General features: G+C 36.8%; 9 protein-coding genes and 2 long non-coding RNA genes across 11 annotated transcripts; 4 read left to right on the top strand and 7 right to left on the bottom strand.

The window, feature by feature from the left end:
- Positions 1–11,576: 11,576 nt before the first annotated feature.
- On the bottom strand, positions 11,577–30,003 carry LOC148958531 (uncharacterized). The gene is made up of 3 exons (XR_016144564.1): positions 29,195–30,003; positions 14,785–14,846; positions 11,577–12,508 (listed from the first exon to the last, which is right to left on the bottom strand). It is a non-coding gene; the product is annotated as an uncharacterized LOC148958531 (long non-coding RNA).
- LOC135696138 (uncharacterized) lies at positions 18,046–20,302 on the bottom strand. Its single transcript, XM_065215421.2, has one exon. The coding sequence runs from the start codon at positions 20,159–20,161 to the stop codon at positions 19,286–19,288; it is 876 nt and encodes a 291-aa protein (XP_065071493.1). The 5' UTR covers positions 20,162–20,302; the 3' UTR covers positions 18,046–19,285.
- Positions 30,004–30,532: 529 nt separating the features above from the next.
- On the bottom strand, positions 30,533–52,489 carry LOC135695834 (phosphatidylinositol 4-kinase type 2-alpha). Its single transcript, XM_065215017.2, has 9 exons — positions 51,966–52,489; positions 49,715–49,915; positions 46,590–46,721; positions 45,816–45,969; positions 45,198–45,289; positions 43,482–43,605; positions 40,932–41,065; positions 34,709–34,768; positions 30,533–31,256 (listed from the first exon to the last, which is right to left on the bottom strand). The coding sequence occupies exons 1-9, from the start codon at positions 52,302–52,304 to the stop codon at positions 31,089–31,091; spliced, it is 1,404 nt and encodes a 467-aa protein (XP_065071089.1). The 5' UTR covers positions 52,305–52,489; the 3' UTR covers positions 30,533–31,088.
- Positions 52,490–53,823: 1,334 nt separating this feature from the next.
- Positions 53,824–70,347, bottom strand: LOC135695833 (cilia- and flagella-associated protein 99). The gene is made up of 26 exons (XM_065215015.2): positions 69,664–70,347; positions 69,349–69,429; positions 68,769–68,838; positions 68,293–68,387; positions 67,834–67,887; positions 67,518–67,576; positions 67,090–67,178; positions 66,530–66,588; positions 65,757–65,783; positions 65,199–65,279; positions 64,648–64,754; positions 63,357–63,399; positions 62,714–62,802; positions 62,082–62,151; positions 61,100–61,144; positions 60,635–60,724; positions 59,719–59,777; positions 58,618–58,700; positions 58,362–58,414; positions 57,607–57,687; positions 57,231–57,290; positions 56,755–56,838; positions 55,720–55,799; positions 54,945–55,033; positions 54,471–54,547; positions 53,824–54,029 (listed from the first exon to the last, which is right to left on the bottom strand). The coding sequence occupies exons 1-26, from the start codon at positions 69,775–69,777 to the stop codon at positions 53,916–53,918; spliced, it is 1,953 nt and encodes a 650-aa protein (XP_065071087.2). The 5' UTR covers positions 69,778–70,347; the 3' UTR covers positions 53,824–53,915.
- Positions 70,348–76,254: 5,907 nt separating this feature from the next.
- Positions 76,255–78,670, top strand: LOC135696355 (profilin). The gene is made up of 2 exons (XM_065215726.2): positions 76,255–76,414; positions 77,708–78,670. Exon 2 carries the CDS (start codon positions 77,712–77,714, stop codon positions 78,138–78,140), a length of 429 nt encoding a protein of 142 aa, XP_065071798.2. The 5' UTR covers positions 76,255–76,414; positions 77,708–77,711; the 3' UTR covers positions 78,141–78,670.
- On the bottom strand, positions 77,810–90,809 carry LOC148958530 (uncharacterized). The gene is made up of 2 exons (XR_016144583.1): positions 88,570–90,809; positions 77,810–80,961 (listed from the first exon to the last, which is right to left on the bottom strand). It is a non-coding gene; the product is annotated as an uncharacterized LOC148958530 (long non-coding RNA).
- Positions 90,810–101,014: 10,205 nt separating this feature from the next.
- On the top strand, positions 101,015–112,181 carry LOC135696353 (uncharacterized). Its single transcript, XM_089112395.1, has 10 exons — positions 101,015–101,271; positions 101,496–101,574; positions 101,766–101,936; positions 102,263–103,229; positions 103,624–103,799; positions 105,325–105,855; positions 105,973–106,876; positions 107,841–108,088; positions 108,698–108,782; positions 109,141–112,181. Exons 1-10 carry the CDS (start codon positions 101,171–101,173, stop codon positions 111,471–111,473), a joined length of 5,595 nt encoding a protein of 1,864 aa, XP_088968521.1. The 5' UTR covers positions 101,015–101,170; the 3' UTR covers positions 111,474–112,181.
- A 663-nt stretch (positions 112,182–112,844) lies between these two features.
- Positions 112,845–115,283, top strand: LOC135696118 (uncharacterized). The gene has a single exon (XM_065215398.2). The coding sequence runs from the start codon at positions 112,915–112,917 to the stop codon at positions 113,821–113,823; it is 909 nt and encodes a 302-aa protein (XP_065071470.2). The 5' UTR covers positions 112,845–112,914; the 3' UTR covers positions 113,824–115,283.
- On the bottom strand, positions 114,405–119,076 carry LOC148958529 (transmembrane protein 230-like). Its single transcript, XM_089112396.1, has 3 exons — positions 118,932–119,076; positions 116,630–116,863; positions 114,405–115,617 (listed from the first exon to the last, which is right to left on the bottom strand). Exons 2-3 carry the CDS (start codon positions 116,828–116,830, stop codon positions 115,480–115,482), a joined length of 339 nt encoding a protein of 112 aa, XP_088968522.1. The 5' UTR covers positions 116,831–116,863; positions 118,932–119,076; the 3' UTR covers positions 114,405–115,479.
- A 6,835-nt stretch (positions 119,077–125,911) lies between these two features.
- On the top strand, positions 125,912–139,547 carry LOC135695835 (uncharacterized). Its single transcript, XM_065215018.2, has 5 exons — positions 125,912–126,096; positions 130,488–132,728; positions 134,143–134,397; positions 135,741–135,959; positions 138,303–139,547. The coding sequence occupies exons 2-5, from the start codon at positions 130,646–130,648 to the stop codon at positions 138,530–138,532; spliced, it is 2,787 nt and encodes a 928-aa protein (XP_065071090.2). The 5' UTR covers positions 125,912–126,096; positions 130,488–130,645; the 3' UTR covers positions 138,533–139,547.
- LOC135695840 (protein Dr1) lies at positions 135,792–143,431 on the bottom strand. Its single transcript, XM_065215022.2, has 2 exons — positions 143,026–143,431; positions 135,792–140,182 (listed from the first exon to the last, which is right to left on the bottom strand). Exons 1-2 carry the CDS (start codon positions 143,384–143,386, stop codon positions 139,875–139,877), a joined length of 669 nt encoding a protein of 222 aa, XP_065071094.2. The 5' UTR covers positions 143,387–143,431; the 3' UTR covers positions 135,792–139,874.
- Between the last annotated feature and the right edge of the window lie 748 nt (positions 143,432–144,179).

The following is a 144,179-nucleotide window of genomic DNA, read 5'->3' as shown; positions in this document are numbered from 1 at the left end:
GAATAACTTTTATAAGAATATTGAGGCTTAAAATTGGTAAAATTTAAGAATTAATGAGGGATAATTTTTATGCACAAATTTAATCGACAGCTTGAGTTTTATTTATCTGAGTATTTTGAGCAAACAAGACAAACGTGACTTTCATGCCTTTGAGGTACACTCATCGTCATCAAACTTGAATTGTGCAAATACGTTACATTTCCGAACATGTTTTCAAAATGAAAAAATATAGTAGTAAAAATTTATGCTTTTTCTCCATTCTTGCCAAAATTGCATATTGTGTTGCTTGAAGATGAGTTAAGAATAATTATATGCAAAGAATCGCAAATTTGCAGGAACATCGAGGCTCAGCAAGAACTAAGCTATTCCCATAAAAAAATGCATGTATTCATCTTGTGATAACACGCATCCACAGAATATTGGGGCATGTATCACTGTACGGAACATTACCCCCAAAAATGGCTAACTGCTGGAGCCTTTTATCAATCTATTTTACTTTACTTGGAAAGAAGACAATAGTCCAGAGGAACATATGGATTAAGGCTCACAGAAAAAAATTTTATTCACAGGTAACGACTCTCTCTCTGGAAAATCCAAAGAGCATCAAAACATAAAACAATGTTCTATATTCTGAGAAATATTTGGAAGATGAAGTACGCTAACATATGAGTAATATTGATTTACTGAGGGCGAAAAGCCGATCGTTAACTACATTCCACGGTTTGAGATTTTTAACTTTTTTCAAAGTAAGCAATTGTTGATGAACCAAGTTAATGTTATGTATCAATAATAATAAAACTAAACTTCTATTCAAAGAACATATCTTTTAGCAGTTTTTGGGAGGGCTGTATGTGCCAAACTTTCATTTAGAATGCTTTTTGCAATGATATTTTTTTGTAAATCCGCTCTCTTTATCATCTGTCTTGGGCAAAATTAGATCGCAAACCGAAATGGCAATATGGTAAAGACATTGTCTTTCAAGAATCAATTAACGAAATCTGAACCCCCGGTTACCTCTGATCAAACCAATCGTTAACACAGCCAAGTGAATGAGCGAGCGCTGGGTCCTTCAACCTACTAAATATTAAAGATTCGAAATTTAATTACTTAATTCTGGTCAAATATTTGATGAGCCATTGTGACTAAAAGAGAGCAGCTGCGAAGAACTTTGCAATGGAAACAAAGGACAGGTGTACTGTTATTGTACTGTAAATCTCGCTGAAACAAAGCATGTTATCCTTCAGCGAGGACAGTTTACTCTTTATATATCCCATGAAATACATCACACCACGGAGTAACGGCGTTGTTTAGTTCTGATGTGGCTACCTCAGAATTTTTTGTTGTTGTCTTCGTATTTGTTTGCTCGTTTCTTCAACTTTTTCCCATGGATATATAACGAGGTCAACGAAATAGCACTTGATCTTGCTTTCTTCACAACTGCAATGCAAGAGGTTTAGAGAGCTACGGAGGAACACTTCGCTCTCTCGAAAGGTGTCCCTTTACAAGCTGGCAATCCTCTTTTCATAGTTTTATAACAGAGCAACTGACCTTTTGGGCATATTTCTGCTACTGATCTTACGGTTGTAGGAGCTCTAAAATCAATAACCAACACCTTTTCTGTTGATTCGTCCTTTCTCAATGCAAAAAGGTATTATAAAAAGTGGACCCGTGTCTTAAGATACGCTTGTAGCCTTCTAAATACAGTGAATTTGCATTTACTTTTCAATATCAACACTGTACTAACGCCATTTAAAGCTTTGGAAACAAGGATACTAAAAACACATATTGCTAAGACACCCGGAACACGAAGTAAGGAAAGATGAAGGTTTTATTTGCTAAAAAAATTAACGATTACATTTCAGTAACCGACAGAAAATTGAATTTGGTTTGGAACAGGGATCTCCATACCCTAAGAGTAAGGCCCACCCCCAAAAAACCGAGATACAACTTTTTATTTGGGGGGGGCAGCCCTGATGTATTAGTGTATCAACAGCCATATTTTACAAAATAAAAGTACTCTACTTATACTACTCAAGTCCCAAGGCCCCCCCATCCCCCGGTGCCTCGTTCCTTTCCCCCCTTCCAAAAGAAGACCATCTGTTAAGACTGTTAAGAAGAAGAAGACTGTTAAAGAAAGGGGGTAGACTAGGATCTTCGCATTTGTGCCAGTTCGAATGAGGTGGCTGTAGTAAATAATACGTATTGTAAGATTTTGCTCATTTTTTTTCAAAAACAATTTGAAGGTTGTTTGTAAAGTCTCCATACCCCCAACTTTTCTAAATTTATATTGTTTATTCCCAACTCTCTCAAGATTCAGCAAAAAAGGCAAACATGCTATTTTCGTTGTCTGTTGAGATGGATGTTTGTTTTTATGTCAAGTTATTATTCATTACTTACTAGATATATTGGCATCCAAGGCGTCGAAAAGTATAGGACGAACTCTCGTCTAAGTACTTTCCTTACAGACGGATTCTGCATTTCAGTGGCAGAAATTATGGGTGTTTGGGGGGGCTCGGACCCCCAATCAGCGATGTCGTCGGAAAATTCGGGCTTTCGTCGGACAATTGACAACCGCTTAACGTGTCGTTACTCCGTTACTCCAAGAAATCGTTCTGAAAAGGAACTTAAAGCTAATCTAAGGGGCGTAATTGCCAAATTTTCTGCTCGCTTCGCTCGCAGGTGATCTGCATTTTCCATTTTTACCTCAGGGGCCTCTATAACCTCTCTATGCCCTTTTTCCAAAATTTGAACATAGCATAGCTGATAAGATATTGGCCATTACTGAATAATCAATCAATCAATATATGACAAAAATCAAAACTGCTTGTGAATTGTATATTTAATTTCAATTTCGTAAAGATTAGCCAAAATTTCCATCAGATTCTTCTGATTAAAAGTTATTTTCACGCGTATTTCTCACTGATGAAAACAAGATAAAATGCATAAGATGAACATATAACTTGTCAAATGTGTAATCGGCTACTTCTTGTGACATCAACTGTCTTAGATGAGATATCGATCTTGATATCAAAAATCATAAATGGATTGTTCTTCTTGCTGCTTAATTATGGCGTGGTCAGCAAAGATTTCTAAAGAGTCCCGTCAAAAAATCAATTATTTTTATCAAAATGAGCAGTTAATCAAAAACTAGACATGGTCCATGATGTTATCTTGTCGGAAAATTGTAGGCCTGGGCCCCCAACCCCCCTCCAGATGAAAGCCTGAATTTTCGCCACTGCTGCATTTCTCATTTTCTGGAGATTAAAACTCGATATACACAAAAGAGTCAAAGGGTTTATTAGCTGGATGTCGCAGATTATGTAATTGTATCGTATTTGAATTCAAAGCACCGACTTTGATGCGAAGTTTGTATGCTTGGGCAGCGTAACTCATCCGTAAGACCTTAACATGCAGTGATTCATAAAATACCTCAATACAATGATAAAAACTACTTGAGATTTTACTTCGATCAAACATGAATGTGATTATAACAGAAATATTTTTAGACATACATAATCTTAGCTAAGTATTTTTGTCTGATACATGATATCAAACGTCAGATTAAGGATAACAAATCCATAATAACTGTTTTTTTTTCTTTTAAATAAAGATAGATTTGTGCCATCGCTAGATTTTTCATCGTCGCAAAGTTGCTCGTAAAACAGATATGTTTAGCTATATAGAGCACGATTATAAATTCAAAAGATCCATGTTAATAGAAACACCCCCAGGAATATTATTATTGTTATTAGCCCCTGTCTTTATGAGTGCTATCTAGTCCATAGAGATCTAGTCTAAAATATGTTTAATATGTTTTTTGCCTGAAGGCCTGTGATCAAGCTAGAAGCCAGCAATGAAAAGATGGGCGGGCAAAAGGGGCGAAGCCAAAATAACTTTTTCGTAAGGGTAGCATTGCTTTTGCCGACAAAAAGGGCGTGTATTACTCATACTGGGTGTGATCATAATGTAAATAACTTTATATGCTGCTTTTATATTAAGAATTCTAAAATTTCAATTTGTATTTTTAGTGCATACTTAGAAAGTTTAGCTACTACAAAAATCTTAGCACGTTACAACTTCTACAAATTATAATTACACTACAGGTTGAGAAAAAATTATGTAATGACGGACAAATTATAGGGAGCAAGCGTCCTTTTTAAGCGACGCCCCTGACCGGAAATTCTGAGTAAAGGTCGGCTTGTAAACTGAGCGAAGCGAAGGACCTCGCTGCAAATGATACAGAGTTTTATACAGATTTATAATCTTGCCCCGGGTAAAGAATTTTTGCAATTTAATGAACTTTTTGTAGAGTCTTTGTAATCTTCATTCACTGGTGATTAGAAACGCAACCATCTGAAGAGAAGTCTTGTTTTCTATTACTTTTTTTTACAGAATAAATCCAAAACATTAAATATAAAAGAGGAAAAGCCCATAATGATAGGTAAGTCGTCAATAAAAAGTCATCAAACTATAGTTACATCAATGATTATCGTACAAGTAGCCTTTGTCCCAGACCCCTAACCTTCAAGTTAGGGGTCTGGAGCACAGGCTACGTTTAAGATGAACATAGCCTAATTAAAGGGAAATTAGCTGCGGAGGCAAACTTTTGTTTATATAAAAAATAGACAATAGCCTATTGTTTAAAACAATGGAAAGTCACTTAAGCTGCAGGGGAAATTGCCTCTAGTAAATATATTAAAAAAGGCCTCGATTTGCAGCTTGGCGTCTTTGTTGGGAGCATCTACCTCGCTTAATGCCGAAAACAAGCATTCAACGCAGGCTGCTTAATATACCATCGTGTGGACTGGTGCACAGTCGATATTGGCTTTTACCATAAATGGACAGGTGCACAGATTCTTTTGAGACCGACTTTTTCGATAGTCATGTAGACAAAAACATGTTATTTCTAAATTTTGAGGCAAAAACATGTTTGATCCTAAAATTTTTGGAAAGGCACAGAGGGGCAAAAAATTCTAGTTGAGCGGGCATTCCCCCCCCCCCCCCCGCGCCCCCTGGCTTCGTACCTGCCTGTGATGTTTGACGAAGTTTGTGCCAGAGCCAAAACAGAAATTTTAAAAATTCCCTTGAAAAAGTATATTCGGGACATGTGGGCAAGGGTTACGATACAAGTCGGAAAGGGAGGAGGGAAGGACAAACCAAAGATTCGTCAAAGAAGATTGTTCAAAAATATTTTTGTTTTGCAAAAATGATATAAAGCAAAGGACCTTCGATAAGCCCACATCGTCCCATCTACCCCTTTGTCAGATTTTAACCAGGTCTGTTGTACGAAAAAAATGAAGCAGGTATGTGGCTTGATAAAAGGATGAAACGTTTGTCTTTTTAGTGATCGTTGGGAAGACTTTTATACCTGCAAACATGTAATTACCCGAGTACCAGGCTAACTCTATATAAAATAAGAGAGTCTGGCACCCAGGAAAACATGTAATCAGCAAATTATGCAACCAGGACTTGCTGGTACCCGGAGTTTCTTTTATCCTGGCCATGTGGCACAACAACTTGAATTTGTCATAGTGTTGAATTGGGATTTTCTAGTTTATTTTAACTAGAATCAAAATCAAGAAAGTGTTCATCCTCTTTTCTGACTAGACCCTTAAAACAATGAAATCTCCTTCAGAAATACAGTGAAAACAAGGCTTGACCTGGGCGTGGTAACTATCTTTCTACTTTTTTGATTGACCTTTGGCGATTGTATGAAGTGACACCATGTTTTATGAGCTTTGTCGCTTAGAAAGACTCTCTTCACTTAATTCTAAGGAGTCTAGTCAACGTCACTCAGAACCCACGCCATGAATTTGAAAGTGGGGGGGGGGGGGGGCAAGGCTTGCTAAAGTAGGGGGCCAATGCTTCTTATCCTTTTTATTGCAGCTTGGCATGGCCACCCCAACCCCCCAGTGACATTGACCCTGTCATTGATGGTTATCCAAAGGTTCAGTGGACGTAGTGCCTAGGAATAGAAAGCTTGTATTTTATTTTCAAAAAACGGGCATTTTCACTTAAACAGGTCTCTTTTAACAAGATCTAATGCTTATAGAGAAATCCTTCCTTAATTTGATACCAGAAACTAAAAGTGCCTTTTAAACCACTCTAGTAGCAAAGCACGTTTCCGTTAATCTTCTTTTTCATCGTTACCTTTCATATGAGAACTTCTTTTCTTTACATCGTAGAGAACACCTACAGCAAAGGATAACGAGAAACGTACACCTTGAACAGTAGTTTACATTGCAACCCAAGCTTCCCTGAGCGTTCATATTGCAATTGCTTTTATTTGAAAGTTCCTTTGCTTGTTGCTAATTACTGACAGGTAACACAAGATTCCCAAGAGGTGTGTCATTGAAAGCCGATTTCTCATAACTTATTCTACTGGTCGCCAAATATTTATGGGCTTAGAATCAAAGCTCAATTACTGTTTAAATATGGGTGCTCGTACGTTATTGATAAAGTTACTATTTAAAGTGTGTTGAGTGGGAAAAAGATACCCCTGATTTAGCTGCGCCCTTTGTACCAGGGGCGTGACGAAGGGGAGACAGTGGGCTTGTCTGGCACTTTCTAGTAAGATTCGTTGTTGAAAATTTATAGCAAAACTCTGTTCTCTCTATGGCTCATCCACTTTGAAGTTTATGGTGTGCAGTCCTTGCATTTTTAAATGTCTCTAAGCAAGGCAATTCAGCAAACCGATTCAACACTGTAAAGCTGCCACTTATGAACTGCAATTTGATATTGTACTCAAAGCAAGATATTTATAGTACTTGGTATTAGGGGGTTCCAGGTATCTTGGCGTGACTGCGTGATCGGTGTGTTTTCGATGCGAGAACTCGTGAACCAAATTTTCATTATACGTGAAAGCGTGAACAGATATTCGCGCGTCACCCGTGAATTAACATTACTCATGGCGGGATTGCGTGAAAATGAGCGCTGCAAGCGAATTTCGAAAAGGAGTGCTTACTTTTCTAATAGAAAAATGTCTTTGCTTCCGGTACCAGACCAGATAAATATCTCCAGTATTCAGAAATTCCAATGCCGACAACAAGAAGCTACATGGAGAATATTGTCATGATCAAAGACCTTTTAGTAGATAACATTTTCTTAAAAATTCAGGAAAATGCTCTAACCCTTTGCACTTTATTTTATCTTTCAGTTATGGCTTCTTACTTCGATAATTATTAAACTTTCTTAAAATGAAATACTATTCTTAGCATATTGACATTATACCATATTTACTATGCTGTTAGCTTGTAACTTCCATGTTCTGTTTTCTAAGATACAAATACTTCCCTGATTTGAAAGCTCTTTAGAGTTACTTTTATATGTCCGTCAGCTTATTTGAATTACCTTTAAAGTAACTCTCAAAAATCTAATTCCATCTTGATGATTTTTTAAAAATAGTATCCTTATATCAATACAAACTTGCAGTAGTTAGTTGCTGAAGATAGCGGCAGTAAATGGTGCGGTAGTGAAGCAGCGCATTATCGGGCAAAAGGCAAAAATGGAACGGGAAGGAACATGCTGCAAATAAGAAGCACCGCAATACGCCGAGAATACATAACAATAAATACACGTAAATCAGTAAAGGCTACCGCAGCAGCCAATTGTAGAGGAAATAGAAAGCAACCCTGATGAAATCAACCCAGACGACGATGCTTAGGCCTATTGCTGAAGATCAAGAAGGTGATGTTCTGGGAGCTGTTGATCAAGATCTAACTACTCAAAAAGATAAAGTCGATGAATCAGTTGATGCTAGAGAAGTGGTGTCGTGGAAGGGGGGGGGATGGTGGCTCAGGCGTTTTGCACTTTCATTTTTTTTAAAGTACTTGCTCGTATTGGAAAAATTTCTTCTACCTGGGATGAAATATGAAATTCAAGCGGACCTATGAACAAAAACGACCCAGTTCATCCCTTGCTGACGTTCCCGAACCCACAATGCAATACATTCATTATTTCAGATGACCTCTGCTTATTTTACATTTCTTAGAAATTCTTAGGTTTTCAGAGCGGTAGAACTGCCTATTTGTTGGGGAGGGTTGTATCTATTAGTTTTTCGTTCTTTGGGAGAAAAGGAATGCTTGAGGTATGGTTTGGAACTCTCATTTGCATCTTAGGGTCAGTATTGAAACAATTGGCTCGTAAGATACCGGCAATGAGGAAATAACTTGGTTACTGCCTCGCCACTTCCCTGGATAGGCTGTTGCCAGTGTCATATTCCGCGTTGGCGGTTTCACATCATTACGTCACCTGGGTATCAAAAAAATTGTTTTCGAGGTCAACATACTGGAAAGGGACTGAAAACCAGTCGCTATTTATGTCCTGAGAACAAAGGCTACCAAGGCATTCGTGGAAACGTCACTAATCCTACAGATCACTGGTTGATCTCTGAGTACCGTGGTGTAACTTGATGCTCCTACTTAGGTTTCGTACGATTAATGAACCAGAAATCTTCTCTCAATAAAGAATCAAGCCAGATTCAGATTCTTTGAACACTAAATTGTTTGTGAGTGAATCGGCTAATCAGCAGAGTATTGGAGGATTAAACGATTTTCCGACAGATTCCGTTATTTATTACTCTTTCTGCGTGCCATTCAGTATTACTACAAAGTTTACTACTATAGCAAACAGAGAACTACGCACCATTGGCACTCATTTCATTGAGAGATCACTAATCAATGAACGGTTGTTGCGGTTTTAGACCAACGATTCTCTGCATCCATTCTGTTTTCGTAGAGGAGGTTGTATTTGCTAGTTGTGGATTAAATTCTTGCGGATCCTCTGAAAAATGACCCCCTTATATCAATCCAGGCTGATCCTTCCCACGTTAAGACGGCACAATCCAGCCTTGCTGTTTACGTAGTTCAATTTTCTGATTATTTTTCACATTTTTGTGTAGTGATACTCCGCCAGCCTACACAGCCACCAGTTGACCAAAAGAATCTTGAAGCAGAACTGCTGCACTCGGTTATCGTACGGCTAGATCTTCAGTTTTTTATATTGGGTCGTCAACAACACTAAGATCAATGCTACATTTCTCCTACAAAAGTGAGAGTAGGAACAATGTGACCAGATCTAGCATAATATTATGCTTTTAGCATGATTTTGGCCAAAAATCGTCATTTAGCATAAAATCTAGCATAATTCTGGCATTATTTTAACATTTTGTCAAAGAAGTCATTTACCAAAACTGCATGCCATCAACATCCTCATGTGTGTTGCTATTATTTTGTGAGTAAATTGTGACACCATTTTATCATAACATATGCATGACAGCAATACGCATTACACGTGCCTGTATTTGGAAGTAGTCGATTGGTTGCTATCTAAGCTGTCAATGTTTTACCTACATACATGTTCGACGATTAATTGATTGCCTTGGTTTTATTAGCTGTTCTGTTCGTGTCATAAGTTAAATTTAAAAATTAAATTTATCAAACATAACTTTGCCATTCTTGGTTTCTGCGCATGAGCTAGCCTCTTTTACAAGCTGGATAGCCCTTTTTTAAATTTAGACTAATTTTTGCAAATCTTGCATGATTTTATGAAAATTTGGCATAATTCAAAAATTAAGCTCTGGTCCAACTGAGCTAGAACAACAGTATGAGAGGAGGGGTACCTGCTCCTCCTGTTGTGGATGGGGTTATGGTTAAGATACAATATACCACACTAATCATCTCAATAGAGTAGAAATGCTGGCCGTGAAGCTTTTTAAAATCTCGCCAACAAATCATTCGAATATCTTTGTATTATGAGTGTCAAAAGCTGATTTACGTATGACTTTTTTTTGTTCATGTTCTATCTTGTATGTTTGTCAAAACTAATAGATGCATTATTCCTTTTTTGAGAATTCTCATAAGCTTTCATAAACTTTTTTGGTTCAGGCGACCGAGGTGGTGTCATTTGAACAAACTTGGGGGGCATCTGCCCTTCTCCTGACACCCCGTAGTGCTATTCTTGGCGTGGTCAAAATGTTTACGTATTAGATCATATATATACCATTTTTAATGCGGGGTTAAAGTGCAATGTAAACAAAGGAGCTAAGTTTTGGCACTCACAGAAAGTTCGGCTCCTGAACCCCCAGCTCTTCACCCCTGTATCCTTTTTCATCAAGTAGAAAGTTTTGGAAAAGGGCTAGAAGAATTTAAGCACAAAGCAGTTATTTTTTAAACAGAGATGCATTTTCACGGTACTAGAGGGCTTTATTGATTTTAGCTTATGTAGAAATGTTAGATGCATCCATCTTAAGAGACAAATCTATTGGTGCAGAAAATATTTTGCCCCTTAACTTAGTGTCCCAATTGGATACGTTTTATTGAAAAGATGATGCATGGTTACCGTCCTACCTCTTTCAATTACCAAAACAAAAGTTACTGGCCGTTTGCTTAAAACTCCAAAACTTCACAGAGCAAAAGACTTTTGTTCACCTTGAGGACTATACAACTACTATTTCACTTGGTTTTAGCGAAATGACGTACCCTCGATACTTTTATTAAGAAGCAGGCCAAAGGATAGTTAGGGGACATGGCACTCCAACTTTTCAGTATGATATGTTGTTAATATGAACTAGTGACTAGACATCCTCTGCTTAATGGTTATCAGTTCATCATTCTCAGGGTCAATGTGTTGTCTTTCTTATTGTCCCAACAAACTATGCGAAATCTAAGTGATCATACCATGATAGCCGTACGATTCTCGGTTGAATCAGTAAAAGAACCCATTAAGAACTTTTAAAACCAAACAATATTGTTTCGAGACTTGGCCTTTGCATTGACCAAAATTTTTTGAATAAATCTAAAATCGATTATTCCTCGTCGCTCAGTAAAAATGACAACTAAATCTGACATACTTACGGGGTCATAGTTGTACCTTTCCATAGGCCTATCGGTGCTTCTTTCAATATTTTATCAACATTAGAGTCTCTTTCTTCTGCTAAACTCCAGCAAGCTTTTTATAAGACATATATTGTTCAAATGGAAGCATTGACTCAATGGAAGTTAGACAATCTCACATAGGAGCACGTATAGGCCTTTTCTTTTTGTATACTCAAAATTACCTTTCACATTTGAAGTAAAAAGGTAACGAATTAGAGCTTCAAGTCAGTTAAGCAAAAATTTGCTAGCAAAAAGTATTTGCGCCTTGTGATGAAAGGTTACCCACCAGTTTAATGATTATTATGACACAATGTAATAATAGCTTTGAAACAATCTTCAGAAAGAATTTTCTTGTGGGCTTTTCCTATGGGCTCTTCTTGAGGGTTTTCTAAAAATAGTGAGAGTGACTAAATGTCGAAAATACCGAGTGGCTCTTTTAACACCCTGGGTAACAAGCCTGGCGAGTTTTTTTCACCGGGGGATTGCAGAACTGTCAATAAAACTTCCGTACACTTTCAAACAAGGAGACAAAACTCCCAAGAGGGAACTCAGTGAGACCACGCCCATTTTGACTCGCTTCAAGGAAATGTACCAGACTAATTTTCCTTAGGAAATATGATCTACCCCACCCAGTGCTTTTTTATCCGTTCCTAGAAGAAATATGTAGACCATGTTTTCAAAAATCGAGGGGGGGGGATAATTTCCCCCATACCCCTCTTGGCACCGCCACTGAGGAACTTAAGGCTGACTAGGAACGAAAAAAATCTTGTAGGGGATGCTGGGAAAAGAAAAAATGCCAATGTCATCCAATATTTCGAAAGGGGTACTCCCTGGTTAGGAAACTTTCTTTGACCGGAATTGCTACACCAGGGTTTATTTTGCCTTTTTGTTTTAAAGATTCTCCGTTATGAAGGCACGTTTGGCAGATCTCTAGCTAGATTAACTGGACGGGTTTATTGAAAGGAAATAATTTTGGACAAAAACGAAAGTGCTACGTAGCAAAGAAAGAGCGAGAACATAACATTGAGATTTCATCCCTCCGACATTCCAATATACAGTGGCTACTCTTGTTATATTTACACGGCAGTTTTTGGTTAGGGTAGAAATAGTTTTTTAATCATAGTGATTTTGTTGGGTGCACCCTTCCCCGACTGTTAAACAATTAGTCATAATGATTTTGTTGGGTGCACCCTCCCCCCTGACTGTGAAACATTGTATACCCCCTGAGTCTGAATGCTTATGTCATTGTTTCCAAAACTCAGGATAAAGGAAATATTACGTCACACCCCCTCAACACTCACGTAACACAACACACCCCTGTTTTTCATTATCTCAGAAACACGGACAAAATTGCAGAAAAATAGAAGAACTATGACGAATAGAATAATCGGATATAACCATGACGACAGATTCACTTATAGCTAGCTACACTGGAATCCCGTTCAGTTCTTGGAATTCAATTTTTCTGCAAACTTCTCCCCATGATATAATAGAGTACATAATGTCTTCGTGCGTCAATGGACAAGCAAACTAAACCTTTAATTATGTAAAAATCTTACCGTTAAAAGGAAGGTTGTTTTATTTTTGAAGATTGCTATTTCTTCCTCAATCAAGATGGTAGTTTTCTTCCCAAACTACAAAATCAAGGAAAGCGTTTCTATGAATGCGTTATAAGTTGATCAAGTTTGTCGATTTTACTGCAAAAATATTTCTTCAGGAGCCAAATAACGTCTCTACTTTTTCAAAATGAAATATGACTGATTCAAAAGAGCCCAGACCGACCCTAGGTACCAGAGCCTAAGAAATTGAGAAGGGTAAAGAAACTAAATAGAAAGGGGAGGAGATAGAGAGACAGAGAAAGAGAGAGAGAAAGAGAGAGAGAGAGAGAAAGAGAGAGAGAGAGAGAGAGAAAGAGAGAGAGAGAGAGAGAGAAAGAGAGAAAGAGAGAAAGAGAGAAAGAGAGAGAGAGAGAGAGAGAGAGAGAGAGAGAGAGAGAGAGAGAGAGAGAGAGAGAGAGAGAGAGAGAGAGAGAGAGAGAGAGAGAGAGAGAGAGAGAGAGAGAGAGAGAGAGAGAGAGAGAGAGAGAGAGAGAGAGAGAGAGAGAGAGAGAGAGAGAGAGAGAGAGAGATAGAGAGAGAGAGAGAGAGAGAGAGAGAGAGAGAGAGAGAGAGAGAGAGAGAGAGAGAGAGAGAGAGAGAGAGAGAGAGAGAGAGAGAGAGAGAGCTCCTCTCTATGTATCTTATCTTATCTATGTAGCTCCTCTCTCTTATCTTCATTCCCCTCTCAATTTCACATTGAGAGGTATTTCAACAATTCAAACAAAATTTGAGCTTTAGATGTTATATATATCTTATCATAATTCAGGCTGCACATAAAAGAAAACTTGTGCCACTCTGCCTGGTGTGCCAAACAAATTCCAAAATTACGACCATTGAGCGTGTCCTATATGGATTTCGCTTTTTCCTCTTTTAGCCTAAGCAATGTTTAACCGGATGAACAAAACTTCTATACGGAAGCAACAAAACAGAAATTTGTTTTACGATCTCCTGTAAATATGGAGTGTTTGCAAATAGCACGAATGACTAATGATTCATCCCGGATAAAAATAATTTTGACGGGGGAGAGGGGTGGTTGCTCCCTGCCCCACTTCTGCGATTCTCTTAAAAGGAATCTATTTTAAATAACACAATTTCGAGACTTGCGTCAACAGCATGAAGCGCATTAAAAGTACTAGATACTTGATCAGCATTGGAGCAGTTAATTAATGGAAATATAGAGAACCCGATTACATTCGAAGTTTTTTATGATGTCATTCTTAATTATACTAAAATTCTCTCATACTTTTTGCCCATGAAAAGTTTGCAATTTTTGCATTAGCTTGTTTACATAGGGTAAAATTTAATAATGTATTAGCAAATAGATAGATTGTTATATATTTTATCTGCCAGGCATCGATTTTATCTGCTGCAAGTTATCGACATTTTTACACCAAACATACACAATCTATCGTATGGTCAAATTGCTTTTAAGGAAAATATCTTTGATAAATTTTTAACTCGTATCTAATCTTAGTGACTGGTGAACACATTCAATCATTAGCTGGTTTTGTATTAGAATTTACCATGACAAAATCAATGCAGATAATGGTGAGAAGGGTAGAAGTGGACTGTATTTGAAGTTTTTAAATTAATTGTGCATGACTTTCTTCAAAACTAGGCTATGTATTCCCTAGTGATGGCACGGCAATTGCTTTCTTGTAAAGGGGTGTTTTCTGACCGTAGTGAAAGAATGTGACATAAACATGTTTGTTCCATGTACAAGCAAATTTATTGGTAAAAAGGTCCTTTGTGCCTTCATGCCTAAATCATGGAAGCATTTACATTTCATAGCTATAAACTATCCAACCAGATAGTTTCTGCTAAATTGTCGATTGAAAGGCAATTTTTAGCGCTTTTGTCGGTAAATGTTGTCATTTGTCGGCTGTTTTTGGAGGCTTCCCACCACCAGTCACCTGAAAAACAATTAGCTGACTATACCCCCCCCCCCCCCACCCTTCACCTGAAAAACAAATTTCTGACTTTGCAGTGTACTACATGTTTTATGTTTAAGAGGTAAATCATTCATAATTGTCCTCCTTTCCTCCTTTCGTACTTTGCTTTTAGGATAAAGTCATTTTTCACTGTTTGTGTTCTGTTTGGTTGCATCTCGTGTAAATGTAGAAAGCATTTTGGGAAATATATATCTAAAATTTTTAGTCTAAACACAGTTTTTAGTGCTTTTGTCAGTAAATTTTGTCGGCAGATTTGTTTGTTTTTGTATCACCCCCCTCCCAGCGTGGAAAATCAATGTCGGCCTCTATATATAATATTTAAGTTATTTTCCACTCAAAATTGGTATTAAAATTGACAACCTTGCCAACAATGGATTGAGTTGTTCCTTGTTCTCAATGTGCCACGAGAATAGCCAATTCATCTGCAACATTAAAAATATATTTTAGAATTCTGAGCTAGGCTTTATTTAAATATGTTTGACATTAGAGGTATGTAAGCTTTATTCTGGTCCACTTCAAAGTAACAAAAATGGGTATGCTTAGGATTGAAGTGCTAGAGGTCGCAGAGGTATATTTAGGGCTCAGATCAGAATGATAAAATGGGACATAGAGAATACGCTGACGCAATTAGAGACTTATTGCCACATTTGCCCCACTGAGTATAAAAACGAAATCTTAAACTTCATCTTTAGAAAAAAATTCGTCGGTTTTCAAGTTAAATATTTCTTCTATATCCATTGCGTTCTATTTATAACCTAGGCACAACTTCGAAAACTAAAAGAAATTTTTGAGCCCGCTAATGTCTGCGTTCTTAAGAATAGTTGAAAACTCTGGCACTTTTATCTGTTCATAATTTGTGCAAAAGCAACACCACTTTATTATTCTATTTAAAAGTGCAGCGTATCCAGTTCTTACTGATTACTTTTTGGCACCTGGAAGCAAACCCTTTATCCTAGATACTACACATTACAATTTCCGATTATGAATCATTCATCATTTTAATTGCTAGCTATGCAATTTTGAAACCAAACCCAAAGTTTCAAGGTCATTAGTCTGCATCGCAAAGCAGTGGTGCTGGCTACAAGATCATTAGTTTCCAATCTCCCGCAAGAACAAGCACTAGAATCTTGGGGGACCTGGGGTTGAGCTCAAGATTGCTTGTCAGAGTCTAGGTTTAAACTGTGATTTGGACCCTAGCTTCCTGTCTACCTACTAGCAAATGGGTATCAAGCAACGATACGGGGCTAGAGGCAGGAAAGAAAAGAGCTGGCCATTCTATTCCTACCATTCCTGCTGTTCGCCCAGGACAAGTCACCCCCCCCCCCCCCTAACAGATCAAGTTTTCTCCAGGTACGTATCGGATGCGGGTGCCTCTTTGCCTAACCTCTTGCTCGACCAGAACTTCGTACAATAAAAGGTCAAAAGATACAAATGGAAAGCAAGCGAAGAGAGTAATTTGTTTATTTCCTCCACTTCTTTTTCCAGTTTCTGTTGGAAATCTATGTATTTCCCCAAGGCTCTTTCATCTAGGCTGTCTAATTAGACCTGCCCCGATCTAACTATTCTAAAAGTAAGATCCCATATTTCCTTCTATTCCATTTTTTGATGAGAACCAGAAAGCCGTACTTTACTTTTCGCCATACTAGCCAAAAATCGGGAGGGGTGGCGGAGGGAGGATAAACACATTTCTTTAGTTTAGAGAAACAATATCTTCTCTCAAGACAAAATTTTCTGTTATTAAGGTTCTCTCAAGTCTTATAGTCCAGACATCCGAATAATTTTCCTTTTCAAATGAACTACACTTTTTGCATAAAAACCCGTCTACAAAAAAACCCCACCAATACGATCACAAAAAATTAGGAAAAAAATAGCACTGATAACTCTCAACCATAAAAACTGCTCAAAAAGGATTTGCTGTATGTTGTATTTTTTCTGTTCCAGTTGAGATAATTGACAGTTGAGTTTTTAATTCTACGCCATGTTACGTTGCTGTGTGCTATTTTTCCTTCAAAAAATTAGCAGTTAAGCACATGATAGTTGAGAAACTTTTTGATTAAAATCCGTAGAATATTAAGAAACTGAGCACTGATCCTAAGGATAGTTTCTGATAAATACGAATGCATATAAATGTTCAAGTTGTTTTTTTCAGATGAAATTTGTTTGTGTGAAATTTGTTTGTTTGTGCACGCAGGCTAGTGTAAATAGACTTTGAACGAACTGGCAGCGTTTTGTAGTTTTATAAGTTCCAGCCTGTCCGCCCCATATAGCATAATTTTTGCTAGGAATTTCTCGCCGTTGCCAGGAGAACTTTGAAAGATGGCATGTTTAGGGCTTTATGATACCAATGCATAAGCTGATGAAGGCTTTCATGACCTGGCAACTAATTTCACAAACTGTTCCAAAATACATATTCATGGGAATGTGAATTAAAACAAAGTGGAGCCATCCTAGCAAAAAAAATTTGCATCTTGTAAATTTGATTTGGCATCTAGCATATCAATTAACTGATGGACAATGCCTGCCAAAAGTCCTTGGAACATTCTGAGATTTCTGTGAATTTACGTGTCCCAAGGAAGGTGTTGGCCCCTTTCCCCCTTATACAATGTGATTATTTAGCTGAAAACCATAGCTATGTAAAAATGTATCACTTGTACATGTAGGGTTATCAATATTTCCGTGGCACTACATTATATAAAAGGAGAGGGGATGTTGCAGCTCATGTACAACGTAAATTATGGCCAGTGTTCCAAGACTTTTGGCAGGCATTGTAGAAAGTTTTTGCCGGGGGAGAGCGCCGTCTAAACTCGGCATTTTATAGAACTTTAATGGGCAAATCCAAGGGTTTTTGTTTTCCGAGACAAGATTGTAGCCATCATTTCTATACGCGGGGCTGCGACAGGTGTGCCAATTGTTTCAAAACAATCCTGTATTGAGTGACATGTTCATAAAAGCAGCCGGCTCATGTTATTTCCGTATTCGGACAATTTGTAGAGGTATTTCATTCACGACCTATTCACAACAAGCACACATTTATTATATATAGACTGAAAACTTATAATAAGAATCTCTAACGGCTCAGAAAGTCGAAACCTGGCACAAATCGAGACCAGGCTTGCATCTTGTAAAACAAGCTTAAATATGTGCTGATCGTGTTTGATTATGAATCGTCTGTTTGCAGGGCAAAACAAAACGTTGCTAAGAGAGGACCGACAAAGTTTTGATAGCGATTTATGAGCAAGGGTCTATTTGAATAAATCACACAAAAGTAAGAAAATATTTGGAAGGCACCTCTGCCGACGCTTCCGTAACAGGAAAGGGGGCCAAAACAACTTCTAACAGGCGGTAGTAAAAAGCCATCAAAATAACTTAAAATGACAACCCTCTTTCAGTTGCAAGAATCGTTATTTCGCAGGCATCCAAAATGTTAGATGTGGGCACGAGTTGATAGTTTTTAGAATAATCTTATTAAAACTTCCCAGATAAAGGAATGTGGAAATGAGACGATACGTAAACCACTTTTTAGGGATTATTTGCTGGCTGAAAACTATTTCCGCTTCAAAAACCACAGAGGTATAAACTTACAATGGCAGACAGACACGATAAATTAGTATACAACGGAAATATATTTCATTTTTGTTCATTTTATTAAGATTTCTTTCGTCAAGTAATTTTTACATCCGAAGGTAAAGATTATTATAATACAGAGTTGAAAATAACAATCGTTATAAAAATATACAACTATTGAATGAAAAATCAAATAGAACTGCACAGGGTGCATTTTAAAACAAGTTCTAAAGTTTATTGAAAACATACAACAAAATGCGAATAAAATTAATTAATTATGGAAATTTCAAATTCGAACGCACACGGATAAAAAGTAAAAAGATTCGCTATTCTGAGCGGTCATACAATAAAACTCAATTAACCTCATACAAATTCAATTGATATCATGCGATAAAATACAATTATTTTTACAATATTAAGTGTTCATCCCTGGACAAGAAACATCGTTTGTTAGGAGTTCTCTTGTGCTCGACCTTCTTTAGAGATCAACGATTTTTAAATACTAAATGCAGAAAGTGTACTCGAACCATTCAAATTGGAATCTAAATTGTTACTTTTAACATCCTGAAGACTACAATATATTAATAAAACATCTAAATTATTTGAACATGAAAATATTAAAACGCTGTTACAATTTCAAGATCCTCCGAAAAGATTATCCAGTTATTCATTCTATAAGAATCACTCATTGCATAACAAATTTAGTCGAATCGAAATTCGCTTAATTTGAAAACTAACACTTAATTGATTGCAGCCTTGCAGAATCAAAAACATAAAAAAATTTCAACTTAAATACGTTGGAAGAATTAGGGCCTAAATACGGGGCTTTGCACTGATTAGATCAATTGCACGTGTTAATTGAAGCCCGAAGAATCTTCAATGGCTTTTGGCATGCCGCTTGGACGACGAAAATCTTTTGAACTTAACGATAAAGTAAATAACGTGTATTCGAGATTAGTTTTAAGTTTGCTTTCAAAAAACAAAATCGTTCCACTCCATTTTCAATTCAGGCATATATTTATTTATGTTCAGGAAATCTCTGAAAAACACGAAAATCAGTCGGTGAGTAAAAAGGGCGCGAAGACCTTCCTTAAAACCCGTTTAAAATTGAAGCACGTCCTTTGCTGCGTTTCGACCGATCTAAAAGCCCGATATTTAAATATTCAATTTACTATAAAATACCTGATTAAAAAAACTTTGAATAGCTCAATATCCCATAATTTCATCTTTAGCACCCGCTGTGCGACTATGAAATGGCTTAAGGAGAACTAACTTCTCGGAGGTCACATAAATTCGTTCAGCAACGTGGTTTGAGCTTGGCTGCAGTGGGTATCTGTCCCGGTCGCATCACCCTGCCCGACCCACTTCCAACTGGTCCGGGACTTTGTTGTGGTACTCTCGCAGCGTGCTGATTCAGTGGACAGTATTTAATTGTGTGTGAACTGTCCCCATTTGCTTTGCAGATCGGGCACGTGTACGCGCGTAAAATGGGGCAGGTTGTTCGGCCTTCAGCGTCCTTCAGAATGTGATTTGAATACACGGCCTCACTTTCTCCATTATTTCGACAGAATACGCAAACCTGTACGCTGGCTTGTGGTCGTGTTGTGCTTGAGGTTGACACCTGCATTTGTTGTACTCCAGGAATTACTTTCTCTTGTCGGTTATTGACTTGGTTCTGGTATGACCCGCTGAAAATCTGATCACGTACAGCTTTGCTTAACCTCATGCTTGGGGGTGGAAGGGTCTTGAATGAGGCATCTTGAGACTGACTTCGTTGATAATTGTCTGGGAAATCACCATTGTAGTTGTAAGGTGCATTCGGCATGGTCGGCGAAATCACGACACTAGGATCACTTGCGTCACTTTCCCAGCTTAATCGTCTCGTTGACTTTTGAAACATGCTTGAATATGTTTGCCTCTCTTGTAGTAGCGGATTGTCTTCTGACATCTTTACATTTTGCAGTAAATTTGATAGGCCAAAGTAGTCTTGAAACACGCTAAAGTTGTCGCTTTTGCTGCCATGGAAGGTGAAATCTGAGGAGAGAGCGTTTTGTGCGAAACTTCTGCCTCCACCACTATTCAGCGAGCGCGTGTTCCATGAATCAAAATCGTCGTCACAATCGAGAAAATTCCTTGGCATCAAATTCTGCATGATTATATCACTCATCGACATCTTGGTTGAATTTTTGAGCGAATTTCCTTCCTTAGCGAAACTTTAGGTTTGCAACCAGCAATAGATGATCAACAAGAAATTTGTATTGTCGCGCGTTTCTAGTTCCTGAGCAACAAGAGAATGAAGTAGATTTGATTGTCGTTGCATTTCATCAGCCTTTTATCGTGAACCGGGGGCGTGACAATACGGCGCGACGGGGGTAGCACACACGATAATATCAATAACAAGTGCATCGTTTCAAAAAAGGTCAATCAAATTGCAATGCATATTAGGCATTATTAATTAGACAAATGCCTTACAGGGGGTAATTTAACCGCAGTTGGAAACATGAATGGTGGCAATACAAATCTCCAATATCAAGTACTTTACCACGACTATATTATTGATCAGAGGCTATCGAAAAACTGCGAATTTAATATTCTGACACAGCTTAAAATGGCTTTGAGTTTCTCTAGCTCAAATTAAGAACAAAGATAGCTTTTGTAAAGCGCGCAGACTATACGTATTGAGAAGAAATAGCCGCCCCTTTGCTAAGCTTTGTGACATGACTGTCCCCTGCTGAACTTCAGAATATGTAGCACGAACGCTGCTGTAAAGAAATGATCGAATTATCCAAGTACCTTAAATTCAAGCTCTAGCCTACTCATCAAGTCACTTTAAAGGGGTCTGGAGAATCGCTGGGAATCTTTGATTGTTCAACCTACTATTGAAGAAAAAATCAGAAAAATAATCCTGCCATTGGGAATATTTCTTCCCAGAAATTGGCTAAAGTAGCTTGCAAAATTATTTTTTACATTTAGAAGTCTTCATTTTCACCCGATAGAGAAGCGTTTTAGTGTGATATTTCTAATCAGATTGCGACAAATCTGTTTTAATTTTTAGGTTTTGGTGTTCAAAAAGGTAAACAGTTTGATCTTCGAAAGAAGGCTTCTTCCCTGGTTTGTCTGAACAGTCTAGCTATCCCCCTGGACTATTTGTGTAAAGGAGTGTATTCCCATTTTGTAAATTGATCTGCTTCCAGTGAAAGCCAGTCTCAAGTGTAAGACCCTATTGTCAAAAGTGATAATTAAACTGTCAATCAAATTTACATTTTATTCAAAATCAGGGTGACGACCAATGAGATCATTTTACTCATTCACCAAGGGAAATAGAAGCCCTTGAATGAACGTGTGTGCGTAATCCTCGCAGTTTCAAAATCAAAGCGATAAAATTCGTCAGATCGTTCCATCGAGGTTTCAAAATAATAAACGGATTGCCATCAGAAGATCCTCCATTTATCATCAGTCCCTTGATCATAAAAAGGTGATAATTCTTCGCCCAATATGGACAGTTTACGTAAATGACTGTTTACTTCAGTTCTTTCAAGTAGACGTGTAAACGGTTGCGGCAAAAGAAAGCTCTTTTAGTTCCAGATAGCGCGGATATTGATCAAGCAAAATAAACAGGGAAATAATCTACTAGCAAATTTAAGAGGAACATGTTGAAAATCTAAAGAAACCAAAATCACTTATTTACAAGTATTGGAATAGCAAAATTGATGTTTCTCTGCTTCCTAATGCAGTTTTTCCCAAAATGCATTGTTATTCAAACATGGTTATTGCTTTTGTTATTTTTTGCTGAAGGTTTTAAAACTATCGATTTCACTGAGCTGTTAAGAACTAAGTGATCAAAATAAACTGAATTGTGTTCAAGAAAAATAATAACAAGTGTTGTAAGCATGTTGAACTAATGAGACCTTATAACTAAGACTCCATCGCCCCTTTTCGATTCTTAAGAAATATGCAGTAGTATTTTTGTAAATAGCAGTAGTTGAAAGTAATATTTTTGTAATGCTTCAAACGACATCTCTGCATTTTTCTGTAAAAATCCACAAAAACAGTATGGAGATGAGATCGAGGGGCAAATCACTCAAAGAAAATCTCGTACACCTTTGAAAATCCTATTGTTTTATCTGAAAATCCATAGAAATCCTTTTGTTTAAGGCAAAATCTCGTACGCTATTTGCAAGAGTGAATGGCCCCTCGGATGAGATATTTGTATCCTTTGTTTGTCGAATGAGCAGTTTTCAAAAAGGCTTTGCCTTATGGCTCAGTCATTATATTTTGAAGAAATCATCAGCAAACATAGAACATGGATCGTTGATTAAATTTGATACAGAGCTTACAATAAACAGTTTCGTTATAAAACTGCCAGTTTTCTACTGCCTTGGCCCTCCCAAAAAACCTAAGTTGTATAAGTAAAATACTTTCATTTTGTGAAATATGGCTGTTGTTCCATTGATTTATCTAGAATATTCCAATAAGGCTTGTAGGCCGAAATGGCCCATCGCCAACAAAATTACCATACATACAAGATAACATAATTACAAATTAACAATAAATATCAGAAAACAGCAAACAGCTAATACAAAGATAAACAGATGAAAAAATTGTTACGAGCTAGAAAGTTTACGTTACGAGGATATGCACGTAGAGGACTTCCCAAAAGATTCCCGTGATTCAAAAGCCAGCGATATAAAATTAGCTATTGATATCAGACAATCCGTATCTTGTTGACTCATCAACCAAATAAACTTATCACAAAGGTCAAGGGATGATATTCTGGAAAATTTTGAATAAATCATGGATAACATGGAATTCCTAGCAGTCTCGTAAAGGGGACAAACTAATAAAAAATGAATTTCGTCCTCCACTGCAGTTTTATTAAAATATTGACAAAATTGACATTTATCAGGATTTATCGGGGCTGCCCTCTCCCTCCCCAAACAAAAAATGTACCGTATTTACTCTAATATTCCCGCTTCTCTTTTATTCCCGCCTCTCTAGTAATCCCGCTTATATTTCATAGATTGTAAGAGTGATCCGGCCTCCCCAATAATCCCGCATGCGGGATTGAAACTTTAATTGGCATTTGATATTCTTTACACACTTTGTATGGGTTGAAAATCAAGGATTGAAACTTATGCTTGGAGTGAATGGGTTAAATCACATGATAATGTCATAGACGGGAGAGGGCAGAGAGCTGTCTTATTTTGCAAGTTTATCAAGCATCCAAGTTTCGTAGCATAAAAAGACGTTTGATTCTTTGACTTCGTACTACTGTCTATAAAGCACAATATCTGCTCTGTCTTGTCTGTGAAAATAAATACCCCACCCCCCATTTAATTTTAAACCCCCCCCCCCCATACATGTTGAAATTGCATATTTTCCTCTCTGACTTGCCACAATCACGTTTAAGAGACTTTTTTGTTGAAACGGTATCCTCAAACTAGACTTCAAGGCATTGAAAAAATAATCCCGCCTCTCCAATATACCCGCCTCTCGAATAATCCCGCCTTTTTTTGTTAGGTTGAAACGCTTATCCCGCAGTGGGAATATTAGAGTAAATACGGTATCTATGTCTTTGAATTGAGTTGAACACAGCTTATTCACCATGTGATTAATACTTGCTAAATTTTATAAAAGATCGCGATATGATGATCTTCATTTACACCCTTGCACCTTCCGTTTTAAAAAATTTTATTACAGAAATACAATTATTGAAATGTCTACATAGCTTTGTGCCATGCGGGCAACGAATCCTTCAGATGGTCTATAATATTTGTTAAATTTCATGCATGTTGACGTCACTGAGCGATCGAAATAGGTATTGGCTTCTCATGGCAAGGTTTCTTGAGATGAATTTTATAAATTCTTAAATGTCACTTCTTCTTTTATGTTTGCTGCTTTCTAATTTTCAAATTCTTTATTGCTTCAAAACTTTATGAGGCACTCTTTGAGTACCATAATTTGGTAATCTAGATTTATTGCAATATATTGATTGTATCAGATGGCTTCTGTGACAACGAAGTTTTTCTGTTTCAACTTGTTTTTCGTTTATGCAAAACAATAAAATCTAAATCATAAACGAAAACATATTTTACCTATAAGAAGTCAAAAAGATATTTCAAATAATGCTCGAGAAAGCTTGATATTTTCTATTATTAGAAATAAATTTCCAAAGATACTGCCAAAAGCATGCAAAGATACATGCAAAGAAATATTTGATTATGACTATCATATCGACATAGATTTATTCTTATTCGTAAAACAACGCTTACTAATGCAATGGGAGAGACAGAATTTCACCCAGCATCAACTTGATAGGCCTTTGAAAGGCAAGACAGTTCACAAGGATATTTATTCACTAATTTATTCAGTAATCATGCTGTTCACTAATTTAGCAAGCTATTTGATTTAATTGAATACGTATTAGGAACAAGGCCCAGAAAAATAAACAAAGACATAAAGATGGGCAAGAAGATGGAGCCTAAAATGCAAATGTTGTTGAATAATAAGATGCCTGAATAAGATGCCTCAAAAACATTGAAATGGAAACTTACACTTACTTATAATAAATTGGGTCTTTCAAGCCTCTTTCTAAAGCTCTTAAACCCAAGGCCTATCTGTTAAGAGTGGGGCGATGTCCTGGCCCTAAAGTCGCCCATTTTCTTTTTTTCGTCTAAAGATTTTGTATATCATATTAGTTTTCGTTGTTAACGAAACAGTAACTCTTCAATATGTGAAATTCGCATAAGGATGTTCGGGAAGGCCTAGCCCAGACTGGGATACAAGGGGAAGAGAATTTGAATATCAAAGGCAAAATGCACGTGTGTATATCTTTCAAAATTTTAATTTTCTGGTTGCTTTTGTATTTTTCAAGATGGTTTCGAAAACAAGCATTTGTCTAATTTTTCTTTAGAACCGGAAAATTTCCTGCTGCTCATGCTGTAATCAAATGTCTATCAGAAGAAATGAAGGGGATGGGACTGTTTTAAAAATTAATATCTGAACAAACGATAAAATTATCAGTAGTTATTAGGGGCATCAGTACGATTCCTAACACACCCTCTGGACACCAGATATCAATATCAAATAAAACTTTCCTTAAAGAATTGTTCAATATTTTAAATATAGTTGCAAGTTTTACTCGTGCTGTGTTCCTCGCACAATAAATTCATAAATGATAGCTCCTTGAATTTCCTTGTCCTACGCAAATCATACTTTACAAGCCTTTGTATTTAGAATTAAGGGAAATGAATAAGATATTAACATGTTGTAACGTTGTGTTTTGACCAATAAGATCAAGGTGGCTGTTCTCTTTAATGGGGAGTTATGTTGTTTTTTCCTATCCTCCATCCAATCTTTGGGTTGTGCGTCCTACGTAGCCAAAATCACACTAACACGAAGAACCATAAAAAACGGAACTCTTTTGTTTGATAGGAACGCAATTCTTTTGAAGAGATTGAAGGGCTCCCCTAGCACTGTAAACGCGAGGATTGATAACACTGAAAATATTCGAACCAGCGGCTCAGCTCATTGTATTTTGAAGTTCAAAATCTGAGATGAGAAAGAACGTTCTTCGAGCATTCCATCTAGCCACATCAAAGTCTCTAAGCTAAATCTTTCTCGTTTTTCAAATTGAAGAGCAATGAGCAATTTAGCTGTTGGTGGTTTATACACTCTTTTTTTATAGGAACTGGCTATAAGAAACGAGTACTGGGCAGTCAGAAAAAATCAAGAAACTTCAGTACTCGAAGCAAAAAAATTAAGAAACTATTAAATCTTGATAAAACTGAGAACAACAAAATTTGGTAAGATCCAAGAACATGATTGCCCTGATGGCCTAGAACTTGAGACACAAGGGAAATATAATAATATACTTCCCACGTCTAAATACAGCATCAGAACGGAAGCGAATCTCTTGACGTGATAAAAAGGTCAGGAACATTTCACAACATCATTCATGACATCATAATTAAGAAACAGCGAGTATTGAAATTTCCAGAACATTTAAGAAACTGGAGCACTCAACATCGACCTTTGTTTCTTACAACTAAAATGAGTGTAGTCCAGTGGCGGAGCCACCGGAGGGAATGGAGGGACTAGTCCCCCCCACTTTTTCAGAAAGTCGGTCCTTTAGATTCTTGCAAACCTGATAAGAAAACTTTGGGGGGGTATGTACTTTATCTAGATCGTCACATTTGAATGAAATTTCTTGGGAGATAAGAGTTGTATCCTCCGGAAGAAAATGTTTCAATCATATGAAAAGGGCGTGGTCCAAAAGGGCGTGGTCCCTGGCACACCTTTTGTCCCCCCATTTATCCCAGGTTGGAGCCGCCACTGGTGTAGTCTGCCATTGGGTCTGGTTGCTAGAAGGAGTCGATTGGAAAAGAGATTCATTCTGTCTTCAAATGTAAAAAACAGAATGCTCTAGAATGTTTAATTATACATTGTCTTATTGGAAATAGCAGTATTGAAAAGATAAGTAAGTCAAGGAAAATAAATTCCTTATACGAAGGAGAATTACCGATCAAAATATTTTAAATGCATCGATACTGTAATATCATCATCATCCAGAATCTTGACAATAATTTTCTGAAAATCATTTTAATTTCAAAAACAGAAAAAATAAATTGAAGGTTGTAAAATGAATCAATCGATGTGTCTAGTTTGAAGAAGAAGTAATCAAGAGAATCTGCAACTTTAGTGTCATAGTGACAGCTTCAATGTCTTGCATTCAAATAATCCTGCTACCAATCTCTCGAAGATCGTTTAAATTTTGTCAGCATAGGATAATAAAATCCACTCTTAGAAATATACAGACAAATCTAATTGGTTATTTGAAGCTTGAAAGTTGCGAGTGAGGTAAAATATATTTGGTAGAGAGAATTTTCAACCGACTTTTTAAGCGATATGAAATGTTGAGTTTCCTACCCTATCTGAGTTCTTATCAATGCAACGTATAATTAATGGATGTTAAGAACTGATGAGAATTCTTTCCAAAGAAAACGCTTCTCACAACGTCAAACTACGGTGCTAATAAACGCTTTATTACACAGTGTAATCAATGCAGTGTAATATTCGGATGGATTAAACAATTTTCTTTACTCTTAGTGCATTGATGGCCGAATTGTAATTTCCATTTCTGATCTTACGTTTTACACCAATATTTTCCATCAAACATTGACAAAAGGATCATGTCTGACAACCAATTTGCTCAGGAATATAAGAACAAAAAGAAAGAACTCGATGAAAAATGCGCAAATTTGGCGCCAAAATTGAAAGAAATGGCTACTGTACAGGAGCTTTGATCTCCTTTGAGCTCGCAAAGCTTGGCTTATGAATATCAAGACCCGCTTATCCTCACTGGTGGTAAAATTCATATTTACAATTGAAACTTTCCGCTGGAGATTGAAGACTTTCCTGCACTTTTTTGTAAATGAACGTGACAATGGTTAGAAAGTTTCTTAAAATCGTATCGTTCCTTTGCAAATACACATATAGGTAGTCTGTCTACACTATTTTTTACAAGGGACAGTAAATTGAAGTTCAGGCTGACTGTTCTCAAGTCTTTCGAAAATCTGAGGCTGGATTGTTCTTAATTTGTTCTTAATCTAATAGGGCGTAAGCAGTGCGAGTGCTAGCTTTTTCGCTCTAGGGTGGTGTTCAGGCCTCATTTGCCAAAAAGTAAGTGAGACAGCCTAAATTTGCTGACAAATTTGAATATTTACCGAAAAAGCATCCACACATCGCTAAAAATCCTCGATTTTGAGAAAAACGTTGTTAAAAATTGCATTTTGCAGAAGCTCAGCCTCAGCTTCTTCTTAATTTGCCCTTAACTTTTGACCAATTTTGAGGCTCGTGTTCTTATAAAATTGTTCTTATAAAAGAAGAGTGTAATGGTGGAAGGCAACATTAGATTTGAAATTAAATTGAAAAGAGTGCATGCAAACTAATAGAATATGACAGAGTTTTCTTTTTTTGATTTCAGTCATTTTGAGCTTTTAACTGTATCAACTACAAAAAGGAAAGGTAGAAAAATTATCGAGTTTGGGTCTTGTTATAGGTGAAAATTGATAGACTATAAAAAATGTCAGTGGCATCCACTTTGAAAAATTGTGAAATGTCTGCTCCCTACTTTTTGCAAGACAAACGAGCTTAATGAAAAAATAATGTGTTTTGATTTATAAGGTTTCATTGCCCCCAGTATTATTGAGCCCCTGCCTTTTCACACCCCTCAAATATTCTATCATAAAACTACATCCTTGCTTAGGTGAAAGGGGCCACAACGAACATTTCTTGCATTGAAATTTTATATTGATTCAAACTGAATTAACAAAAACTTCAAAAATGCTGACAATTTAATTTTTTGTACCAAATTCCTAAAAATGGTTCTAATGATACCTTGCCTGCCATCATTTCAAAGTATGGTCAAAATTCTCACATAACATTGAAAGTGCTTTTCATATCAAATAACGAGGACTTTGTGACCATAATCAACCCAATATTCCAATCTAAAATTTTTCCATCGAAAACTCCATTATCAAAATTCTGATGGTTTCACCAAACTTTTTAAAGACTGCATTAAATGTTAGCGGAAATAATATATTCTTTTAAAGCAAAATAAACACTTAACATGATTTTATAAAATAGCAAAGTAACTTAACGAAAGCTCTTGAAAAATTCTTCAAAGGACAATATTTAACCCACTCTTAAGGCTCCGCAGGCGAGCTTGTGTTTGCTTTGCGAATATATAGTATCCTCTTACTTTTGCAATTTCATCCCTTAAGAATTTCTGTGTAACCTATCCTGGATTCCATAAATCTTTAGTTGACATTGTCAGTAGACTGTTGCAAAAATAACCACAAAGTATTATTTGTTAAGACAGAATTCGTAAGGAAAATTACGGAGTTCTACTCCATGTCCATGGGTATTCCAGTTCTACTTCAAAAAACCTCTCCGAACATTGAAGAATTATCCTCCTACAAGGGCTGATACTAGAGATAAACATTTAACCAACCAGAATAAAGAAATATAAAAAACCAAGTGAAAAATTAATCCATGTCTAAAGATGTATTGCCTAATTGGCATTTACGTCAGAGGGACGTCAGATGTCTTCGCCAAAAGCAAATTGTGGAAAACGTGAACCGGTACGAGCCCTGAAATGACGACTTTCGAGGTTTTTTAATGTATGTCAAAGGAACTCTCATACCTGCATTGTAGGCTTCTCTTTATAGCTAAACTTCATCTCAACCTTAAAGGCTAACTGGCCTAGCCACAATCTACGAACTTTATTCAAGTGTGAGGTAGATTGTGTGAGCAGAGCTGCCTCAAGAGGGAAGGGCATTCAAAGAAAGTTTCAAAGCTTTGTACGTGCATAAGCAGGTAAAATTTTTGCTTAGAAAAAACGATAAAAATTTGAATAAAAGAATAACTTCCATGTCCCCAAAACCCCCGATGTATTTGCAGAAATTCTAAAGCGCTTTGGGAAGCCCTACAACCAGCCATGATTCTAGAAGAACGCCAAAGTGTGCTGAAAGCCAATATGGAAACACAGCATAAAAGTGATTCCACGAGGAACACTTCTTGCCAGAAAAAAATGGGAAAATGAAACCTTGATGTTCAGTTAAAAAAAAGGAAATTTTGTAACTTAGAGAAACCTCGTCGATTCAAAATTTGCCATAACGGCAGTTCTACCCATTATCACGAACATATTTGTACCAATTCATACACAACTAATGTCGAATACTTGTAATGCCGAACACTTTGAAATATACTACTACACACGACCCTTAAAGTGTTTTACTAACTTTCGGACACTTTCAGAAATTATTTTGGGATAAAGTGAATAAAGTTGAAAGCTTTTAGGGCGTATAGGACCCAGGAACTATCATAGACGTTCTCAATTTCAGCTATTAATGGAAGGTATTGATAACGAAAGGGGTTTTCTGACGTTGATACAACTGATGGTCTTTTAAAGAAAATAACGCTATGAAATTGTAGTCTTTGACAGTGAAAAATTAAGTTTGTAGTCTTTGACAGTGAAAAATTAAGTTAATGTCCATCTAGGCCCTATTATAGAACATAATAATCATGGCGTCTAAACGTTTAGGGGGACGGGGGCTTAGTATGGGTCGTACCAGGATATTGTTGCTTCATTAAGATAAAATAGCCTAATCGGCCTGAAAAACAATGAATTTGCCTATAAACTAAAAGTACTCAAGAAACTGAAGTATTCAAACGTCCCGAAAGAATGCAAATTCCTGACGGAAAGCAAAATGAGTCCTTCCAACTTTCAGCTCATAATCAATATTTTTTTGTAGGTTTCCACATGCGGTATTCCTGGTCTCGTTTGCAAGCCGAATTGGAGGGGTGATCCGTTATAATTTTGCAACACCACAAATAGCTTTGCATGAAAATGCGGGTCTCTCGCGCCTGAGCTGCCAAAGTGCCCTTGTGGCTCTCTAGAGAGCAAAATGCACACCTCATGTCCAAACTTTACATTGGGACAAATAAGAGACTCACAAGTAAAAGAAGAAATTAAATTAACTGAGTTTTGCATTGAAAATGTAATTGCAGATAGGGTTAAGATCTGATTGATTTCCAGGTGAGCGTTTCGAAAAATGCGTTAATTTTACATTGTAGACGTTTTCCCACCATAAGATCAATACACAATTATCATTAATCCTCGTGTTTATATGCTAGGTAGGCAATATGGTACGTTAGGCTTGTAAATAATTGCTTTTGTCATGCAAACATAATATTTCACAGTACATAGAAAACGTAAGTGAATTTCATATAACTTATTAATTTCAAAGGTAATGATTTCGAATGAGACTGGTATTGTTACTATCTTTTATTCAGAGCAAGTAGTTTTACCTTTATTCGTTTTATTTCCGCTAGAAACCGTATAACTAAACAGAACATTTTGCTCGGCAAGTTTTTAAAGCTACAATTTCACTGAATTTCAATTAAAGTCTTAACAAATTACAAATGTGATGTCGTCATTAAAATTGCTTAGTTATGGATTAACTATATTTGAATTTTTACCCTTCTACAATTTAAATTGAATTTTTCAAGTCCTATAATTTGAGTAATCCATGCACTCAGCACCATGAAAAGAATGGAAGTTTGTTGTGGAAACTCTGAACAAAACTGTGCGCCCTGCCATCTCGAGTGTCCGTTCCTCTTCGTCGCTGCACATAGACAGAGGGCATTTGAACTAACTGCGCAGGAGATTTCCCCTCTCTAATCGCTTGGGCAAGATTCAAAATCTACGGCAAAAACATAAAATTAAGATGGTCATTTTTATTGTAAACAAAGTTTTGAAACGATTTCACTTCTGACTTCAAACTGAATTTTGCACGTTTAATTGTTCAATAAATCTAGGTTGGTTGTAGAAAGATTAAGCCGTTGCAGGAACCAAAATACCGTAAATAAACGATCCCACTATGTACTCGAGGGAAAATGAAAAACCAATATATATTTAGAATTTTCTCATTCTTTCTGTTGTCAACATATAGTTTGCAGAACTTTTTGTCTCAAACAGCACATAAAAAATGAAAAAAATTAAACAATGATAAAAACCATAAATTTGAAAGTTTCTTGATTGATTCCATAAACCAGCTTTCAAATCAGCAACAGCAATGGAGAATGCTTTTTTATATGATACCCGAGACATCTTCTCGTAATATTTTCAAAAGGCAATATTAAGGGTATCCAATAATTCATATTTCACAGCCGTGGTTCAGTTGAGCAACTTTGTTATGAACCTCCTTCATGTAGGAATAAGGACTATATACCTAAATTTTCTAAAAAACATTTAAATAAGTATTCAACAAAGAACTAGCGATCTCTACTCACAAATAAAACTGACAAAGAGACAATAAAATGTTGTGAAATAAAGGTCTATTGCTTATTATTGTAAACCAATTTCAATTGCTTGAAATCGCAGGAACAGAGCTTACTTGGAATCGAAATCCACAGAAAATGATCCTTGGACAGAAAGGTCGTCCTATAAATCAAGCTTGATCGCTGACACATGGAGATGTTATCGAGTATCGAATAGAAATCTCAAATGCAGTGTTTCTGAACGTGAAAACGGAATGTGGAAATATGCCGAGCTATTGGCATCATTGGGGTATCGTTGCCAGGGACGCCGAAGAGGGAGGGGTGCGGGAGGTCAACCACCCCTGTTGACTTTTGATAGGAGGGGCAAGGGGGGCTAAAGTCCCCTTTTCATAGAAGTGTTCTTGACGCCGGCCTTTTGTAGGAAATCATTTCTCAAACTTGTAAAGAAATTTCTTATGCCAAAATTTAGCCAATTTTGAAGATACTGACAGATGATCGAAACAAAATGACAGTTACGGAAGAATTGTTGGTAGCTGGGAATTAATTTTTCAAATGCCCTTGTACTCAAGCGCGCCCCCTTGCCCCTTGGTCGTTCCGGCGTCCCTGATCGTTGCATTAAAACATGAATTGGTACTGGCTTCTCGAATCTTGAAGGCTGGTTTTCAGAGAACGCCCTTATTACAAAAAACAGCAATCAAAATAAAACGCCCGAATTTATTACACCACTCCTTTCTCTGGATATAATTTATAGATATCATTCTGACAAGACCTTAGCCTACAGATCTTTCACTCTCCAAAGCTTTTCCGGCGATAAAGTTAGAATTTAGCAGGGGATTTCCCCGTCAGTAGTGATGACCTGTGGCGGGGAATTTTGAGTGCACAGCCCAGAATGGCGCTCATTCGAGTTAGGGCGGCCAAGCCAAGCCTGGCCTGGTTAGTTATTCTCTGAGGAAAATTTAAATGTTGTATGAAGAATTTGATCCGAAGAAGAATAAAGGTTTTTTTATTCGTTTGTATGAGCAGTATTTCAAAAAAGGTTTGAAATGTGAGCGTTAATCGATGTGGTGTATTCAGGACTGGGGACGACCCCTTTGAGAGCATCGAAATAACATAAAGCTAAATCTAGTGGCAAAATATATCTCACAAAACAAGGAAGGTAATAATGGTTCATAATGCACCGGTGGAAACACCTAAACCTGATTGATCAGATTCAGAACCGAAAAAATCACCTTGGAAGCGGAAAAGAAGTCTAAGATTGGCAGTTTCCCACACGTTCAAGCAGAGAAGGAAGGGGTCAGAATGTTTTCCATTGTTTGAGTGCGTCCAGCGGATAGGGTGGGGTTTACAGCTAGCAGAATAAAATCAGAGTATTTCAATGATGACCCCCGAGATTCACTTATCGCTGTAACAACCAAAAGTTATTCGACGAAATAACCGCAAAATGAGATAATTTTCAATTTGATAAATTATATTTCACACAAAATAACAGACTCAAGTTTGACTTGAATTATCCAAAAAGCTAAAGAAGCAGTGTAGGCAGCTTTATGAACCGGATTTGGAAGTTCAAAGGGGTCTGTTAGCAGACAACTCCATCGGTTAAACTGGCCAGGCTAAAGAGCTGACTGGTTTAAAAACATTTGACAAGGGATAAAGAGCCAAGACAATATTTGCAATGATATTTAAGACAATTAAACGTTACTACAGCCACAAAAAGCGTGGGTTACAAGCACTGGAACATTTCTTACGACATAGAATAGAATGATTTTAAGTTTTTTTTTCTTCACTTTACTTTGAGTTAGTAAACATATACTACTAGCTATACTAAAGCTAATTAAAAACAACATTTTGTTGACACTACGTAGCTTATGAGTACTGGAACATTTCTTGCAACATAGAATGAGTTGATTTTAAGTTTTGTTGACCCTACTTGCTAAATTACCACTCTAGGTTGTTTATAATAAATCTTAAATAGGAAAAAGAACGGTGAAGAACAGGATATGGAAATGCACATCATGTGGAGATATCTCTATATGTTTTAGAAAATTCGCGAAACAGGGGCTTAGGTAGAAGACAGTTAAAGGGACAGTAAATACATCAAAAGGCAATATGAAAGCAGGGCAGCTATCCAGGCAAATTTCCAACAAAATCTTTAATGCCCTTTTTCTAGCTTTATAGTGAATAATCATCTACATTGGATTGGGATGCCGAGAAAAACAGGCTACATACGAGGGGCAATTAACTCTTGCAAATAGTGATTTCCATCAAAACAAAAGGATTTATGGGGATTCACCGATAAAACAAAAGGATTTCTACCAATGGTACACGAAATATCCGTGGAGTGATTTGCCCCTCGGTCTCATATATGTTATGCAAGCGATGACCTATTTAAAGATTTGGGATGGCACTACATGGTAGTATTCAACTATAGGTATCACCAGCTATGCAGCCTTGTCGAAAAGAGAGATGTGATGTACATGATAGACTTTTAGAAGAAAGGCTTTGAAAGCTACTTCAGTTACAATACCGTTGTTGGTGAGTTAACTGTGACGTCAAACCGTTGTCATTCGTCCTTTATTGGCTGCCTTTTTGCACGTGCTACACTAACACCGAGATGTACCACCGCAGTATCACACTTGTAAAACCCGCATTTAAAATTTTGCCGCCTCAACCCCCAGAAAAATATTAGGTAAGATTTAAACGGGGAATTTCTCATGACCTTGTGAAAGTCCCTATGCAAAAAAGAATGTGAGAAAGCCATTAACAAAAGCAAGTTATCAAACACACTTGAACTCAAAATCGGATCTTGTTTCAGCGTGTGCTTTATTTAAAGCACTCAAACTTAAGGACTCAAAAAAATGAAATAAATTGGACCCACCTGTCCTCGCATAACTGACATTTGTCGCTCAAAGTGATTTCTGTCAAATCCTTTGTCTTCCTAAAATTGAAGGAAATTCAAATTTTGATTACTTTTCTGAGAAAAAAAAATGAGAAATAAATATCTAAGCTGATTTATTGGCTTGCGTCAAAGGGCTTGATTGGATTATTTGAAAGATATCTGATTGGCTGGTTGCTCATTCAAAAACGATTTGGTTCTTTCGGAAGGCACTGCACTGGATAGGTGATAGAAAAAGAGCCCAAACTGGCGGGAAAGAGTGACCAAACGAGGGACAGCCACGAGGTAGGAGGGCCCAACCCTGTATAAACAAGCAAATGCCTTCAACAGGGTACAGCATGGAACCTCGAAAAGGACGTTTGCTTCCAAGATACAGAGGTGGTAAAGGAGAAGTGCAACGGAAGGCAAAAGATTAACCAATTATAATTTGACTTATATACCGAAATCTCAAGAAAACTACTTATATTAATATTATCTATATATCTAGTACCCACGTTTTCACTTCGAGAAATAAAAAGGTCAATGTTGACAAAAGTTAAAAAAAGAAGCCTTATAACATGCAATTCTGATGAGAAAACCCGTTAAAATAAATACAGTTTTTAATCCGGATGCTTATACGAATTTCAAGCGACAAGTTTAGAAAGCAGAATTTAAGTTTCAGAATGTTATGGGCACAGAAAGGTCGTAATTTCTTAGGGTGGAGGTCTACAGACCCAAAGAAATAAAGTTCGTGTCCCTGCCATGGCCAACCTTCAACTTAGAATGAGGAGAGTTGCCAGCTCTTTGTAATTCCGGTCGTAGTAATCAGGAGGTGTGGTCACATCGAGAGCAAAGGACCAAGGTACCATCCCAAAAGCACAGCTTCAGCAGGGATAGAGTGAGCACCATAAGATCTTGTCATACATTTACTTCTAGCAATGTTTCCCGTTTACTCATACGCGATTATTACGCGTTTGGTGAGTTTTTGTGTCACGGTACGTTTTACCATCGCGTTAGCGTCTTTGCCCTTTATTTCATTAGGGCTTGAGTAATTTCGCTTCCTTTTTTCACGGTTTCGCGGCCTTTTGACCCCCTATTATAGCCCCCCCCCCTTAAAAGTACCAAATTATTTGACAAACAAGGTCGTGTTTTCTTTCAAGCGTTCGATAATCTCTCTACATTCAAAAGAAAAGTTCGTTTTCTCTGTAGAAAACTTCAGCTATGTGATGGGTAAGCTATTGTTTGTTGGTCATAAAACATGGAACCAATCAACAACCTCTTCATCTTCTAGAGTAGACTCTCTTTCCGAAACAGGACATAAACTTTCGCTTTCTTTTAGCATTTTATCTGGCATTCTTTACTCTGAGGAGCGCTATTGTGAAGTTCTGTAGTACCAGAATCTCAAACATAAGACCATAAATGTTTTGCAGGGGTATTGAATAGTAGTGAGACTTTGGCAAGCTATTCTTGATATCAAGTACTGGCATTAGACTCTTAACTCCTTTCGTATTTGTATGTAAATCTCGGTTTATTTCAAAACTGCCGCAAATGACAGACGAGACGCTCCCCATAACGCAGTGACACGCATCCTTTGTGCAGTGGATTCTGGCTGCCATGGCAACATAATTATGAAACGCTAAATTCTAATTTTATGGGTTCAGCTTTTATTGTTGACATATACCCGAGTTTTAGGGTGACACAGAATTCAATGCCTAGCTGAACTTTAAAGAATTAGATTACTTTGAAGTCAAAAGCGGATTATGGAAAAAATTATGGAAAATTTTTCATTATCATATTGTGTAACAACCAAATCATTGTGTCAAACTGACACTTGAAAAATATCTATCTTTATATCTATCTTTATGGTCACTCATTGCTCTATAAAAATTAAAGGAAAAGGTCACTTGACTTAAAACACCCAAACCAGAGATGTATCATTTTCTCACGAGATGAACAGAATTGAAAAATAACCTGACTGGAACTAAAATGGTTTGGCTCTTTGCCCTTTCTGTGAATCCTTGATACGGGTTTTGCCTTGTCAACCCCAAGGGCAGAAATGTAACCTTCATGCCAAAATGACCGACCGCCATTCCTACCAACCCGGACCAACTTTAGGCAGTAAACCATTATCCTTCACATTCTATCAGAATTGTTTCCGTGTGAGGACTGAGCAGTATCCTGAAGTTTACTGCTAACAAAATACACCCGCAATAGTGCAGAGAAATAAACATGTATTGAAAACATGCATCATTTATCTCTGCAACCCAACGTGATTACACAGTCACTGAAATTTTAACAAAGATGTTCAGAGGACAGAGATACTTGTCTGTTGTGTACAAGTATTGTTCGTCTGCTGCGAAAAAATCCTAAGGACATGTTCACCATAATCTAAGAGATATCAAGGTCAACTAAGAATTGTCACTGTGAACTAAGTAAAAATATCGAAGATATGGCAAGCTTTAGGATGAACCAAGAAACAATGCAGTAAACAATACAACATAGTAGAAGAAAAAAAACCAAGGCAAACTTTGGGATAATCAAAGGAATGTCATCGCAACATAAAAAACGCCACCAAAACTAAGAAAACTATTCTACACAAAGAGCAACCAACGTAGAGACCAAAACCGGTCTTTAACTAAAAAACCACGGTTGCCTAAGAAACATCACAAGAAACCACCGTAAACTATTAAAAACCATCGTTAATTACGAAAAACCATTGTAAACCACGAAAAATTACAGTTAACTAAAGGGTCTACGCTAAATTTGAAAGTCGAAAATTGAAAGAAAGAAAGAAAGTCGTGAACTATGAGCAAAGAAAGTCGTGAGCAATATAAAAACCTTGAAGGTAAAATAAAAAATGCACTCTCGTCTCTGTGGAAACTAAAGAACATACTCCCGCAATCGCAACTGGATCAGGTCTACAAGGCGCTGCTCGAGAGCCATTTGAGATACTGTGATGAACTATGGGACAAATTGTCAAACACAAAGCTCGATCATCTTCAGCGTTTACAAAACAGAACGCGCACGCTAATAAAAGGCTCAAGATTAGAGGACGGGTGGAGTTGCAATTGGCTTTCGGTCTCAAATTTGATAAAATTTGACAGGGCAGTAATGATCTACAAAATAATAAATGGTCTCTGCCCTGACAATTTGAAAGGTAAACTTGTCACAAGATCCCAAATATCTAACTATTCAACAATAAATTGCCTTCACCTAGACATCCCAAGGCAAAACCTAGAATTCTCCAAAAGGAGTTTTTTCTATTGTGGTGCACAGACGTGGAACGGGATTCCATTACAGATAGGAATGAGCTCCACGATTACTGCGTTCAAAAAGAAATTAAAGGAATTCCTGCAAAATTAGCATCCTTTCCCGAAGCACGATCCCTAGGAAGACCAGCATTATATGTAAATTAATATTTACTTTTTCTTTTTAAACTTAGTAGCTGATAGGGTTTCTGTGTATAAATATGATAAAATGAAAAATGAAAAAAAATGAAACGTCAGAATCTGAAAAAGCCTGAGCACAAACTAAGAAACAACACGAACTGACTACCAACACAGGAAATGCCAACTAATAACCAAACTGTATACAACCTGCTTGTACGTAACTCTTAAAAAGATTCTTTCAATAGAATAATTTCAAGATCACACCCAAGCTGTGACAGGGGGCTTATTGATCACCTTCTATCCCTCAAATCATTCCACTGCTAAAAAATGTGCTGCCCTTTTCGATTACCCCACTCTTACGATTTGATTGTTCCAACCAAGCTGCGATTATTTATACTTCTAGCAAATTCTGCTACATGACACCAGAGAAACCCATTTTTAGGCATGGGTACAAACGCACATAGCAAGAGGCTATACAAATTTATCATCTTTCTTCTACGAGACAAAGAATGGCAACTTGAAATAGTGAATTCATCGACAAATTCTAAAGAAAGCCAAAAAAAACCAATCGTGATAGCAAGTGGTTGCAAGAATCTCGCTCTAAGAACACGTTTGTAACTGGAGACAATTTTTAATTTCGCTTTGCTAAACTTAGCAGCATTTGAAAATCAATTAACAAATAAGCTGTGAAAAAGATTCAATACTAAGTAAAGGGCATTCATTACGAATTATGAAGCATAAAGCGAACGTAACATAGCAGTGAGGATTTGGAACTGTCTGTTTTCTGGTCGAATGTGTATATCATGTACGATGTCACCTCTTCTCTGCATCCCACTCATGAACTTGGTTTATAAGCTTGGTATGCCATTCTGATTCTGTGGTTTTTGATGATGAATTAAGGAGTAGCTGCGTGGGATAGGCCTCTTAATATATCTTCAATTTTGTCCACTTATCACAGTTGCAGTATCTTATTTCTGATCTCAATTAAATGATGGGCTTAGGACTTATCCAATCTTTCAGTAATATCGTTGAAAAATATTATGGAGAAAACGGACATTAGCAAGCACTACACCAAGGCAGCTTTAAGCATGCACAGTTAACAGAAAAAAGTACCGGACAGAAAGAGAGAAATGTTTGCAGGCTTCTGAACGGGTACCGAAAAAAACGTTTTGAAGTAGCTAACGGTAGTCTTTTAGCAAACGAAGCCAGTAAAAGTCAAATTTAGATCTGTTGGTAATTGTGAAACTATCAGTAGGTTTTCTTTGCTACACTCCAACAGTAAACGTCCGTCGGCATGCAACTGTTTGAAGCCATGTCCTTTGGCATTCTTTTAGCAGTACATTACTGCTGAAATGAAAAGGTGTTCTAAAGAGCTCCTTTATTTCATTCACCCTGTCATTTTTCATAAGGGTATTCTACGCAAATCCGGAGACCTACTTTACCCCTCTAAGATTCAGAAGAGGCTGGTTGTCTTAGGGATCAAGTACACAGTCATTAATACTGCAGCTGGCCATCTTACTTCAGCATGAGCCTTGTCAAAGCGATGTAAAAGATGTGACCATAGAAAAACCTTCATGGGAGAAGTTTTCATAGAATAAGTTTTCATAGAATAAGTTTTCGTATAATAAGTTTTCATAGAAGAAGTTTCCATAGAATAGGTTTTCATAGGGTGATAATGCGATTGTAAGTGTAAAGTGTAAAGTGACAAACGTAGATTTTAAAGAAATACGAGTGATCCAGTGGAAATCACAGCAAACCAAGTCGTCTCACCAGATTTTCCCAAATAAACCTCTCTACAAGGATGTAGGGAGATATCAAGCAGAATAAAATCAGAACGCACATAACAAAAGGTGTAGTGCTCAACTTAGGTAAGTTCTCGAAAATACAGGAGTCTATGATGACTAAAACTGTCGACAACTAATAGCAATTTATCTGGACAAAGGTATGACTGAAAACAACGTGCTTATAGGGTTCACTTGCATAACAAACAGAATCAACAAGGTTTCTTCATAACAAATTGGTCCCAAAATATGATTGTCTAGACTCCTACACGATTGAAATCATACACCTCTATTTTTGATTCTATTCACATAAGAGACATATAAGTTGACAAAGCAAACTTTGCCAGCAATCTCACGTGTGAGTGCATGACAACAACAGCCTACAAACGTCACAAGGTTTTAACATAATACTATTCCAAGCCAACCGTTGTTAAACAGTATCACAAATAAAACAATAAGTCATTTAGATTAATGACTTACATATCATTTGTCTATCGAGTATACAAGATTAAATTTAATACACCACATAAGGTCTTGGGGCATTTGTAGGCGTGTTTCTTTTCACGTCTTCCAAGCATAATAGAGAAAATATAGCCAAGCGCTTCAAATAGTACGATGATCAGGGTTGCAAGATCGGAAAATGTGATTAGGCACTTTTCACGGTTTTTTTAAAAACTTCAGGGTGGAGGGGGCAGTAGTACTGAAACTTCCAGGTGCAGCAGAAATGGATACGAAGTTGTTTATCTTGCCATTCTTCAAAATCTATTTCTTCTGTGATACTGTTGCGAAAGTACTGTTCTTACCTTTTCTCAAAGTTTATATGTCAACAAATCATGGATTTCTTTAGGGTAGATAAAAATACATCTGTGATACTTTGCTCTGAATTTGTAGCATAGTTCTTGAGTTACCTTATAACAACTAAAACATATGCTCATAAACTGGCAATGTGCTTCAACCAACACAGGGTGCTTCAACCAAAAAATGGTGCTTCTACCAACATAGGCAATCATTTCACGAGAAAATAATCTGACTTTTCTTTAAGAAAAAGAAACTTACCCTAAAAAGCTCATATAAATCTGCAACTAGGTCTTCTACGAAATTCATATCAGATAACTTTGGTAAAATCATCTCTTTAATTTGTTCTGTAAATGGAGTTTTTGCATATGGCAACCAAACCCAATGGTAAGGGTCTGCGGAGGAAAATATTGCACTGATAAGGATTCAAAAACATTAGCAAATATCATTAGAAATTTAATATACGTTAGAATGCGGCATTAAAGTAAATTCATACTGCAACGTATATAAAAAAAGGGTAGCTATACGAGAGAGGCATTAAGGTCCAGGGAAGAGGCATTAATCAGAGCCATTTTCACGCATATTTGTCCGAAGGCGTCCAAAACATTTCACGAAATCCGAATTCCAAAGAGCTCTTGGGGAAATCCATTTGTCAAAATTTCCGGATAAAAATCTGGGATGATCGGATGTTAGGTATTTAACATACCAATATTGAATTGTTGCTATAAGTTACAGAAAAGATAAAATATCCTCCACTTTTGATATGTAGAAAAGCCATGCCAAAACCATTTATTTAGACATTGCTGTGTTTAAAACTAATAATCAAAATTTGATGTAAAATAAGTGTGTTCTAATAATAAAGCCAGGTAGTACTACGTCTTAGAAAGAAAAAGTTCAAAACTGGAAAACATTGACAGGCAAAAAACAACGTCCGGGTTAAGTAATAACCCGGACATTACCTTACGATTAAGATTAATATTTTCTTGCTTAAGATTACCTTTTTCAACCAACTATATTTTCGGAAAATACAGTTTGTAAGAAATTGTTTCACATAAAATACATTTCACAATTTATACCACGCGATTTAAATTTCATGTTGTTGATCATTTTTAAGTCGGTTTTACTAGATAGAGGCATGGGGGGTGTGTAGCAAAGCCCCTGCAATAGAAGGGAGGGAGAAGCCAAGAAGATGGGGAGGTGAGATCAAGTTTGTTGATATTAGTTTTGACAGGAGAAAATTGATAAGACTCCGAAGCAAAAAAAGGGTAAAGCGTTTGTTTATGATGATGAACGGCCGAATCTTTCCGTCTACGCCTTCAAGGCCTTTTGACAGAAGGAGCAGTTAAGATTTGAAAGAAGAGTATCAGCCATTCAGATCTATAAACTGCAGCAAATGTGTTCGTTTGGTTTAACATGCCTGCCTCGCTGTACAGGCATGCCACGTGAGGGGGAAACTCCAATTGGCAGTAGAGAAATAGAGACACGAGGCATTGAGAATTTATTGACAGTTATACAAAATCGTACCAACACAACAGCTGAAAAGGTACACATTAAAATGAAATATTTGTATACCAAATAATAGTACTGTGCTGACGTTGAATTTGAGAAAACGTTTGTTTACCAAACGTTGGAAGCAATGAAAAAAATCAAAAGAAATGGGAATGTTTGATGATTTGCACTCGGGGAATGAAAAATCTATTTAGTTAGTCAGTTATGAACTGCACACCAGCATGTCTAAATTATTTGACAGCCTTTGGTCTAAGGTTGATCAATGACAAAACCACTAAAGAAAAGATGCATGATTTTTGGCGTGTGAGAGAGAGTTCCTTGGGAAGGTGTATCAGGAAGAAAAGTGATGTAGAGTTAGAAAAAGCCAGTTAGAGCTCTGGCTTTGGCAGGTAGAGCTATGACCAATAAACAGATTCGATATTCTAATAGAAAAACAAGGTCATACGAGCTCCTACGACATGAAAATGTCTGTTTCACGTAAGCAGATCATACTGACTTATTAACTTTAATGTTATATCAAATAACTAGGCAGCTAGATTGTTCAAAGATTGTTTTGGTGGGAGAACAGTAGACACTCGACTTTTTCTGGAACTGACTGATTTTGTCTCGGAAATAGATTCTTTTCTATTTAGTACCTCTCTAGACACCCTGTTACGTAAAGTAAGAAGGTAAAATAGAATAAGCAAGATGGAGGTGGATGGATGTGCCACGGAATTTTTCATTTCTACTAAACTTCTGAATCATGGAGCACAGCAAAAATCGACAATAATCACGTAGCAATAAAATAAATTTTTTTTGGACATAACGCGGTATCTTTAATGCTGAAGTTGCAGCTTTGTGATGCACAATTCTCCGAAATTACCACCGAGTTTAGCCTAGATTTAACAGTATCTGAAATATTCTACAGAAGCAGTTACGATACAGGGTCCTAACGCCATGTCAATTAAACGGCCAGAGAAAGGCCATTTGGAGTACAATGAAATAAGGTACCACACCTAAACACCCCCCTTTTTTCTTTGCTTTCAACGGAAGGTTTCAACACTTGACAGAATTGTCCAAATGGAAGGACCTCGACCGGTATATGACGACAATAAACGATCCTGTAACAACTTAAAGAACGTGTTGTCAATATTTATTAAAAATATTATCAACTTGAACAAATAGTCCTTGCCCTGATAGAATTTTGAACGTTACAGAAGAGATTATCAAAGGCTAACTTGAAATGAATAAAAAGAAAGAAAAACATTTTGTAGCACCCTTTAACTCTATTTGTTTTGTGATCACAATCACGTGGGTACTTACATGCTCGCCAAGAATCAGGGTGTTTGAATGGAAAGGCTAGGCCATTGTCAATGGCAGCGATGTTGATTTTAGGAACAGCAACGACATTCCAGTCTTCTGAATGTTTCTCGGAGTCGTTCGGATCCTAAAAAGTGAAAATATCGTTTACCAACTTAAGCTTGAATTCGGCTTGAGATATAAAGTTGTTAAACTACCAACAGAAAGCTGAGATTGATTAAAAAACGTTTTGAAAAATGTGCTTTTAAAGTGAATCAATTAAATAAAAGTGAAAAAATGAGACAGAGACTTTATTTACACTTTGATATTTTTCAAATCACGTTCTCAATAGAAGAGATAAAACTTAAACTTCACAACACTTCTAATTGTGATCATTTTTACCGTGGAGTTTGTGGATCCCTTCAATTCATGTAATCATATCAAAATTGCTAAGTTCATTTCGCTTGTACAAAATTTTGGTTTTCGACATCCAAGTTTCTTTTTCTTACTTATTACCAATATTTAATTATTTTTGTTGTGGGGCGATAAGAAATAATTTTTCAAATCATAATGCTGCCAAAATTGATGTTTCTTTTGTAAATGTAAATTCAATCCGCTGTAGAAGTTTGCCTAGGGAAGATTTCGGCCTAGGTGCTTTATAAAATGGATTCAAATCAATGGCGGGCTTGAAAAGGCTGTCTGTGTTCCCTGTTACTGACACAGGATTTGTCAAAAACAGAAACCTTCGTGGTCGCTATGAGAAATGCCCAACATAACTAAAAAACTCCAGCAAACAAGCGTGCTTTGGTTACCCGCCTCAGAAAATTCAGCGTTTCATATAACTGCATAACAGAAGCATATTTATCCTGGCAATTTTTCATATTCGTGTCCTAATGCAATACCAAAGTTATAGTTATAATGTTATCTATCATTCAGAAACCTGGCAACTTGGGAAAAATTTGTGTTGTTCGATTATGTTCTTGGTATCATTTAAGCAAAAAAGCAGAAATAATTTCAACCAACAATCACATAAAACAGAAAACATTGAATGGATAAATGTGACAATAACGTTTTGTATGAATGCAAAGGCATTTAAACAGGGCATCTTTAGCACCAATGTTCAAATGATGAAATATACGATCTTGAAATTCTATAGTACCAAAGGTAAATCTCATTGCTTGTCGTAATATCCAAACAAATTATTATTTGCTCTGCCAAATGTATTTCTGACTACAGAAAGCTTTCACCGAGCATATGGTTTTTGTGTACGTTCGATACTTTTTTCCAATCTCTTGGAATTATTACCACTGATATAAGGTAATTATCTGGAAATTATTGTCGTCAAACTATTTTGCTTTCTACGTTTCTGAAAGATCAAGATTTACCAGGAACCTTGACTCCATGCAAAATTATTCGGAAACCTAGAAATTGGATTAATGAATACCATATAACTTTGCTAATTGAACTTCAGCTTAATTTTCGAAAAACCATTACGAATTTCACAATGAGTGTTGGCTTAAAACGTTGGGAGCATAAAATTCACGGTCATGAAAAAAATCGAGATTAAAACAAAGGTGAAGCTATGAAGCATCATTGGGCACTCTGTTCTATTCAAATCGAAGCAGGTTTTGTCATCCAAGCATCGAAGCCTGTTGATCGTTTTTCTGGACTCTGTAAACAAAGCTAACAAATAAATAAAATACAATCACAATAAATAAAATGCGATAAACGTACGAGTACCTGGCAGTCTGATTGGTCACATTCTATGCACGTGGTTCTTTCAACAACCGGCGTATTTTCGTATTTTATTAACCAATTATCATTGCCTCTATCTATGGTTCAAATAAAAACATGTTATGATATCAACATAGTAATTGGTTTCACAGACGAATTGATACGATTCTGGTTAAGTAACATAAGTAATATAAACGATTCAGCTAGCTCATTAAATTTTCAAGCTTTACGTGTCTTAAGGATTTAAAATGCCTTACTACAAGTCAAGGAAATACCTAAATACGATCAAAAGATATAAAAGAAGGTAAGTCATGCTTAGTCTGCACGGTAGACCCAAGTTCTCATTGGAGAGTACTCTAAGGCGTGCCCTATAGAAAGCGAACCAACGATAGCCAATCAAACACGGACTTGCGATTTGCAAGTGATCAGTTCGCGACATGAAAAATAGCCTGTTTATGAAATGATGCATATTATTCTAAATAAAAGCAACCAAACTCCAAATGTTATGATTTGTCTATGACAAAAAAGAAAACGATCAAACCAATGTTGTTATGTTTTTAGAAAAAATCATAAAAGACAAGGACTGAAAAATATTTTGAGCAGTAAAGACAATAGCACCCTTACCTGTATTTCTTATAACATAATCAAGAACAACTAATTTTTGAAAAAGAAATTGGAACTCCTTCATCGTTTCTTCTGGTGGAGATTCAATTTCGAAGGTGCGTAGATAAAATTCAGCATCTTTATAACCCTCAACAAAAAGCTGGAAAGAACCAATCTAAAACGAAATTGAGCGCATGAAAGACAGCATGATTTTATATCATTACTTTCAAACACCAAAGAAAGAAGTTTTAGTTTATAAGCATGAAACACTGCGCATTATACTTTATTAAAATAGTCGTCGTCCAAAACTTGAAAATTTTATTTAGGCCGAATACCGGATTGTTGCATGGCAATACAAGAACTAAACATGGTTAACAAGAATAGGTAAAACGACAAGGAACAACCGAATATCAAGAAAAACGATTTGAAAAACAAATAAATTCAAAGTTAGCTATGAATGCGCCTTGGCATACAGGTTCCATGTCTGTTACTACAATGAAGCGACATTAGCTGCCATTAACTCTGGTTTCTAAAGTTTGGTTTTCAAAAAATATTTTATTATGCAACTTTATTGCATAGAGAAAAGAATAATTCTTCACGGCAATTGTAGAATGAAATATACTCAAATTAAACAAAACTGGTACAAAAATTAACAATAAAAAACAGGCAATGATGAGCATGAGCGGGTAAAATAATTTCTTACTTCCTTTTCTAAATGAATTATTTCATTTTATGATTTCCCACATATATGGTCTTTTTGCTCAGATTAACTCTTATGACAAGTTGTTCACTCACCTTAGGAGGCAGTCCAGCCCTTACGTGTTTACCAATTGAATCGGGAAATCGTTCTGTTGCAAACTTTTTTGATCTTGCTTTTGCTTTGTCTATTGCAGTGTAATTGAAAGTTTCACTAACAAGACTGACAACCTAGAGACAAAAAAATTTAAATTATGTACTTTAGCCAGCAATATAAGCAAGTTGCGAACAAAGTTAATCAAACAGCCAAGGCTTTATTAGACACTTTGTGTCTAGATTATGTCTAGGACGGTCAGCGCAGGTAAATTTTAACATGTAGGGGGAGCTGAGAGCGGAGCCTTCTATCATAAAACAAACCCAACTCTCATTCCACTGATAATATGAGCTTTTTTATCATTTTGATTTATTTCCTATTAGAAATGTATTTTTCTTACTTAAGAGCCAAAAAGTGATGAAGTATCAAATAATTCCTTTTTAAAATTGGCAATATTTTACCTTGCAGAAATATAGCAAGAGAATGACTTAGAGTTCACTAAGGATTTCTGTAATTTTTAGTCTGTTTAAAATGTTTAAATCCAAAAAAAATTACAGTTTACGGATGGGTAATGAGCTTATTCTGCTATATCTTGATCAATATTGGTTAGGTTCGACCATTCTATCATTTGCAGGATTGTTCCATCATGTCCTCTTTCACGTCCTGGTTGCTTCTCCCGCGTACTGTTAGGCCGCATAATAAACGACCCTTTTGTTATTTCCTACTTATAGTAAAATTGTTGCTTTTTATATACACTTAACTGAAGATGACCCTAGCTAGTGTCAGAAAATTAAACATTGTGAAGCAACTCGTGGAAACGAGCACAGTCTGTTGCTTCCAAAAGTGAAATCTGAAGCAGGACGGAAAAGGTTTGCCTTCCAGGGTGCCAAAATATTCAATAGAATATTTGACTTTTAACATTTTCTTCAGACCTAATCATTGTATGTTTCTTTTATAAATCATATTGTAAACATATTTGAAAAACATATTTAGACTATTGTAAAACATTTTATTGTAAAATTATATAAAATAATCATTGTGAATTATTTTAGGAAAACTTTTTAATAATGTCGATCCTTGATTACTGATAAGTTGTCAATTGGATAAAAGACTTATGTTGAAAAAATATAAATGTCTCTCTTTTTCGTCATGTTAATCATCTGCACCATTTCAAAATGTTTTTTCAAATTGCATAAACAAATTTTAAATATAGATTTTTATGATTTCATCACTTCTAAAATGATTGCGGATCCATCTAATAGGTGAGTGTGATGGCTAATACTAAAAGGAGCAATGAATTGAAAAGCAATGAAAATTTGATGAAAATGGCCGCTTTTGGAATCTTAATATGGCGTTTTATTTTTGAGTTACTTGGAATTTCCAGTTGAAGATGATGACGTCATTTTGTTTGCAAAAAGCTCTCAACACAAAAGAAAATGGAAGTATATCTTAAAAAACAGGCAATCAAAGGATATTCAAAGTTATTCAAAGTTATTCAAAGCAACCTGTTGGATAGCTCCTGGCAATTGCTGTCCTATTAACTGACTGCTTTGAATTATGTTTTGAAAAAAAAACAATTATTATCAATTTTATGAACTGTACTGATACTTTCATAAACAGATTGCAACCAAAATGATGCTGTCACAAAAAACTTAAATATTGAATAACGAAAATATGTGCAAAAATCTTGTCAAAATTTTTTTTGATGCTGCAGACCTTTAGATTCATGAAATAAAAATTTTTAATTCATTGCTCTTTTAGAAAAAATTTATATAATATTTATATATGTGTTTGGGCAACAACGGCCGTGTTTCTTTCAACCTAAAGCTGCGAGACATCACCCCCAATATATTGAAAAATATATCATAAATCATTCACAATGATTATGTCTTGCAACAAGTATATAATTCAATATATTATAAACTTATTTCAATTGAGACCCCTGATCATTGAAAAAGACAGACAAATGTAAAATATCAATAATTTTAGGCCTACAAAGGAATAACATGCAAGAAGCTCATAAATGACAATTATGTCCAGACCAATTAAATACCCAAGACAATCCTGAAAGGAAAACCAATTCATCTTTATCACATGAAAAAGCCATCAAAATGGCAGCATTAGAATAAACTGATTGGGAGTGCAGCACCTAGGACCTGTTTGTTCAATTGCTTTATGCATTTTTTTACTGTTTTTCACAATAAAGTGATTAATCAGAGATCTGCAAACAGCAGGTAAACTTGTTTACAATTTTCACAACTGCTACAGGTACCTGTTGTTTGATTCAGACGACAACTGAAAACAAGGAAATCTGTTCTGATACCTTTATACATTATATAAAGGTTAAAGAGTTGCCTGCTTCATAAGCATATCTCAGACACATATGTCAGACATCTTTCTTTGTACCCTATTCACTAGTTTTAGGAATCACAAAAATACACAGGAAAAAGTATATTTGTTGGAATGTTTGAATCAACATACTTACTTTGAAACCTATTTAATACTTTCAAGTTCAGTAAAAAGAAGTCCTAGCAAGGAAATACAAACCACCCAAAATCCAAAACAATTGCAAACAAGAAAATTATCTGCCAAAGGGTTTATTATTATAGCCAAAAGGGATTACAATTAAATAACTGCAAATAGTTTACTTGTTACTTCACAAAAAATATCTTGAAAACATGCAATTGATTGCACTTTGATCTAAATACAGTTGAACCCGCATTAGACTACCTGGACCAAAAAATGTAGTTTGACCCATGCCAATTCTGACTTATAGGTACGTCGCATGTTTTCAACTTATGCAACATTTGAAAAATCGTAAATCCTAAACTTTGCCTCTTTGTTATTCAAACAGAGTTTTTGAATGGAATATTTAGATATATGTGGTTTAGTAAAATTTTGCACAGTAAATCAAACAATATTCAAGGAGGTAAAACATGATTGCTAGAATGATAAAATTATCATGTCACTGGTATTCTGAGCCAATGATTGATGAGAACCTGTGTGTTATGTGACAAATTGTATTTAGGTAACTTGGTACCTTTGTTATGGTTGTCAAACTCAATGGTACCAAATTACATAAATATGATAAAATCATCACTTCTCTAGATACAATAGCTTCAAAAATTACCCGTGTTTTTGGAACAATATTCAATTCAAGCTTTTCATCAACCAAACTTGCACCAGCTTCTGATAAATACCCTTGATTTGGAACCAGACAGCTTCTTCCAAAACAGCAAGGACAGCAAGTCTTATGCATCCACTTTGTCCACTTGGGATTCAAATGTCCATATGGTTCCTCATTTTTTGGTTTGAAAACACCAATATTTCTCTAAGACATGTAGAAAATTGCAAATTAAACTTCTGGGTATAATTCAATAACTATTTCATTAACTTGATTTAATTATTTACTATGCAAATAATAAAATAAAATTGTAATGAATTCTTTATGTAGGGTATAAGCTAGCAAGTAGCAGAACATCTTTCTCTAAAGACACATGACATGTTTCAAAATCAATGTCGGTTCTTGCATGTTTATTTTTTGTTTACATCAATGGAAGCAGTGTGATATCATGCAAATGGTTAGAAAATAAGATGGACATGAAAATTGACAACCACCCCTTTCCTTTGTATAGTATGTATCTAATGATAGTTGATATGCATTTTGGCTCATCTTCGTACAGGTCTGCCTATTTTTGAGAAAATGTGGTGTAAAATGAAATACAACAAGTGTTACATTTGTGAATTTCATTGAAGTGATGTAATGTGATTTACACATTAAACATTTGCAATATCCGTAAATCTATTGAAACAAAATCAGAACCATTATATCAACATTTACATACCACCAAACCATTTACAAACCATTATAAGTTTACATAAGCTGCAAATAATCAAACCCAGTTATCAAATTTCAAATAGAAATCAACATATGTAACTAAATAAACAATATGTCAATGCTACATATTTACTGTTAATTTACACATGATAGATGTTTGAAATTTGAAAGGAGACAGGAAAGAAATTTAAATTTAGTTTCAGTTTTGTTAATTTTAGTTTCAGTTTCATTTTAAAAATCAGTTTCACAACAATAATTAACAGAGATGATACAGGTAATAAGATTATAAAATATGAAAGATAGAAAATTATTTTAAATAATTACAGAAAATTGGTAGACATTTGAATGGAGGGTAATTTGTTAAAGAGCTGGGGCTCTCTAATAGATAAACTAATTGAGGAGAGAGAACCCCTTATAAACAGATCATACTGTGTTATTCGGTCAGAGATTTTTAATTGGAGTCGACTGGTTTTACTAATAGACTGATTACTGTAAAAGTAATCTGCTTGACTGAGTGTCAAGTTTATTTACTTTGAAACTGGAAGCTAAACTTTTTCCATACAATTTTGAAGCTATTATTATGCCTTTTAAGTTGATTTTTACAGCAAAATTCTTTTTTGAACTGGGACTACAAACCATCATCTTAAATCATGGTAAGAGTTGGCAGTCTAAGCTACATTAAATCTGGTTGTTAAAGAAATATTTCCAGTCTTTTTGACTTGACGAAAGTGAAAGCTCTAAGATTTTCAGTTGCTGTCATATTGCATACAAAACTGTAAATATTGATTCAATTTCAAATCTGTTTATGTTAATTTTGCACACTCAAATTTTGCAAGGATTATTCTTCAGACAGGATAAAAGAGTAATTAAACGAGTAATACATTATCATGATGGCTCATCAGATTTCTATCTGATCCACTCAGGCTTCTATGGTAACTTGCTTATCAGTTTGGTTTGATATGGTTCTACTCAGTCTGTTTTAACTCTCTACATACTGTTTGTATGTTTCCTAAGGTAGAAAATTAAAAACGAAAAATGAAGAAAACTGACAAGAGGGTGCAGAAAACTAAAAATTATACATAATATATACATATTAATATTTATCAGGGTAGGCCAATACTGTAAACTAACAAAAGAGCACCCATGGATTAATATGTGTTATTAAATTTAGTAACATTACTAATCCAATTTTTAGATTAGTCAATTATAAATCAGAAATTTGAGAAGAGTTTGCATGTGGTGTAAGCAGAACAAAATCAAGTCCTACATAAAATTGCCATTAGATTCTTTAAAAGTCGCATTACACACATTACTTGAGTTGGCACTTTATGATGGGATAATGAAAGCAAAGTATCTAAAGAGTGGTTCTGAGTGTATATTTGTCGCCACCTTCTAGCTATCGATGTCGACAAGTGACCGGGGTGCGTGCGTGCCTATCATGCAAAATCGGATACACCCATTTCTTAGATGAATGGGGGTAGGGTAGACAATCCTCTGGGGGTGCAGCATTTAAAAATTAAAATCTCTTAATAATTTAACATACCTTGGATTTGTTTTTAACAAAATAACTGCCACTGCTGCCTTGATAAATCCTTTCGGGTAAGACTCCCTGATAAATCGCTTCTTCAGCGGCCCGATAAACAGTCCTGAATTCAGGGTCGTCCAGAGCAGGTTGATGGTGAATATGGTCTGAATCACTGTCCATAGTCCGGTTAAGTAATGGGCTTTGCTCACTACAGCCTGGACTATAACTGTTTACAGTGTCCAGCTTGGCTTCTATTTGAGTCGAAGTTCGTTTATTATCGGGGTAAGAGGCAAGAAGGTCTTCCTCTTCAACAAAGCTTACCAGTCGATTCTCGGCTCGTAACTTCGGCTTTGGCATTTGTTCCCTTGAGTGCACCTCCTAATCGGTGACCAGAAGTATTGTTAAATTTTCGGAAAAGTTACTATTGTTTAAAACCATAAGATGATGACAAGGACAAACAGAACAATAACATACAAGCCTAACAACGTTCACCACGAACAAGCAAAGTTATTTCTTTTACAGGATGACGTACTTAGAGAAACATGTTGGCACGTGACAAGATCGTAAACTCGTTCTCGGCTTTCAAAACAGAGGCTACAATCCCGGACAAAAATAGAGTTCTAAAGTGATGACGTCACAAAAATCTATTTTTAGAATTGTTTAATTTGGATCTCAAAAACTGAAAGAGCATCATGAAATACCTTTAAATGTGCAAAATCAGACAAGTGTATTACGAAATGGCAGAGATGTGGCCACATGTTTATTGGTTCTCTCCCCATCAAACCTCTTTATTTTGGTCTCTGTTCATAACTTTATGATCAGAGCCAAATTAACAGTGATTCGCTAGCAAAAATCAAATCTTTCATTAGCCATATCTCAACCGATTTTAGACATATTTGGCCAATTTTGCGTATTTGAAAGTATTTCATTACGATCTTTTACGCTATTGGTTAAAATTCAAAAATTCTAAAAATAGGTTTTTGATGACGTCACACTTTAGAACTCTATAGGTGAGACCTTTAGAAAAATGTTTATGTTTACTCTTTCCATTGAAAAGTAACCCCCCCCCCCCTCTGTTCAATGTTGAATGCATGTTTTGGAGGCACAAATTATAGAACTACTAACCCAACATTGATTAGATAGGAAAGGGGGATTCGAGTTTACAGAGGCAACGTAAAAACAAAAGTGAAATATTAGCATTTTGTCTCATAAATTTTGTCCGGAATGTAGGTTTTCAGAACTGAAAATAGCTGAAAAATGTTTGTGAGTATTTTGCAACATCCATTTTCACCAGGCGAAATGTTTCCATTTTATAAACAGAAGAGTAGCAAAGCATACTAAAAACCTACCAACATCGTGCTAAAGACTTTATACCGAAATTCCACTGAGAAACGGCCATGTTCTTAGCAAAATTTCTTAATTACTTCGATACACAAAGCAAGCCGAGGAGCAAGCTTCTATAGGTATGGAGACTTTTCAATCTTTTTTTTATTGTGAAGATTTAGAATTTGTGTGACCATTTTAGCTGAATTTCCTATAAATTACAGTTTGATTAGAGAAATTAGGCAACGTTCGAAATGAGATAGGGTTTCGCATTTGCGATCAGCAGTCAACTATGTACAAAATCTTTAACTTTTTCAGTTATTGTTGGATTTACAACTTATTTGTCTTCTCAGATTCCCTTTCTCACCCGAGATCAGATGCATAGTTTTTCAGTTCTAGATAACGAATTGATTAAGGCGATTTTATCAACTGATAATCGAGCGAGGTTTTCCATTCACACTGCTACAGACCCCACTAATTAATTTTTTTGTTAACATAAGCACCACTATTTAATTTGCAAAAAAAGAAGGAAGACGCCCCAACAATGCTACAATTTCGAATCAGTAATTTCAATTTACAAGACATTATATACAAAACCAATGATTAATAAACTAACTGTATTTCTTAAAGCCTTGATTCATCTTCTCATGTTTGTAAATTACTTATAATACGGCTATTTCCTGTTCTTCCTGAATGCAATTTAGCGGCTCTTTCGCGAGTTTTTTCAAGCTCCGACCAACGCAGCTCTTCCAGGTTTTTCTACAAAAAATTATATCAATCTAAATCAGACCCCAATGAAAAGAAAAAAAAAAGAAATGTACTCTAAATTGAAATTATCTTGCCATCAACCGAACAAATCTAAGTTATACGAAGACACTATTTCTTATGAAAAAATTTTTTATTTCTTGGAAAAGTCGAAAGGAACAGGTATTTTATTTTTACGTCAACAAGTTGTGTGTAAAATATTGTTTACAAAAACCATACTTTTTAGTATACGCTTCTTTCGAAAGAAATAAGTCGTTCGGTGCTGACTGCAAAGCTTCAAGTAATTCTGATTCATAAAAAGAAATTCATGTACAAGGAAATTTAAAACTTTACACGCTTTTATGTACTCTATAATATATAGTTTCGTCTTATATATCATTTTCATCAAGTTGGAAACATTTGCAGCAATCAGAGACATAAAATGCTTCTATTTACCTTTTCTTTCAAGAGTTCTTTCTGTCTCGTACTTCGCACGGGTCTAGTTCTTTGGTTCTGGCTTTCTCTTTGTCTTTCTGTAGAATAAAAACATGAGATTCGATGATCAGATTTAATCTGCTACTGATTTAATCAAAAACACAAATCATCCTTCCTTGGGGCAGAATTTTCTTTTTTCATATTTTGTTATCTTAACATTGTAATCTTAGATTGGAAATAACTTTGCCAATTCTGTAGGATAATTATCGAGTAAAGCAACATCTTTGAAAGCGGGGATCCGAAAAGCTGGTGCTCAAGTATTCCTTAGAAATCAGTTCCTCGAAAATTTCTGATGAAAAAGCAACATTTTGTAAAGACACAAACGTAAAATAAAAATTGCAACAGTATGAGCGTAAAATACAAAACAGTTGCACGGTACCAAGACTGCAAATTGGAACAATGCTGTTTAAGGTAGATATATTAAATTTCATGAACCTGTTCTTTTTTCCAAGAGCCTCTGCTGAAGCTCAAGGACTTTTTCATCTTTCAGCTCTCTTTGCTTTTGTCGCTTCCTTTCTTCCTCCCTAGATTAAGAGTGAACTTGATATTTCACAACCAAAAACAAGTAAGATGAAGAACCTATTTCCTAGAAATATAGAACTTGAAAATGGCTTTGAAAAAAGCAAACATTTAGTAAACTAAAGCTTTTCGTCTGACACTCTTCAGAGTTTAAAACGTCAGAACATAGATCGAAAACTCTACGCTAGGAAATATATATACCCAGTTGTGGATCGAGATAGGCCAATCAGAAACACGAGCACATGACTGTTGAGGTTGACCGTTTTCAACTCTGAAGAGTGTCAGACGAAAAGCTTTAGTTTACTAAATGTGTGCTTTTTTCAAAGCCATTTTCAACCGTTTTGTACCACCAAAAGATTGTAAACATAGAACTCTAGTACAAATGAACCTATCATTGCAAAAAAAATAGCAAAATAAAAACAAACCCGGCCCTAGTACTAAACATCTTAGTGCATTCATTCATTCAAAACTTAAAAACTTTTTCAAAGATCGATGACAAGGGCAATAAAAACCTTCCAACAATAAATGAGATTACAAGTTAACCTTGTTCTTTTGTTTTCACAAGAGATAAGCTTTCGCAACATTTCACTTTTTTCCTAGCACAGGGACAAAAGTTTCGAAATGTAGCCTCTTATTCCCATATGGCAAGAAGTAAGAACAAGTTAGTAATCATAGTTTGCAGTCAACGTACCTCTTCGCATTTTCTTTTTCTTTTTCTGCTCGTCTTTGAGCTATACTTTCAAGAGTATCCATAAGAAATTGATCTTTGTCCTGAAACAAAGAATATTATTCTCAACGTTTTAACATGATAAGGATTCAAACACGATAAGGATGAGAAAGATAGTTGGTTCCATTCTATCTCTGTTTTATAACTTGTAGTTTCCTCAGTCCAAATAAACTTCTTTTCAGAGGGTAGGGGCCTGTATAATATCCACTGAAGACAGAACTAACATTGAGCCATTGAATGAATTAAGGATACGCTCACACTGCTCCATATTCGTTTCGCTCCATTTTCGTTGGTGAAAACGCTGTCCGTTCACACTTACCCGTTTTCAAATGAATACGACTCAAATACGGTCAGTGTGCACACTGCTCCAACAAAAACGCTGTTGGTGGCCTCACTTTCGAAAAGAGGCGTTCACGAATCCTCAACAAATTGGCGTCATTAGAATGAAATTAAATAAAAGCAAATCGTGAAAAAATTTGTTGTAACAGCTACCAGTCCATTGTGAATTCTCAATTTCAAAATTTTTTGGATTTAGTGTGCTAGAAAGCACGTATTTTGCTGCCTTTGTTAGCGTATTCAAATTTCTCCGTTTTTGGTGTTCACACTGAAAACGGAGTGTATCCAATACGTATTCGAAAGTATCCGTTTTCATTAGCGTTTTTAAACGAGTCCGTTCTCATAGCAGTGAACGCAAAACGAAGGCAAAAACGGATTAGTTTGACTTCGTTTATATTTGAAAACGGAGTAGTGTGAACGGGCCCTAATTCTGCTTTTGAAAGTAGCATGAAGATTAAGTTTTAAAACATCATGGTTGGCAATATCGTTTACATAGACAATCCAACACAAATACTGTTTGAGGGTTTTATTGACATCATTATTATTTTAAGCATAATTTTAAGCTGTTTATGTAAAGAAATACAGCTTTGGACTTTTAGAAAAAAGCGGCTACAGAAGTACTATTATGATCACATGATATAAAATGTAGAGAAAATCACGTACTACTTTCGCTTGAATAATTTCCTGTCTTTTCTTTTCCTCTTCCTCCTTCTCAGCGACTTTTAGCAACGATAACCTTTCCTTTAACTGCAAAGAAAAAAATTTATCTAATTAAACTCTTTTCAAAAGTATCTAAAAATCGTCGATGTGTGGAAACTTTAAATTATGAGATAATTCAGATTACCATATATATTTAAAACAATTTACCGTGGGATTTCATGACTCTCATTTTTCTCATTATCTAAGCCATCACAAACAATTATTTTCGTGCAAATTTAGCAAAACATTATGCGAAAAACGTTTAACGATGAAGGTGTTCCAAAACAATGGTTATGAGAGTGATGACTTTGAGGCTAAACGAATAAACATAATATGATAAAAAAACTAATAAAAATACTTTTTAGGAAAATTCACTCAAAAAATAGAATAGAAAACAGTTTGAAAGTCGCAAATTGAGTCGAGAACAAAGCCGTGAATACCTCTGCAACTGACATCTCACCAAGCAATCCAGCGCCTGAGCTTTCAGTAAGATCAACAAACTAGAAATGAAAACAAGATAACCAGTTATTGTGGCTTACAATGAAACATACAAAGGAACATGAGAAAATTGGGGTATTTATAGACTTGTTAACGAAATTAATTGTTATGATTGATTACAATCTATAAATACTTACTAAGTTACAAGCTTGCAAGAAGTTTTAGACGAGTGAAAAAAATTTGTAGCTAAAAAGTGTTGGAACGAATGAAAGTTGAAATAAGCAATCAATTGTGAAAAAATGAAAAAAATACAAACATTTATGATATGAAGTCAATAAACAAATTAATAGTAAAATAGTATTTGTATATTGAAAATACCTTGAAACGCATCACTGGTACACTTTCAATCGCTCGAATTTTGGCAATAAGTGAAATCTTTTGTCTCATTTCTTCTTCTGCCTAAAATGAAAAAATTTCATAAACCATTAGGAAACAATTAAATATTACAAAGGCAAGGTTGAAATGTAACAAAAATAATTCAATGTGTAATTGAAAACCCTAGTTATGTATTTGACAAATCAATACGATATTATTTGTGTACCACAAGACCAATTGATGATAGCAATCTTTATGCAATAGAAACATGCTAAAAAACGAGGTACAGCATACATATAAGAGCTGATGGCAGGGAAATAGTCTGCAGGAGTCCACACAAATTTCTGAATACTAGAGCATTCAAATGAGGCGAGTATCTGACTTTCAATTTTATCTTTTCCCCAATCTAATCATTACTCTTCCTCGCAAAATCTTTCTTTTACTCTCCCTGTCGAAACATATCACTAAGTTATTTCCTCTAAAACTTTTCCTTAAACTGAACTAGGCTTTTATTTTAAAGAAAAGATTTATTCTAGGATTTTAACACAAAAATTGATGATTCTTATGCTTTGCAAATATGTTCTTTGTTCTGTGAAAGTTCCTCGCAGACACTTACCCTTCCCAAATCTGTTATCACGATACAGGACAATAATAAAACATTTTTGCCCTTTTTCAGCACTAATCATTTCTTAAGCCACATGACAATATGCTAACAAGCTTCGACCAAAGATTTACATTCTTTGAGAATTCCAACAAACCTCTTCTAGTGCTGCTTTCATGAGCGCCTGGCTCTCCTTGTTTACCTCTTGTACTGTAAAATTTGGAATATATATCAATTAGTTGAATATACTCCAAAGAATTACTTCCTAAATTTAAGATATCAAATAAAGTAGAAAATAAATAACAGCAAAAAGAAAAAAGTTTAGATGATTCGTTATCAAGTGAAGACAGAGTATTAGAGTAAATAGAGATTAGAGGAAAGCTTAAACTAATCAACTTTATAAAAAAACTCACCAATTTTCTTTTTATATTCTTTCAACTTAATTTTAGCTTCTTTGGTTTTTTCGGCATCATCCATTATTTGTTGAACAAGATTTCTAGAACGAGTAAAATGATGTTAATCAGAGTGCTTTTCAAATGGCTTTTACATTCTTTGTTGATTAATTGCATCAATTTGATGACTCGGAAACAAAGATATCACATGATAATAGCTATGAGTACACAGTTATGGTACGAGTAAATATCCCAGCTTAGTATGGCATGCTGTAATTTATCTCCACCCTACACCTGGTGCCATGTTGATTATTTGAGTAAAGATATTTTGACAGTCTATACCAGTAACAATTTTTGCGTACTTACTAGGTTATTGTTGTACCAGGAAGAGCAGAAACTTAGAATAAAAAGTTCTGTGTTGGTATCTCATCAATATTGGTCAGGAGTTTACATTTCAACTATTGTGGCAATTGCTGCTATATCAGAATCCTGCTTTCAAATTTTGTTATGTATCAACACACCAAAAAAATATTATCGTTTGCTAATTATGTGTTTTACTGTTTACTGGTCTGTTATAAGTGCTTGATGCCGCGTAGGTAGAGACATCCTTCAAAATGGCTTTGAAAAAAGCAAACATTTAGCAAACTAAAGCTTTTCGTCTGACGCTCTTCAGAGTTTAAAACGGTCAACCTCAACAGTCATGTGCTCGTGTTTCTGATTGGCCTATCTCGATCCACAACTGGGTATATATATTTCCTAGCGTAGAATTTTCGATCTATGTTCTGAGGTTTTAAACTCTGAAGAGTGTCAGACGAAAAGCTTTAGTTTTGCTTTTTTCAAAGCCATTTTCAAGTTCTATGTTTCTAGGAACTAAAAGACATCCTTTAGTTGCACCCATGTGTTTCATGCTTAAGGCGATCATCAGACAGAAGCTCCTAATATTTTCCTAATAACTTGACTAAACTCGACACTCGGTGTTGCGGCTTAGAACCGTCCTGTTCTGTGCACCAAGCAGTGAACTAACAAACCATGCATCTATAAACACTTCAAAATGGTAACGCAACCATTACAGCCCCGTTAAAAGCTGCATGAAAAGCTAATAGCTTGGCAAAGTAATTATACCTCATTTCATTATCTTTTTTGAGTTTTTCTTGCAAATATTCATCCATCATCTCCTTTGTCTGAAAATTGAAGATATCAAGAAAACATTAACTTCCAAACTTACTCTTTTCTGGTAGCTAGTATTAATTGAAAACATAAAAACTATATACGTAATGGTACCATTAAATAAGGTGCTAAGCTAGAGGTAAAACTTCAAGTAATAACTTCGAGTAATAAGGTTACTTCAGATCCTAAACAAATCACTTCGTACAAGGGCTTTATTCTGGGCATTCATATAAAACTGATAATACTGAAAAATCAGTTTAATATTGTCAACAACCGAGTTTAAATTTCGATCATTATCAAATGACTAACAACTCATTTTCAACGAAGAAACCATAAAAATTGAATTAATTATCATTGATTGAAAGTCTAATATTAAGCCAAAAATGTTTAATATTGACAGATAAAGAGCCTTATACTGAGTTAAGAAGGTTAAGAATATTAAGTGAAGAGGTTTAGAATATTAGATTATAAAATTGGGAATATAAGATAAAAAAACCGAATAGTATTAAGTAAAGAAGCTATGGTTATGAAGTGAAGAAGATTCAAATGTAAAGGTGAAGAGGTTTTTTATATTAGATAAAAAAATTGAGAAAATTAGGTGAAGAAATTACAAATATTATGTGATGAAGTTTTATTTGAATATTAAATGAAGGAACTACGAATAGTAGATGAAGAAATTACGAATATTAGATGAAAATATTACGAATATGAGAACACACGAAAATTAGGCGAAGAGGTTTAAAATATTAGGTGAAGAAAACCTGCATATTTCGTATGAGAACTCTGTGTATCGAAATCTTGAATATCAGAATTACCAAGCTCTAAATACTTAATATAAAAGCTCTAAGTATTGTTTGAAGGAGTCCATTACCTCTTTCTTAATTTCTGAAACTCTCTGTTTGTTCTCCTTAATCAAGTTCTGGCGGGCAAGTATAGCATCTTCGAAGCTGATTTTACCTGCCTATAGACAACACAAGCAAAAGTGAAAATTTAGAATAATGGATATAGCATTGACAAAAAATATCATGATGTCGCAAGTTATGAGATTTGTATGACTGTTTAATGATTTGTACGTGTCACAAGTTTCTATCGCTAGAGGCAAACAGCTTTGATCTAGACTGCAAATATTCAAAAATATTCCCTCTCCATTTTGATGCATTTGGCATGAAATCAAACTATTTAATGCAATTCAAAAATATACAAAATAGGATTGTGGTGCAAAGATAAAGCATTGCCAAAGAAAACACGACATTCTGTCTAGATGAATAGAAAACGGACGAAGATAAAAATTGAACAAAGTCATTGTATGAAATTAGCAACGAGGTTTGAGGCTTACAAGACGTCGGCGTTCGATTTCAGCAAGCTGCTCTTCGAGGTCCCGCTAAAAAAGAGATAGATATAATTAAAAAGTGAAAATCAACGCTGGACAAATTGCACAATTTTGAGAGCCATTTATATGTTGATTTTGTAAGGTTTTTGGTCGATTCTGAGGGGCATAATATCTGGAAATTCCGATACCACAAAATTAGAAGGAAGGATCTCTTTTCTCATTTATTAACATGGCATCAACTGCAGCCCTTTGCACAAACTGCGGGATCCAGTACGGGTATTCAGTTATTAAGCCTTACTCGTTCACTTCTCTACAGTACAATTTTTAGGAAAATGCCTGATTGATCACAGCCAAGGGAAAAAAGGGAGGGAAAGGGTAGGAGGGAAAAAATTCTATATCGAAATGTTTGGAAGAATTAGCACCATTATCCTCGATGTGTAGTTTCAGCCTAGCTTTTTCTACTTTTCATTACTTTGGCAAAAAGGCAGCAGGGGCTGATGTTGACGATGAGCTAAAGGCAAGATTGCAAGAAAGTCAGTAAAAGATTAGTGAGAAGAAGATCTTATACTTTGTTGGAGACAATGATTAATGGATTTCCTAGAAAGTGAGATAAAAGAGTTGGTTGTGAGGAAAATTAATGATTTGTTTGCTTTTAGCATGATATCTTTAGGCGGCTTGATGTTTCTTGCTCTTTATTCTGATGGGTCATAATTAGCAATATTGATTTAGAGATCAAATTAGATGGTATACTTACTCCAAACTTCTGTGATTAGAAAAGTATTTTTAAAAAAAGCAATGGAAAAATAACAATTCAGGTGACGTTGGAGCATTTCTGTTGACCCAATTTGGCCAGCAAAGTCGTCAATTATTGAAACTGTTATAAAGAGGTGCAGAAATGTGCAGATAGTAACTTGAGCACAGGCTTTAACTCAAATTTACTTCTCCTATTTTCATGTATAAGACTAATGGTAGAATTTCCTCAGCTTACCTCCTTCATTTCTTGCTGCCATTTCATAAACTCGGAGGCATCTCGTCCGCCCATCGCAAAATTTGTTAACCTACAAAATGAAGAGATTCTATTCAATTTCAAGAAACTAGCGCATTCTGCCATCTGACAATTTTCAAAGGACTCCCTGACACATGGATACTTGTTAGCTCTGTTGAGAGGTATATCAGGGTCTATGGAAAGTGGAAACTGGAGCCTACAAATCTTGAAAAGGAGAAATAGAACAGCGATTGCTATCAATGCATAGAACTCTGCTCTGTGACCAATGCCTGTTGAGTTGGATGAGATATCGATTCACTTCAATTTCTAAGCATATTCAAGTTTTGTAGCTACTGCAGTATCATAACAAGAAGATTAACCCAATGCAGCAACACATGCCAGTAAGATAAATCTTGTCAACATCATCAGTTTGAACACAAATTTTCTTAGAGCTATAAATAGGTGTTCTTTGAGGTTAGGAAGCCAAGACAGAAAAAAAGATTTTCTTAACAAGGATGGAATTAAACTAAAATGTTACTTCTAGGAAACAAGGATCAGTTTGACAAACTTTTACTCCTGTTAAAATATGAATAATTTATCCAATAAGATAAGTTTTAATAACTAATTCCGCATACCTTTTATCAATGTCGTCCTCTTTCTGGTTTATCAAAGCTCCTTCTCGCATAATGGCCGCTGCGTTCAATCGTATTGGGATATTCCCTGTCTAAATTGGATTGCTTTTATTACAATGATTTCAAAATACAAATCAAAAAAGGAGACGAGAATATAAAAAAGAAGACTTTTTTTCATGAACACTAGAGAATTCCGAGCAAAGGAAAGGCAGTCATAAAAACTAAACATTAAGGCATCAGTAGATCTGGTTTCCAAAAGGTTCTAGTAGGAAGAAATACCTTCTAATCCTTCAACTGAGGCAAAATCTACGTCTTATTATGAAAACTACAAATCTGGGCAAATTCTCCAAATAATAGAAAAAGTTTGAATTAGTGAATTGATATTGATGATCAAAAGATGCATTTTAGTTTCTTTGATATATATTAAGAAAACGACGTTTCTTTGTGAGTTATTCAATAAAATCACGTTAAAATTAATAATTGTTTTTGAAAATTCACAGCTATGAATTTGCTGACATATTACTCAAAAAGTTAATAGGTTTCCACGTTAAGGGCTGTAATATCATTTTGGGTAGGCCATCCTCCTCTACATATTCTACAACAAATTCATTCATTTCTGGCGTTACATGGACAAGCTATAGCATACCTGTGATGGTGCTGATCTTGCTTTGTGTCTCGTAAAATCAAGCCTAGAAAATAAGATTATTTTCTTAGAATAAGACAAGACTTAATGGAACTTGAGATCAACAATATCCAAATAATGACGAAACATGCTCTTGTAACAAAAAATTCAAACTGAACGTGCCCCTCGCTCCACAGCCTCTAAAGAGTGAAACGCGAGTCACAAAAATAGAGTATTTATGCAGAGTGGGGTGGAAAAAATCTTATCCTCTCTCCACATTTTATCAATCTTTTCTCCCTTTCAGTTCGGTTAGGAGATTGCCCTTCACTTTTCTTTTTGCCTCCTTAAAGGCTCCGATACCAATGATAAACTGATCAAAGCCTATTTATTTAGCATTCTTAAAGACATACTAAAAAGCTCAAACATAACAAACCACTGTCATATAAAACTGCACTAAAGAGGAATAAATAAATTGGCTACAAAATGAATACACTAAACAGGATGTAAATGTCATCGGAGGTTCATACAACATGGGCAACGAATATACAACATGGGTAAATCAATGACTGTTTCATACAATTATAATTATTCATGAAGCTTTGGAAAATTATATTCGAAATCCTGACAGAAAAATAGCTTGACATTTGCTGGTCAATTCACCACGAGCAAGAGAAAAATGAGAAAATTCGCATTAACTAGGCCTCAGTAAGGGTTTATCAGAACAATGATCATAATTAGTTACCGTATTTCCTCTAATGAATGCCGCCCTCTGATAAACGCCGCCCTGCTTTGAACGCCGCACCTTCGGTCATCTATTTAGAAAAAAGGCCCCCTCTGATAAACGCCGCCCTCTATTGAACACCCTATCTTGAAAAGCGGCGTTCATTAGAAAACATACCAAACAAGAAGTAATGAATCGCTTTTGCGCTTACTATTCGAAAGCTATGAAAGTTTTTATGTCAAAGTGCCAAAGACTTTCCAATTGACATTCCTTGACATTTTCATAGCGTGAACACATCGTTTGTGAACTTTAAAAAATTTTCACACCATCTTTATTATGTGTTATTGGGATTTGTTAAGAAACGATTGGTCAAAGTCTGTCTTTATCTTTTTTCATCGCACTTTTCTTGTCATTTTTCATTTGACAAACTTTTCATTTTATATTGAACGCCGCCCTCTGATAAACGCCGCTCTCTATTGAACGCCGCGCCCAAAATTTGGAGTTCGTAACAAACACCGCGGCGTTCTTTAGAGGAAATACGGTAAGTGAAAATACACAGTGATTGATGAATAAACTAATGAAAGGAACTCGCACTTTGCATTGACTTCTTGGATATGCTTTCGTATCCTTTCTTTTGTCTTTTCAGATTTCTCTGCATTTGCGCAAGAAAATTGGCTCATAGATGCTTCCATCAGTCGTTTCTGGAACAAAAAACCAAGATAAAGACAGAGAAAAAGATTAACGTAAAATGGACCGTCTTAGTTTCAGAGAAAAGGAGGACTCAAAAAAGATCTAGATAAATAAATTTACCCCATTAAGAATTTAGCCGAGGGGCACTCCGTGAAAATGATAAGAACCAGAAGTCATCAGATGCTAGAAATACTGAAAGCGGATTTCTACTAATGAAGAAATATTCACGTTTTCAATGTGACGAAAAGAAGGAAAGAAAAACTTTAATTTTTCTTCACTGTGACGCAAAAATAGGCAAAAATATTCGCCATAGGCTATATCTATCGGAATTATTCTCAGAATCTAACCAAGGCGCTACATTGTTGAATCTTTTCTAGAATTAGACTCAGAATTAAAGAGATTATTCTTGTAAAGCATCGGATGCCTTTGTGATCATGTCAGTTCTCTGTACATACTTCAGCTCGCTTTCTGTTTTCTTCACTTCTCTTCGAAAGTATTTCTTTTTCTTTTGGTCCTTTGTATGTCGATACCGGCGCCTTAAAGATGATAAAATATTGTCTAATCGAGCCAAGGAAGTTTTCTTTGAAGAAGATCACAGTAAACGGAGGTAGGAAAATGGTCAACTACTTAAGATTTATACACATATGTTAAGTTTCCTTGGTGTAAATCGTATTTAACCTTACATTTACTTGATTCATAAAGAAAAGTTGTTTTCATTTATCTAGGGGAACATCATATTGGGTACAGAGAGATGCGACGATTTAATGACAAGTTCTCATAAAAACCAATAATTTCATGTGTCAAAAATTAATGCAAAGAGAATAAGATGAAATAGTTAAAATACGAGTTTAAATAGAAAGAGGACAAGATTTAAGAAACAAAGAGCAATGAAATAAGTTTTATTAATTCTTGTAACTTGGGAAGACTTTCTCGTTAAATAGGGTAAACATTTTCTGAGAGCGTAAGACAACAAGACAGCTATTAAAATCAAGCAAAAAAAGTAGCCACTTTACCGGTTTGTGTTTCTCAAGCTTTGGAATCTGTAAAAGGTGAAGGAAATGTGAATCAATAAGTTAAAGAAAGAATCTTCAACGATATGAGTGAAATCTTAAAAGGTTTGTTTAAGAAATTGAAAATGAGGTTAAGGTGGTACGTTGTATCGATCATTCAAAGGCAACTTTACGTAAAATTTTTGAAATCTATTTGTTGTTATTAGATTGTGAAACACTGGCACTTTTTAAAGATAACTGAATTATCAACTGCATCCAGTGATACCGGAACAAAGGGGGAGGCAGAGAGGGCAGCTGTGCCCTTAACCAGAGAGGGCAGGACAGGGGCAGAAAGTGCCTCTTTGGTCGCAGTGTCATGGAATTCAAGGGTCGGCGATAAGAACGCTTCATGCCGACCATTCACATAGGTTTCCACCATTTCATTTACGCCAATCAGAGCTCTAGATACCATTACATTGATATTTGACGATAAATTCTTCTCTCAACAAGGCATAACAGGGCCTAGTTAAAGGTGGCTACAAAATATAAGGTCCAGTCTTAATGAAGGAAATAAGACTTCACCCTTAGCTCCCTTCTCGTTTATCACTTTAAAGATTTGTATATGACTAGACATTTTACATAAAAGAAACTTTCAAAAGGAAAAGACTGTAAGCATAGAAAATTTTGATTGGCTCACTTCCTTCACCTACAGTACATCTTCATGCCTCCGCAAAAGTCTTCACATACAGAAGCAATGCAGAAGCTGAAGTTTCTATTTTCAAAGTTTCCAAACATACCTTTTCTGGGATTGGAACACTTCGAGGCCTTGGCTTTGTCAATGCGAATGGCTTTAATGCTAAATGCAAGAGGAGTCATTGTAAAATACAGGGAATATATGACGAAAACATTTCAGGTTCAAAAAGCCCATTTCAGGTTTAAATTGCTGGAAGATGTAGCAGAGACCGTTAAAGGCTATGGATGCCAAGAAGCATCTCAAAATGAGAAATTATTCATGGTGTAAAGATAAGGTGAATCATCTAGATGCATTTTCATTAGCAGGTAAGCCAGTTTGGTATAAAAGCATATAAAGAAGATTTCTGGGGAAGACTCATGCTTAGGCCAAACTAAGTTAGTTCCTATTAAATTTTTTCAAAGTATAGATAAAAATCAATTGGAGTAATTGATGTAAAAATATTTGGAGTAATGGCAAATAACATTCTGTTTTAGACTATGAAATCCAAGCAATAAACTATTCTAATGGAAAGCTTAATTATAATATTCTTCCATGAAAAACGAAAAAATTGAAACTAATTGATTATTTAAAGAAACTATAAATGAACATACTAACAAGACTTACCTGTTAGAGGTTTGGGACCCTTTAGTTTTCCTTCACCTGTCATTCTGCTATTCAGGTTGCTAAGCATCTCATGAAGCTCTGGCAGCCACCTAACAAAACAAAAGTGGAGTAAACATATATGGAAAACAACTTCATCCACTAGGGTAGTGATGGCAAAGGGTGGGGCAGAAATAACTCAACCCCCTTAGTTATCTGCAAGTTGGTTTTGGAAAAAAGCCCAAATCTGCAATAAGTTTAATAAGTTATAAAAATGGGGCTATACCTGCCTCAAAAGATTTTTTCCCAGAGTGGTAATAAAATTTTATTGGGGAAATGCTAACTGGATGGAAGACCAAACTTTTCAACATCAAACTAGATTTGTAGATCAAGGCAAATTTGGAAAGGTTACAGTAAACCACAATAAAGCAAGGAATATAAAAAGAGCAAACCTTAAAATTGGAGAAAGAAGTTGAATTTGAACATAACTGTGTTCATACAATTTGCACCACTAAAAAGTAAAATAGAAACCAACTTAGCATGACAGGTTTTTTCGAAAATCAAAGCTGAAACTAATATCACTTTGACATAATTAGACAGCTTTTGAAACTCTGATCTTAATTACTTATTCTTGTAAGCTGTCATATTTGCTGTTGAATGTAAACTTGAATGTTAAATAGTATAAAACATATTTTTGCATCTTGACTATAATCAAATTATACAATGTTACGGAAATAGTGAGCAATAAAAAAATCATTTTTCACTTACTTCTGCAAACATCCATGTCTTTAAATTCAGTTCATCAAAAACAAACTCTAAAAACTATGAAAAAGAGCTGTCATTTAGTAGTGGACATATGCAAAAAAAATTTCAAATAAAATTTGTTTAGCAACTACAATGCATCAGCTATTTGTTTGTTTTTCAATTAGGTTCATTTTAAAAAGTTGATTACATATATAATACTTTTAACTCTAAAGCAAATCTTAATTTAGATATACTCTTTAACAATAAATAGCTAATGCTTTTAGATTTTCTGTGTTTAAACTTTACCCTCTATTCTTCAAAATAAACATTCTAATGATCAAAATGGTAAATGAGTGCTTGGGGAATATGATAAGCTAAAGAAACAATTTCATTTTATATAGAGATTTGATATCTTGGAATTTTTTGTTAAGATATTCAAGAGTATCATGAATTATGACAAATTTCCTCATAAAAACAACCAACCTGTACAATCTTTTTTAGGTCTTGAGTTAGCATGAATTTTCTGAAATGTGAGATCCCAAGTTCATCCAATCTGAACAATGCTAAGTACAATGCAACTGAATAAAAACAATCAACAGTTATACGTAAAACAATAACAAGATAAGAGAGAGGTTGTAAAATCATCATTTTTTAGTTCATTTATACCTTAAAATTATTCCAATAAGTTAGATTTGTTGTTTGTGCAGAGGAAAAGGATGTGCAGATTAACTTTTAACTTGTATTTTCATAATAAATTTAAAAATAATAAAAACAGTTGAGAGAATAGAATAGTTTTGCTTCATTATAGCCATTTTAGTTAAATTTAAAAAAGCTGTTTGGTGATATGATTTTTTAAAATACTAATGTTATCCAGTGGACTGACAAGATTCTTGGCAAAGGCTGTATGAATTTAAAAAATATAATCAACTGCATGTTTAAAGACTGTAAAAGTGAGTTACCATTGTAGTTATTTCTGTATGACTTTAAACAGTTCTTTCCATCAGTCTTGTAATATCTATCAACAACTACCTGTGGGATTCAGTGGAATTTGATTTATAATCATAACACAATAACAAGTTACCAATTAATTTTTTTCTTGCTACTAACATTTGAAAATTCTTTGAAACCAAATCCATACTTAAAACCAATGCATATTATTGTCTATAAAAGCTCATATCACAATCAATTCAATACATTATTTATTGAAAAACTATGTAATTTGTTTTTCGTCAATTTTCATTCAATGCAATCAAAACAAATTTCGATGAAACAAAAATTTTGACAATTAAATAGCAGATGTTAAACTGTGATTTACATTCATTATTCAGGCGAAATTAGCACATAAATTTAAAACCACCGCAATGAAAATGGATTCAAAAGAATATTACAAAAGAAACAAAATGCCTACATCACAAATTCCAAAACATCTAAGAGACTATTGCAGCTTCCTATGATGGAAACCTAATTCGAGAAAAAATATTATCGAGATAATAAAACGCTTATTAGATATATTATGAATCAAATGCTCATTTGTCTTACCTTCAAAGCACCAGAAAATCGCACACATCCTTCAAAAACTTCAGTTAGGAAAACCGCACTTTCGTCATTTCGTTTCACTACCTGAACCAAAGAATTATAATTTTCATTGCATCGGATCAGTCTAGACATGAAAGGCCTAGAGGGTTAGATATCCAAAATACTTCATAACCTTGTGTTAAAGATTTTAAAAAACAGATTGATTCATTTTTGATAACTCGAAAATCCTAAGCCAGGCATAATCAGAGCAATAATATCACTGGATGCCAAATGGTTTGTTGTGCGCAAATCGATATTCTGTGGATAGGTATAACAAACCTTGTCATATTTTTCTTCAACAAATGTCGTTATGTATTCACGGATTCCTCGGTCCCTCACTTTGAACTTTTCTAAGGCTTCAACAACTTCATCAAATAGCCTTTTATAATCCATTTCGATAACATAAGCAGAATGGTTTTTGGAATTTGAGTTGAGTTTGCAGTTTAGTTAGTAGTAGAAAATACACTAGCACTTAGGCCTATTAGAAAACTTGTTTACCTGGCAACCGAGTAAGCAATTCAATTCAATAATAGTGGTACATCAGTAGCTCCTCCGCGGCAATATTTGCCACTAAGGGTTGTTAAAAAAAATTGATAATTGATACTAGGAATTTCGATTTCTCATTCCCCTGCAGTAAAATTTTCATATAATAATTTTCGACTTGCTTCCGCTTTTTCATGCCTCCTGCGTAGAATTTACACCTTTGTGGCCAAAGCAACTGAACTGTCTCCCATAGGTCGGGTTAGAGGAAGTGTCAGTTGTTCTGAAAACAGGGAATAATTTTTATTGATAGAATTACGCTTATTCTCAAACAATATTTGGACAACTTCGAAATTTTGAAGAAATGTTATGCAACAAATTCTGAAAGACATTTAAAAAATCTCTTTTCATTAAACAAGTGCCACAACTATTTGCATGATATTTTTCAAGATATTGTTTATATGTTTCCTAGCTTTGAACTACCCCCCAAAATCTAAAAAAGTAGACGTTCAGCCATGCAGGTACCCTAAAAAAGACTCATGCACAAATTAGAAATTTATGTAATTGAGGATCAACTGACGATCGGACTGCAATTGTTTTTTCTCCCAAATGGATCAAATGGTTCTAAAATCTTTGCCCTAAATGGGATCCAGTCTGTGGAGTTCAAAGTAGCGTCAGGTGTGTCCCAATCACTTGTCCTTAGCGCCTCACTTTGTTTATTTGACGATCACTGTAGAGTTGACGGTCATTTACCGACATTTAGAGTTGACGATCATTTATCTTAAATACGTTTACAAAATAATGCAAACTTCAACAAGCTGAAGGTTATTGCATATAACAAAAAGAAGAAAAGAGGAAGTAAAAAAAGGTATAGTGATATGATCTACCCATCTGAGTGGGAAGTTTTAGACAGGGATCCAACAATCACACGAATCCGCGACCCCTAAAGCTGGTATACTTCTTTTTTAAATCATTTATTTATCCTTGTCCTCTTAATCATTTATCTTTGCAAATCTAAAACTCTTTTAAAATCTAAGGGAGTTGCTATTTTCAATGCTTGGTAAAGGGGTGAAAGAATTTTGGAAATAAACATTATTGCTACTCTTGTCATGTTTGTACCAATATGTCTCTTCTCTATCATTGCTATCAGAAACTTGAGTCACCAGAAATGCGATATGTCAATCAGGATGCCTCAATATCTTTTTCGCCACATCAAAATGAGTATCTTAACCAAATTTCATGCTTTTATCAATTCTACAATTCTATCACTTTTGGGCAGTTTTCTGCTGCACTATTAGGTACAGTTGACTACAGCAACCTTCCTCAGTATCATGTTTCTTCGCGGCTCTGTTCTAATTTTATATGACTTTCATTATATTTCATTCAATATACTTTTGCCATTATAAGTCACTGAAAATGTGCCCATTGAAAACTTTCTATAAACTCAAAGCCCCATATTAGAGGATCGAGAAATTTGAAGGAAAATAGCAGCATTGAGCTAGGATTCGGATCAAGAGCTGCAAAGTACAAATTCGCAATCTGGATGCGAAAGCTTTTGTTCCAGACCCCCAACATGAAAGAAAAGGGTCTGGAACACAGGCTAGGATGTGAAAGAAAGGAAACTGAAAAAGTTAAAGAAATTAAAGAATTGTAGAACACTTGCTGACTTTTTAAAATAGCACTTGCACACAGTAGTACTTCACAGTTAGCATACATGTGAATGGTATCTTAAAATAGTATAGGTATCATAAATATTTGATACCCTTGTAGGAAATGATTACCAAAATTTGATAGCCCAAAATAACTAGGCTGAAAAATTTCATACTTCTCAAAAATTACATACATTTCTTATCTAGAAAAATCTTCTACCTCGCCCGGTACCGAACATTGAAAACACAACTTCCTATCAACTATTTTCAAAATTGTCAAGCTTCATCACTTACTAACAATTCAAGTGCTCCATCTGGTACAAAAAGTGCTCCATCTGGTACAAAAAGCGCTCCATCTGGTACTCCTTTTTCAAATAAGGGTCACAGGCAGGTACGATTATGTAAGACGTTATCTTGAAAAAATGTCTTTGGAAAACAGATTAAATATATTTTAAGAAAAATCAAAAGTCGCGTTTTCTACAGCTTCACAAAATCAAATTTCTTCTTTCCGAATCCTTGTCGTTAATATCAGCTTCTAAGAAGTCTAGTCGAAGCACAGAGGAAATAATTTGAAACTAGCCTTTTCGAATAGAATTGGATGGTGAAGGAGGTAGTCCATTGTTTATATAAAGAGAAGTTCAATAGCCTTGCTCTGGTCGCGCGACTTGGCGAAATCGAATCAACAAGTCAGCGAATCGGCGAACGCGACCAGTCGCCCAGTAGTTAAACTGAGTTGAACTACTCAGCGAATGGTCGCGCATTCGCAGCGAATGAGGAAGTTCAATTTGCGCGTGCCCCAATGTGCATTCGCTCAGTCGCACGAACAGAGCGAATAAAGTGCTGTTGTGAACTAGTGTCAACAACGCTTTGGCCACGTGTTAAATGCTACATGTCATTGATCACATGTTTATCAGTTGACCTAGGTCATAGTACAACTCTCCAGGGGGCTCGTCACCAGTCCACATTTATGCCTACGTAGATGTAACGACAGAGTTGGAATGGATAGGTGTGTGATCGGTCAGAATGATAAACTCAAAGAAATGTAATACTCTCGCTCTCTGTGTTCTTTCTCACCTTGCTTAAGCCCAAGACACAATCCTTCTTCGCCTTTTCCTTCTTCTCCTTTTCTCCTCGTTAACTTTGCAGCCAGTGTCGGAGCCAATGCGCATATAGTTTAAAGTGAAACATTGCTAGAAGTAACTGGATGACAGGCTCTTATTTTTCTCACCCTGATTCACAGAATAAACTGTTGAGTTGGTCCTAAACTTAACTGTACAAGGGAGAGATCAAATAGATACTGGTTTGAAAAAGGTTTGATATCTATCTCAACAACAAAAGGACCTTATAAAATTTGGCCACCTTGCAACTGTTTTGTTAAACGGGAGGCGTTAACTCTCCTTGGAAACATCTATTCAAATAATGGCGAATATGAGGACCCCAGAAGTACGTCTTCTGGTCACTCTAGAAAGGAGGTCCTACTACAAAAGTGTTACTTTCATTAAACATAAGGGACGAAATAGCAAGTTTGAATATCGTATCTGAAGATTCATGCGATTACACGTGTCCTGATACAGGTCAAAAGAAGAGAGGATTGGTAACTGAGGTACAGGCGAAGTTTTTCTCTTAACTGCATCGTGCATCAAGAATACCTCAAGCAAAGCGTCTTTGACCACGACTGTGCGTTAACAAAGCCTAGTTCCCTTATCATTATGTCTCAGCCATTTCAAACAACTACTGGGTTTTCCTCATTGGAAGCATAGAAGCATTCGTTTTTGTCAAACTTTGCCTTTTTGCAAACAACAAATATTGAAGTATAAAGCAAACATGCTATGGGGATGCTATGATGACTTAGTAACCAGTGCATTTGGTTTAATTGTGACTAAGCCTAAAGCAATACAACAGAAAATAAATTGAAAGCAGGGTAAAGTATCTTCTGTGTTTGGCCTGTTTACCAGCCGTGAAGTGTACTTCCAATAGCACAAACCAAAAGGAATCAATAACCAATCATTGAAGCAAAGAAATTATTTATCAACGAATCTTCATTTCTATAATATATTCCTGCCAAACTAACTGTATTCAGAAAAGCAGCTTCTTTTCTATCAATTTCTGATAATCCCTACTTCAAGCCGGCCTGAAACTCGGTCTGATATTAATTTCAGTCTGCAGTCACAACCATTGGAGTTCTCACAGGAGAAAAGGCGAAATGAAATTCAGGTCGACCTGAATTCGTTTCGGTTGTTCAGTTCAGGTCGGTCTGTCCAAAACTTCAGGTCGACTTGAAATCTACGCGAAAAGAAAAAAAAGAGAAAAGAATGTGTTTGTTTCGATCTGAATTCGCAATAAATGCGGATCTGCAATTCCATGCTAAAGAAAAGAAATGGAAGAAAGAAATAATCCGACAAATCCTTTTATTTACATTTCGCCAAACATGATGTTGGGCGTAATGTTGGATCGTGTGACCACCTTGTTGGGTCACCCAACATCGTATGTTGGACAAAATATGACTGAGGTAAAAAATGTTGGCTGCCGACGTCCAACAATTTTATTGTTTTGAAGTGTTAAGTGAAATGTTTAATCGTTTGACCACCTCAGCCAAGTTGGCTAAAGAGCGCCAAAATTCAATCATCGCATTCATTCTTGTTTTCTTGGGCTGGTTTCGTTTCAACAACCGCCTTTGCTTACAATCAGTTACACCTTAATTATGGACAATATAACAAAATATTACGAATTCTGTGCGAAAGAAGAGACATCAAGCATCAATGTAGAAACCGTAGCACAGAGGAGCTACATAAAAACGTGGGGGGGGGGACGAATTTAGGCCACGGTCTTGATAGGGGATGCAATGCCGACGTTCGTGCTGAAAGACCGCGATGACAGCGGAAACATCTGAAGAGAAAATAAAAAGAGAAGGCAGTGTTTGCCTTTTTCGAGTAGAAATGTCGCGAAACTGTGCAGCATTCAGCGCGAACTTCTACCCAGTCCTTTTTTGATCTGCGCGTGAAAATGTTAGGCGAAATGTTGGGTTAAATGCTCTATCGTTTGACCAGGGCTTTATAAAGTAATAGATTTCATATTTAGACTGGATTTAATCAAATGTAATAAATGCATGTCGTGAAAGTAGCAAAATGTTTAAAAAATTGCAAGATAATGACTGCAAGAAATGTTCTGAAATGTATTTTAAGCTAATCTAAAGCCTGATTTAAGCCTGATTTACACGAGACGAATTTTTTCGTGCGAAGCGAATTTTTCGCCGCCAATGCGCGAGAGATATGCGCAGAAGTAGAGATTAGAAAATTCGCTGCGAAAAAGTAGAAACCCTTACATTTTCGCTGCGAAATTTTTCGCCTTGTGAAATCAAACCAATTAGAACAGAATTTGAAGACATCTGACTTCTGTTTTGGTTTCAGATGGTCTACGTCCTTCCGCATTGGTAATTGATCATTTCCTGTTCCTCGTACACAATTCATTTAAGTGGATTCATATCAGGTCATTATTGGCTTGAAAGTTTCATCGTTCTACCAATATGTCAGAAATAAAAAATAATAGGCAAGAATTTCTTCAAATTGTTGAATTGTTGGCTGCTTATTGGCGTGCTCAACAGCAACAGTTTTAAGCAGATGCACTAACAGGATCTCGCATGCTTGTGCAAGCTTCAATAGCGATCTTTGAAAGTATTTGAAGAAGTTATTCTGGTCTTGTAAACGTAAACCTCTCTTACCGAAAGATGGAGTTCCCCCTTCTAAAGACGCCCTGAATAAATTTTTCTAATCCAGTATCGCTGTTTGCTGTTTGCTCGCTTTTTTGATCAATTTAAAATTTTAAACTTGCTGATAAGAGCACTCTTCCGACAGTCGCTATATTCTTTTGTAATATTCGCAGCGAATTCGCATAAAAATTTCTGCCAGTGTAAAATGAACTTCGAGCTCGAGAGAAAAATTCGCAGCTAAAAAATTAATGGCGAAAAATTCGCTTTCCGCGAAAAATTCGTCTCTTGTAAATCAGGCTTAAAGGGCGTCTTCGCAAAAATATTTTGCTCGCTGCGCTTGCACTCGCAGGGAAGCCTTCCTTTCGAATATATCTAGGGCCTCTGACAACTTCTCGCTGACCCTCTCAATGTACCGCTAGAATAACGAGTGCCCCTAAAATCAAAGACACAAAATTTCGTGAAGTACTTTAGTTTGTTTTTCAAAAGTTGTTTTTTATTCTGATAATGCTATAAACTCAAGCCCCCCCCCTCCCCCCATATTCGTAAAACTTTCTCAGCGCAAATATGATTTGTAATTATCATTTTATTTAGAGTCATACTTTCCAGTCCATAGAGCCAATTGCCATATTTGCTTTCGGGTCCAGGGGCGGTTGCCTCTTTGCTACAAAGGTGCCTGCCGTTTTGTGTTATGAGACTTTTTTGTTGTCACAATACAAAAGGGCCACTGACTAAGTAGTTCAATCTCTAATACCTTTCGGTCTACCTTTGAGTACAGATTGGATGTATTGAAAATGGATAAATTTCCGAAATTTTTATTAACCTACAAATGTAGCTCTCATTACTAAGCTCCAATTATTTTCCTAAGCCTAATCAACACTCTTGTCATCAAGGTAACATTTTATGGGCAGTTCTGAACAGCTTTTGAGATAGAGCACGGCATTTCCTTGTCCTGCCTGTGCATGCTGTTGTCGCTATCCACGCCTCCGTGAATCTTGCTACTTTGAGTCGTACCTTAACGAGATATTTATGTCTGATTGGTCAATTTTGAGACAGGAAGGCGAGTCGGGGCGCAGCAACGTGAATCTTACTTGCGTCCATCATTCTCTCTTGTCTGAAGTCTCTGGCTGGTTGACGGTGTAGACAGCATAAACTAAAGTGCCTCTTCACAATCCGTGTTACTGAAAAATATAGAAATGTAAGTAGCTCGCATTAATGTTTTATTTCTATTTGTAAAATTATCAGTTTTGATCACATACCCTTGTCGTCAGATTTCTCAAAGGGTTTGCACTCCCTCTTAGATTAGGCCACATAGCAAGTGAGTAAATTGAAATTTGTTCTCGTTAACGGTTTCAGTTCACAAGTAACATGGAAAATATCTCCTGTTGTTTTTAACGAAGCCATCCTTTTGAAAGCTATGATACAGAATTTTTTCATTCGTTTTACAAACGCACAGAAAAAGGAGGAAATAATGGCGATGCGACTCTTGGGCGTGGATGTCCTGGTGCAGGTTACTCAATGACGTGTTCTTCTCACTTGACCGCACAAATTAATACCAAATAAATTGTGAACTCCTTTTTTCTAAGGCCATGTGTTAAATTATTTATTTTGAAGAAATTATCTAATTTTGAAATTGACAAAATGCTTCACGGAAGTTGTTATGGTCTCCCTTCGCCCCGCCACAGACCTCGCCTTAATAGCTTCAGCTATTATAGAGTTGGATGCTCTCTTGGAAAACATTCTCCATGTCCGGCGAGGATTTTTCATCATCTTGAAAAGTTTGAATGCGCCTATCCAACTATTGTCGGTAGTTTTATTTCGATATGTGTGTTGTCAACTTTGCCCCCCTTTCGACGCAAACCGTGAAGTCCTTTTATGTCTTTTTCTAAAGAAATGAAATAGGACCACTCTTAATATTCAAAGCTCTCCCGTCGATTATAGCTAACAGCAAACTGAGCTCCTGTGTTCACCAGTATTTCCACCTTTAGCAGTTAAGAGCATTTTTGATATTCTGTTTTGTGGAAAAAATTAGTTTTGCTTTCTTTTACTTTGTCTTATCATAAAGTAGCCGAGACAGATTTTTCCTAGCTACTTGCCACTTTTTATTTGCCTTGAATAATTATATATACCCCCCAATTTAACTTCCTTCTGTTTTAACACCCACTTGAACAAGGAAGTGAAGTAAAAAGCTAGAATATTTTTCAAATATATGCAGTAATCATTCTTGAATACTGCATAACTGTGTATTCTCTGTTCCGGGTTGATATCACTTATTTTTCATCTTGCTTTCTACAGACCTTTCTCAAAAATGGTTGCTGTCTAACTGACCACCCTTGACATCTTTGACACATTATTTTAGTATTTATGGATAACTTATGCAGGATTTTGCAGATCCTTGATTTCACAATTTTTGTTTCATATCCCTTTTAAAGTTCATTAGCTATGTATGAAAACATATATTATATATGTCCAAACTTTAAATTATTTTTAGCACAATGAGCTGGGATTCATATATCGATAATTTGATTGGAAACAGCAAAAGTGCTGATGGTACTGCTCACATTGATAAAGCATGCATTTTTGGAAAAGATGGAGCCCCATACACAACAGATGGCCATACTGGTTCTCTAGTAGCATCTGCTGCTGAAAAAGCTAAAATTTTTAATGAATTGAATAAAGGTGACCAATGTGAATTTGGGGCAACAGGAATCGTTCTTGGTGGAATCAAATACCAGTTCCTTCGCATAGATTCAGATTCTCGTCTTGCGCTAGGAAAGAAAAAGGGTAGTGGTTCTATTACAGTGCAGGGAACAAGTGCCACAGGGCTAGTTATAGTGGCTCACTGCCCTGAAGGTGCACAACATGGCAACTGCAATGATGCTGTCCAGAAAGTTATCACATACTTGGCAGGCAGTGGCTACTAATAAACACAATGACATTTTTATAGAAAGAAATCTGAACTAATTTTCTTCATGTATTATGAAATTATCTCTTGATAAGTAAGGCAATAATGAAGACCAATTAAACTCTTTCCATTTCTTATGATGCATGAAAAAGTTCAGTGGTAACTGAGGCATATTTTGTGAAGAGGATTTAAGTAGCCTTTTTTAGACCTTTGCTGCCCAGGTACATAAATATCAGATGTTAGAAATGGTAGTTACAGAAAGATGTTCAAAATTTATGAAACCTTTACTTTGAAAATCTATAATGCTGACAGAAATGCTTTTTATATGTAGCTTCTCTTTCATGTTTCAGTTTTTATGCTCCAAACTATTGTAAACTTTTATTTTGCTGTAAAAGTTTACAAGACAAGGCTCTGAAGGATTAAAAAGATTTTAAGTATTCAATCACTTTTGTACTGATAAATTGCTGCAAATGATACTGGGTTTGCCTGTAGAAATAATTTAGACAGCTATGTGTTGTTGATAAGATTGGACTGCCTCTTTTGTATGTATGTCTTTGACATTTTCTATGGCCTATTACTGCCATAAAGTACACCTTTGTACCTGGGTTGCCAGTTGGCTGTTTTTACAATTGGCCTAATTCCTCTAGGGTTCTGACCAAAATCAATTTAGCCCAAGAAAAAAGGCTGGCCAATTATTGGCTACATGTTGTAGAAGGAAGCAACAATATTTGCACAGATAATATTCAGCAGTTCCTTAGAATAATAAAAGATGACAGATAATTAAGAATGAAAGCAAAGGAAAGATTTTGTAACATACAAAGTCAATTGTGATTACATTATTACCCTACACAGTTAGCAGAATTTTAACTGTTTTTGAAATGTATGGCTGCACAAATATGGATGGCAACTGTAAATATTTGGCCATAAACTTTTCCAAACATCGTGCAACCCTGGCAGGTACTTTAATGATCTCTACCTTAAGGATTCAAATTTCTCTTCTGAGAGAAAATGATACACTTGAAAGTTGTCCCCAGAAGCTATCTTCCATAGCAACTACTCTTTCTGCACTTAATTATAGGGGATGGGAATTTTTTGTAAATTTGGGGGAGGGGGTCAAAATAAAATGGCCAGACGGGAAGATTTATTGGATAGCAGAATACGGGAATGGCTGCCCAAGAGCGGTTTTTTATAGTTGATATCAAAGTTACTGTGTTTATCAGTTTACCATTGCATTTTGTTCCTGGTTGATTGTCAATTTTTGAAATTCGATTCACTAATATGGGAAGGTGATAATTTGATAGGAGGAGGTCAATTTGCAGTCGATGTTGTAGACCAAGCAAGGAATGGGGGTATCGTCAATTCGTCACCCATCGAGTGAATTTGCAGGAGTAACTCTAATTGGTCAATTTCGATACACTAATTACGAAAATCGATGTTAGACGGAGAAATTCGGTACCATGAAGCCTCTATTTCACGTTCAAACCTCGTTTTCGTCCAAATTTGAACGTTGAACAAAAGTTTGTAAATCATTGATTCTCGTCAATTTCGATATACTGTTTTCCAAGGTTGATCACATACGGCGGAATTCTGAATGCACTGGTCCCTTTTTCATGCTGAAATTGTGCATTTATCGTTTTCATTATTTCTAGAGAAAAGCTGCTCCGCACAAGACCGGTATAGTGCTTGCGATTGGCCTATTTCGATCCACAACTGGGTATATATTTTTCATCGTGTTCTTTCGGAACCTTATTCTGACGTTTTATGCTCTGAGGAGTGTCAGACGAAAAAGCTTTTAGTATGTTTTAAAATGTTTGCTTTTCTCAAAGCCATTTTCAAAAAAAAATTATTTACAATAGGATTAGGAGGATTGCTTCAGTGAAATGTGCTTGAAAGAGTGCATTTTCCAGGGAACTAGAAGCATCAAAATTCGAAAATATCCTGCACCTTCGGCGGCATCCGGTGCCGCCTCGGGTAGTAACTATATCCTTTGCCCGTTCCGATATAGAGATTTGACAAAACTTTTAGCAAAATTCCGTTATTATCAAATTAAAATGAAAGTTGCGAATTATATACAGAGTTAGATTGACAATATAGATTGCAGAGGTTTGTGACAGCAACTAAAGAATTTCAGGCAAAAAATTTTTAATCAGGTAAATTTGTAGTCCACCCCCCCCCCCCCCCCCAACAAGGCTTGCCTCGCGACGGCCCTGCATTGGGTCAATATTGTCTTCTTCAGCTTCTTGATTGACATTTAGAAGCAGCTCCGTAACATTATATGTCTTTACTCCACGATGCGTTACCGGCTGCACCCAAACAAGATCAAATGGACTGCCAATGCTTAACTCCAACTGGTGTGCATTTCTGTAAATGTTTGCAACATACGCTGATCTAGCTATGTGCGAATGTAGTTTGGCATCACCGGTGGCATTAAACTGAGGTCAGCAGCTTTCCCAGGGATTTGCCGATTGGGCCAAATTTCAACATATTTCAACATAGTTTGACCAAATTTCAACATATAATTCATTCATTTTATTGGTCATAGTTGGTAATAGTCAACTTTCTTTTTTGTAATACACTCCTTTTTATAAGAACAATTTTAAAGGAACACGAGCCTAAAATTGGTCAAAAGTTAAAAACAAATCAAGAACAAGCTGAGGCTGAACTACTGTAAAATACAATTTTGAACAACGTTTTATCAAAAAAACGAGGACTTTTAGCCATATGTGGGTTCTTCTTCGATAAATATTCAAACCTGTGGGCAAATGAAGGCTGTCTCACTCACTTTGTTGGCCTGAACACCTCCCTTGAGCGAAAACGCTAGCAATCGCACTGCTTACAACCTAAAAAGAACAAAATAAGAACAATCCACCCTCATACTTTTGAAAAAACATTCAACCTGAACTCGAATTCACTGGTTCGTACAAAAAAGAGTGTATTGCAAATAACTTGCTATAAGGAGCAAGCTAACGACTATAAGAAATGACTGCAAGAAATAATTGCTAGAGATTTTCTGAGATGCATTTTTAGCTAATGGGAAGGGTGTGGTTGCAAACATTTTCTGCTCGCAGGGTCTCCATCTTTCCATTTTGCCCTAGAGCCTCTGAAACCTCTCGGTGGCCTCTAGCCATATTTGCCCTTAAATTCTTATAAAATTTTATAGATTAGAGGAAATTTTATATCCTAAAGCTATTGTTATGTGGAGCTCAAAAGAGCTGCAGTTCATTTTTGCAGATTTCCTTAAAATTGGCTTTTCGCAAAACGATGCTCATGGATTCACCCAAAAACGCGAACTCCAGGAATATTGGTAGGAATAATGGATTTGGTAAAGATCAGGATTTGCAATTTCAGTTTTTAAGACAGATAGGCTGTAAGGATTTGGGAAGAAGAAAGACGAAATGAGCATACAAAGTTTACAAGATCTAAGGAGGAAATGAGTTTTGGCACAGAGTTCATGAATTGGACAAATAGACTTGGAAAGGGTGTGCATTGGAGGAGAATCTGGTATCTGTATTATGTACATATCTCAGGGGACCTGGGATCATATGTCTGATCTGCTGAAAGCAAAGTCCCTGGTAAAATCTATTATCAATTGGGAACATGGCAACACAGCACCGAGCACCCGATTAGAAAGAGGCTAAAGAGACTTTGATTTGCATTGGATTGGAATTTTTCAAGGAAGCACAAGCAAGGCTTTGGAGCACGACCCCAATTATGAAAGCAGTACTTCACGGAAGGACAAATTCAAGGCCTATAAATAATTTAGAGTTGTGATGTATAGAAGAATCCACATGCACTAGAGAGAAACCTAAGTTTTTTAGAGGGATGTTTTGAATCTGAAGAAATTTAGATTTCAAATTAAGATTACATGAACAAGAGAGGCCTAATTGTGACAAAGAAGTAGAAATGTTCAAATCGGTACCCTTCTTAAGACAAAAGGAAAGTGTAAAACCACTTAAAAGGGGGTTTTACCAACGTGAGCTCGTTTTAGGCAGAAATGCTAAAAAATACGGCAACGGCAGATAAAATCAAAATTCTTCTTTTTACGGCAATGATTCGACTAACGACTGAAAAAAACAAGTTCGACAAATGACGGCATAGCTTCAACAGGCACGACAAAACGAAGGACAGAGCTTCTAGCAGTAGGACAAAAGTTTCGACAAGACTAAACCTAACTTATGAAAGAACCCTTTATATACCCTTAGCAGAACCTTGAAATAATAATTAAGTAATACAAAAGAACCTATTTACAGCACAATGATGCAATTGTCACGTTATGTTGTCCGTAAAGGAACCTGTGTCGTAATAAAAGTCATGGTTGCGTTTGCGTGAAATGACAGCTTTTTATCTCTATCCCCTTTTTGCCATGTCATCGGTAAGAAGTGAGGTCGAAATAGTTCTGTGAAGGGTTGTTGATAAAATAATTATGGTGGGAATAGAGGAGAAAGGAGTGAACAGATTAGTGTCATTGGCAAAATAATGAATACTTGTAGCGGTGGAAGTTAGTAGATCATTTTTACTAGGATGAACAAAATAGAAGATATGAAAGAATCCTGTGGAGAACCAGCAATCATTGAGCGGAGACGTCAACGCTAACGGCTATAGGATTGTCAGAGAGTAGGCTGTCAAACCAATTTATAAGGGTTTTAATGCAGACTATACTTAGGGAGATATGAAAATACTTTTGTGCCAGACACGATCAAAGGCTTTGGAAATGTCAAGAAATATTACTCTACTCTCACCAATGGATTCCAGGGCAGTAAGATACTTTGGCCCATATCTGTGGAGCAAATTAAAGAGAGCTATCAAGGAGGTGACAACAATAACCCAATTCAAGAAATGTATAAGAAGAATGGACTTAGAAACTCTTTTAGACTGCAGACTTTAGTTTAGTTGTACATAGGATTTTTAGAAGTTTTTATGTTTTAATAATTATACTGTAATTTCATATTTTATGCTCTAATTTAACTTTATATACTTTTTTCGTTGTGTCCCCAATTAGCTTGTAAACTAAATATTTTTTGACACATTAATAAAGTTTTTGATTGATTGATTGATTTGATTGATTTGACGATAGTTGTTAAGGATAGACTTGTCCCCCTTTTTAGAAACAGGAAAACCTCTCGAGAGCACTGTCAAAGAATATTAATTAAGTGTGAAAGATCTTGTGAAAAGTTTTTTTGGCCAGCTGATAAACATCTTGAGAAAACGGATCATCAATTGATGACATGAATTCCTGGAATCAGCACACAGATGGAATAAGTTAAACTTTAGATTTTTACTGGAATTCAGAAAATGATGTTTAAGCATGAAAAATATACCAATACGTTGAGCTTTCCACCGTATGACATCAAGTTTCGAAATCAGCATATCGAAATTGACGAGAATCAACTAATTTAAAACCTTTTACTCGATATTCAAAATTTGACGAAAATGAGGTTTGAATATGAAATAGCAGCTTCCTGATACCGAATTTCCCCGTATAACATCAAGTTTCGAAATCAGCATATCGAAATTGACGAGAATCAACTAATTTAAAACCTTTTACTCGATATTCAAAATTTGACGAAAATGAGGTTTGAATATGAAATAGCAGCTTCCTGATACCGAATTTCCCCGTATAACATCAAGTTTCGAAATCAGCATATCGAAATTGACGAGAATCAACTAATTTAAAACCTTTTACTCGATATTCAAAATTTGACGAAAATGAGGTTTGAATATGAAATAGCAGCTTCCTGATACCGAATTTCCCCGTATAACATCAAGTTTCGAAATCAGCATATCGAAATTGACGAGAATCAACTAATTTAAAACCTTTTACTCGATATTCAAAATTTGACGAAAATGAGGTTTGAATATGAAATAGCAGCTTCCTGATACCGAATTTCCCCGTATAACATCAAGTTTCGAAATCAGCATATCGAAATTGACGAGAATCAACTAATTTAAAACCTTTTACTCGATATTCAAAATTTGACGAAAATGAGGTTTGAATATGAAATAGCAGCTTCCTGATACCGAATTTCCCCGTATAACATCAAGTTTCGAAATCAGCATATCGAAATTGACGAGAATCAACTAATTTAAAACCTTTTACTCAATATTCAAAATTTGACGAAAATGAGGTTTGAATATGAAATAGCAGCTTCCTGATACCGAATTTCCCCGTATAACATCGATTTTCGTAATCAGCATATCGAAATTGACGAGAATCAACTAATTTAAAACCTTTTACTCGATATTCAAAATTTGACGAAAATGAGGTTTGAATATGAAATAGCAGCTTCCTGATACCGAATTTCCCCGTATAACATCGATTTTCGTAATCAGCATATCGAAATTGACGAGAATCAACTAATTTAAAACCTTTTACTCGATATTCAAAATTTGACGAAAATGAGGTTTGAATATGAAATAGCAGCTTCCTGATACCGAATTTCCCCGTATAACATCAAGTTTCGAAATCAGCATATCGAAATTGACGAGAATCAACTAATTTAAAACCTTTTTCTCGATGTTCAAAATTTGATGAAAACAAGGTTTGAACATGAAATAAAAGCTTTCTGATACCGAATTTCCCCGTATAACATCGATTTTCGTAATCAGCATATCGAAATTGACCTAACAGAATTGGTCTTGAAAATTCCGTGAATTGGTGACGATAGTCACACTTGCTCGCTTGGTCTAAAAGAGTGCAATGCTTACAAAGATAATGGAAATGATCTTTGGTTGTCTATTGAACAAACCATAGAAATACGGCATACCAATACAATGCTCATCCAGATGTAAGAAACATATAGTTCCACAAAATTGAGGACTTTATTACAAAAGCAGATCAAAATCCAGCTTTCATGACAGATCTTTTTGGCAACGAAACTTTAGCTACAATCGAAGAGTTAGCAACAAAGCCTTGTTTTCTAATATCCACTAAAAGATTACAATACAAATTTACAATACAAATAACTATACAGTACTACTGTGACGATACCCTGGGGAGCAGAAGGCTATGACTTTTAAAGACTCATTGCTAACAATGACCCATTGCGCTACGCAAGCATCCCATACTGCATTTTCAGACAGTCTGAAATCAATTATGGTTAATCCGTAGAAGTTTACTGCCATTGTTTGGATTGTCGCCTGGATAATTTGCCACCCTCGCAAAGGCTCATTGTTAGCAATGAGTCTTTAAAGTTAAAATTAGAAAAAATTAGAAGTTAAATAGACGTTCTAAAAGAAAAAGAAAACAAAAACAAAGGAAGAATAACACCTTTACCTAAACGGCACATGGTGGTTGCATCTGTGTGGTTTATTATGGAATGCTTAAATTTTCTAATCAAATCGACCAGATTTTCGGATAACTTCTAAAGTTAGCAGGAGTATATTTTTATTTAGTTAATTTAAAAAGTTTTTATCACCATGCAATAAAATCTGCATTGGACCATTATTTTTAAGATTTGAATTTCCAAAGCAAGAAGATCTCTACGTGGTACTGCAAGGGAAAGGCAGAGCAGCAAGGAGTGTTGCCTATCATTGATGCCATCGTTTGAAGGGCACATTGGGTTTATGGTATCCTGAAAATTGTGCTTGAATTTGTTAAAATCTAATTTGCTGAGACCAACATGAGATATGATAGACCTGTTGGGTCATTAATGCCAGAGGTAGATCTTACAGGGGGTATGATAATTGATAGAAGCTTCTTCTTAAAAAAAGTGATGGATGGTGCAAGTCTAGTCTCCCAATCAATTTAACTCCATTCAGATAAGCAGTGAGCATAAAAATTTTCTAAGCGGTGAGTTTTAAATTTTTCTGTTCTGGCTCTTTTCCATGCAACAATATCCTGTGGGATTGGATTCTTAGTTTTACCTGGAGTTAAATTATTAAAGATTTTGCAGAACAGAGTAAGGCATCTGCTCCATCTTCGGCAGCCTAGTGCTTCCCAGCCTAGTTTCAGAAGATGCTACTGATCTAGCATGCTCTTATAAAAATTATTTTACCAAGGAAAAATACTAACTACCTAATTATGAAGCATATTGTCCTCTACACAATGTTGTTCTACCAGTGATAAAATAAAAAAAATAACATGTTTTTAGGCATTGCTCACATACAAAAACAGGTAAAGAAACAGGGAACATTTTCACAAGCAAAGCCATTAAGCTGTAGCATTCCAAAATCTATAGCACCAAGGACCACAAAGCAAATTATGGATTGAGGGGGGCTAAACATTATAAAAAACCAAGAGCAAGGCAACTTTTGTATGGGGGTCTAAGCTCCAGCAGCATCCCCCTATACTTCTGTAGTTCCTGTGTGGTAAAACCTTTGTTGCCAACCTGCCTAGGATAAGAATATATTATCCTTTTTATTTTTCAAAAAGGCTGCGTGAAAGGAAATAATTGTTTTATTAATACTTGTTTCCAGTGTTCAAGAAACGGTTTCTGGTATAAAAGAAGAGGTATCCAAAAAAAGAGTTATGGTGTGACTATTATAGATCTACAGTACCCAGTTGCTTTATTTAGCATAACAAGGCACTGTCACTGTCAAACCATGTTCATATTTTCAGCCATTACCCTGTAACTTATGCTCTAAATTGAAATCTGAATGAAATCAATATTCATCAAGTAATCGGTCCTTCTCAGTTTGCTCTTCTGGTTCAACTACACTTTTTTCCACTGTGTTTGTCAGTAATCTTTTCTGAAGATTTGCTCCTTTGACTTTTTTCTGTAGGGGCATTTCAATAATAGGCTTGTTAAAAGTCCAACTGATTGATGCAACCACTATAAATGCAACAAGATGAACAATGCCAGCCAGAATGAGTGTAAATGGTTGATAGATCATCCTGTTTGCATTGATGAAAATGTGACTGCTGTATACAAGTGTTGCCTTGGAGATATTAGCAAATGAAGACATGATACCAAGCATAAAAACAAAATAGTCATCCAGTAGGTTGTTTTCCTTTGTAGCTGTACTTCGTAAACATGCCATTGCAAGTGGTAAGAAACCAGAAAAACAAATTGTTATTATCAATAACATTATATCTATTCCAGTGTATGCAATGAAGACCATCCAAAATGCTGAGCAGCTGAGTGAGATCAGAATCAAAGTCGCATCTGTTGCATACATCACCATGGTCAAAAATTTTCCAACTGCAATACCAGCAAAACCTTGAAATGCTGTTGTACCCCAGACATAAATTTTGCTTTTATAATAAGACTGTTGAAGAGGAGCACTTATGAGGTAGTGATGAACAACAGAATCAAATAAATGTTTGCCAAATTCGGTCAAAAATCCAGCCAGTAATATACCTGCTATATATTCATTGCTAATTGCAAGTAATGGGTTAAAAAGGAAGTCAATAATGCCCATTTTTATTTGGCTGTACTTTTCTGAATCTTTTTCACTGAAGTTAAAAGAGATGATTTCATCTGATGTTGGAAGAACAAAGTAAAGAAGCAGGAAAACAAAAACAGACAATGTGAAGGTTGCAGCAAAAAAATACGAGAATGGGATGATATGATCTGGGACAAATTGTGATACAAAGTGGGCTGAACTTTCTCCCAAATATACCATGCCTTCAATGACAACAAAAACGAGTGATCTTGCCATTGTAGCTTTTGTCACAAAAGCAGCAAGAGCCCAGCAAAATAATATGGCACCAGGCAAATCGCCAATGAATATGTTAAGTACAACGCCAGCAAAAAGATGCTCCACTCGTGAAGAACGACAGATAGAAATCGTCAAATAAACGAGGCTTTGCAGAGCGAGTATAACCGAGACAAATAAACCAACTCTTTCCTTATTTCTGACTGTTCCTAATACTGCTGCGAGAACAAAAACTGTGAACGAAGATGGGATCAGTGAAGAAATTTTAAATATTTTCGACCATTTGTCTACATCTGTTGTGACCTTGGACATTGAATCCATTGGACTGTCATGCAGACCGGCGCTCCCACAGTGGGCTGTATTGTAGTTGTATTTATGGCAAAATTTCTTCATCATCACTTTTAGCAACAAGTCGGAATGCAAGTTTATAATAAATATAATCAAAAATGTTGTAATAAAGATGACAGAAACGGTTCTTGCCAGCATTTTTAGGGCTTGATATTGGTTGATAGTTCTAACTCCTTGCACTGAAATCAACTTTTAGCAGCTACTGGAGTCTTGAAACTTGCAGGCTTTTTTATCGAAGCGAACAGTGATGTTTTCAATGACAGATTACGTTGAAACACTGATACCCATCCTTTAGTTTTACCAGGGTTTCGAAAACTTGAACAATCAAAAGGAAGTGTTCATGTTTGTCTAGCCTGGGCGCTCATGGGTAGGCTGAACTTGAAAAGATTTGAAAGGGGTTCGTATGTTATAGACAAAACAAGCATAACAATTGTATGAAAATAACCAATAAGGTCGAGGCAGCAAAATCAGACGTCTAGACCTAAAAATCGTAGGATATCTACCACAAAATAACACGCCAAACAGGTACAAATTTCCGTCCGTTGCCTCCGGGAATCTTTAAATGGCACCTTTCTGTTTTATGCGGTCCTCCTTGTCCATGTCCAGTCGTCCATAACAAATCATCAAGGAAAGATCAATAACAAAAAACTTAAAAAAGTTTTACATTGTCTGAAATATGACATGTTTCCTTTTTCAAAGCCATCCAGGGCCGTCGAAAGCGGTGGAGGGAGGGAGGGGGGGGGTGACTGAGCCCTCCCAATTATTCTCAGGCTGTTTACTATTGTATGTTTCCTTTATAATAATGGGAAATGGGAAGCAGTACGGGGGGCGGTCTGGCCCGGGTGGCAAAGTGGCTATGTGCAAAAAATTTACGAGCCTTTCCGCGTAGGAGAAATTAATACCCTAGACTGATTATATTGCGATTAAAGTCCCAATACATGCGCTTCAAACCACCCAAACCCTGGTTTCCGTTATTTCAGCCATGTGTTCAATCTTACGTGTACCCTGGGTCCCAGAGCCACAAAATTTCGAGCGCGTAAACAGAATGTCAAGTAGAGAAGCGAATGAGCGTACTCTTATCTTCTATTTCCGCTCTCTAATTTATGTGGCTCTGATGCCCAGGGTATCTGACTGTCAGAGACAGTACTGTGGGAACGAAATTCATATTGGTGGGGGGGGGGCGGCTGCTCATTGTATTTATTTCCACTTAGTACACTGTTTTACAGGACATGAGGCTTAGGCTGCAATTATTGGGAGGGGTGCTTCAGTAAATGAAAATAACGTAAAATTCAAAACAGGAAATTCAGAAGAGAGATGACAAGGGGTCGTCACTATCATCTGGTTACAGAGATCTGTATCAGGATTTAACAATGCAAAGAAGATTTGTTGACACAAAGAGGAAGCAAAAGAGCAAGAAGAGACTTTTTTCAAGATTTCAAGTTCTTAGAATGTCAGAATTGCTGGCATTTGCAAATTGCTACCAGCAGCTTATCGATCAAGTGAAAACAACAACTGGTGGAAATAGAGACCCTGAAAACAGATGATCTCAAGGAACAAGCTCTTAGAGAAGAAACATATGGAGAGGAAATCTGTGACTTTCAAGGTGGTGATTCACAAAGAGAGAAAGGACCCCAAAATCGACATCGACACCCTTCATCAAAAGTGTGAAAGCTTACCAACTGTGCATACCCTGCGCATTCAAAACTTTGTACCGACGCTCATTTTTATTTTTTTATATATTTATAGATTTTATCATATATAACAATTTTATAAGAATATGAGCATCAAAACTGGTCAAAAGTTGAGATCAAATTAGGAACAAGCTAAGGCTGAATTACTGTTTAATGCATTTTTGAACAACATTTTATCCCAAAACGAGGATTTTTAGCCATGTGTGGTTGCTTTTCGGTGAATATTCAATCTTGTCGTCAAATGAAGGCTGTCTCACTCACTTTGTTGGCAAATAATGCCTGAACACCTCCCAAGAGCGCAAAAGCTAGCAATCGCACTGCTTACACCCTATTAATTTAAGAACAAATTAAGGACAATCCACCCTTGGATTTTTGCGAAAATTAAGAACAGTCAGTCTGAGCCTAAATTTACTGGTTTTTTTAAAAGAATAAATGAATACAACATGCACCTAGCAGCATACCCTTCCCTCTACAACGCGTATAAATGCTTGATGACACTTAGCTGCACCCAAGTTTCCTTTGAAAGATTATTCAGCGCTACTGATAATTTCAAAAGAAGAGAAAACTTTCCACTTGATTACGAGCAAGTCATTGGCCAATTTGCTGATTCATTTGCACTTCTTCGAAAAGAGTTGAAACTCTGAGAATTCAAATAAGTTTTGATCTTGATTCTTAACTCTACATGGGATTTTAAGATTTTAAAGCCTGTTTACACGAGAGGAAAGGTATGGATCCAATTGGGTCCGAATTTGCGAATTAAAGTCGATATACTGCTGCTGTTTAGCGTATTGCTTTATTATCAATCTTTATTGAATCAATCGTATTCTAAGCCACATATTTAGTGGGTGTGGCTCAATTTTTCCCGCCACGCCCTAAACCGGGCCCTTGAGTTTTCTAGCCACCCTGCAAATTTGACGCCAGACCGCCCCTGGTTTTGAAGCTGCTTATATCTTGACCATAGTGCTGGATCTCTCTCAGCCCGTCTCTTAATACGGTCTCTCTCGCACATCAAATTCTTGATGCTTGGGGAAATCCATGGTACATGTGCATGCCCCGTCTTAGCGGTCCTTTTTTCAACGGGGCATGCACATCCAAGACAGCGAGAAAGAGATCGTAGAAATTGCTAGCCATCTTATAAGGGTCATCCGATCTACATGACATAGCCACCTCCCAGTCAATACTACGCAAGTCCTTAAGGAAAGAGTCACTGTCATCATTTTTCAAACTGCGTGACTCTGTCTTAAATTTCACGTCATTGACATGAACTCTAGCGTTTAATTTTCTAATACCGTGTGTCATATAGTGATCTGTAATATCGATTTTTACGACCGATACATTACAGAGGTTGTTGGGTCTGCTTGAAGAAATGTGATCTATTAACTAAAATATTTTATTAGGCTCTTTTAGTTAAGTTGAATGAGCTTCTGCTAGATGCCCAGAGCATGATAGGGCAACTGATAAATTATTACTGAATGGTTTATCTGCGAAAAGATCAAATTACGAAATTTACAGCAATGCTGACATTTACAGGAGATGTTTTGTTTTTGGTTCTGGGCATTTCGCTTTGTTTTAAGTTTTGATAAGAGGGTCTTTCCGATGGTTATACGAGAATTACAATACATGAACTCTATATCGAAGTGAGGAGGAAAATTCACATTTTGTGAACAAAGCAGGAATCTGGGATAGCCGCAAAAAGACATTTCCACAAATCCCAAAATTCAATACTGCACATTTTCGAAATCAATACTGCATGTTTTTAAATTAATACTGCACAAAATGTGTAATACTGCACACTAAAATAGGCCCTGGAAAGAGCATTATCATTCAAGAAAGGAAAATGCACAAATTACATAACAAAAATAGGCAACATTGGGAAAAATCCTCTTCCCCCTAAATTATCATCTAATTTGCATCATTTATTGATCATTATGACCGTAAAAATTGTGTGAACCCCCTCCCTCCATCTCTGATTAGGTAATATGCAAACGTTCCCAGACCCAACTGCCAACGCATCGATAATCTTATCCAGATACAACCATTCTGAATGGAAAGAACATAGGATTGTACTCAGTTAATGCTTCAAATGTGAGAACCCTCTCAGCTTTTCGATATCAGGAATTTGAAATAATTCGCATTAGTCATAAGTGAAGAAACTAATTTGCGCTGGTAAGTCTTGGTTAATCACAAGTCTTGGGCGTTTTTGAAGATTTCGGAAAACCATTCAATATAATGGTGAAGCTAAACTAAACTGTAAAATCTATGACGCCGAAACCATAACCACGGCGAACTTTTTATGCAACGTTCTTTCGAGAGGTCAATTGATGGTTGTAATCAATTTTAGTTCTGTGCGAATATTGATAATTGCCTTTCGAAAGTTTTCAAGTTTTTTGAAAAATATTACTCGAAGCAAGGACGTACCGGGAAATTTCGCCGTGTCCTGGTGGACCGAGAAGCGATGGGTGGATAACTGTGGATAATTTTTCGCAGGTAGAAAGGCCAAAATTTGTTGTATCCTGCAGAGCAGTGAGAGATCGCTTCCAGAATATTTTCACCAACAAAAAGTCCAAAAATAGAACAGAAGAACGTGCAAGTGGAATTAATCCTGAGCACACAGAAAAACATGTTCTCCTAGCAAGATAAGGGAGCTTTTTGATGCAGCAATTGCTGATCAGCAAGCAGCATCCCAGCAAGTTAAAGAAAAACAAACAGCAGAAATGGAAAAAGATGAAGAAATGAAAAGGAAATCAGTAGAAACAATTGGAGAAAGCAGGAAGAGAAAGAAAGGGGATATGAAAAATGTAAGTGAAAAGAAACGTAACGTTCGGCAGAAAACCTTTCAAAATTATTCAAGAAAGAATCAGAGTTGACTGTTGACTCAATACGGGCTGACTCACAATTGCGTTTGGAAACCAAGTTTAGACCCACTTTCCGTTCAGAATACAAATTGAACAGAGTTTACCCTGGGTGAACTCAACACAGGCTGAACCCGGGTAGCTTTTTGTTGTGTAAACCGGGCTTTCGATTGGAAATAATTTCATTTGTATTCATTAATAAGCGTCAGACGAAGAGTTCAAGTGAATTTTGTTCCACTTTTCAGAGCTATTTTGAACATTATTTCTTCCTTGTACTCATATTGTAGTTTTCTAAATGTATTATCAGTCATTCTATCAGTTCAATTTTGCGTAGACAAAATATGCTCAATGCATTCTAAACAACAGGTTACACCATTCAATCTTTTCCTCTCTTGGGTACAGTTAAATTTTAGCTGTAAGTCAGCGCTGTGAGCTGTTTTTCTCCGATCGCAGTAGCTGCCTAAAAAACTCACCATATCTTTGAAACACGTTCAGATTTGTAAGAGTTATTAGTTTCTATAGATTAAACAATGAAGCAACGAACATCGTAGAGAAATCAGTTTTGTTGATTTTCTTGATTACTTGAAATATGAATCAAAACTATGGACAAAGATTTCCATAGGAAGAAGCATAATTAAAGGATATTCCTGGGAATTCGGAGCTGGAGAAATACCAAACGAGGCAGGCTTAAAAAGGTAGCTTTCAGAGTTGTTTTAATGTTCGCTACTTTTTAAAAATATAATTTCCGCAAATTTAGATCTGCAAAGTTTTTGGATAAAAAAGAAATTATGCTTTTTTGCTTTGCTCTTCATTTCAAATGAATGTATAGCGAAGGCCGGGGGGAGGGAATGTGAGAAGTGACATAATTGGCAATATAATAGAGGGGTTCAGAGAGATGGTGACACAGGGGGGGACATTGGGCCTAAAAACTGACTGGGCCTGGGCTGACTGGGCCCGGGCTGACTGGGCCCGGGCTGACTCGGCCCGGGCTGACTCGGCCCGGGCTGACTCGGCCCGGGCTGACTCGGCCCGGGCTGACTCGGCCCGGGCTGACTCGGCCCGGGCTGACTCGGCCCGGGCTGACTCGGCCCGGGCTGACTCGGCCCGGGCTGACTCGGCCCGGGCTGACTCGGCCCGGGCTGACTCGGCCCGGGCTGACTCGGCCCGGGCTGACTCGGCCCGGGCTGACTCGGCCCGGGCTGACTCGGCCCGGGCTGACTCGGCCCGGGCTGACTCGGCCCGGGCTGACTCGGCCCGGGCTGACTCGGCCCGGGCTGACTCGGCCCGGGCTGACTCGGCCCGGGCTGACTCGGCCCGGGCTGACTCGGCCCGGGCTGACTCGGCCCGGGCTGACTCGGCCCGGGCTGACTCGGCCCGGGCTGACTCGGCCCGGGCTGACTCGGCCCGGGCTGACTCGGCCCGGGCTGACTCGGCCCGGGCTGACTCGGCCCGGGCTGACTCGGCCCGGGCTGACTCGGCCCGGGCTGACTCGGCCCGGGCTGACTCGGCCCGGGCTGACTCGGCCCGGGCTGACTCGGCCCGGGCTGACTCGGCCCGGGCTGACTCGGCCCGGGCTGACTCGGCCCGGGCTGACTCGGCCCGGGCTGACTCGGCCCGGGCTGACTCGGCCCGGGCTGACTCGGCCCGGGCTGACTCGGCCCGGGCTGACTCGGCCCGGGCTGACTCGGCCCGGGCTGACTCGGCCCGGGCTGACTCGGCCCGGGCTGACTCGGCCCGGGCTGACTCGGCCCGGGCTGACTCGGCCCGGGCTGACTCGGCCCGGGCTGACTCGGCCCGGGCTGACTCGGCCCGGGCTGACTCGGCCCGGGCTGACTCGGCCCGGGCTGACTCGGCCCGGGCTGACTCGGCCCGGGCTGACTCGGCCCGGGCTGACTCGGCCCGGGCTGACTCGGCCCGGGCTGACTCGGCCCGGGCTGACTCGGCCCGGGCTGACTCGGCCCGGGCTGACTCGGCCCGGGCTGACTCGGCCCGGGCTGACTCGGCCCGGGCTGACTCGGCCCGGGCTGACTCGGCCCGGGCTGACTCGGCCCGGGCTGACTCGGCCCGGGCTGACTCGGCCCGGGCTGACTCGGCCCGGGCTGACTCGGCCCGGGCTGACTCGGCCCGGGCTGACTCGGCCCGGGCTGACTCGGCCCGGGCTGACTCGGCCCGGGCTGACTCGGCCCGGGCTGACTCGGCCCGGGCTGACTCGGCCCGGGCTGACTCGGCCCGGGCTGACTCGGCCCGGGCTGACTCGGCCCGGGCTGACTCGGCCCGGGCTGACTCGGCCCGGGCTGACTCGGCCCGGGCTGACTCGGCCCGGGCTGACTCGGCCCGGGCTGACTCGGCCCGGGCTGACTCGGCCCGGGCTGACTCGGCCCGGGCTGACTCGGCCCGGGCTGACTCGGCCCGGGCTGACTCGGCCCGGGCTGACTCGGCCCTGACTTCTTTGGTCTGTAAGAATGTATTGTTAACGCGAAAGAGGGTTGAGCCCTGTTAACTTTTCTACTGCGCATGCGGAATAAGGTTGCGAATTGAAAAAAGCGCCGGTTTTTTCTGCTTCTTTTCGCACAGCTTGTGCTTTCTAGTAGACTTTAATGTTACGGTAAACGTTTTCTGGACGAAAGCATTTCTCGATTTCTCCACTTTCTAGAACTCTTAAGGCACACAATTAAAACCATGTTTGAAACTAGCATAAGTTTTGAAAATGCAAAAAATTCCATGTAAACGGAAGTTTCCATAACTTCTTTATCAAAATTACTAGTTGAGGTCTGAAAATCTTTTGACCTGTTACGCCGATTATCTTTGCTTTGCGGTTGTGGTAGCATGTCTCATTTACAATATCGCATGGCACATCCATGTATCAATGTATGACAATGTTTATTCGAAGAGGTTTTTTTATCTTAAAGCTTCAAGTGGCTTGACCCGGATTTTACTGTGGTTTACGAGTGTACCTTGCAAGTGCAATCAGTAAAATTCCGTTTTCTACAGACTTACAGCTCGTCTACATACAGGTACAAAAAAGCTTTTTGGTACACAAGGAACTAATGGAATGGTTCAAAAATTTGCACATGGCCAGGACAGATGTCGGGTAAGCAAAGTGTGTCTCAAATTTGTGTAGCTGGGAATCAGTTTACTGCAAACTATGTCATAATTCAATTAAACTAGGAATTATACTTGGGAAAATTAACGAATTAATAAACGACGTTTCGAGCATAGCCCGTTATCAAATTAGTATATTTATGTCATAATTCATTCTTAAAACCCCATGCAATGCATGACAAAATGGGGAATTATATTGCCAGCAAAACGGGGGCTTGTCCCTGGAAAAATATGCGTTTCTTTGAAAAAATAAAGAGGGGCTTTAGCTCCTACTAGCCTGGTATGATGCCCGTACAATTATGCGTAATTATGGTCAGGCATGAACATGTACTTATAAAACTATTGACTTTTCAGAAAGATATCTGACAACATAATTTGAAAAAATAGGTTCTAAGGGATCCTCATGCCACCAGTTTGTGCAAATTGATAATTTTGCAGATTGATGGGCTCCTTCTGTATGAGAAAGACATGGTAAAAAGGACAAAGAATCTTTTAAGAAAAAACACAGATATTTTTCAGTAACGAAAATTATTTAAGTTTGAGGAAAGATTGGAATACTTTAATAAGTTATTTTCAAAACATATGGCTTAATCTTCCATTAATACTTGCAGGAGTTTCATATTTTCCAGGCTCTTTCTGTAGAATTCCAGATTTGAGGTGTTTCTGCCAAGTTCCAAACAAGGAGAAGGGGGGGGGGGGAGTACGGCTGGTCATTAGTGAGGGGATAAAATACCCCGTTTGTCACTAGACACGATTTTGAATAAAGTTGGACAAAATTTCTTTTAAGTTCAAAACGCAGAAGATTTAATGCTTCAAATAAAAAATCAAGAAGCCTTTGAGTTCTTTGTTGAAATGCAAAATTAAATAGCCTGTCACAGGACGTTTAAAAATGTTTATCCTTTATCACTCCTAGAGCAGACTTAACTTTTAAGGGATATTTGATGGTCCAAGGAGAGAGCCAGGGCCTATTTTAAGAAATTTTCAATACTGCAAATTTTCTAAGAAATTTTCAATACTGCATATTTTTTGTTGCAATCAGTGCAAATCCCTGCAAACCCCAAGTATCTTAGACATGGAAGTGTAGCGAGGAAATGGCCCGAATTTTGAACACGTGTATAGGCCATGACGCAGAAATCACAAACAGACAGACGATAATAAACACAATCAACAAGAACATTTCAAAACAACAACAAAACAAATAGTAGCTACAAAACCTGATGTATAAATATTGTCATTTATCTCTTGTAAATGGAGTCACTATCTCATGTTTTGTCTGGACAGTTTTTTTTTCATTTTAAAAATCTTTATCCACGAATTCTCTATCAGCTATAATACAAATAAAATAAACTACTTCTATTACAATCACTTCTTTAATATATATAAAATAAAGATGTTGCTGTTCTACCTAGGGATCGTGTTGGAAATTGTGGGGCTCATTCTGATGTTTTTTGGAATCTCATTCCATGTTTTGGCCCCAGAGTGAAAGAAAATACCCTTTGAGAATTCCAAATTTTGTCTTGGAATGTCAATATCAAGCTGATTCCTTTTCGAATACCTGGATATCTCTGATCTACTAATAAATTTATCTTTAAGGCTGTCAGGGCAAAGACCATTTATCATTTTGTACGTCATTATGGCCCTGTCATATTTAATTAGATTTTAAACTGAAAGCTATTTACAAATCCATCCATCCTCAAATTTAGCACTTTTGAGCCCTGCCTTAAAGACGCTGAAGATATTCAAGCTTTGTAGCGGACAGACTTCCCCATAATTCATCACCGTATATTAGATGGCTCTCGAAAAATGCCCTGTAAACCTGGTCCAAATTCGACTGTGGGAGTATGTTTCTAAGTTTTCTCAACGAAGAAAGACCACTTTTAAGTTTACACTTAAGCCTCTTGTACTGCTTGTTCCAAGGTAGGTTTTCATCGATGGTGACTCCGAGATATTTTACTTCATGGGCTCGTTGGATTTTTCCTCCATTTATTTCCACGTTTATCTCCCCCTGGATATGGTTAATTCGTATTTTATGACCAATGACCATATATTCAGTTTTATTGGTGTTCAGACTAAGCTTATTTTGCCGCATCCACTCTGCAATGTTCTTACCCTCAGTTTTTAAGTCATTGCACAGTTCCTCAATGTCTTTTGCAGAGCATGTTATGCTAGTGTCGTCTGCATACATATTTGTTGAGCTTTTTTCTAAGCATCGCTCAAAATCATTTACGTATAGGATGAAAAGGAGGGACCCAAGGCACGAACCCTGTGGAATACCGCACTGAACCTTCTTTTGCTGTAAACTGGAACCATTGATTTGGCAGTATTGTATCCTATCAGTTAGGTATGATGTAAACCACTGATGAGGGGCTCCTCCTATTCCATACTTTGATAACTTAGAGAGCAGAATTTTGTGATTCACTGTCAAATGCCTTCTTTAGGGTTAGATCAAGGAAGATGCTAATATTTATTTTTTTTGTTTTGAATAATGAGGTCAACATGTTGTGCAGCTTTCGAGATGCATGCTGACATTTGGAGAGCATGCTTTTTTCCTTCAGAAAGGTGAAGACTTGATCATGTGCAATTTTCTCGATTAGCTTGGAAAATACCGAGAGTATGGATATTGGCCGGTAGTTGTTCAAATCAGTTTTCGATCCGGTCTTAAAGACTGATATTACCCTGGCTATTTTCCATATGTTCGGAAAAACACCGCTTTCAAGAGAGGAATTGAAAATAGCTGCCAATGGCTTAGATAAAATATCAGCAGCGACTTTCACTAGTTTTACTAGGATCTTATCATAACCTGCAGCTTTAGAGCATTTTAACTTATTGATCTCATTTTCAATGAGTTCAGGATCAACCCTTTGAAATTCAAAACTAGTTTCAACCGGCAGTCCCTTCGTGGGTAGGTACTTCAGGGGGTCATCGCAATCTTTGGTTTCAATAATTTCGGCTAGTTTTGGGCCTATGGAGATAAAGTGCCTGTTGAAGGCCTTTGCAATTTCATCAGGCTTCTCAACACATTGATCTTCATGGATAATTGACAAAGGAGGACTATGATTTGAATGTTTGTCTAATACCTTGTCTATTATTTTCCACATTCCTTTCGGATTATTTGAATTGTCATCTATCATGTTACTGTAGTATGATATAGCAGCTTTTTTGAGTTGAGAAGTTACTCTGTTTCGAACAGGGCGGTCTGGCCCGGGTGGCAAAGTGGTGACAAATTAAGAACAATCCACCCTCGGATTTTTGCGAAAATTGAGAACAGTCAGCCTGAACCTAAATTTACTGGTTTTTATAAAAAAATTAGTGAATCAACATGCACCTAGCAGCATACCCTTCCCTCTACAACGAGTATAAATGCTTGATGACACTTAGCTGCACCCAAGTTTCCTTTGAAAGATTATTCAGCGCTACTGATAATTTCAAAAGAATAGAAAACCTTTCACTTGATTACGAGCAAGTCATTGGCCAATTTGCTGATTCATTTGCACTTCTTAGCAGGGGCGCAACTACGGGGGGGGTCCTGGGGGTCCAGACCCCTGCCCTTTTTCTCAAAAGGGTAAAAGTGCCCCTTTTCCTGGAAAATTGCTTGAATATTTTAACTATTACGCTAAAATGGTTGGTCATACAGTAAATGACACACTACGGAGATGTAATGGACCTCGCAGGAATACAGATAAATGATTTAGTCGAACTTTCGCGCACTTGTTGGGTCGAACGTCATCATGTTGCAGTAATAGAGTATATCTTCAAGCCCCAACTCTACAGCGTGTTTTATGATGCGCTACGCACTGGCTTTGAAGAAGAATGGTTCTGGGACTCAAAAACCAAAATAAAGGCACAAGATTTTGAACGGGATAGAGCCTCTACGACCTCTGGTAAAAAGTTACAAGAATAAAAACCAAGACATTTTTCAAGCCTGTCACATAGTTGACAGGGTCATAGAAGACCTTTGCATGAAACGAGCGAATGCAGGGAAATATTTTCGGACTGGTATTAGCAAGCAGTAAATATGACACAAAAAGTTGATGTTCAGCTGTTCCGTTCCTTGTCAGTATTACAAATCAGCTCAAGGCAAGACTTGGAGACAGAAACAAGCTGAAGGCAAGGCTCGTGGAACTGTTCAACCTCCTCCAATCTGTAGTGCGAAGCAAAGAATTCAATAATAATATTTTAAAGCGCAAAATGTCTTCGGATATGGAAGATGATGGGCTGCTATTCAAAAGTGAGCTGGCGCTGGGAAAAGGAGATGACAGCAGGGTCGCCGAGAGGGGGACAAAGGGGCAAATTGCCCTAGGGCCTCGAGGTCTAGGAAGCCTCACAAAGCAATGAATTCCGTTTTTAAATGGAATTTATTAAAAGTAACAAAATTACAATTAAAAAGTAAAACATCTTAAACGAATTAGTGAATTTAAGCTATTTGCAAGGGTATGGTGGCAAAATTTTTGCTCGCTTCGCTCGCAAGAGGAATTGTTTTTTCCATTTCCCCCCTCCTTCGGGCCTCCTAAACTTCATCACACCTCACCACAAAATAAACCGTACACCACAACTTTTCTCTATTGATCAGTTTCCCTTGTCTGGCGTACAATATTTACAGATTTACTAACTGCTCATATTTTCGGTGTACCTAAACAAATGCCCCGGTGGACCTTTAATGAAGTTTAATTAGTGCCCTTTTTGTGTCTTGGACCCCTGCCCTCTGAAATTTCTGGTTGCGCGCCTGCTTAGAAAAGAGTTGAAACTCTGAGAATTTAAATAAGTTTTGATCTTGATTTTTAACTCTACATGGGATTTTAAAGCCTGTTTACACAAGAGGAAATGTATGGATCCAACCAATTGGGTCCGAATTTACGAATTAAAGTCGATATACTGCTGCTGTTTAGCGTATTGCTTTATTATCAATCTTTATTGAATCAATCGTATTCTAAGCCACATTTTTAGTGAGTGTGGCTCAATTTTTCCCGCCACGCCCTAAACCGGGCCCTTGAGTTTTCTAGCCACCCTGCGATTTTGACGCCAGACCGCACCAGCACCCCCCCCCCCCCCAATATGAAATTCGTTCCGACGGCACTGTTGTTGAGAAACAGACACACAAAAGTTTTTATCCGCAATCCGCAACCTTTTGACTCCCTCTCCGCCAGAAGCCGATCTGAAAAGGAAACTTTGTCGCTGTGAAGCATGGTTCTGCGAAGGCGTTGTTCAAAAGTTCAAACTATGTGAAAGACCAATCAAATGAAGGCACCAAACTGCATTAACCAATCAAATTATTTCGCGCGATTCCAATGATACATTCAACCGCCCTCCTTTTATTTACCCGCAAACTGTTCGATTAACTAGTTCGATGCATGTTAAGGTAAGTTGACCAGGAATTTTAAACTCTAGAAAAGACTACTCATTTCTCATTTTATGGAATTATTTGGTTTCATCCAAGTTTGGTAACCGTTTTTAATCAAGTGATGATGTCCAGTGATCTTGTTGGAGAAATTGTTGTGATAAAAAGAAGTGGAAACGATGGCGCCAGGTTTCCGTTGAGATCTGCACACTGCACTTTCGGGAGGTAAGCGATGTCGAATCTTATTTCTTCCCCGTGAATCTTCTAAATTTATTTTGAAGGTTTAAAAAACAGTAAGATATATTCCAATTTAGGAATTTGTTGTCTTGTATTGGTCATGGAGAGCTATAATATTTCTTTAAGTTCGTTGGCCTATCATCCTGATCAGCTTCTCTATCTTTCGTTTTTGCCGTTGTCTTTGAAGATTGATAACAATTCTTTCTTCCTAGGGATCCAGAATGTGATATTAGAATCCAGATACCCCAAGTTGCACTTGAACACGCAAAAATTTATTGTGATAATGGGAAGGTATGTGCAACTTTTATCAATCTTGCGGTAAATTTACTTTTGAAGCCACATTTCTTCAATATTCGTTCCTTTTCAAAAATAAAAGTGTTTGTGAAATGGTATAGTAATTTCCTCACTTTCTGATTCCCCACCTTTGGCTCTTGCAGACGGCCTTGCTAGAAGCAGTGAAAACTATTCTTTCTTCTTTCCAGGTTTGGTTACAAAATCTTGCCAAGGAAGTACCGACATTGGTAAACAGCAGAGCAGTAGATACGCATGAAATTTCACATAATGACGTTTTTACTATAAGTCAGCGATCTTTCCGCTTTGAATTTCCAGAGAGAAGAAAAAGCGTCTCAAGACGCCAGTCATCAGGCAAGAAGGTGAGTAAAAGAGTTTATTATCATTTTCCACAACTTGATAATCATTCAACTTGCAGCTTTTTTCGAATGTCCAGATCTGCATTATGCTTTATCTTGTGCTGTCAGCAATTGACTGTAAAAGACAGGTTTTTTCATAAACAGAAAGAAAATAATGTAAATTTTTTGTCGAAAGATCTCTTCCCTCCAAAAATATCATCAGGTAGAATATAAGTCAATGTAAATACTTTACGATTCTTTTCAGGGTTACAAGCTCCATTCCTTTTCAAATAAATAATTAAGACCTGGATATAATTATGAAGAATTTTTATGTATGTATTTTATTTCAGACACCTCTGAAGCCTATACAAGCAAGTCCTAAAACACCCACAGGAAAGGATCTTCTACAGATATCCACAGCCAACAAGCCAAAAAGCCCAGCAAGTCTGAAGAATGATGAGCACAAAACAAGATCTCCAAATGGAACAGGTCTTGTCTCTCCAACAAAAACTTCAGTTGCAACTCCTGTCCAACAAAAAGAGAATACACCAGAGGAACTGCTATCAAATGCAACTACACCTTCAATTCTCAAGAAGGCATCAGCAAAACGATCTGAGAGGAAAAGGATATCTTTTGGTCCCACTCTAAGTCCGGAATTGTTTGATAAGACAATGCCACCATCCACTCCATTAAGGAAAGGTAGAAGTCCATCACGAAGATTGTCAGAACCACTAAGAAAGGATACTCCTGGAAAGTCTCCAAGTAAAAAAAGATGCTCACTTGGAACAGCTTTGGGCAAAATGCCAATAGTGGAGGAAGATGAGAATGCAACAGGAGATAAAGATCCAGCATCTAATAAGAATACAGAGGACGAAACTGAAGTTAAGAAGGAACAACCTACTGCTCCAACACCATTGAGAGAGGAGATAAAGAAAGGTGTTTCACTGAGGCAAACAAAGAAGAAGCTCGATGCAGAATTGCAGAAAGAGATTCAGGATGGGAAAGAGTTGAAAAAGACCAAGAAACCAGCACCAACTCCACTTAGAGCTGAAATCAAGAAAGGTGTGAAACTAAGGCAGACAAAGAAGAAACTTGATGCAAAATTGCAGATTGAGATCAAGGATGGAAAAGAGTTGAAAAAGACAAAGAAGTCAGCACCTACTCCATTGAGGGCTGAAATCAAGAAAGGCGTTCAGCTAAGAGCAACTAAAAAGAGACTTTCAGCCAAACTGCAAAATGAAATTAGAGCTGGAACAAAGTTGGTCCCATTGCTTAAGAAATCACTGAAGACACCCATCAGAAATCAGATCAAGTCAGGTGAGATCAGGTTTACCCTTAATAGCTTAATGCATGGTGCATTTCATTGCTTGATTTCATGTAACAGGATCAGGATGTATAAACAAAAGATTGCATGATAAGATTTTGAATTTAATTTAAACTTCCACTAGGTTATACTGAGTGTATCTTTTTCCTATTTAATTCAAAAGACATACTTTTGATGTGTCAGGATTCACTAAGAGGGACAAATTTCACTAAGACGGACAAAAATGGCAAATGAAATTAATTTGAGGAAAAGCTGCAAAAAGAGCTAATAGTATGGCAACCCTACATTATTCTAAGTACTGAATCCCCCCTTAAATGTTATAATAATTGCAAAACAACTGCTTGATTATCATGGTAATATTATCATTGTTTATATGTTTTGCCTCAGGGATTAAGCTGAGAAAGATAATGAAGAAAATGTCTACACCCCTCAAGACTGAAATTGCATCAGGAAGAAAGTGCTTGACAACAGCAAGCCAAAGTGAATCTGACAACGCTAAGCAGGGAGAAATTGTTAAAAGTATTGAAAGCAGTAGAGGCGAGGATGAATCAATGCAGATAGAGGTAAGGAAAATGATGTTAGTTTTTAATCTTGCTACCTAGCTTCTCAAGCTAGTTTTAGGAAGCTGAGAAGCTATGGTTATCCTACAGTGCCCTGGCCCTTCCTCTGGGTGTAAGCACATCTTGTGATTCATACACCTTGAATTGCCAAGAGCTGGTTTCATTTTGTCAGGGGCTCCAACCATTGGATCTGTAGTTAGGGGCACTAATAATTGAGCCATCCTCACCAAGCCTTCATATGGGGATATTCCAAAATGCTAAATAAAGTAACAGAAGGAATAGGAATAAAGTATCGGAAGGATACATGTTAACAGATGTGAAAAACTTTAGAATTGTTACTTTAACCCAACAACTATGACAAATATTAAATGATCTGATATATACTGTGTAAATCAAACTTTATCCGAAAAACTTTGATGAAACAAGGGGTAACATCAGATATAAAGGTTAACAAAGGGCAGTATGTCTTGCACATCTTAATATACAGCTTTATAAGTAAAAGTCCCTCAACAATTTGTGCAAGCCTTAGTTAACAGTACAGTTTTTCAGATCAAGCAATTCAAAGATTGGCTAAAAATACTTAAGAACACTTGGAATCATTATAGTGTTAATATTTGCAAGAAATATACTAAAGCCTTCAAAACAATATTTTGATCAGTTTATCATAATACCATATGAGACAAGTATCACCCTTTTAGGTTCCCCAGTTCTGAGACATGAAGATTAAGTAATCTTGTCTTTCCTGTCAAAATGTTTGAAATATAAATGCATTTTGCAGATAAACTTTAAAAGGCCAGGGCCACATGGTATAGAGCACCGAAATCATTGTGGCATTCCACAGTTTTTGGGAAATGACTACCCTTATATTGTATGACAACATTTTTTATAAATTGAGGAGTGAATAATTCTAAAACAGCTACAAATATTGAAAGATGATAAAGTAGCAAAAAAGTGACACTGTAATGACCTTTCTTTGAATAAAGTTAACTCAACCCTTATGTTATTTCTATTTACATGTCTCATTGTCACTGTCTCCACAGTCATCCACAAGATAATTCATACATCGGTAGTACATCCTTTTGTATAATCTGAACACACAAAGTTTTGTAAATGTAGTCAATGAAAATATCAAAGGCACAAATCTTGCAACAGCATCTTTCACCAGTACTTACTGAAGCAGGTCTAAAGCAACTTAATGACTGAAGAATTCTTTCATATCAGTTTGAAATATTTGAAGCAATATATAATACATTGACAATTTCTTGTAAATACCTCTATTGGACTGATGTTTTGTGTTTACCTGTATTTTCTTAGATGCAGTTGGAATCAGTGAATTTCCCACAGGATTAATGTACCCAGTTTTGAAAAAAAACAGCGTTTTTTGATTAAAATTAACATCTTCTTTCATTAACATCAAGGCCTTTTGGAAGCATTTGGGCCTTTCTCTAAACACAGTAACTGTGCTTCCCCTTAATTGAACAAGGGGAGTTTGCTACACATAAAAATATTGTTATTCTTTCCTCCACAGGTTTGCCCTCTGATTAAAGAAGATTTAAGTCTTCAAACCGTTGTGAAAACACCAAAGACAAGTAAGCATGTTGAGGTCGTTGAAGAACATTTTGGACTTCAAAAACTTTTGAAAACTCCAAAAGAAAAGGCATCTCAAGATGTATTTGAAGAGGAACATTTGGGTCTCAAGCGGTTGATGAAAACACCCAAAGTTAAGGAAGATGCTAGTGCTGTTGATGACCATTTCGGGCTGAAGAGGCTGGTCAAGACACCAAAAGAAAAGTCTGTTGGTGATTCAGAAGTTTCAGAACACCTTGGCTTGAAACGACTGATGAAAACACCCAAAAACAAGACAGGAGTGAATGTGCCTGTTGATGGTGAGCTAGGGTTGAAAATGTTAATGGGGTCGCCAATAGTACAACCTGTTCCTGTTGAGAGCCCTCATATGGATAGTTTGTACTACACAACAACTGTTGAACAGCCTGTTAGCCACAGCCATTCGAAAGAAGGCAAAAGCAGTACTCCAAAGAATAATTCATCAAGGAAAAAGGTGAAACATGATTATTGAATTTCCTTTTTGTTTCAGTTTGATTTGAACAAACCTGCAACCTCTGTCTAGTTGTAAGCTAACCAACCTACTAACTAAATATCTCACTTTTTATTGCAGACACCATTGAGGTCTATTAAAGGCAGTCCAAGAACACCTCATGCTGGGGAATCATTGAAGAAGTCTATCACAAGATTGCGACGGAATTCGGCAGCTGTTCAGGAGGAAGATGAAGCTCTCGTATCTTCAGATTTGTTGTTAAACACCTCTCTTGAGAGATCTGTTGATGAAAAACCAGCAGAAAATTCAGTGCCAAAAGTAACAACTCCATCATTACTTAAGAAGAAAGCATCAGCAAAAAGATCTGAGAAGAAGAGGATATCCTTTGGTCCTAGCCTTAGCCCTGAATTGTTTGACAAGACATTGCCACCGTCTACGCCACTGAGGAGAGGAAAAAGTCCATCAAGAAGATTGTCAGAGCAAATGCACAAGGCTACACCTGGAAGTACTCAGAAGAAGCAGAGGTGCTCCCTTGGAACAGCTTTGGGCAAAATGCCAATCATGGAGGAGGAGGAAGATGGAATTGAATTGAAGAAAAATCACCCTACTGCTCCAACACCATTGAGAGAGGAGATAAAGAAGGGTGTTTCACTGAGACAGACAAAGAAGAAGCTTGATGCAAAATTGCAGAAAGAGATTCAGGATGGGAAAGGGCTGAGAAAAACAAAGAAGTCAGCACCAACTCCATTGAAAGCTGAGATTAAAAAAGGTGTGAAACTAAGGCAGACAAAGAAGAAGCTTGAAGCAAAATTGCAGAAAGAGATCAAGGATGGAAAAGAGTTGAAAAAGACAAAGAAGTCAGCACCTACTCCATTGAGGGCTGAAATCAAGAAAGGCGTTCAGCTAAGAGCAACTAAAAAGAGACTTTCAGTCAAATTGCAAAACGAAATTAGAGCTGGAACAAAGTTGGTCCCATTGCTTAAGAAATCGCTGAAGACACCCATCAGAAATCAAATCAAATCAGGTATATTATTTAGAATATTTCTTTCAATTTTTTATGTTTATGTATATATATATGCTTTAAGATTCTTGGCTTAGGTAATTTATTGAGAGTGGTGTTTATTCATAGTTTTGTGGCTCTTCAAACAAACTTTGGCTCCCTTGAATTAACCTTTGATTTGAAGGCCTTGTTATGTCATCATTAATGTTAACCCCTGTTTCAAATTATTTCCATTTTGCTGAAGCCCCAAACTCAAACAGTTATTCAAAGTTGGAAGATATTTGGGCAAGAATTGGATCAATTTTGATGCTCGTGTTCTCTTCTTGTGGCCACTTTGTTTTTCCTGTGACCTAGGCTTTACAAAAAAAACCAGCTTTGCGGAGTGTGAAAATACGGATTCAGTCCCAGCGTATTTTCTCATGAAGCCTCATAGAAGATAAATGCCCAATAACTCAAGAATATTTGTCAGTCACTGCCTCTGCAAAGTTGTACTACGTGTTTTAAGGTTACTAAAACCTGTACCAACTTTGGTTCGAAAATCAGTGTATAGAACTGAAATGCTTGTCAAGCTTGAAAATTTTAATTTCGTCCCTCCATAAAATTTGTCGTAAAATACGTTTGGCAAAGCCCAATTGTCTTTCCATCTAGCAGTTTTTGAATTGATCACATACAAACGAAAAAGCCGCCATTGTGTAGACAGAAGGAGTTTTTTTTATCTCTTAGACTCCAGTGGTAATTTTTCTCTAGGCACGCAGCACTGATTGGTCAACTATACCGGTCTTGTGCTTGCATTTTTCTGATTGGCCTATTTCGATTCACAACTGGGTATATATTTTTTATCATGTTCTCTTGGATATTTTTTCTGACGTTTTATGCTCTGAGGAGTGTCAGGCAAAAACGTTTTTAGTTAATATGTTGTAAAATGATTTGCTTTTTTCAAAGTACATTTGTCATTTTCAGTTGTATCTTACTTATGAATCTTTTTTAGGAGTGAAACTACGAAGGACAATAAAGAAAATGTCTACTCCCCTGAAGGCTGAGATACATGCAAGAAGAATTTCGTCCAGATCTACAAAGAAAGTTGAGACTGTCAAACCAGTTACTGAGAAGGCAACAGTCCAGGATTCGGAAGCCACAAAAACTAGCAGCGGCAGACACCTTCTTAAGGCTAAGCGTAGACTTGGAACAAATCGTGCACCAGAACCAACAACAGGTGCATTGGAGATACCTAGAAGAGTAAGTGAAATGTTGATCTTTCAAGTATGATACCTCTTCATTTTACTGGTCTGAAGTAATATTTTGTTCCTCTCACCTACCCAAAAAAGTCTTTCTCGAAAAAAGCATGATTTTTAAATTTTTCCAACCTCTAGGCACATATTTAAACGCCAAGTCAACATGCTTTTCAATTATCATTCCATTGGATGGAAATATTTCTATAATGTGTTTTTAAAACATTTTTGGATCATATATACATTATCTGCAAAATCTTTAATTGTATGTATCTCAAAAGATCTTTACTATTTCACTATTTTAAGAGCCTCTTTTACGCCTCCTTTACTTGGTCTCGCTGTGACTTAGGTACCTAAAAGTTAAGGACTTTAATTATCTTTAAGTTGTAATGAAAGCAACTCAGAAATGCGGATATTGAAAAGAAAAGCGTAAATCGACTTTATTTTTGCTTTTTCCTGTGACTGACCATGCATCCCTATAAATTTCAGATTAAATGTTGATTCCCAATCACATGCTTGTTTTAAAAGTTTTGTTAAGAATGCAGTTATCAAACGTTTTTCAAATTCGCGGGAAATTTCAAAATCTCAATTTGGGTATTCTTGTTTTTGCTTATAGTTATCGGCAAAGATTGAGCGACCAGCAAAGAAGAAAATTTGCAGAAGAAGCACACCGAAAAAGATGGTAGAGCTCCGAGACCAAAGTATGTTTACATATTTCCTGTTTACATATACATGCAAGGCTTGAGAATAAAGACTTTGGAAATTTTTCTCATTTCATATTCTGTTTGAGATTAATGTAGATCTGCACCAGATTCTAGTTTAATGCATTGAGTTTTCTTTTCAGTTTGTTCATTTTGGATGGGAGCTTGCCTGAGGTTCTTCTAACCCACCCCCCCCCCCCCCTCTCGAGGATAATAGAAACGATCTGAAGCAGCCGTTGTGAATATAAGCTATTAGTTAATTTTTAATTATAAGCTATTAGACAATGCTACAACCTGGGTAAAGCATTAATGTTCAAGAAAGTACCTTAATGGGTCTCATTGTTTGTTTTCTTAACAGTGGTTGCAGACAAGTATGATTGCAGCTTAGAAACTGAAGTATCTGCAGAAGTCACTGAACAACCTTGGGTTGCTTCTCCTGCGATTGCATTCCAGTCTGCTGGAACCGCCAAAGAAACCACTCCAAAGTCAGCTGGGTTGTCTGCGGATTCCTATCTGTGTGGGACACCCTGTGAAGATCTCAGCAACTTCTCAAAGATACCAGACGTTTGCGTTGCTTCATCTTTTGCAAATGCTGATGATCTACCCGTCGAGGAAGATCTTGGTCTTAAGGAGTTGATGAAAACACCAAAGGCAAGAGAGGACAGTGAAACTGCCGAAAATCCCAAAGAAAAGGCATCTCAAGATGTAATGGAAGAGGAACATTTGGAACAACTGATGAAAACACCCAAAAACAAGATAGAAGGGAATGTATCTGTTGATGGTGAGCTCGGGTTGAGAAGACTGTTTCGATCACCAAAAGAGCAACATGTTCCTGTTGAGAGCCCACATTTAAGTAGTTTGTTCAGGGAGTCCAAAATCAAGCAGGCAGAAGTTATCAATAATTACGGTCTCCGACGGCTTGTCCAGTCTCCCAAACATCGAGTTGCCAAAGCAAACAAATACAGCATTGAACCTGGAACACTGCCGGTAATGTTCAAACCAGGAAAAGAAGTTTGCGTGCCAGTGGAAAACATGAACTTACAAGATCTTTTCGTGGAAAAATATTGTGAAGATGATAGTTCGCCTGCTGCCGAATTTTTGCAACAGGTGATTCCACCGAGTTTAAAAACAGCAGCGGCCAGTCAAGCTCTCCCTGCAAGACAGACAAGAAAAGGAAAATCCGCTAAAGATGTACTTTTGGAAAAGACTGTTGAGCTGGCCAAGAAAAAAGATGAAGTTGTGAGTACAGGGAACAGTGGAAACCAGGCAAGATCGACAAGACAAAGACGAAGAGGAGCAGCCTCTAAGATGAAGGAGTCAGCAGAGGTAGAAGAGATTGCAGACACGCTGGAGTCGACTGCAAAACCTTCCGAGGAGCCAGTTGTGTCTGCCGATGTGGTTGTAGAATCTAAACCAAGTCAAACTGCTGATGAGACTGAAGTTATGACTACGGAATCAAATGAAGTTCAAGAGCCAATACCGAAAAGGCAGACAAGACGGGGCACAAGGAAAGGTAAATCTGCAAACAAGGCTTCAAAACTACCACAGGAACAACCGGTGCAAATGAATGAAGACAAAGAAATTGAGAAGGATGTTAGTGGAATTCAGAAGACAAGGCAGACGAGAAGAAGTGTGGCATCAAAAGCCAAAAAGTCTTCCCAAACGTTGAAAAACCATTTGGAGGCAATTGCGGAGTTACCTGAGGAATCAAATGCTCCAATAAATGAAAGTGAAACTGCAGCTGTTATTGTCAAAGAGATCCAGCAAACACGTCAGACAAGAAGAGGTGCAACCTCAAAAGCGGCACAGTCAGCAAATGTGGAGGATGCTGTAAGCAGTACTGAACCAGTGGCAGAAGTTTCTAGAAAAACAAGGCAGACACGGAAGAGGCAAAGAGCTGCAGTCTCTAAGACTGAAGAATCTGCGGAAGTGGTTGAAGAGGCTAAGAATGTGGCGCAAGCAGCTGAGGGGCAAGTTGGATCTGCCAATGGAAGCGATGATGTTGATATGGAAGCAAAAGAAGTTCCAAAAACACAGACCACTAGGCAGTCAAGGAGGGGGAGGTCTTCGAAGTCGATGCAAGCTGTAAAGATAGAAGAAACTGTTAGAAATGTGGAGACGAATGCAGAGGTTTCTCAGGAGCATATTGTACCAGTCTCCGAGGGTGTAGTTGCCCAAGCTGAAGCAAATCAAACCAAGGAGACAAAGCCTAGAAGACAGACAAGAAGAGGTACTGTGTCAAGAAGTAAACGATCTGTGAAAGTGGACGATAACCTTGACAACGCTGAATCTCTTTCAAAGATGCCAATAGAGCAAGACAATGCACGTCAAGGTGACCAAACAGAATTGGAAGCTGTCCAAGTGGAAGAGTCACTACCAACTAGGCGGACAAGAAGAGGAGGATCCTCGAAGGCCATCGTGTCCGAGGAGGTTGACAGTGTTGTCGCCAAGGCTTCTGAAGTTAAATCAACCAGGCAAACACGACGTGGCAAAAACCTAAAGTCGGTTGAGCAAGAGGTTGCCCCGAGTAGCAAAAGGAAACGGGCCGTCACAGTGGAAAATAACGTAGACGTGGAAACATTGCCAATGCCTGAACCGAAACGCTTCAGACGGGGAGAAAAAACATTGAAAGCGGCAACTGAACCAAGACAGGGACGCTCTCTTAGATCAACGAGATCGACTACACGCTAAGACAAAACAAGCATTCACGATATCTGTATATATGATTTTTTATATCTTTTAACTTTATATTTACTTGAATGGCAGTTGCACTTTCGGTTAATGTGAAATTTGTTAAGGCCAATATTACAGCTACCATGTACAATAGCACACTTACCAAGATGCAATTTGAAGCTCTGCGAGTACTCTAAAGTGACACGGGATTAGTTAAGCATATTTTTATGTAGCTCTTTGATTTTATGTTAGTGGCTTTACTCTGCAGAACGTTTTAAGCTTTTGGTCTTCTTACTCTTCTGTGCTTAATTGTAGTGGGAAGGGGCCAAACTGAAATTGTTCACCCTCATTAGCATTTTACAATGACGCCCCCCCCCATCATTTAATTGTCACCCTCCCATATTAGTGACTCGAACTGCAAATATAGACTATCAACCAGGAACAAAATGCAATAGTAAACTGACAAACACAGTAACTTCAATATCAACTATAAAAAAGCAGAATTTCCATTGGGTCATTTTATTTTGACCCCCCCCCCATTTTCCAATTTTTTTCAATACCCCCTCCCCTGCCTATTCCCCCCTCTCTATAATTTGGTCACGTAAGAGTACTTATACTATATGATTTGACAGCTCGTATCTTGTACATATTAGTTTAGCTTTAGTGTAATCATATTGATTTTATGTTTTTAATGTTTTGAGGGATATCTATTTCCGTGCGAACATATCAGATTGTTTTTTGTTTCTTGGTTCTCGAAAGTTTTTTGTCAGGCTGATTTAGTAGAGGAGACCGTAAAGAAAAATGTAAACCCCCAAAAATGTCTGGAAGTAAATCCTAATGAATTAATAAAATTAAATAGGGTTGATAAATTCAAATATGAATAAAAGCAAAAAGCGGTTCTGTGGTTTCTTGTGCTTATTTAAAAGATGTCAGCGATTCTTGACTATAAACATTAGTAATTTTCACTATTACCATAGGGGTATTTTGATACAAAATGGGAATAACAATAAAACTTGTGATTTAAACGTGATATTGAATATTTATTGAACAAGAAAGATGATTTTCTAGTTCCGTTGTTGAATTTTTTCAGCAAAAAATTGGACATGTTGTCATACATAAGAACTTGTTAGCGGTTTATTTTTTTTCGATGGCCGTACCCAACCTTCCCTTACTTGTTCAATCCACTGAGGTTCTCGCATAGAGATATGGGTTTGCGTCTTGTTCCTTTTGTAGAAAAATAACACGAGAATGTCGATGTTTTCATTCCATTATGCCCTTTTGATATCTCAATAGACCACCAAACAATTGACCTTCAAAAAGTTGACGTTTTCTCTTTCCTTTGAAAAATGAACGAATACTCGAAAAACTTTTTTTCGAATACTCTGAAAGCCTCGAATCGAAACAGCGCAGAGGCAATTCTAATATGGCGTATCAAGCGTGAGGACGTTTTCTTCTTACCATGCTGTCTTTGCTACGAGAAAGATCAGTTTTTCGTCCACTTTTTGGATCGTTGAAAACATTGCGGTACCAAAAGCAAAGACGCTTTTGCATTAGTGGTCAGTTAGCAATTAGGGGGAATCGGGACACATCGGAAAGTCATGGAGTTCAGATTCCCGCTTTGAGTGTTGAACGAGCACATGAAATTGCCACAAAAGAGATCGCCGGATGTGATTTAGACAGCGAAAATGATCAAATATTCATAGGAACAGGACAGTATTTCCATATGGTGGGGAGAGACAGGGTTTTTGTCTTGCACTCGAAGGATGGTTTTGGCCAACCAATGCGAAAAGCCAATGCATCAGAAGGCCAGAAAATAATATTGGATTGTAATTTAGCATCGGGAGATGTTGATAAACTAATGGAAAAACTGGAAACTGCAACCAACTGCAAGATTTGCAATGGAGAAATAAATTCAGTTGACAGAGGGGACTGGAGTTTTGGTTTTACAGTGCGACATAAATTTGCAATTTTTTCAAAAAAGGCCTTAAGCTATTGTAACCTAAATGGAAATAAAACCTTAAATTTGATGGCGAACGGAGAAGAAGAGATAATACCTCTTACACAGGTGAAAAATATTAATGTAATACTTTCAGAAGAGCCATGGAATGAGCAAGCAATTGAAATAGAACTTAAAAATGAAACTTTTACACAAATTGTTGGATATAGCCTTGAAAATGACACAAGGGATCTAGCAACCCTGATGGTTGACACTGAGTGGTCAGTCAAGGCTGCTGCTTTATTGTGCTTAAAGTTAAGGAAGTTGGGCCACCCAGTCAATTTAAGACTGCCAAGAGTTCTCACTGTGCAAGGAAATCCTTGGGTTGAAAATAGACATGAGATTTGGACAAAGTTTTCATTGTCAATATAATCTTTTTATAGAGAGCAGAAAATTGGATTTCTTTCAAATTCAGAATTTCTCATTTTACAGAAAGTTTTTTTTCTAAAGCAAATAGAGTAGGCATCATATCCTGAAGAATGATGACTATTTAAATTTCCATTGATTGGACTATACAAAAGACAATTGCAATGTTTAATGCACAGTTGACTAATTGGAAATTGTGTCTTTAATCAAAGCGATGCTTGAAATCATGCATAAAATATAGTCTTGATACAGAAATATAGTCATTGTAATTAAAAGTGAGCTGGATATTTATAAATGAAGCCAAGATATTAAAACTGATATTTAGCAATTTAATGAAAGTTCTTGAATGTGACTTCTTTAAATCTAAAGTTTTTCCTTCAAACTCAAACAACCAAAAATAATTTCATTTTACGAGGTCTTTGTTAATATCATGAAACTAGATCTCGTCATACCCATAGAGACGGTGCAAAAATTGTAAGAAGAAAAACTACAATTATATTTATCTGAATAATTCACTTATACTGTGTGCTGGATAACAGACACAAAAAATACAAAGCACAATAATCCTCAATTTTTTTGTTCATCTTACATTATCTTTAATCATCCTTTTGTTCATCAATTTTCTAATGATTAAATGGTTCCTCAAATCTTGAAACTCATAATATTTATCTATTAAGGGACTTAGTTGAGAGCCTTCAGTGAATGAATTCTTACATAATGACAACAATTTTCAATAAATATCTGTAAACATAGATTTAATATTCATCTATTTACAACATTAAACTATATATTTATTGTTATTCTTTAAACAAAACCCGATAAAAACATCTAGGATAAAAAGTAAACTTTCAAAAAACATATTTGACAAGGTTGCAATTCAAGCCCAGCAACTGTCATTGTCAAATTGGTCACCTAAAAGCTGGAACTTATTGAAGTTTCTCTCATGTTCAAAACTTTTATACTTGTTACATTTGGTTGGTTTGGTGGTGAAATTTGACAAAATAATGGGAAGCAGGCCTTTGTGTCAAGAAATTGTCACAAGCAAGGACTGCTAGGGCAATCGTCCCTCCAACAATATTTAAGGGGAGAAGGAAGCCCTCCAGTGTCTGAGGGTGCATTACGGTTTCAACTGCCCGCAATTGCCTAACTTTTGGCTTCCTAGATGCGTGATGACAGCTGATTTGTAAACAAACTGTTTGATATAATGATATATAAATGTGAATAATGAAGCAACTTGAACTTTCATTCAGGCTTTTCATGATACATAGGAACTAACTTTTGTTAAATGATTTTCCTGTCCCTTGCTAACAAAACATATTTTTGCAAGGGCAGCCAATAGCCTGTGCAAATAATTCAGGCAGGTGGTTGGCAACAGCAAATGTGACTGCCTGCTTGAAATGAAAAGGCCTGACGGAAGAGAGCATTCATAGAGTTATTGGCCTTAGATAATACTTAAAACTACAAAAGTCTTAAGTCAAAAGTATCTGCAATGAACTTTGTTTTTGAGGAAAATAAATTCATGTTAAATCTGTCCCTTCTGCCCATTCACAGCAAAGAACACAATAAGGTGGTGCATCAGTGCAGTCTCTGTCTCTTGTGTGCAAAGTGTGAAAAGCACTTTTTCCAAGTGTGTCTGCTTGTTCGAATAAAGCCATGCTTCAACTATTCAAAGTCTGGAATATCTTCATATGAATAACCTCTGTATCCCCTCCAAGCACAATAGGCAATTCGCACATGATAGAAGCCAGGGATGAAAAGCAAAGATCCCAAGATGAGCATTGGGTAAGTGCGATCAGCATACTGAAAAATGAAAAGTAATTTGTTCCCACTTTCAAATTACAGTGACACAAATCTCATAGGCTAAAACATCAGGCCTTGTAAAAAAAAGCAGGTGCTTGGCAAACTGTAAACATTTTACTTTTTGAGTGCTCCATTCAATAGCCTTCTAGTTGAATTAGAAGTCAACAGAAGTTCAGAGATGTGCGCTAATTTAAATTTTAAAAATTGACATACTGATAAATTCAATCCCAAATTCAAAAACACAATCAAACATTTCAAAAAGAGAGCACTCAATTACTCTCAAGTTGGTCTGTGGTCCTATATGTATGTAGAGATGTTAGTTAATCAACTTAAACACTTTGTTCTTAATCATCATCAATCAAGGGCAGGCACCCAATTGATCAAGCTCATAGAGCTTGCTAGGTGTGCGGGGAGGCCCTCAATTAAGACAGTATTTTGACTGAGACAGTATTTAATTAAGACAGGCCTGACAATTATAGAGACAGTATTTTGTCTACAGTGCTGTAATATTTGTGTATGCCCTGGGTTTCAATATTTTTTATTGTTAAGGAAATTCCTCTTCCCATCCCACAATGAAGAAAAGGCTCTATGTCAGATCACTGAGAGAATGCTTAAGATGAATGGAAGATAAACAATGTAGGAGAATCAATAAACTTATACTTGATTTTCTGGCTTCTAGAAATCCTTACCAAAATTGTTGGAGCACTTGCGCAAAGATAAAGCTTTTTTTGGAAAAATCCTCCCCTACCCCCCATTACAATGGTGTTCAGTTTAGCTGGTTTGATACTGAGATAAAAAAATTTTACCTAAAAGCTGTATGAAGGTATTGAGAAAATAAATCAACATTGTACGGGGGGAGGGGGTTGAAATTTCGGGAGGGGCAGTGATATTTTGGTAAGGTATTTTGAGACATGTTTTGTTTATTTGCATGCTGCAATAGGAAGGCATTCCTATTGCAGCAATGATTGCATGTTGAGTTTGAACAGTCCTTTATTGACAATATATATAATACCTCTACATCAATGTAGCCAGTGAAAAGAAGAGCACCAATAACCAATAGCAAGGTGCCAAGGGTAAACAGAAATATAGCCAGCAGGATAGCTTTCACAGGTGGTTTTGGTGGTGGTTTTCTAAACTGTGCATCAATAAAACCATCATCAACAGACTGTACTTTGTGGTACTTTACAGTTGATGAGTTTCGTAGTGTTGGCATTATAGAATGTCTTTAGAACTTCAGGAAGTCAACCTGTGAAAAAAATAACCACTCCATAAGCTATTCTATGACATTACAAGATGGTCACAAATTATTGCTAAAATATTCATCACATTAAAAAAATAAGGCACAAAGCTATCATTTGCATTTTCTTTGCCAGTCTCCATTTGTCAGGGCATATTTCTAGTATCTTTTTTATTAAAACAAATTTATCCAAAAAATATTTGGTACCAAAAGGGCCAATCATATAGTTACTTGAACAAATCGTTACAAACAATAGTTTGTGCCACGGATAAAACTCAAAATAAACTTTTTATTTATGTAAGAAAGTTGATTATCAAGTGACGATACTCCTGAACACTTATGGAGAGGGAACAAATTACAAGATATCACAGATAGGCCTTTCTCACTCCAAGAAAACAAGAAATGACATCTACCTTTTTCTGATGATTTCACTAAGTAAATTTCTGATTTCCGATCTTAGAGTATTGCTCTTGTATGTTTTGGAAACAATTATGCAATAGAGCACATAAGTCTTCAGGCAAGTAGCATCATGTGAAAGGATAGAAAAGGCTCCATTAAAGTGCTTTTCTTGACATAACTTGGAGCTGTAACTTCAAAGCAAGCTTGCATTTGAAAAGTCACAAAATAAAATTTATATAAAGTTACAATTAGGCTGTTTATGATAATATTAATTCTAAGGGGGTAAGACAGCCTTGATCTTATAATACAATGTAGTGGTTGTGCTTTTGTGTTTGCTTATCACTTTTCAAAATTAAGCACGAAATTATTTGGCTCCAGTGCAGATGCCTAACTATCAACATTCTGAACAAAAAGACTAGGTCAGAAAATACCTCAAAAGATCTTCAGTTCAAAACTTCAGAGTAGCATTTACTCTTCCTTTTAATTTCCATGTTTACTGATAAAAATGACATTTTTACTGCTGGTTTGTATTTGTTACTACAGTTTTTAGTTCACTGAGAAGTTTAGGTGCGGTGATGGTTCAGCTGTTAGAGGGTTGACTACAGACCCAAGGGTCCGTGGTTTGAGTCCCTGGCATTACCAAACTTTCACCCAGAGTGAGGAGAGTTGCCAGTTCTCTGTAATTCCAGGAATACGAATAACAAGGTGTGGTCACATCAAGAAGGAAGGACCAGGACGCTGCTTGATAAGCATAAGCTTCTCAGTGTCCTAAAAACTACCTTCGGATGCTAGGTAGAAACAAATACAAATACAAACACAAGCTGAGTTTATTGAGCAAAGTTAAAGGCCTTCTCTTGATATGACCACACTTTGTGATTTATACTGCCTGGAATTAAAGAGAGTTGGCCACACTCCTCATTTTTAGTGAAAGTTGGGCATTTCAGGTATTTGGAAGCCAGAATCTTGGATCTGCAGTTGGCAAATCAAATCACGAGCAATCCTAAATATATACTTAAAAACTTCCTAATACCAAAAATATTATGTTTCAAATAGATTGCTTCTGGTCATATTTACAGTTTTGCATATGATCTTCAATGTTATGAAAACATTCTATATTGTTTTCTTGCCCAGCTATGAGTTGTGTTGTTATTATTTCATATCAGAATACCATTTTTGGGGAATTAGTAGGCATGATCTTGTAGTTAGAAAGACCATCTCTTTCACCTCTTTACATTTGCCTTCTGCTAGGACACTGATAGAAACTTTTAGAACAATAATTATACAGGTGCAGCTCCCATACTAACCACAACTTGCAATGATGCTTGGCTAGCTTTCGTAATAAATGCACCAGGTTGTCTATTAGACCCAATAAGGTGTCCATTTTATTCGTTCATTTAGCTTCTTAACTAATATCTAAGGGCTTAAAGATACTTGTGCGAAATAATGTACACGCCTATACCAAAGTGCACACTTGCAAGCTTGAAATTTTGGACTTGCATACCAGATATCTCGTTGGAAACTGTAGTAAAACTTCTTCTCTGCGGCCGGCCGTTGTTGTCAAGAAAGAGGGAAGGGATCTTCGTCGTTTTTATTCTGGCTTCACTTGGCTTTAAAAATTTTACCTGGCTTCAAAGGTTTAAGAGCAAATGAAAAATGGAACTGAAGAAAAACCACTTACCAGATTTCAAAGTAAATGAAAGATTTCACTTCATCTCACCCACCAAAGCACAAGAAAAGAAACACAACTCTGCGCTTAAACGAGACTGAAACCTGATGTAAACGAGGCTGAGAATATCCCGATGCCGCGTCCAACAGGAAATAAATAAGCATGATGAATCATGATGATGGAAATAATGAATCATGCTCATAGTCATAAATTAGCATGATTCATTATTTCAAGTAAAGGGTTAGGGTTAGGGTAAACTAATTACGTCATCAGGTCGAGCAGTATGAAAACAAGACAGCTCCCGTCCAACACGGTCTATATGGTGGTTTCGACATTGGTAGATATCAGGTCACTCTTTATGATCATGATTGTCCAAAACACAATAGAAGACGTCCCACAGCTCATCGCTTTTACTTCAACACAATTCATCATCCCACAATTCATCGCTTTAACTTTGCAGCTTTCAAAAGAGCGACCAAGCACTGGCTTGGCGATAAGTGTAATTGTCGGATTTGTAAATAACCAGAATTGTAAATTTGTTTTATTTTTTCGTAAAGTTATCTTTGTAAATTGTTGGTATAAATTAGTAATTTTATTACTATTGTAAATAGACCAACTTTAAATTTAAGATTATTATCATAATCAACACATCAAGCTGAATTCTCCGTTCCGGGTTGACGTCATTGATTTTGTATCTCGCCATCCATGGATCTTTCTCAAAAATTGACTTCAGAATTGAAAGCTTCATCTTTAAATTAGTTTATACTGAAAACTTCAAAGTCTAACGATTTATATTACAAAATTTCTCTTGGTCTTCCTACCATATGATGGCATTTTCCCTTCTTCTCCAATTCCTATCACTAGAGTTTTATCATAGCTCCTCCCTACCCAACTTTTCCAATAAACGATGATCGGTTTTTTCCTAAGAAACGTCAAATTGTATAACCTAAGTTGAGCGGTATAGTACTTTCTCAAATTTAAGCCAAAGAGACGTCTTTCTAGGTAGGGCCGCCAGCAGACAGGACGGGCCTGGGGGGAATACCATATGCCATACCGGGGCTCCAAATTACGCAAAAACATTAGGCAACGCCCTGCTTTCGCTCCTGGAAACGCCCTCTCTCTGAAATTGCAGGTGAAAACGGGCTTTACACAGCGCTTTGAAGCGTGGTTAAAATGTCAATCTTCCCCGCAAACCTTCAGCCTGGGCTTCTTTTGCCGACTGACAAAGTGACAAAGTGTTAAGGATCTATCATTTGACCACACCCTTAAAGGGCGAGACACGCTCTTTTTGTCAGCAAAATTTACTTCTTCACTCCTCCAAAAGATTTTTTTGGTTCGCCCCTGGCAAAGAGGGTCTTGCTGCAAACTGCTTTGCCAGCAAGAGTAATAATTTTAACGGCTTTTCTTAAGCAACATCTTATGGGTTCAATGTTACTCTGATATGTGCTACTCCAGTTAAGGATATCATAAAGGTTGGTTGAAAGAATTATGTAGGTTCCTCTAGTGATAGGTTTTCTTTCTTTTAGGACAAGGTGACAGGTTTTTTTAAATCTCTGGTCAGAAGGTTATAAGCTGAGACATGCACAGCAATCTCAATGCTACGAGGAGGCTCAACTCAAATCTGAGTTACACAAGTATCCTTCAATAGAAGATACCATAAGGTAGAGGAAAAATGGAACGCAAGCAATCCTTTTTGTTTCAACACAGCCTAAATTCCAACTAACGCAAAGCATAGGAGTCGCCCAATCAAAGCCTAAAGACAACAGATTTAGTGCAATGACACTGTCATACACACGAGAAAACACATAAACACACACACACACACACACACTTGAAAATTCTCATAGCTGAAAGGTAATTATTAGATCATTGCCATTTTCATGCGAATACCTTTCTTTTGCCAACAGGTGTCTTTTTTCTCATTGAATAATTGCAGATGAACGACGAAAACTGTTACAATTTGCAACAATCAGCTCCCACCTGACCGTTCAGCAGCATGCAATATGTTGACATCATGCCCTGTCTAAACATTTAATTGCATATGCGTTACGTATTCGTTACATATTTACACTGACCCTGCATATGCTGATTGCAGTTATGTTCTTCTGGTTTGAGAGCTGTTACTTGGCAAGTTCAATTATTCGCATCTTGTCTCTAATACTGAACCCACTGGTGCTCATTAGTAAAAAGAAGTACAAAATTGGTGGTTCGCAAGACTTCGTTATCATACTTGCGTACATTCACGTACTTGTGGTTCTATTCGATGGCTTGCCAGCAACTCTGCCAAGGTTGGCATCTTGGCATAGTAAAGTACATGCCAAGATAGCCTGGATCTTGGCTAGCGTGGGGTTATTTTTGAACATAGCCCACAAAGGCATCCTACTGCTGATCGGTTTTCAGCGCTACTTTGCTGTGCGATCAGGAACAAAATACAAAAGGTATTTTTCCAAACAAAGACGCAGTAGAATGATAAAGTTGGTATGGTTGATTTCTGCTGCTCTTTGTGCTAGTGTGACCCCATTTGTCATAAATCATGTTTCTTCAGCATTCATTATAGTTGGCATTGCTGAAGTTGTTACATTTTGTCTCTTTGTCTATATCTACCCGTACATCATCATAAAAATGTATCGTGGAACATGCAGTGTACTTGATCATGGTTTCCCATTGACTGCAGCCCAAAAGGCGAGTAATTTGCGACAACAAAAGAAAGCATCATTGGTCGTAAAACTAGCTGTCTCCATAACTTTAACATACTTGATCTTCAATATGCCTTTTACTGTTTATGGTTTTGTTTATCGGAAATACCCCACATCGTGCTCCCAATCTTATGCATTCATCTTTGGTGTGTGTAATGCTTTCCGACTGATGAGTAGGGTCACCGATCCATTTTTATACTGTTTCTGGGCATATCAAGTACACAAAAGCAAGAAGTCAGGTGCCACAGCAAGCATCAGACCTCCAGTAGCAGAGATGAGGATCTAAGCCCTCCAAGAACTTCCAGACTGATTTTTAAGCAAAGTTAACATTCAAGCAATTGCAATCTAATTCTGGTTTTAGGGATTTTCTCTGATTGGGATATAATTTAGCTATTGAGGTGCATCAGCAAGACACGTACATTTCGGGTAAAATATGTAAAGGGTGTTTGTGATTTTAGATGTCAGTGATGTTCAGTGTTTTATTATTGTTGATCCTCTTCAACTGTTTGGAAAACTCGCTCAGGATTTATCCGAGAATCAACCAACTTTTAATCAGCTGGGATTTTCACGCCGCCTTTAAGCTTTGCGTTGCACATAAATCTTGTATACTCTGCCACACTCAATTTTTCCTGAAGGCTGATAAAGATTTTTAAAAATTTAAAAACCGTCCTTAGAAGAATGTCCTTTTCGTATTTCTCTGCAGCAACAATTAATCTGTCATGCCATGTTCGTTATAGACTCCATTTCACATTCCGAGCCCTCTCCAGGGATGCTTGAGAGGGGGGGCGCGGGGGTTCAACCGCCCCTGTTGCCTTTTGATAGGTGGGGCAAGGGGGCCAAAGTGCTCTTGACATCGGCCGCCTGTAATTACCAAAGAGATTCCTGTGAATTGTTGACTGTATGGCCTTATTCAAGACTACATTTTTATAATTTTGTTTAAAATTTTCTCATGCAAAAAGCTACCTTGTTCACTTAAGCCTGCCCCTTTGGCCCTTGTTTGTGCCATAAACTGATATGCTTTAATAAGCATAATCTCTGGATATGCTCGATCCTGAAAAAGGTCAATTCAAAATGCTATTTTGTAAGATTTAGTTGAACAAGATCCGTTGTAGGCAAAAATAAACAAACTGTGAAAGTATAAAAAAATTCTTATGAAGAGAAGGTTCCAGTTTGACCTCAGTCTACTTCTACGAGAGCTTCTTTTACTGAAAGAGCTTCAGTTATTTAATCTTTTAGAATTCCCAAAATCCACTTAATAACAAAAGAAATATCTTCAAAGATTTGAGGGGTACGTATTGCAGGTTGGTAGAACACAACTGATTAATACGCGCCATTCTTCCTCTCACATTGCTTTCAACTCCACCTATTCAAGGATCAATGAATTTCACTGAAGAGTGTTTGGTGAAAAGCATTCTCGTATGCTATGTTTCTGTACTAAAAAAGCAAAGAAATAACAAACTATGGAGATTAAAGAGGGACAGCTTATACGCTTAACAGTCTTTAACAGTTTTTTTATCCTCGCGTTAAGCGTGAAACTAGAAGTTGCAACTTACACATGTGCTGTTTTATACACCACAAGATTGCACAGCTCTACAAATATGACATCGAACACTTTTTGACAGACTGGTAAACAGTAACTTTCATTAAAATCGCATATATGCATAACTGGTCGACAAATTACAACAAAACATTTCAGCAAGGAGTAAAGCTCCCTCAGAACGAAGGCTTTTCTTGCGCCTCCCCAATATTTCTGATATTTCGGGTTTTTTGTAACTTCCCTTAGAAATATTTTGCTTCTTAGAGGTTTAAGGCCCCACTCACTATTGATGATCTTGGAACGCAGCCTCGCGAATGACTTCCTGATGTCTATGACATGTTTTCTTAGGGAACATTTTTACGCTTAAACTTGCATTGTGACTCTATACCGTGTTATAGAATTAATTTTACTTAAGAAGTTGGTTGATAGCTAGTAGCAAAAATAGAATTAAATATTTGTCAAAAATCTTTAATTGACGTGGATTCTCTTATGCTACTTTGAGTATATGTCAATGAATAATTCAACAATACTTAAACAACAACGGTGTAAAGCCAATACAATTTCTAATGATCTACAACAAAATTCAATGATTTAAATGAATCTGCATCAGCAATACGATAACACACAGTACCAGACAATTCACGACTTACAAGACTATTCAAATGAGGTGTGATCAAACACATTTCTCCTGCAGCTAATAAGCAATGATGAAGAATACAAGCACTGACATATAACAAACAAAGAAGAAGAAGGGTAAAGGGGTTCAGATGAATAAATTTATTTGTAGAGTTGATGCAAAGGATTTTTGATGAGAGGATGTTCTTATTTAAATTTAACCAAGGGCATCATTGCCATAGAGTAGAAGTGCGAGCAGTTCTTTGTCGTTCAAGATACTACAATCAACTCCATGGGATGCACAAATGGAGGCTAGAGTCCGGAATGCTACTCTGTCAAGGAACACAGTTCAGTAGATAGCGTATTCTTGACAGAGCAGAAAAAGATGGGTGGTAGTTTCAATGCCGTAATTTGCTAAACACATTGGATCAGTGGTATCGATGAAGTTATGTCTAAACCTGCATTCTCCTAGAGGACTTGAATCTACTCTCAATTGAGTTAGTCTATACACAACAGAAAGGTAATGGATACCATATATTTCTCCTTGCACTGGTCTTATTAAACTAATCCAACTGGTCTTAAAATGTGACACGGACATTAACCCACGAATCTCTAAGCTTAGATTTTTCCATTCATTGATGCAGTGAGGAAAAATACCGTCTAGAGATTCGCATCACTAAAGGGACCTTATTTAAGACCACATTGCAGACCACATTCCACTTAAAAGCGTCCCTTGCACCATATTGGCAAACAGGATTGATTGAACTTATTGGTATGTTCACAAACAGAAGAATGATGCATTTCTAGAGAATCACCGACGTTTAATCGTAAATACGGCAAAACTAGCTAACTGAAGAATCCTACATGAACATAAAGAGTCCGGAATGAAGAGGCCTTTTAAAGTCCGGAAGAGTCCGGAAGTGTCCGGAAGTGTCCGGAATGAAGAGGCTTCGTGTGAGATTCATCTTACACAAAGAACAAATCAGGAAGAATCCTAAGTAAAAATTCTGCATAAATAAAATTCCAAGATGAATCCTACGCGAAGAATCCTACATCAAGAATACTACATGAAGATTCTACATGGAGATTCCTGCACAAAGAATCCTACATGAAGAACCCCAATATTGACAAGTGCACTTACGTTGTTTTCGGTGCAACATTAGTCAAATAAATATTGCGCTGTATTGATTCGCCTTGTCTAGTTGTTCTAATGTTGAACTGCACTTTAAAAATGCTGAGCTGTGTTCAGTCAAACCGTGCGAGCGCGATCTTGTTAGTCTTAATTGGCTTGGTGAAGATAAGCTAGATTCAACAAGTGGATGTTTTTGAAAGCTCAAAGTGTCTTGGTACTTCTGAAGAATCAGAAGATTATAAAAAAGCCGCAAGGACTCTTAATAAACTTTCACTTCTAACTTATCATTAAGTTATCATCTATATGATTCCATCTAAAAGTTTTTCAAAAATCATACTTTTTTCATTATCTGAGAACAAGAACCATAATTTGCCATAAAACAACTATATAAGAATCTAGTAAAACTGGTTTAAAACATTCAGCATTCTTTTTGAAGGTTTGCTGTATGTATTGACTGAAAAATGCATTCTTGAATATCTGACAATAGAATTGTCTATTAGAACACCATCTAGTCACAGTAAGCACTATCTTAAGTTCAATAATTATAAGATTGATCTAATTTCTTTATTTAAATATATGAAATATATATTGTGAACGTTTGTTCTGATGAATAATTATTCTGATGAATCAGTTTGTCTTTTGTGTCTTTTTTCAAAATTCTCTGTAAATCTTAACAAGGAGTCGTGGCTCCATGAGTCCCCCTCATATTTAAACTATTTTCGTGGTTTTGCCATGTATCATACTGCTTTACCACAATCACCATGCTCACCTGAAAGATTTTAGTATTATCAAACGCAAAAAGTTGACCTGCTTTCATGATTCCTTTTGGAAATATTAGGTTTAAAATGTACCTTTCACGATCCATTTGAAACAAATTTTGATTAAATCTTCAATTTTTTTGCTCGCAATTATAAATCTGAATAAAGCTATTTATGCAACTTTTGCACTTTTATCCGGGTATCACATGTCTGGCTACACGCCTGAATCACGAATGCGCATGCGTAGATGTGACGCAGCAACCAAGTAATCAGGAAGCCGATACCGTGTGAGAGGGATTTTCCTTTGCGTTCAAAACATTGATGTCGACACTTAACGGCATGTCGATTTTCAAATTGTGAGCAAGGAGTGCAGCAAAACCGATCATTTCAAAGACTTTCGTTTTTATAGAAGCAGCTTATATTCCACTCAATGGAAATGGTATGTTCTATTGAATTATTTGTGTTCTTGAGGTACCAAGGAAACTTGGGTGCAAATATGTAGGCCTTCGACAGTTTATCTTTACCAGTTATCGCCACCCCTAATTCGTATTCCAGTCACATTCTTCAGAAGTTAAAACTTTGGAATTTATGTAATGACTTGGTTCCTTTCAACTCGCATAATCGCAGTAATTTCACAAGAGCCAGTCTCACAACAAGGTTCTGTTTGATGTGTGATTTGTGGTGCGATATCAAGATTCCATTTGTTGTCGTCGTTTTGCCTGCCACACACAACCTTGCTATAAAGCTGGCATAAGTTTAATCAAAATAACGGGGAAGCTAGTTCGTTGAAAGGAAGTACATGAGTTTGAAATGTAGACTATAAGCCCTGCACTTTTACCTGTTACTGCTAGTGAATCATTCAATAAATGTGCGCGAATCATAGGGGAAACCTATCTTGGTATGTTATTGTACCGTTTCGCGCCAAACCAGCGATCACTTTCCGCGAGATCCTATAATGTTTCGTATTTTTTGTTTTCGATTTCGATTCCGCTGAAATGTTTTCGCAAGCCTTTTAGATTTGATCAAAATAACCAAACTGTCATCGAGTACAACTGACCTTTGAAGTCCTGGATTTGCAAATTTTAAGGTTTTTCCAGTTTTCATGAAAAGTATGTATTATTAGGCAGCATGTATTGGATCAAAACCTTGAGATCTAGCAAAATGTGATTGAAAATAACAAGGCTAGATAGGTATATTTATTGTCAGTTGCATTCAGTCAGATTGATGTATTAAATCAGAGTGACTGCAATAATCAACCAGGTTTGGGAGATTTCACTGTCATAAGAGATAACACTCCTCTTTGAATTTGAAACTCTCCTATCTCAAACAAGAGTTGGAAACTGTTTCTTTCACCTATGATGTTACAGAGGTGTCCATGTCACTTTGGTTGGAATTGAGCCAACATTTAGTCCAATGTGCACAACCTCTTTGTAGTCAACATGTCTCTCATGTTTCAGATCTTGTTACGGTGGTTGAGAATTATCATGATTTATTTTGTTATTTGGCCATGCTTGTATCTGCTTGCACATGGCAGGAAAGTTCAGATTTTGTCATGTCCGTATGGAGACTTTGTTTGCAGTTGCCATAGAAGCTATTATAGGATACTGTTCTATCAGTTATTTCTGAGAAATCTTTATTGCATGCGACTTAGTTGTATCCTCTTGGTTCCTTTACTTCCTACATAATCTGGCAAAGCCCTCCCATTGTGAGTTTTTCCTTGACAGATTTTTCATCTTCTGTAAGCAATTACTTGTGAAATGTTCAGACACTAATGCTTTATACAGTCTTTTATTAATGGAAATTATTATGCTTGCTAATAAAGCAAGTGTGTAGTTAGATATTGTGCATTTATGATGACAGCAAGTTCAAAGAACTATTTGGGAAGTGGCAAGCCAAGACATGAAAGCCTTCTTCTCACAATATTGGATTCCCTATTACCCATGAAATATAATTTTATTCTAAACCACTCCCTGGCTATCCATACTCTACACTGTGTATGCCATAGCATAAACTATTTTTATAAAAGAAAAATTGCTTCAGAAAAATCTGAAAGACTGTTTTCCTTATTATTAAAGCCTGCCCTTTTTGGATTGCCATGCAAGCCTAGAAGTTATCAAATAGGCCCCCCTTAAACTTTCATAGTGGAGTCATACTTTTCTAATAAATGTCCTTTGATAGCACATTAGGGCCTTTGCAGCTGACACTGTTATAAAAGTGTGACAAACTAATGGAGACAGGCTGAGATCTATTTGCAAATCTAATGACTAGTTTTAAAGATTTGTGATTTTTGTCCTGATTTGAAAATAGTCAAATACAGATGCTAAGTATTTTAGATGATGTCAATAATGTGAATGCAAATATTTAAAATGCATCCACACTAGAAGACACATACTAATATTATTAGGGAAATACACAGGAGGAGATTCCAGTTCTTATTCGAGTCTTTGTAACTAGCCTGTGTCAATGATTCTAGTCTAGGCATTATAATGATGATATTATAATTCTCCCTTTCTGTGTGGTCTGCCTTATGGCAGGTTTCGTCTCAATTAGACCTCACAATTGATGGCTTTCTGTTTAAAATGCCAATCCACCATCCATCTGCCAGACATCCAGTAGTGATTCAAAAATTCTGATTATTTTGATTTTTTCATCTAGTTATTTGTTGTTGTTGGTAAGGTGAACCCAGTCCTGGTAATGGATTAGGCGTGCAATCGCACATGCATGCCTCCACACATGAATAAAAACTCCAGAGGCATGCTTCTTATCGCACACATAGTTCCACGTCTTGACTTGAAATTTATTTTGTCTTTTGTTTCTTTTAATTTCTTGTTCATTTTCTCTAAAGTAATTTTCCAGAGGAGGGGGCATTTTTATTACTCTATAAGGCCCAGTTTCCATTACTTCTTTTTTGTATGTCTCCGTTTTATCATTTGGTTTTCATACATTTTCTTGAATCATCATCCCAGGCCCCTCCATTTTGGTCAAAACGATAATGTGGGTGTTCCGATTACTTCATTTTCAACTGTTTCCATATCCTTTGTTGGAGCTTTTTTTGAGACTTAAGACTGAATAACTCCATTTTCGATCTTTGTCTTTGCTGTTCCCAATTAAACGACGTATTTTCAAATGATTCCATTTACGAATGACTCCACTTTGAACAACATTTGGGAATGACTCCGGGTTTGTATCAAATGACTCCGCTTATGAGCGTGTTAATGGAACGCGAAGTCTAAAATGGATTAATTTGAATCCATTCTCATATGAAAACGGAGTAATAGCAACAGGGCTTTAAAAGCTTGTATGCTCTTAATGTTAAATTATTTTGTTTTCAAGAAAACTCTTCTAAAATTCCTTAAAAATTGTTTGGTTTTAGGAAAACCTCTTACGTTTTTTTCAAAGAGTGATACACCCTTTCAAATACATATATGACATTTAAAAGGCTATCAGGTCTTCCTTATAAATGGTATGGTCTGCATTTTATGGGCCACACACCATCACACACCACCACATGCCTAAACTTTTCAAGGTGTACGATTACCAGCATGCTGACAAATTTCATATTACTAGGAAGTATCCCAGCATGCTAACAAATTAAATTCTTTGACTGGATGACCCATCCCCTGTCTATGCAGTTTATGCAGTGCACATGGATTAGTGATATGTCATTTCATTAAACTTTCATTGAACATTGAACATCATACCCCCTGAAAATGCAAAGTTGGTGGCTGTGCGAGAGTTCTAGCTTCCAGTGCTCTAAAGACGTGCTGAATTAGGAAGGTCTTTAAAAATTTGATTTTTTCTTAAAGTGACACCTTCCCAGATTGAGTAGTAGTGCTTATAATGATAAATATCCTTTTCAAAAATAGAATTTCCCTGATTTCTTTTGATCAAACATAAAAGTGTGTTGAATCTGTTTCTATTCTTGTTTAATTTCAATGCTGCTAAAGTGGCCCAAAATGTTGACAATAATTTGAACTTTTAGCTTCATTAAAATTTTGAATTTTATGTAAGCATCAATGAGTGCTTTTCAAGGCCAAAACAGTTGCAAAACTGAGTTTTGACTTTACAATGCATTAAATTAAGAAAGTTTTGCTGTTTTTTTATTGGTGGCCATTGCTACAGCTGCACTAAGTCACAGTGTTACATTGTATTAGGACTGTTGGTTGCCCATGGTGCTTGTGAGCCATTTGGCTGCTGGGCCAGTAGGCTTATGGGCTAATGGATTAGGTTTTAGTTTACTTAATTTATAAGTGTAAAGGGATGTCATATAAGATGGTTCTGCAGTAAGTTCTGTATTAAGCCACATCTTCTTTAAAACCCCCTTTGCTAACAAGTCCCCTCTTTTGAAAGCAGGAAAAACAAGCCCCCTTCTCTATCAACTCCTCCCATTTACAGACATGTATATGTCCAGAATAACTACGCCCCTTCTCTTTTAGACCCCTTTCAGTCCTTTTCGTAAGAAATAGCCCACACTAGTGGCCCAGCACTCGCGTGATTTCTTTTGCACGAGCGATCGCTCTAAAACTGATGATAATAATCAACAATGCTAAAAGTGTCTTTGATAAAACCCGTATGATCCTGTTATAAGGAACTTTTGTGTAGGTAATATCAAATGAACACATTGTTGGGTTTTGAGGCGAGTGCTGACGTGATTGCGAGTGATCCCTCCTGCCAAAAGAAAAGACCTGCCTTTCAAGCTCCCTGCAACGAAACACATTATTTATGGTACACAAGGGATTGCTCTATTGTAATATGCTTTTTTAAGACACAAAGGCAGTGGTTCTCACCACTTATGAAATATTCTAATATAACATGGTTTTTTTGCTACAGGGACAGTTCATGTAAAGGTACGTTGACGGATGGCAGCAATGGGTTTGGTTTTCGACTGCAAAAAGATATTTACACCATACATTTGTTACAAAGAGAAAACTTCAGAAATTGGCTAATATTCTTGAGAACAATATACCAGATTGGAAGACATTGAAAAGATGGCTAGTCAACGAAGACCAAAAGGTAAAACTATACCTGGGATAGAAGAAAGCTTTCTAGGTACCAAAACATCCAGTAATCTTTCTCGTAAAGGAAGGACTTCAAAACTAGTTAAACGCAAATCACAAGATGTCATAACTTCAAGCGAGAAGGAACGGAAGTCTCTAAGAATCAAGAAGCGAGCTTCCTCAGATCCTGTTTTGCCTGCTCAGAGCCGTGATGATAACTTGCTGCACAATTCTGCTAATTTGAAAATTGAAGCTTTTGACTTCTTCCATCATATGCTTAATCGTTGCTGTGGATCACAGATGTTTAATGTTTCTGGTACAGCATCAATATTGAAGCAGTTCACACCTGATATCATGAAAACAGTTATTTATGTTATTGCTGAAAATAGCAAGAGAGTCCCTCTGGAACAAGCAAATATGAATTCGCAAGGCCAAAACGATGAAGTACATGATATGGAAATTTCAAATATAACGACAAAAGCGAAACTCAAAAGAGTTGATGGAAAATGGCAACCAGTGCCCGAGTTGGTGCAGCCAAGGTTGACTTCTCCTGGTAGTAATTCATGTAGCCCTGTGTCTGCAGCCGTGCAGGCGCTTATGAGCTTTGCGAGGAATGAAAAGTCGAGGAATAATCAAGCAGAAGAGATTGAAGTCAAGGGGACTTTTGAGGACTCAAGTACAGAAATTCATGCTCCACAAGAATCAGAACTTCAAAAGCCTGGGAATTTAAACGAATTTGAATCAGGCTCGCTTGCTGCAGTTTCAAGCAGCCCTTTTCTGCAACCAGCATCAAGCTCTTTGATGTTACACGCTGAAGTAACCAAGTCACAGTCAGCTTCAGATATTTTGTCTAGAAAATCGGGAAAAGAATTGAATTCGTCTGCTCCTGTCCTTCAGAGAGTAAGCACCGCGTTTGCCAGGCCAACATCCCCTTCATTCCCTTGGATGAAGTTACCCAGTAAAAACGAGACTCTGGAAAGAGGGAATTCAAGGAGAAAGGCAGACAGACACCTCCCTAGCATATCTTCCATTTTAGCGCCAATCGGTTCCAGTTACTCTGACCTGAACTTTCAAGGAATTCAAATGCCTGGAATTGCACAGGCGTTTGGGCAAGCAAAGAGTACATCTGCCAGCATTGAGACGTACACTTGTGATGATTCAAAAGCCGCTATCAAACAACTTCCTTCACCAGTTGGTGTCATAGTTTCAGGAACTTTGGCAAGCAGAGGTGGTTCTAGGAAATCCCAAGGCTCGACGGAGTCCAAGAGTTCATTGCATAGACCAGCAAAAACTAATAAAAGGTCTGCCCGAATTGCAATTTCAGCAACGTCACGCATTAGCGACACTGGTGAAGCGGATAATGGCAATCAAGCTAGCTCAAAAGTTGTTTTCAGAAAGATTCTTCCTAAGCCAAACGAAAAAAACGTTTCCATTGTTTCTGGAGCGAAGCAAGTAGCCGAACTTGCGTCGCCAAACGCTGTCAAAAGCGTACTTTTAGACCAATCATTGGAGAAGAACGAGGTATTATTAAACAGGAATGTTAAAACTGATTCTGAAACGACTCAGTCATCAACAGGGTCGTTCAACTTGCAAGAAAACACGAATTCAAGCATTGTCAAAAGAGTTTCAAATCCAGATACCCTTAATGCCGAAGAGGCCATACAGTCTCTAGTTACATCAGATTCAATGTCTGCTATTGAGGCAGAAGAAAAGCGGGCATGTCATTTATCACAACCCTTAGTTAGTGTTATAAGTAATATAAGAGAACAGGGTTTTGTGATAAAGGGACTGCCATCTGAGCAAGGTACTAGTCAAAGTGCAGTAAGGCCTAAGAAAACTGGCAACTCCAACTCCGGGAAACTCGAGGTGGCATCAGCGCTGCTGAGCATGGGGTCTTCTGAAAATGAGACTAAGAAATCCGGGAAGGTCGTCTCCTCGTTTAACAGGGAAAAGGCGACGTTTGATATCAAAGAAAGCGCTAGTGCCCAGCGTGGGGATATACTATTCACAAAGACCGGAACATTTCAAATTGAGGATATTGAGATTGACCCGAAAAAGAACAAAATCGAAAAAGGTATGGCGTGTTTATCTTGCATTTTATCTGTTTGATTGCTACTTTAGCAAATATTAATCCAGGTGAATTTAAAAGATATATAGCAAGGTGTTTGGTAACAGAATTAAAAGTTTTTAAATTGATGTTAATTCGTTTATTTTCAATTTTGAACTTGTGAGTATTTGGCCTGAGAAGATGTGCGTAAGATCATCAGAAACAGTTCAAAGGTTGTCTTTCAAAAATAGGCGCTTTTTTTAAGTTTCAAACTCCAAGGGAAGCTGTAAACGGACATTTCCAAAATATAGGGACAACTGCCTTTGGCTCCTTCCCAGGTTCCGATGTCTCAGTAGAATTCATGTTCCTTCGAGTCATGGAGCTCAGATCATCCTCACTGCTTTCAAACCAACGTGATATTTGTTGTAAGAAATCCATTTTTGCAGCGTTTTCAGTCCTCGTGGCAGTCCAGTCTTTGATCTTAGTGACAGAGGGAGACACGTAAATACCAGGGGATGTGTCGGCGGTGTCTCACTTCCAGTTTTTGAATTTTTTTGAATTAGTCGCAAAATTTCAGATATATCTAAGTGGCAATTCCAATGCTTATTTACGCCAGAGAATAATACAACTTTACGCTAATTGCTAGAATTTCCCCAACTAGCTGACCAAAGCTATAAGGGTAAGGTTCAGGAAGTAAAGGTCTGATACAATTTTAGTACAAAACTTATTTTAAGGGATAAATATTGGCTTTCGTAGCCTTGAAATTTCGTAGCCTTCGCCCCCCCCCCCTCAAAGTTTTCATTAATTTCGTCCCTGGATAGAGGCCTTACTTTGCTGTTTATTCAGATATAAAGCTTGTTTAAACTGATGGATCCAAATGGATTATAAAATATTGGACTAGATTCAAATGGATCCTTAGCTTGATTTGTTAGGTTTAATGGAAAATAAGCGAATTTTCTTCGCTTACTATGCTCTTGCGTCATAGCCTGCTCTTTGTACTTTGAAAAAGTACGCAGTTCTGTTTATACAGATTCGCTTAATCCGCCTAGGTAGATTACTTAGAGGGGACACGCTTTCGATTAAAATGAATCTGAATCAAGTACGCAATCTCAGAACCGCTTGTGAAAATCGCAAGAGAACCAGCGTGGGCACATTGCTACTGAGACACGGCTGTGCCAATGCATTTTGTAAAAAACACTCTCCATCCCAGCTAAAATGAAAAATAGTTACTTCTACAAGGGATTGATGCGTTTTCAAGCGTTTTGCGTGTTGCGTCACAATAAATCGATTTACGTATACATTATTTGAGAAAGTCTTCGGGAAGTTAAAGCCTTAATCGCCGTGTTTGTTTGAGGAGCTTTACACGAGTCTCAGATTTTTGGATATTCAATCTCATCTTGCATATTTATTCAATGATCGAAATTATGATATTTATTTTTAGATAGCTACGAATGTGGCAAGTGCGGGCGTGTTTTCACTTCTTTGGTTTATCTTGCCCGCCACATAAAACGTGTATGCCCTGACATGACGCTACGGAAATGGAAATGTGACCGTTGCGAAAAGGCATTTCGTCATCCGTTTGGTTTACAGCAGCATGTTTATACACACACTGGGGAACGCCCATTCAAATGTGATCAGTGCGCTAAAGCGTTTTACAGCGCCAATGACCTGCGCAGGCATACAAGGACGCATTCAGGTACCTTATGTTATGTATCACGATTATGAATATACTAATCTTATTAATTTTTCATTAAGGAATATATTTGATTTTACTCTAACCCGTTATTCTTGTTATTTTCTGTAGATGTTTTTAAATGAGTCTTTGAAATTTTATCTATACTACCACACCCCTAACGAAGATTAAAAACAAAAATGCGCACATAGGCAGGTACCCCCACTGGAATCTGATGCTGATTCCAGCCATTTCAGGCAGCATTCTCATATCTTTTGCATGCACCCGGAACATTCATATATCTAACTAAGGGTGCCATTTGCTTTGGATTGGCCATGATGTTCATCTGACCAGTGTATTAAAGTTACTTTAACAACAATAATTAGAATACGTCTACACCCAATCTTATTTAAGCCTTCCAGAAGCCTTGTATACCAGGTATTCATGGGTGCCCTATTGAATTACAACAATGTGACGTTTTTATCTATGTTTACCAACACATAAAAGCAGAACAAAGAAAAACACGACACAGAAATGCAGAACATAGGAATGCAAAACACATAAAAAGTAGCTAGGGAACTAACTGGCAGTCTCAGAAACAAATCATAAAACTGCAGTTTAGGGCACAGATTATGGCTTTCTGTTAGCAGCGGTTTTAGGCCTGGGGCCAAAAACATATGCGGGGCCCTTGTTCTTTACAATTTCTATCTTTTTTCTTAGGTGTGGGGCCCCTTTTGCTAAACATAAACATGGGCCTGGGGCCTTGGACCATGGCCCCCTGGACCCCCCTTGAAACTGCCACTGCTTTTATAATTTTTTCTGACAAGGTTGATCTACTTTACGTTTATAGATCTAATGTTTTCTCTACTGCTATGGTTACTGTTCAGGAGAAGAAAATTCCAATAAAAAGGAAGTTACCTGGTGGGAGACCAGCAGCTCTTTCAGTGGTCTCCCGCCTATGGCCTGTGGTCTCCAAAACAGAACTCTGGTGACAGGGGTGGACAATTCTATTAAGAATTGGTCTCTGCGTAAAGATAGGCTGTCTCCCGCAGATAAAATTGGTCACCAAATTTTCCAACCCTGTTCTGTTTATCATAACTCCTATACCAATAGATGCAGGAAAGTTTTTGTTGATAATTTAAACATTTCATGTTGTATATGTTTTGCCTTATTTTCATCAAGAATTTCTCAATATTCTAAAGTTAAAAAGACAAAAAGGGTATTCAGGGTTGTGGCTTTTCTTGAAAAGTATTCTCACGGATCCTTGAACCAATTATATATTTTGTTGCAGATATTTGGATCTGTCATTCAAATCTATTGTTTTCTCAAATTTTATGAAGCTCAATGTTTTGTATGTTGCATTTCAGGTGAACGTCCTTATACATGCTCACATTGTAACAAGTGTTTTTCAACAACTATATCTTTGAAAACGCACACATACATTCATACTGGTGAACGTCCACATAAATGTCCATATTGTCCAAAGACTTTTGCCACATCAAGCAAACTAAGTCGGCATGTTGTGACCCACTCAGATCGAAGGCCATATGCATGTGATATTTGCACAAAAACCTTCAATCGATCAGGTATTGAAACTTTATTTCCTTGTTCTTTAAAGTGCCTATGCAGCGAAATTTACAATTCCAATATTTTAAAAGAACTCTATAAAATCCTTCACCCTTGTTCTTCTACAAAAACATAATTGTGATAAGTTAAATGGTTCTTTTTTTTATTGAGTATCAAAGTATGCACATTTTGCAGTTGCATTGGGACTTTTTATTTCCCGCTGTGACGTCACAGTGATGAGTCTAAGCAAAACCATTTAATCAGGCGCTTTAAATCACATATTAGGTCGAATTGTGCAAATTGTGATTCTAGCATGAAACTTCGCAGTTATGGGCAGTTTGATACACTGAAAAAGATAGGATATGGACCCAAGCTGAAAATTGCCTCCTTCAGGTATTTTTAGCTGGGGTACTTTGCCCCAAGACTCTAGCGGCGATTTTACGATATCTCTGCTGTTAGTAAGTACAATAACATGAAACTTTGTAACAAGTGACAATCTGATACGCTAGAAACGATAGGATATAGGCCTCAACTGAAATTTGCCCCCTTTTCTATTTTTAGACTGGGGTTCTTTGCCCTAGACCTTTATTGACGGTATTATCGTATCCCAGTCTCACTTCAGTACAATAGCATGACACTTTCCAATAAGGGGCAGTTTGATACGCTGAAAAAGATAGGATATGGACCCCAACTGAAAATTGCCCCTTTCAGCTATTTTTAGACTGGGGTACTTTGCCCCAGATCTTTATTGACAGTATTATCGTATCTCAATCTCACTTTGGTACAATAGCATGAAACTCTGAAACCAAAGGCAGTTTGATACACAGAAAAGGATAGGATATGGACGCAAAATGAAAATGTACCCTTGTGCTATTTTTGGACTAGAGCAAAGGATTTTCATAATTTTTTTGGAATGGGCCCCTCATTCATATGACATTGGTGATAAAAAAACAACTCGTTCGTCATGCCAAAATGATAAGTAACCAAGGACATGCCTTGGTTTTGAACACACAGGCATGTGCAGGCAACTGATTTCTAAATGCATTCTAAATTATTTGTCCCCAGATCGTCCGTACCTAAATTTACAACTCCGTAGTCCGCCTCCGATTCAATGTCAGTCCCCGAAATTTCGTTGGCACCAAGGTATATGCAACGAATTTAAAAATGGGTCAAGGTTAGCAAAAGTAGTAGGCCAAGACTTCTTGCCTTTTTTTACTGCAGCTTTTAAAAGTAGGGGACCTTGGCCACTATGGCCACCCGGTTGCCTGGGCCCTGTCATTGTTTCTTCATTATCAATCGCAGACTCTTCCGTGCAATATATTGAAGTGACCATTCTTAGGCCATTTTACAATCACTTCCTACTGATTCATCGAGCATGCTATCGTCATGACATCCCCCTACGTTATAGAGTACCTAAGTGGTGACGTCACAAAAATCTATTTTTAGAATTGTTGAATTTTAATCCCATAAACTGAGCTAGCATCATGAAATACCTCAAAATATTCAAAATCAGTTCAATGTGATACAAATTGGCTAATATATGGCCATATGATAATAATAATCGAAGCTAAGTCTCCATTTCGGAAAAGTTACCCAACTACTGGGTATCACAAGCTGGTGCTATAATTTTAGCCAGTCTTTTTATTTCTATTTCATCCCTTGGTAAGAAATTTTTGAAGGGTGTTGTTTTTCTTTTAAGAATTTTTGTAACTAAACAAGTCTTTTCCATCTTGGGTTTTTGATAAAAACTTGGGCAATCCCATAAGTGTTCAATATATTCCTCATGGGCCCCACATCTTCTGCAAAGAGAATCAGAGTACTTTCCTTTGTAGTTCGCTCTTACGTTAACCCTGTTTAGTTTTAATTTCAGCAGGGATGACGCGTCTTCACACCCCTGATACTCTTCCATTTCAAATTTACTACCCTTGATAAATCTAAGTTTCGTCTTACTATTATTTTTAATATTATTCTCTATGATTATGATCATTTTTCTCTAACAATTTTTTCCACTGTTCTTTGGTTAAATTTTTGATCTGATTTTCTTTGAGGTTAATATCAATCATTTTTATGTCACAAATCACTTCTTTATACCAACAGTTTGAGAAATTTAAACTTTTTTGCTCTTCATAAACTATCTTGGTCAATCTACTTTCGTTCATGTTTAATCCCTTATGGAAGAACATTAATTTTTTCTCTATTATTCTAAATTCCATCATCAAACCTCTGTAATTTGGTCTTGGTTCATAACTTTATGAACCAGGCCAGAATAACAGTAATCCATTAGCAAACTTGAAATCTTTCATTGGCCATATCTCGATATGTGTGTGTATGACAAATAATAAAAAGAATAATCTACGTTCTAGGTGATCTTCGTAGGCATTACAACAAAGTGCATAATTTAAAACATGACTTATTGAGCTGCGACCAGTGCAACAAATTATTTGCCACACAGAAGTGTCTGCAGAATCACAAAGAAACTCACAACCGAAATCTCAAGGTTACACCAGAAAACATTACAGAGTCAGCTGACGGAGTGAAATTTAGCAAGCTCATTCCTGAGAACTATGTTTTAAAAGCAGATGTTGATGAGTAGCTTAGACTAAATATCAAGTTTTTGTAAAGTGGAAGATGATGTTTGACAATATTGCAAAAGATAATATGGCCATCCCTTGAATATAGGTGCAAGCTATAGTTAATCAGGACCTATAAGCCACTTTGTTTATTATATGTGAATATCTAAAAATTTCTGAAAAAATGTGAACAAATTTTCAGGGAATTGATAAACCCAACTGGTTGTATGCGTATACTTTTTATAGGTCAAGCGTTGTCTAGTGCTATAGGATCTGGTATGGTATGTAAAAGCTCTAGGATTTCTTTCAGATTTTTTTCCTGGGTGAGTACACTTTAACCTTAAAAAAATGCAGTGTTTACTTTAATCTAATCTGACACTGTCATCAGAATACAATGTTAGTTGTTGCAATATTACCAGATATTGTCTGCAGGTTGTATATAACAGTTTGTGGAAAATGACAAAGTCATTGTAAATATAAATTTATGTAGTTTTTAGTGTAGATATTGTGTTTTTGTAATCAGGATCATAATCCACGCTGGTGATTCAAATTACGTAAAATATTTTTTTCAATCATTTAGTCATATTTTACAGTATTTGCTACATGAGTCTTTGTATTGTTAGCATGTGTTTCTATGCTAGTAAAAAGTAATTTTTACAGTAGTATCTTATAAAATGTGATTCTTGGAACCAGAAAATCATTTTAGACTTTAAACAACTAATTTTAGAAGGTAAAGACAAGTCTTGCTTGTCTTTTCTTTGGCATTTTTTAGCCTGAATTTTTAGTGCTTTAGCAGTCTTAACTTGAGTATTATGTAAATTATTGAAGACTACACATTCTTCAAGTAGCATATTTTTTTAGCCAATACAAAAGCACTTTAATGGCTGTAACTTACCATGTGATCATCTTTATAGAGATCTATTTATGATTTGTTTATTGATGTATTTAAATTTTGTAAACACTGTGTAAGAAAGTGATTAACTGTAGTATGCACCTTAAAAAGGTTTAATTATAGGTTATTGATTGTTGTGACTGTAAGAGTGTCCTCCTTGTTTTGTTTCATACCTAGAGAACCATAGCTCAAAACAGAGTAGACAAATTCAGTGTTATAGTTGTCAGGTTTTTACAACAATGACAAAATAACAAACTTTCAAGTTAAAGACTTTGATGAGCTTGACTCAATTTTACAATGATAGTATGATAACATCTTGATGCAAGGGAAAAATTGTGGTTGCAAACTGAAATATGGCTGAATTTCAGGATACAAATATTCACCTTGATTTTGTTTCAATTAAATACTATTTATAGAAACATTTTGTGAAGAAGCTAAACATTATGAAACAAGAAATAAAAAGAAATACTTTATCAAGTGTTTGAAGATAAAACAGTCTTTGTACTAGTCAATTGTCCTTGATTAATTTTACTTACAGTTTCACAGATAACAGATGTAGCTATACTATTTTGGTTAATACTTTGCGAAGAAGCAGTGACAGCAGAACTTTGCTGAAAATTTGTTTGTGTTGTCGGCTGTTGCTTTGAAGTTGCTTGTTGCACTGAAGCTTGCTGCTGTTGCAAAGTCTGTTGCATCTGCAACCATTCTTCTTGTGCCTGCTCAACTCTTGCTTGTGCAAACATTGCTTCTTGTTGTCTAATGAGTTCTTCCTCTGGGATCCCTGTAAACATGCAAAATAGTGATTTGAGTATGTTGCTCAAAGGGTACTTCACAGATAAGGTGGAGTATTGGTGCCATTGATGCCACAAAAATGATGGCTGATGCAAAATGACTTCTGGGGATGATGGAAGTGATTATACTGATGATTAATTGATAATGAATGAGGCTGGTAGTAATGATTAATGATCATGATGAATATCATAATTTGACTGATTGATTAAAAACTATTATTAATATGTTTTGGGAGGATGATTCTTCATCATGACTATTTGTCAAAATTTTTTATTATTCTCTTTAATTTAGGTGACCAGCACTCTGATATGTAGTTAGGAACTTCATAAAGAACTGGTTCTATCCATGCTTTGACGCTTATAAAAGGCGTATGGGAACAACACAAAAAAGCTGAAGGCCAACATGGGTTTTGTACAGTAAACTTAAAAAATGTGAACAATTTTTTGGCAGTAAAAAATGGGACTCTGGTTCAGGTGTTCTATACTCTTGAGGAGTGTCAGGTAAAAATTTTCAGCATGTTGTAAAATGCTTGCTTTTTTCAGAGCCAAATAATTTAAAGGCAGATTGATACATAGGCACATCTTGAAGAAAAATCTTAATCAATTAAAAACAGCATGCCTACTAGCAGGCCTTTTCGTTTGATGTGAGCAATCACTCGCGATTGTGTCAGCACTCATGCAAACCCAACCACTCGCACAAAATCAAGCAAATGACATAGAGAACAGAAAGCCGGTACACACAGGAAATATAAATAAGCTGAATAAACCACATATCAACGAAAAAATGCATTTGAAAGTCAATTCCACAGTGAATGTTTAGGAATACTTTAGGTACTGGTATTTGAACTACAATAGCACTAAGGACATTTTCTGGGCTGCCGGACAGTAAAGTATTTTTTCTGCACGGGGAACACCAGTACAATAATTTTGAAATTTGTGGATAACGAATGTTTCCGCCGAAATTATGCACGGAATTTGAAGCAAAGCCTTTCAAAGAGACCTTGTATTTTTTGTTTTTCTTGTTATCAGAAGTTTAAATGGTGGAATATTTGCGGAGAACATGACCACATAAACAAATATTGAGTTCAGAATCTATGGCAAATTCTTAACAACATTTGGCGATCATCTGGCAATAACGTCAAGATATGACTTTCATGATATACATAAAGTTTATAAATGAAGCACATTGGTATTGGGAATTTATTCTTTCTTGGAGTGCATTAAAGGTGATCATAACAGTTTGCTTTCATTTGATGTTACCTCAAACAAAAGGGTACCTTTTAGGATCATTGCTATCACTACCAGAGCAATCGCTCGCGCAAGAGAAATCACGCAAGCGATGGCCCACTCGCGTGGGTTATTCCTTACAAAAAGGCCTGTCCAGTGTTATTAGGAGGCAAATTTTGAGGAATGGAAAGATAAAAATAGCAAAAAATTGATTTATCTAGTGGTTGGACAACAGTTATTGAAACAGGAAATTGAAACTATACTTTTTCTCTTTAGCAAAAGCAATAGCAAGTACAATATTCTATTGGAGTGTGGCCAAATGGAAGGTAAATGATCTAGAGCAGATTATTGTTCAGGGTGGTTGCAAAAACAGCACTAGGCAGTAGGTTTGCATGCAAAAGCAAGTAGCAGTCTTTAGTTAAGCAAACAGGTTTTTAATAATTTTCAGTTTGGCAGTGTATTCTAAGTATGGACAAAGCTGAGATATCAACTTCTAAATGTGACTACTATTGGATGTCTATTTTCAACCTATGGATTGAGCCTCTTGTAAATTGACTGTGTGTCTCGGAAAAATAATAGTTATACTGTAATGATTCAAAAAAGCAGAAAGTAAAAGGCAGGAGATGAAACTAAAGAAAGTCTTGGTTTGTTTTAAAAAACCAGTCGATAACTGCCATGCAAAATCTCCCAATGTTGCCAAGGTTATGCAAAATTTGAAGGTTTATTTTATTTTTGCTTCATATTTTTTTAAACATGCACATTTTTCAAGAAAACCAACACAGTTAATCATGCATGTCAAAATGCTTGCAGGTACAGAAAGATCTTGTAATTTTATAATTTTCTTGTTTCCAACACGTTAACTGTAAGTTTGGCTATACGCTCCCTCTGAATCTTTTGATTTGTCAATCTAATTGGAGAGATGAGGGGCACAAATCTTTTGATGAATGAGGCAACCCAGGTCCTGGAGTCAAATAGTATACCCAATAATGACTAATTTTAAGTGTATGCTCTTTGAAAGCAGGATGGAGGTCAGTCCCACTATCAAAACATTTCTTCTACTCATCTCCCAACAAAATCAGTTCAAATATAAGTTATGTAGCTTCTAATTAACCATAGTTGTACCAACAAGATTCAACTTGAATTAATCTTTTCATTGCCTTACTTAAAATATGAACCCTATAAGTAATTTACATTATGTTTACACTATAAACCGTTGTAATAGTTGACTTGCTACATAATGACCCCAGCTAGCTACATTTAAATATTAAAATTGATAACTTTGAGGAAGTGAAATCAATAAGATAAAACAATCAGATTTTTAAGAAGCTTAAAAGCCCAAAATTTTGGTTATTTTTCATAGAAATTGTTACTAGACGAGTTGATTCGCATATGGTTACATAACGTTGCGAACTCTTTTCAATTACATAAGCACAATTGTGACGCCGGTGATCGTATCACACCGTCAAAACAACGAAATAATCATACTGAAGTTTTATTCAAAATAACTTGTTTGAATTTATTTCGAATATTCCAAGCATATATCAGTACCATAAACAAAACAAATCAAAGGAAGAAACGATTTTGTTGTTTAGAAGGAGGGGCCTACCCAAATTCTCAAGGCGATTACTCTTCTTTTTGTTCGATGCTTGAGATTTAAACTGAGCGTGTACTCCTTTGATTTCTTCTAGGTATTGTGTGAAGCCTAAACTTCCAAGTGCCGATATGATGTGATCTGGTGATATTGTCTTTTTCATCTGCTTGTTGCAGATGTCGTTAGCTTCCGAAGAAACCAAATGTATGAATTCCTTGCAACAGGTCAATATCAACTCCCTAGCGTCATTCGAAACTCGAATATTGGGAATCATTTCTTTGATCATCTTATTTACAGCAGCTCTTGGTAGGCTAACTTCGTCCTCTGGCTGTTGCGCAGAATTATCCTGCGATGAACCTGACATACTGGAAGCCATGTTTTCTTTTCGCTTAGGCCGATAACAATTGAAATTTGGTATTGGTGTCATTGGTGTGAGGTATTCATGGCAAGTCACCTGCCTGTGCTAGGAAAGACGTTTAAATCTCGCCATTCATAGTCGCACCCATTTGTTCATTGTCGAATTTACCTATCTTTAGTCTTTTTTTGCACATTTTTTAGTAATTTTATAAGGAATTATGGTTTTTTCCATTCTTTTACTTTCGTCGGTGTTTATTCTTCGATGGCTGTTCGCATTATTCGAAAAGCTGCTGGCAGGGTGTCTGAATTGTAGCTTGAAATTTAGCTAGCTTGCAGCTTAGAATTTTCGAGCAATGTTTTCAGGTTTAATGCTCTAAAGAGTGTCAGACCAAAAGCTTCATTGAATTTTACAACTATGAAACGTATTTTTTCAAAGCCATCGTTTTAATTCGGTACCGCCAAAAGATCAATTAACATGTTGATGTGTTGTGTGTTCTTCATAGCAAGACAGTTGGTACCAATTGGTGTATTGTTCTGCATCTACACTTCTTTATTTGTATATTTTATTAAAATGCGACATTGTTATTTGAGGACTTACATATAACATACTGGGGTAACCTAATGCAAAAAAAGAAACAGAAATGCAATCCCTTTCAAAAACCGAGATACAACTTTTTATTTAAGGGGGGGGGGGGGAGGCAGCCCTGATAAATCATTGTAACAACATCCTTGAATCCTCTATCTTCTCTGGCATGAAATTTCAAAGCTTTTTGAACTTTTTATTGTATGGTTTGTACCAACACACTTGCTAC

Source organism: Rhopilema esculentum, chromosome 14 (genome assembly GCF_057945365.1).
Source record: "Rhopilema esculentum isolate cy_ngs chromosome 14, ASM5794536v1, whole genome shotgun sequence".
NCBI classification, from domain to species: Eukaryota; Metazoa; Cnidaria; class Scyphozoa; order Rhizostomeae; family Rhizostomatidae; genus Rhopilema; species Rhopilema esculentum.
The sequence above is the reverse complement of the archived record's forward strand: the minus strand, read 5'-3'. Positions and strand labels throughout refer to the sequence as shown.

Coding starts and splice junctions, on each gene's coding strand:
- LOC135696138 (XM_065215421.2), bottom strand. CDS start 20,161: ATGTCGATGAGTGATATAATCATGCAGAATTTGATGCCAAGGAATTTT.
- LOC135695834 (XM_065215017.2), bottom strand. CDS start 52,304: ATGCCAAAGCCGAAGTTACGAGCCGAGAATCGACTGGTAAGCTTTGTT. Junction 45,970..46,589: donor GGGCTGGACTGCCTCCTAAG/GTGAGTGAACAA, acceptor ATTTCGTTTTAG/ATTGGTTCTTTCCAGCTTTT. Junction 34,769..40,931: donor ATTTATATGAGCTTTTTAGG/GTAAGTTTCTTT, acceptor CTTCAATTTTAG/GAAGACAAAGGATTTGACAG.
- LOC135695833 (XM_065215015.2), bottom strand. CDS start 69,777: ATGGATTATAAAAGGCTATTTGATGAAGTTGTTGAAGCCTTAGAAAAG. Junction 63,400..64,647: donor ATCCAAGAAGTCAATGCAAA/GTGCGAGTTCCT, acceptor CTTATTTTCTAG/GCTTGATTTTACGAGACACA. Junction 58,415..58,617: donor AGAATATAAAAAGAAAATTG/GTGAGTTTTTTT, acceptor CAAATTTTACAG/TACAAGAGGTAAACAAGGAG.
- LOC135696355 (XM_065215726.2), top strand. CDS start 77,712: ATGAGCTGGGATTCATATATCGATAATTTGATTGGAAACAGCAAAAGT.
- LOC135696353 (XM_089112395.1), top strand. CDS start 101,171: ATGATGTCCAGTGATCTTGTTGGAGAAATTGTTGTGATAAAAAGAAGT. Junction 103,800..105,324: donor ATGAATCAATGCAGATAGAG/GTAAGGAAAATG, acceptor TTTCCTCCACAG/GTTTGCCCTCTGATTAAAGA. Junction 105,856..105,972: donor ATAATTCATCAAGGAAAAAG/GTGAAACATGAT, acceptor TTTTTATTGCAG/ACACCATTGAGGTCTATTAA.
- LOC135696118 (XM_065215398.2), top strand. CDS start 112,915: ATGCTGTCTTTGCTACGAGAAAGATCAGTTTTTCGTCCACTTTTTGGA.
- LOC148958529 (XM_089112396.1), bottom strand. CDS start 116,830: ATGCCAACACTACGAAACTCATCAACTGTAAAGTACCACAAAGTACAG. Junction 115,618..116,629: donor CTGGCTACATTGATGTAGAG/GTATTATATATA, acceptor TTCATTTTTCAG/TATGCTGATCGCACTTACCC.
- LOC135695835 (XM_065215018.2), top strand. CDS start 130,646: ATGGCTAGTCAACGAAGACCAAAAGGTAAAACTATACCTGGGATAGAA. Junction 132,729..134,142: donor AAAGAACAAAATCGAAAAAG/GTATGGCGTGTT, acceptor ATTTATTTTTAG/ATAGCTACGAATGTGGCAAG. Junction 135,960..138,302: donor AAAAACCTTCAATCGATCAG/GTATTGAAACTT, acceptor TCTACGTTCTAG/GTGATCTTCGTAGGCATTAC.
- LOC135695840 (XM_065215022.2), bottom strand. CDS start 143,386: ATGGCTTCCAGTATGTCAGGTTCATCGCAGGATAATTCTGCGCAACAG. Junction 140,183..143,025: donor TAATCGCCTTGAGAATTTGG/GTAGGCCCCTCC, acceptor GCATGTTTACAG/GGATCCCAGAGGAAGAACTC.